This window comes from Rhinoraja longicauda, chromosome 17 (genome assembly GCF_053455715.1).
Source record: "Rhinoraja longicauda isolate Sanriku21f chromosome 17, sRhiLon1.1, whole genome shotgun sequence".
NCBI classification, from domain to species: domain Eukaryota; kingdom Metazoa; phylum Chordata; class Chondrichthyes; order Rajiformes; family Arhynchobatidae; genus Rhinoraja; species Rhinoraja longicauda.
Genome location: NC_135969.1, coordinates 9378636 through 9500531, shown reverse-complemented (window position 1 = coordinate 9500531; position 121896 = coordinate 9378636). Strand labels below are relative to the sequence as shown.

The 121896-nt window shown below is 40.7% G+C and overlaps 5 protein-coding genes and 2 non-coding genes across 15 annotated transcripts; 3 read left to right on the top strand and 4 right to left on the bottom strand.

Moving 5' to 3' along the window:
• The first annotated feature begins 458 nt into the window (after positions 1-458).
• Positions 459-27381, top strand: nek4 (NIMA-related kinase 4). 2 transcript variants are annotated; one of them, XM_078414054.1, is made up of 15 exons: positions 459-728; positions 5444-5710; positions 6645-6842; positions 7352-7459; positions 8405-8559; positions 14596-14701; positions 17266-17682; positions 19053-19109; positions 20436-20570; positions 20960-21026; positions 21198-21313; positions 22958-23052; positions 25441-25640; positions 25843-25976; positions 26076-27381. In XM_078414054.1, the coding sequence occupies exons 1-15, from the start codon at positions 639-641 to the stop codon at positions 26169-26171; spliced, it is 2241 nt and encodes a 746-aa protein (XP_078270180.1). In that variant the 5' UTR covers positions 459-638; the 3' UTR covers positions 26172-27381. The 2 variants fall into 2 exon arrangements, with proteins under 2 accessions (XP_078270180.1, XP_078270181.1); XM_078414055.1 differs by lacking the exon at positions 6645-6842.
• A 3142-nt stretch (positions 27382-30523) lies between these two features.
• spcs1 (signal peptidase complex subunit 1) lies at positions 30524-37121 on the bottom strand. Its single transcript, XM_078413808.1, has 4 exons — positions 36983-37121; positions 31840-31899; positions 31681-31767; positions 30524-30702 (listed from the first exon to the last, which is right to left on the bottom strand). The coding sequence occupies exons 1-4, from the start codon at positions 37016-37018 to the stop codon at positions 30586-30588; spliced, it is 300 nt and encodes a 99-aa protein (XP_078269934.1). The 5' UTR covers positions 37019-37121; the 3' UTR covers positions 30524-30585.
• A 205-nt stretch (positions 37122-37326) lies between these two features.
• On the top strand, positions 37327-54433 carry glt8d1 (glycosyltransferase 8 domain containing 1). Of its 2 annotated transcripts, none has more exons than XM_078414046.1 (10): positions 37327-37392; positions 42587-42642; positions 43747-43845; positions 44829-45030; positions 46551-46665; positions 47724-47808; positions 48511-48623; positions 50327-50493; positions 50824-50936; positions 51363-54433. In XM_078414046.1, exons 2-10 carry the CDS (start codon positions 42627-42629, stop codon positions 51569-51571), a joined length of 1119 nt encoding a protein of 372 aa, XP_078270172.1. In that variant the 5' UTR covers positions 37327-37392; positions 42587-42626; the 3' UTR covers positions 51572-54433. The 2 variants fall into 2 exon arrangements, with proteins under 2 accessions (XP_078270172.1, XP_078270173.1); XM_078414047.1 differs by having other exon boundaries at positions 37351-37396.
• gnl3 (G protein nucleolar 3) lies at positions 52623-63157 on the bottom strand. Its single transcript, XM_078414045.1, has 15 exons — positions 63117-63157; positions 62832-62890; positions 60260-60403; positions 58795-58905; positions 58612-58689; positions 58033-58168; positions 57802-57905; positions 56546-56681; positions 55951-56038; positions 55108-55285; positions 54391-54533; positions 54114-54232; positions 53608-53732; positions 53103-53226; positions 52623-52849 (listed from the first exon to the last, which is right to left on the bottom strand). Exons 1-15 carry the CDS (start codon positions 63127-63129, stop codon positions 52752-52754), a joined length of 1656 nt encoding a protein of 551 aa, XP_078270171.1. The 5' UTR covers positions 63130-63157; the 3' UTR covers positions 52623-52751.
• On the bottom strand, positions 54947-55018 carry LOC144602023 (small nucleolar RNA SNORD19). The gene has a single exon (XR_013548408.1). It is a non-coding gene; the product is annotated as a small nucleolar RNA SNORD19 (small nucleolar RNA).
• LOC144602022 (small nucleolar RNA SNORD19) lies at positions 55373-55445 on the bottom strand. Its single transcript, XR_013548407.1, has one exon. It is a non-coding gene; the product is annotated as a small nucleolar RNA SNORD19 (small nucleolar RNA).
• A 116-nt stretch (positions 63158-63273) lies between the features above and the next one.
• pbrm1 (polybromo 1) lies at positions 63274-120391 on the top strand. Of its 7 annotated transcripts, none has more exons than XM_078414041.1 (30): positions 63274-63359; positions 70496-70656; positions 71902-71999; positions 73659-73806; positions 75255-75407; positions 79220-79342; positions 83266-83334; positions 83635-83733; positions 83980-84068; positions 86575-86666; positions 86753-86969; positions 89429-89570; positions 89663-89760; positions 91484-91805; positions 92217-92319; positions 93814-94456; positions 96733-96953; positions 98288-98479; positions 99758-99915; positions 100814-101083; positions 103593-103738; positions 104069-104226; positions 104518-104701; positions 106158-106371; positions 107929-108127; positions 108882-109043; positions 113607-113744; positions 117856-117935; positions 118168-118363; positions 119315-120391. In XM_078414041.1, the coding sequence occupies exons 2-30, from the start codon at positions 70513-70515 to the stop codon at positions 119479-119481; spliced, it is 5025 nt and encodes a 1674-aa protein (XP_078270167.1). In that variant the 5' UTR covers positions 63274-63359; positions 70496-70512; the 3' UTR covers positions 119482-120391. The 7 variants fall into 7 exon arrangements, with proteins under 7 accessions (XP_078270167.1, XP_078270165.1, XP_078270166.1 ...); XM_078414039.1 differs by having other exon boundaries at positions 118138-118363; XM_078414040.1 differs by having other exon boundaries at positions 113607-113759.
• The last annotated feature ends 1505 nt before the right edge of the window (positions 120392-121896 follow it).

Here is a 121896-nt window from a genome sequence, read left to right as displayed (position 1 = left end):
TGACCAGTGATGGCGCCGCAGTTCCAACACTGGCCCATTGGCGCTGCGGTTCCAACATTGGCCAGTAATGGCCAACTCATCCACGAGGCGACGCCGCTACAGCGTACATGTGCGCTACAGTTCCACCCCTGGCCGATGATGGAGCTGCAGTTCCACCCCTGGCCGGTGATTGCGCTGCAGTTCCACCGCTGGCCGGTGATGGCGCTGCAGTTCCACCCCTGGCCGGTGATGGCACTGCAGTTCCACCCCTGGCCGGCTATTGGCGCTGCAGTTCCACCCCTGGCCGATGATGGAGCTGCTGTTCCACCCGTGGCCGGTGATGGCGCTGCAGTTCCACCCCTGGCCGGTGATGGCGCTGCAGTTCCACCCCTGGCCGGTGATGGCGCTGCAGTTCCACCCCTGGCCGGCTGATGGCGCTGCCGAGTTGCTGTTCCAGGTCCCGCCATTGGCGGCGCCGGGCCGCGGGAGGAAGGGAGGCCGTTGCCGTTGCCTGGTGATGGCGAAGCTGTGCCTGGTCTGGTGTCGGCCCGTCCTCACCGACCGGCTGTAACCCGAGCCGCAGGAGACATGAGTGAGGGCGCCGGCACTGCGCGGCCTCCTGCCTAGCGCTGGCGGCCTCCTGCCTAGCGCTGGCGGCCATGGAGCGCTACGCGGTGGTGCGGACGGTGGGCAGAGGCAGCTACGGGGAGGTGCAGCTGCTGAGGCGCGGCGGCGGCGACAGCAAGCAGGTAAAGAGCGGGCGGGCGGGCGGGCGGCCCCCAGCACCGCGACTCCCCCCCCCTCCTCGGCCCCACAGGAGCACCGGGATCCCGGCCCAGCCGGCATCTCCCCTTCGTCCTTACCCACCCTCCCCTCTCACCTCCTCACTCACCCTCCCACATCCTCACCCCCCTCACCCTCGCCCTCACCCTCACCCTCCCCTCACCCTGCCCTCACCCTCCCCTCACCCTCCCCTCACCCTGCCCTCACCCTGCCCTCACCCTGCCCTCACCCTCCCCTCACCCTCCCCTCACCCTCCCCTCACCCTCCCCTCACCCTCCCCTCACCCTCCCCTCACCCTCCTCTCACCCTCCTCTCACCCTCCTCTCACCCTTCTCTCACCCTTCTCTCACCCCCTCCCCTCACTCTCAAGTGTTTTATTGTCGTATATCCCAGATAGAACAATTAAATTCTTACTTACAGCCTCACAACAGAATATCTCACACTCTCTCCCCCCCCTCCCTAGGTCCTCACCTGGCACTCCTCCCTGCCTTCACTGTCATCCTCATCCCCCCTTCATCCTCGCCCATCTCCTCACCCACAGCCCCCTACTCTCATCCTTGTTCACCCATCCTCTCAACCCCACCTCCCTTACCCTTTTCACTCCTATCCTCACCCGCCCTCGCCCCATCATCCTCGCCCTCCCTCCCTTACCCTCAAGCCTTTGCCCTCCTCTTTGCCCTTGCTATTGCTCCCTCTGTACACCTACACTCTTCCCCCCCCCCCCCTCAATTCCATGCCAGCAGCTCAGTAAGCAAAGTATGTGTCCATGCTGTATTTCTCTATGGATTTCATAGCTTTCCAGAAGTTCGAAAGCCCATTTTACAGGCCATGAACAAAATCATACAGATAGCAAGCACTGAATTATAGCTTTTTTTAAATGTATGACTCTACAGATTTAAAAAGTAGTAATTTGTTACGCATTATTACAGAGCTGCAACATTGGCCATTGTTTTAAGATGTGCTCCAAATTCCAATTGTGATCTAATAAACCATATACGACAGATCACAATACAATCTGTGGGAGGTAGTTTGGAACTCCTTCAAGTTTAATCTTTCTGAAGAGGTTTGAACATTGTCTTTAGATCAACTCCCTCTTCAACATTACAAACCTTGAGAGAGCACATTGCATAATCACATTGGTGGATTCGGAACAGAACTAAATCACCTGTCCAAAATATAAGATAAGCAGTGTAAAATGACGAGGTTAGCATTGTATTTCAGGGTGACTCCTTGCACTTCTGTTCTAACGTTTCCAGAATTTGACCCTACTTTTATGATCATTTATAGTAACCTTAAAGAAAGGGGAAAAACTTTAAAAAGCAAAAGACATTCTATATAAACTTCCTCTTGGTATTTGCTAAAATAAATCTAAATTTAAAATTTGGTATCTAATTTGCTCATAATTTGCATTTTCAGAAAGCCATTGGGAATAGTTAATGTGAATAATACGGACTGAAATCAATCCCAGATAAATTAAAAGGAGTATTACTCTGCTTTTGTCTTTGTTGAGTTTGTTTGTTCCTGATACATAGTGCAGAAAATGGGAAGGTTTTCATTCCACAGCATTGACATCCTGGTCAGCACAAGTTTTCCATTTCAGTGTTATCTTTGTGTCACTTATGTTTTTAATTCTAATAACTTTTGAAACTGCAAAGTTTGTGTTCAAGTAAAGTCTTTCACAATCAAAGCATGTCTCAAAGTGTTTTATAACCAGTGAAGTCCTTTTGAAGACTAATGGAGTTTTGGAATAGTGGGGGAGATTTTAGGCATAGCATAGTCATACAGCACGAAAACAAACGTTTCACCCCAACTTTTTCATGCCAACCAAGATGCCCCATCTATGTTATTCCCACCTGCCTGTGTTTGGCCAATACCAATCTAGACCATTATTACCCATGCACCTGTCTAAATGTCTTTTAAATGTCATCATTAGAAGGGTCTTGATCCAAAACGTCACCCATTCCTTCTCGTCAGAGATGCTGCCTGTCCCGCTGAGTTACTCCAGCATTTTGTGTCGACATCAGTCTGAAGAAGGGTCTCAACCCGAAACATCACCCATTCCTTCTCTCCAGAGATGCTGCCTGTCCTGCTGAGTTACTCCAGCATTTTGTGTCTACCTGTCTTTTAAAATGTAATAGTACAGACATCAACAACCTCTTTTTGCAGCTCATTTGTTATATCCATCATTCTCTGTTGCTGATCAGGTTCCCATTAAACCTTTCCCCTCTCACCTTAAATCTATCTCTTCATTCACCTGCTCTGGGCAAAAGCTCTGCACTCACCAGACCTATACCCACATAATTGTATACACCTATAAGATTGCCCATCAAGCTCCGCCCCTCCAAGGAGTAAAGTGCTAGCCTGCTCTACCTCTCCCTACAGCTCAGGCCCTCGAGGCCTGGGTATGACCTCATAAATCCTCTCTGCACTCTTTCCAGCTTAACGACATCCTTCTTATAGCAGGGTGATCAAAACAGAACACAATCCTCCAAACGCGGCCTCATCCGCGTGTTGTAACATAACATCCCAACTTCTATACTCAGAACCCTGATGGATGAAGGCCAATGTACTGAGAGACTTCTTTTCAACCCTATCTACCTGTGACTTCCAGGCCACCATGTACCTGTAATTCCTAGATCATTCTGCTCTACAAAACTCCCCAGGGCTATGCCATTCACTGTGAATGTCCTGTGCTGGTTTGACTTCCCAAAATACAAACTCTCTCAGTTATCTGTATTAAACTCCATTAGCCAATAGTCAGCCCACTTGCCCAACTGATCAAGATGCTACTGTAATTAACTTCACTATCTATGATACCGCCCACTTTAGAAACTTTAGGGTTATCTGCAAACTTAATAATCAGGACTTGTACATTATTATCTAAATCGTTGATAGAAAGCACAAACAGCAACATGCCCACAACCGAGCCCTGAGGCACACCACTAATAGTCACAGGCCTTCAGCACGAAAAGCCTACTATTTATTTCCCTGTTAAAAAATGGAAAATAAATAGTAGGTTTTAAGTGTTAGTCGACAGATAACTATTGAACAGTATACTAGATAAAGTCCTATGTGGGTCAAAATATATCTACAATAGAACTGTGGAATTTGTTTCACTTTTGTGAGAGGATAGTTGAATCATTGTATGGTTTCATCTGAAGGTGGCACATTTGACATTGTGATGTTCTCTCATATTTACAGCGAACTGTCAGGTATTATTGTGTAGAAATCAGATATGGCCAAGTAGCCTGGCAGTTTACAAAGCTGCCTTTCAGCTCCAGAGACTCGGGTTCAGTCTGGATCTTGGGTATTGTTGAGTCGAGTTTGCACATTCGCCCTGTGACTACAAGGGTTTCCACCAGTGTCCAGTTTCCTCCCACAACCTAAAAACATGTAGGTTAGTAGGTTAATTGCCAACTGCAAATTGCCCTTGTTGTGGGTGGGTGGCAGGAGACTTGAGGTGGGAGGGGGGGGTGGAGATGGGAGGTGCGGGGAGGGGGAGAGTGGAGAGTTGGTGGGGATCTGAGGAAAAATGGGAGAGTACATAGGTGCATAATGGTCAACACAGTCATGGGGGCTGAAAATTGATTTAACCCAAAGTAAGTTGTATTTGTGATTGTTTCTGAGTCCTATCACACCTAATGGAAAATGCAACTGAATTTGTTATTCATTGCTCGGTGCTCATTTTGGAGCATTGCAGGGATATTTATGACCAATTGCATTTGCCTCATCAGTGGCCACAGGCTCAGTAAGATCTCATCCCACGAAGACGAGCATTGGCTTCTGGTTAAAACATGCAAGTTTACTTTAGCAACTCCAGTTCTTTGATGCTGCTTCCTGGTTTGTATTTGGGTGATTTGGCTGTAGCATTTGAAGAGATGCCAATATGTAAGTTGTATGTGAAAGACAGCAGCAGCACTAGTTGTGTAAGAGTGAAGCATATAAATAGATAGCGGATTACCGTTTGATTGAGATTATTAGTAAGCGGTTGATGTATGTATGTTACCATATGTAATTTGAAGACTAACGCATTTACCTTGATAATTTTTAATATCTGAATCTCTTTGTGCCTTTTGCATATTTATCTGCTCCTCAAAGTATCAGAGCAAGAATTGATTTTCAAACGCTTCCCATTATTTCTCTGTGCAGTGCCCCTCAGTCCTAAGAGACACAGACTACCGTTAAGTAATGCTAACAACTGCTGGTTTGTGCAACCTGTGAACGACAGAGGTTGGTCTGTTTCCTCAGGGTTATCACGTAAAGCTATAGACAGTGTGAATTTACTGTGTTGTACACAGTATAGTTAACAAACAAGGATTAACTCTTTACCACAAATTTGGTAATTTAACTGTCTTGAATTCACCTTTTAATATTTCCATCTTTTGTGGGGGCTCACATAATGAGTACAATAGTCAGTGTCGAATACTTTAAACTACTTTTATGAAATTGGATAAAATTGAGAATAGAAGTGTACTTTTCTGTTGCCTTTCTGCAGCTCCTGAGTCACCTTCTGTTTTCAACTTGGACTTTCACTTCCAATCCTTTAATCTTCATCTACATTTCTCCAAGAGAAAAAGTGTTGCAAATAAATATATTCTGAGCTTTAGTAAATGCTTTTGCTTCCTAATAAGCCATTGAAGTAAACGGTTATGTTCATGGTGAAATGTTTTTGAATTTCCAGTACGTTGTAAAGAAGTTGAATCTGAGAAGTGTTTCCAGCCGGGAGCGGAAGGCAGCAGAACAAGAAGCCCAGCTTCTGTCCCAGCTTCGACATCCCAACATTGTCACGTACAGAGAGTCGTGGGAAGGGGACGATGGACTTCTGTACATCGTGATGGGTTACTGTGAAGGTGGAGACTTGTATCACAAGCTGAAGGAACAGAAGGGCATATTGCTTTCAGAAAGTCAGGTCGTGGAATGGTTTGTGCAGATTGCCATGGCATTGCAGGTATAATTCTATGCATCAGAAACTAGAGAATGCATCTACATTAGAAACTGAGCTCTTGTCAGGTGTAAATGACAATGTGTTGGCTGCTGGTTGATTGCCTGGAGTTGTTAGCACAGAATCAGATCTTTTAAATAATGTACATTAATAGGAAATAATATGCTTTTATGGAGCTCTTATTGTCCACGTTTAATCCACTATGTTCCCTTAAATGCCAAACACACATTCACATTTGCGTGCTCCTCACTCTCCTCTCCCTGTGGCGTTCCCTCCAGCCCCCATGTTCCTCATTCTTCCCTCTGTTCAACTCCCCTTATTCCTCACTTATTTGGCAGACGTTACAAAGCTTCCAGACAAAGAAAAAGCTTTATCCCTAAACCTATAGCTGCTCTGAATCGGTCCTGCTGAGAGCCCGCCATGATCTGTCTCTGCCCCCAGGGTCATCTGGCACAACTGACCTCTGCATGAACCTTTTTTTGCACTTTACCTTGTTCCCCCCTTTTTTTTCCTTTCCCCCCCCCCCCCCCCCGTTTTCATTTTCACCGTGATTTATTTATATATTTGATTTGATAGCATCGATATGGAAGCGGCATTCAAAAATCTCGTCATACTTGTGCAATGACAATAAAGGATATTGTATTGTATTATTTCCCTGTGCTCCTTGCAGCTATCCTCATGTAAAAACTAGCATTTGAACTCCGGTCACTGTATTCCCGCCTTCTCACGTACACCCAAAGACAGTTTTTGCATCTGTACTTTGTCTCAAATTCACAACCATACATTTGGGATTTTGTATGGAATGTTGCACTTGGGCAATCATAAAAGATAACAGTTCAGGTATTTTGTGGATTCAATGTTAGTGTTACTTGATGTGAACGGTTACATTTTAAACAGAAGACGCTGAAATTAATGCGATTCATGCTTTTTTTTTATACAGTATTTACATGAAAAACAGATCCTACACAGAGATCTTAAAACTCAAAACATTTTCTTGACAAAAACAAACATTATAAAAGTTGGAGACCTGGGCATAGCCAGAGTATTGGAGCACCAGCATGATATGGCTAGCACTTTGATTGGAACACCCTATTATATGAGCCCCGAACTCTTCTGTAATAAACCTTACAACCATAAGGTAAAGTTCTACAGTATAGATTTACTGCGCATTTGGTTAAGGGGTGGGGGGTGTCAGCATTTCTGCTACTTTTGGAATTCCGGATTATCATTCTCGCTTTAGCTGTTGGGTTTCCTAATGTAGCAAACGCTACCAGCCGGCACTAAGGTTTCAGATAAATTAAATGTACATCTTGCCAGCATGCCAATATACTGAATTGAACAACCAAGGGGAAGGATGACAATTGTTCTTGCTTATTCTGTTCAGAGAGGGATTCACTGAACCAGATCAGCTTAGATTTGAGTTTCAAATATTTTGTTATATTTACTGTTAACTCATTTTGATCGTAAAATTATCTTCACCATATGTGTTAGACTGAAAGCTCTATACTGAATACATTTACCACAATGGGAAACACTAAGACTTGCATATAACTTTAGAACAAATCTTTGCGATGAAGCAGAGAAACAAATGAAAGTTGCAAACTAAGTAATTGCTGTCTTTTAAGCTTTTCTTTATTTTCTGTACAGTCCGATGTTTGGGCTCTTGGTTGCTGTGCATTTGAAATGGCAACATTGAAACATGCTTTTAATGCCAAGGATATGAATTCATTGGTTTTCAAGATTATTGAAGGAAAGGTAATGTACATTTTGTGACATTTTCTCTTTTCTGTTAGCCTAACATAGTGCTTTAATCAGTTTACCTGTGCAATGGCTCGGGTTGAAAGGCCACAGTCGCCTTTCAAGAAGTAACAAGGGTTTGGTAATAAACTGAAATTCACGAAACTGCAGTAATTGAAAATCTGAAATAAAAACAGAAAATGCAGGAAACTATCTGCAGGTCAGGCAGCATCTGTGGAAAGAAATACATTTTTATCGTTTCAGGTAGAGGATTCCTCATCAGAACTGGGGAAGTGAGAAAACATATTAGCTTTAAATGGCAGAGAGGCCATGGAAGGGATGGATCGGGTAAAGGGAATTTATCTGTTAAGATGAAGCAAATCTTGCCCAGGATATCCTGATATTTACAAAGCCATTTGGCAAATAGGTTAATGAAGGAAGTTAGAGGGAAAAAAAGAAACAAATGTCTCACAGCTCCAGAGACCCGGGTACGATCCTAACCTCGAGTACCGTCTGTGGGGTGGCTGCACTTTCCCCCTGTGACCTCGTGGGTTTCCTCTGGGTGCTCCGTTTCCTCCCAAGTACAAAAGATTCTCTGTTTGTAGGTTAATTGGTCTCTGTAAATTTCTCCTAGGGTGTATGGAGTGGATGTGAAAGTGGGATAATGTAAAGCTAATGTGAATGGGTGATCAATGGTTGGCGTGGACTGTGGGCCGAAGAGCCTGTGTCCATGCTGTATCTTTCAATCAATTAAAACTGTGACATGCAAGTCAGAACTGCTGCTGACATGTTTAGAAAAAAATAATAAAAGTAATCTCTGAAGAAAATTAATGTACGTCGAAAGTGCGAATATGACCGATGAAGCTCGAAAGATACACAAGACCGTACATTTAGTATATAAGTAATATACTAATGTAAGATATTGATTTATTTAACAATATTCATATGTGTGTCACTGTGTAGCTTCCTCCAATACCAAAGGAATACAGTCAACAACTGGAACAACTGATAAGCAGCATGTTGAGCAGGAGACCTGAGGAGCGACCGGATGTTAAATCCATTCTCAGGAAGTCATACATAAAGGGTCACATTGCCTCGTTTCTGGAAGCCACAAAAGCGTATGTGCATCTGATAACTTACGTAAAATAAATATGATTTCTTTTAATCCATGATCAAATAAATCATGCAAATACATTTTCTGTATTGAATTAACGGGTGTCTGAAGTTATGGGAAGAAGGCAGGAGAATGGGGTTAGGAGGGAGAGATAGATCAGCCGTGATTAAATGGTGGACTTGATGAGCCGAATGGCCTAATTCTGCTCATATCACTTATGATCTTAACAAGCCTGGGGCAAAGTTAATCAAGGCAGTCTTGATTTTTAAACGGAAGCAAGCTGCTGACATGCGTTATTATAAATTTAGTTTTGTTTATTATTGTCATGTGGACCGAGGTACATTGAAAAGCTTTAGTTTGCATGGTATCCAGTAAAACTACATGATTGCAATCAATCATACTTGATTACAATCAAGCTGTCCACAAAGCACAGATAAAGGGTCGACATTTTTGCAAGTATGCATAGTGCAAGATGAAGTCTGATAATGTCCAATCTTTGACTTCCTGACCAAGAGACCACAATCAGTGAGAAAAGGTGACAAATCATCCACTACTGATGAGTTGCGTACTTGCTGAGACAAAACTATCCCTGAATATGGAGGCATGCGTTTTCAAATTGTGCCTCCTGCCTGATGGGAGAGGGGAGAAGAGGGAGTGACTAGAGTGAGATTGGTCCATGATTATGCTGGTGGCCTTGCCAAGGCAGCATGGTGTAGATTGAGTCAATGGAAGGGAGGTTGGTTCACGTGATTGTCTGGGCTACGTCCACAGCTGTCTGCAATTTCTTGTAGTATTGGATGGAGCTGTTCTCAAACCAGGCTGTGATGCATCCGATAGAATGCTGTCTACAATTCATTTGTAGACGTTGGTAAGGGTTGTTGGGAACATGCGGAACCTCCTAAGCTCTGAGGAAGTAGAGGCATTGGTGTGCTTTCCTGGCCATAGATTTGATGTGGCTGGTCCAGGACATATTGCTAGCTAGTGATATTTATTGAAGGAACTTGAAGGTTTCGACCATCTCTACATCGGCACCATCAATGTACACCAGGGTGTGTGTAGAGCTTTGCTTCCTGAAGTCAATCACAATCTCCTTTGTCTAGCCGACGTTGAGGGAGAAGTTGTTGTCTTGGCACCAAGTTACAAGGTTTTCAATCTCCTTTCTGTACGCTGTCTCGTCATTATGTGATATACGTGTCCACTACGGTGGTGTCGTCCGCCAACTTGTAGATTGCGTTGGATTGATATTTGGCTACACAATCATGAGAACACATCCTTGCGGGGCACCAGTGTTGAGAATTATTGCAGTGGATGTTTTGTCACCTTTTCTCACTGATTGTGGTCTCTTGGTCAAGAAGTCAAAAATCCAGTTGCAGAGGTGAGTGTTGATGGCCATGAGTGATGATGGCGGCGCGCACGGACGCAGCGGCTCACAGCTCTCCCTTTCGGTGCGTTTTATGTGTGTTATCTGTGTTATGTCTGTTAGTCAAATTTAGTCATTCAAACCAGGAAAATCAGGCAAATCCTACCTACAACCGAAAGGACCTTCTGATCATCGGATTCCAGTGCAATCGGGACCTTGTGCGCGAATTTCCACACCCGCGAAATATACCGGAAGAGATAGCCAGGACACCGGGCGCTCCGTGGATAGTTGTCGGCGCGAACAGGCGTCGCAGACGGAGGAGAAACAGGAAGCAAAAGCGAGGATGCCGGTCCGGTATACTTGCCAAGCTAAAGAGACAGCCACACAAACCACCGCTACCTAGCATGTTCCTCACCAACGCCAGATCCATCATCAACAAAATGGACGAACTTAAACTACAGATATCAGCAAACAAACTCGTGGAGGACTGTTGCATTCTCTTAGTAACAGAGACATGGCTTCATCCACTTATCCCAGACGGAGCCATTGAGCTAGCCGGGCGCACAGCGTTTCGTTGGGACAGAAACATCGACTCCGGTAAGAGCAAGGGGGGGGGGTTATGCATTTATGTGCACAACAGCTGGTGCACTAATATCCAAACCATAGATAGCCACTGTTCTCCTGATCTGGAGTCCCTAACAGTTAAATGCAGGCCTTTTTACCTTCCTCGCGAATTTACAGGGGTTATAGTAACAGCAGTCTACATCCCACCGAATGCTAACGCTAGCACAGCTTTAGGCTACCTGCTAGGTGCAATAAACTCACAACAGAGCACATATCCAGAAGCAGCCCACATCATAGCCGGGGACTTCAACCATGCAGACCTAAAGTCAGTTCTCCCGAAACTTGAACAACACATAAGATGTGCTACCAGGGGGAAAAACACACTAGACAAGGTTTACTCAAATATTAAGAAGGGGTTCAGGTCAGCACCACTACCACACCTGGGGCAGTCAGATCACCTGTCCATATTCCTAACCCCAGCATACACCCCACTCAGGAGGAAAGCTCCAGTCACCATAAAGACTGTGAAGACATGGCCTGAAGGAGCTTCCTCGCAGCTGCAGGATTGCTTCGAAAGGACCAACTGGGATATTTTTGAGGATCAGGACTTGGAGGAGTACACATCAACTGTACTTTGCTACATCAAAAACTGCGTTGACAATGTCACCGTCGACAAACGCATCCGGTTGTACCCCAATCAAAAACCCTGGATGACAAAGGATGTCAGGTCTCTCCTCAAGGACCGTAACACCGCCTTCAGGTCTAGTGACAGTGCTCTATACAGTGCTGCTAGAACCAACCTGAAGAGAGGCATCAAGGATGCCAAAGCGTCCTACAAGAGGAAGATTGAGGACCACTTTTCCAACAATGACCCACGGCGGGTATGGCAAGGCATCCAGCACATCACCAATTACAAGACCAGCAACCGCACGACTGCCGACGGCGACGCCTCGTTGGCTGAGGAACTTAACTGTTTCTTTGCTCGTTTCGAGGTGAAAGCTACAGTGGCAGACATTACACCCTCTCCAGCACCTGAGAGCAACACCTTCACTGTGCAGGAGTATGACGTTAAGCGAGTGCTCAGAGCAGTGAATCCCAGGAAAGCTGCAGGCCCCGATGGTGTGACGGGCAGAGTGCTGAGGGAATGTGCAGACCAATTATCTGAGGTCTTCACAAAAATCTTCAACCTGTCCCTTTTAAAATCCACCATCCCTCCCTGCCTGAAGTCCGCCATAATCATCCCACTGCCGAAAAAGCCTGTCATCAGCGGTCTTAACGACTACCGTCCGGTAGCACTCACACCGGTCATCACAAAGTGCTTCGAGAGACTGGTCCTGCAGCACATCAAAGCCAGCCTCCCACCCACCTTCGACCCATACCAGTTTGCCTACAGAGCAAATAGGTCTACAGGGGATGCCATCGACACTGCTCTTCACACTGCACTGACCCACCTTGAACACCAGGGGAGCTATGTGAGGATGCTCTTTCTCGACTTCAGCTCTGCCTTTAACACGGTCATCCCGAGCAGACTGGTCACCAAACTTTCCGACCTTGGATTTTCCCTAACCATCTGCAAATGGATCAAGGACTTCCTGACCAACCGCCCCCAGACAGTCAAAATAGGCCCTCACCTCTCCTCCACCATTACACTGAGCACCGGCTCACCACAGGGCTGTGTGTTGAGCCCCATCCTTTACTCCCTCTACACTCACGACTGCGCCCCCACCCATCCCACCAACACCATCATCAAGTTCGCGGATGACACGACTGTGGTTGGACTTATCTCAGAAGGAGATGAGACAGCCTATAGGGATGAAATCCAAAGGCTGGCAGCATGGTGTTCAGTGAACAATCTGGTCCTGAACTCCTCCAAAACAAAGGAACTTATAATTGACTTTAGAAAAACCAGTGGAGATTACGACCCACTCTACATCAATGGGGTCTGCGTGGAAAGGGTACCAGCTTTCAGGTTCCTGGGTACGCACATCGCAGAGGATCTCACCTGGTCTACCAACACCATCACCACAGTAAAGAAGGCACAGCAGAGACTCCACTTCCTGAGGATCCTCAGGAAAACCAACCTGCAGGAGAAGCTCATGTTGTCCTTCTATCGCTGCTCCATCGAGAGTGTGCTGGCATACTGTATAACCACATGGTATGCCAGCTGCTCAGAAAAGGACAGGAAGGCCCTTCAGAGGGTCATCACGACGGCCCAGAAAATCATCGGCTGCTCACTGCCCTCCCTGGAGCACCTGTTCAGCCTGCGCTGCCTCAGTAGAGCAGGCAAAATAATAAAAGATCCATCCCACCCCGGCCACCGTCTGTTTGTTCATCTGCCCTCTGGTCGACGTTTCAGGTCAATCAAATCCCGAACAAACAGACTTAAGAACAGTTTTTACCCCAGGGCCATACGAGAACTGAACACTACCTGTGCACTAGGCAACACCGTTAAAAAATCTTGTACTTAATTTAATTGTATTTATGTATTTATTTGTTTTTGCATTTATTGCATATATGTTTGTACGCACCGTCAGGATTGGCTGTTTTTTAATTTCGTTGTACTCGTTGCAATGACAATAAATGAATATTATTATTATATTATTATTATTAAGTTCTCTGAGTGTGAGCTTGGTTGGGATGATGGTATTGAAACCAGAGCAATAATTGATGAAAAAGAATCTGATGTAGATGTCCTAAGATAAACACAAAATGCTGGGGTAACAATGGGACAGGCAGCATCTCTGGATAGAAGGAATGGGTGACGATTTGGGTCGAAACCCTTCTTCAGACTGAGTTCAGTATGACCTGAAACGTCACCCATTCGTTCTATCCATAGATGCTACCTTTCCCACCGAGATATTCCAGCATTTTGTGTCCATCCTCAGTGTAAACCAGCATCTGCAGTTCCTTCCTACACATAGGTGTCCTTCTTATCCAGGTGTTCCAGGGATGAGTGTAGGGCCAGGGAGATGGCACTTATTGTGGTATTAGGTGAACTGCAGTGGATCAAAGCGGCTTGGTAGGCTCAAGTTAATGTGTGCCATAACCAGCCTCTCAGAGCACTTCATGATGGTGGATGTCAGGGCCACTGGACGGTAGTCTTTAAGGCATGAGATCTTGCTTTTCTTTGCCACCGGGTTGATAGTGGTGGTCTTGAATTAGGTGGGTACCTCAAAACAGACTAGGAAGAGATTAAAGATGTCCATGAATACTCTCGCTAGTTGATCTGCATAGTTCCTAAGGATGCAGCCAGGGATTCCATCCGGACCAATTTTCCATGGGTTCACCCTCAGGAAGGCCGATCTTACGTGTACCACAGTGCCCATGGGAAAAGACACGCTCAAAGTTCGGGACGGATGTCGTCGTTCTGTTGACCTTCTGCTCAAAGTGCGCCTGGTGCATCAGGGAGGGCCACACTATCATCAGGGAGGGCCACAGTGCATCAGGGAAGGCCATACTATTATCAATGATGCTGCCTGACTTCACTTTGTAGCCCGTTACAGTATTCAGCCTTGTCACGGTCAACGGATGTCCGAATGATGCAAATCCATGATAATCAACTAGTGTGGAGCACCAATAAACAAAACAGAATTGTTGAATTAAGTCTCAAAACTGTAAGATATGAGTCTGTGGAAATTCTCACTATCCAGTACCATGCTCTGCTTAGATTGCATTCTGAATGAATTATCTATTTCTGATATCAAAATATATTAATGAACCTGAAGAAGACTGATCTCCAGTGTCAACCCAAATTATGAAGAAAGACTAGAACTAGCTAGTCAGCTGAGCTGAGGAAGGGAAATGAAAACTGTTAGACTGGAATATTTAAATACATTGCGTGTATTTGGGGAAAAAGTAACCCCGATGTAAAGAAATTGCCATAGTGATCCTTAAACGAGATCATCAATATACTTTCAGATGGAGTAGTAGGAATTAAAAAACTGGAAGTATTTAACAACCAATCAGATTCAAAATGAGGATATTTCAGTCGTTCCTGTGTGGCTGAACTTCCACAGGACAATTATCAATTCTTGTCAATAACTACCTTGCAATGTGAAAGACGTTTGTTGTCAGTTATTGATATTCTTTGGAACTTTTTTTCTATATATCTTGTAGGAAAGCCATTAAAACACGGAAGAAGCCAGCTGCCTCCATTTTACCATCAAAGTGTGAATCTAGGATCGCTTTGCAGGACCTGGATCCCACCCAAAAGTCTGTAAAGGTCAGCATTCTAAGTCAGCACTGTGTGGTATTTTGGTAAAGATTTATAGTATTTTTAAGTTAAATATTTTTGTCATTAATTCCATTATACTGTGTAACAATATGTTTCCTCCAAAAAAAGCAATGTATTTTTCATTTATAAGATGATATGCATTTTGTTCTTATCCTTATTTCTATTCCAAAGGTGTATTGCAATGTCACATGTTCCTATCTGATATTAATTTAACAATCCCTCCCAGTTTCTAAGTGCAAATAGTAGAATAGCCAGATAGTAGGAAACAAATAAGAACTCAGTATAACGGAGGCAAAACATATATGTTTTTTTAATGGAAGTTGAGTCAGGGTCCCTGAAATATCTCTTGTTGATGGATGTACAGGTTTGTATCATTGGTATCATGTGCTAGTCATGTTATGAACAAATAACAGGTCAAGTGTGCTTCCTTCAGCACCCAGAAAGACAAAGTAACAGGAGAAGGTGTTGCTTACCAAATGATAAGCCAAAAAAGAGTAATATTCTGTCATAATGTCATTGTACCTGAATTAAAATTCTCGAACTCCATAATTAAAAACACTGTTCACTATGTGGACTCCATCAGTTAAAAAAAAATGATTGCCACCACCTCTCGAACGCAATTAATTAAAAAAAACTTGTACCACAATATTGAGATTCTGGGGTTGAAAAAGTAAAAGTGCAGTTCAGAGAGAATGTTGGCAGATGGAGTTTGATCCCGACAATGCAAGGAGATTGAGAAGTCAACTAACGGTAGGACATATTTGATGTACAGAAGGACCTTTGGATCAAGTCAATTTTTCCTGGAGGAGATAACACAGAAAGGGTGGCAAAGAAGGCATATTGAATGCTTGTCTTAAAAGCCAGAGCATAAAAGATCAAAGTTGGGATGTTGTTGCAACTTTACAATACACTGGTATTATCACACTGTAGATTGTGCTGGATAAAGTACAGAAGAAGAAGTTTTAAAGGGGATTAGAAGGGATTTTTTTTTTTACAAAGTGTCAGTGATATTTGGAAATCACTGCCAGAGGAGTTGGTGAAATCAAATACAATCACATGTTTAGGAACCATTTAGCAAGGCAAAATTATTATTAAAACACAAAGTACTTGTGCTATAACACCAGGATAGGTGCTCAACCAAGAACACCAAGCCCCAGGTCCAATGCCAAAATAGTTTCTAAACTACCTATACACACATGCTATAGGACAATAACTAACATCATATTCAGTAATAAGCTATCTACATGTTGGCAAACACACAAGCTAACTGTTCAACCAAGAAACCCAGTCCTAATACCACATGAGAACCTAAAATGCCTTTACACAGTTAAACTCTGGGACAACAAAAACTAGGTGTGCAGTTGCCAGTGTGCCATTGGGGTTGTCAAGTGAGCACCTCCCTTCACTGGTTTTCGTTGAGTTAGGCATAGAAGATACAGAACTAATGCAGGCAAATTGGTTTAGTAAATGGGCTCTTTTTTGTGCTGTACAACTGTATGACTAACAGTAAGAAATTTAACGTGTGATTTATCCAAGTTTAACAGTATATAGAAACATAGAAAATAGGTGCAGGAGGAGGACATTTAGCCCTTCGAGCCAGTGCCGCCATTCATTGTGATCACCCATGCCTGCCTTCTCCCCATATCCCTTGCTTCTGCTACCCCCTAGAGCTCTATCTAACTCTCTTTTAAATCCATTCAGTGAATTGGCCTCTAATGTGGCAGAGCATTCCACAAATTCACAACTGGCTGGATGAAAGTTTTTTCTCATCTCAGTTTTAAATGGCCTCCCCTTTATTCTTAGACTGTGGTCCCTGGTTCTGGACTCCCCCAACGTTGGGAACATTTTTCCTGCATCTAGCTTGTCCAGTTATAATTTTATACGTTTCCATAAGATTCCCTCTCATCCTTCTAAATTTCAGTGAATACTACAAGTCCAGTTTTTCCGATCTTTCCTCATATCCTGCCATCCTGGGGATTAACCTCGAGAACCTACGCTGCATTGCCTCAATAGCAAGGATGTCCTTCCTCAAATTAGGAGACCAAAACTACACACATTACTCCAGATGTGGGCTCACCAGGGCCCTGTACAACTGCAGAAGGACCCCTTTACTCCTATACTCAAATCCTCTCGTTATGAAGGCCAACATGCCATTAGCTTTCTTCACTGCCTGCTATACCTGCATGTTTACTTTCAGTGACTGATGTACAAGGACACCCAGGTCTCGTTGCACTTCCCTTTTTCCTAATCTGACACCGTTGAGATAATAATCTGCCTCCTTGTTCTTGCCACCAATGTGGATGACCTCTCATTTATTTACATGATACTGCCTCTGCCATGCATCTGCCCACTCATGCAACCTGTCCAAGTCACCCTGCAACCTCCTAGCATCCTCTTCACACTGCCACCCAGCTTTGTGTCATCTGCAAATTTGCTAGTGTTACTTTTAATTCCATCATCTAAATCATTCATATTTTTTGTATATTTAACAGTTACCTGTTAAACAGCTTAATTTTGTACAATCTTATATATATTTGTTGCTCATGTTCTAGAAGGAAGAAAAAGAATCCAAGAAGAGCAAACCAAATTATGTCAGCTATAACAATCAACCAAAAGATAACTCTTCAAGTATTTCCCACCAAGCTTTGAACAGTTCCAGTGACTCTCTCGCTTCTATAAGCAAGGTACACATTGATGATGTAAATGGACCTGAAAGAAGAAACTCAAATTCGTGCAAAATGATGATGGTTGAACCTGCACCACACTTACAAAACGGCCTTAATGCAGAATCCAACGAACTTGATGACGCTGCTCAGGGTGATAATATTGGACTACACAATGGTGTAATGATGGAAGGAAAAGTTGAAAAGTCTCACAATCAGATCTTAGATGAACTTTTGGATGGAAAGGACGATACTTTTAAACTGCTTCAGCCTATTTTTAAGGACGAGCACTCACTTGAGGTGCAGGTAGGAAAAGTAATATGTCAGAAAACTTGATGTTGTTTGTTTCATTGATGAAGCTGCATATACAAATGTATTTGCAATTTTAGTAATGAAAAGTGAGATTTCAATATTTTCTATTTAATTGCATTTCAATAAATAGCAATGCTTATTAAATGCAATATAACAAATGTTATCAATTATGTATTTAAGGCTCAGATAAAGCAGCAAATATTTTCTGATAACCACTGCTCCAAACAATTCTTGCAAGTAATAAGGATCGCACCAATTGTGACTGTTGAAAAGAACAATAGGCACAATTGAAGAGCTTGTTTCACATTATTTTAAGGAGAATGCAAATTCTTTATGAATAAATAAAGTATATTGCTAATTTCTGTGGGAAACAACCTAACATCCACATTATGGTGCTTGGCTAAGTTCATTCTGAAGTATCTCTGACAACTAATTCATCACAAATAAAGGTAGTTATGGCAATCTTAATATGACTGTGGAGAGAGAAAATACTGCAGATGCTGGAATCTTCAAATTGAAGGAACTCTGGTTCAGCACTTGTGAAAGAGTTTAAGTATTTACAAAAGAATCAGGTCACAAAATGGTTGCCTGCGTCTTCTTGCACATTGTAAATTGCTTATCAAAGCAGAAAGAGGTAAGCTGTGTCTAACCTTGAGAAGTACAACATGTACTACAAAAAAACCCAACTGACCTTTAGTTGGCTTTGCTGAAAAAAGAATAAGCTGAGATTACATTATTAAGAAAAACTGACCTTTAGTTGGCTTTGCTAACAAAAATAATAAGAATAAGCTGAGATTGCTTTATTTCGAAAACAAAACCTGACCTACTGATGACTTTTTAATGCCTTATATGGACATGGTCTTATTTCTTTTCTACCTTGTATGGGCATGATGTGAGTGGTGTCACCTCATTCACTGATAAGAAAAAGATATAACTATACCGTTTTGTCCTATGTTCTGGAGAGTGGGACACGAGGTGAGCTTGGGTGTCTGAGGACACCTGGTGCTGTCCTCCCCACTCCCGCCTGGCGTAATAAAGACTTTACTGTTTAACCACTAACTTTGTTGCATTGTTGTCTGTCTAAAGAAAACGAACTTTAACACTTGTGGAAGAACAGCCTGTTTCAGATCGTGACTTTTCTGCAAACTCTTCTTCGGGTCCAAATCTGAAATATTGTGTGTCCCATTTCCTTCCACGGGTGCTGCCTGACCTTTTGAGTTCCTCCAGCAGTTTATTCTTTGTTCAGAAATAAGACTGTCTTGCAGAATCTTGAATAAAGGGAATATGGCACTGGCATTCAATGAATCCAAAATTATAGCGACTGTCTATATATAACAATGTATACGTTCATTTTATTGTTACAGGTAAATTTTGAATCTACAGAAAAACTCCTGCAACCATTTGAAGCAGTTAAAATAACAGTGAGTATTCAGAAGCGCTTGTCAATTAAACATAAATTATGTTTCAAGCATGCAACTTTATAATTTCTGAGAAGATGTTTCATATAAGTACATAAAATATACAGCAACAAAATAGGTTCTGCCAATTGTGCCAAGCTGCCAATGAGATTCCTCTCAGTCTCTTTGCGATCCTTTTACAATCATGTGTTACAGGTTTAGTTTGTAGTCTGTTACTACTGGGTTAACAACATACATTTTAATCCATGTAAATAATGGATATCAATTAAGAATTATAGTTAGTTAATATTTGCTTCATTCATTAATCCAGACTTAATAATATAGCTAGACAAAAGCTTACAAAAATCCAACCACAGTTTTTCAGTCAGAAATAGATCTACAACAGTACGGCACGGTAGCGCAGCGGTAGAGTTGCTGCTTTACAGCGAATGCAGCGCCGGAGACTCAGGTTCGATCCTGACTACAGGTGCTGCACTGTAAGGAGTTTGTACGTTCTCCCCGTGACCTGCGTGGGTTTTCTCCGAGATCTTCGGTTTCCTCCCACACTCCAAAGACGTACAGGTATGTAGGTTAATTGGCTGGATAAATGTAAAAATTGTCCCTAGTGGGTGTAGGATAGTGTTAATATACGGGGATCGCTGGGCGGCATGGACTTGGTGGGCCGAAAAGGCCTGTTTCCGGCTGTATATATATGATATGATATGATAACAGTAAAATATCAGATATTTTTGGCATTGACTCCTAAATATCTGCACACTCTCCCATGAGAACATAAAAGAGAGAAGCCAGAGTAGGTCATTCCGCCACTGAATTCAACATGGGCTGATCTATCTCAAAGTCATTTTATTATCCCTTTCATTATCCCTTAATCCCTTTGATGTGCAGAGATTAGTCAGTCTCCACTGTATGGTATCAATGATAGCATACATGGTAGAGACTTCATTAATGACTGAGTATCTGAATAAAGAGTAAATATTATACTCTGCTCTTTCAATGTTAATAAATGCACATGGATTACATTTTAGGTGACTTTGTTGAATTTTGCAACCAATCTTGGTGACCTAAGATAAATATTTTTATATTCTCAAAAATTAATTGGTAAAGGTAACATAGTTAAGTATCCAACCCTTAAAGCATTAATTTGAAATAAGCAACTAAAATATTAGAATTCATAAAATCTGTAAGTTTTTAATTTATATCTTAACACGTACATGTTGTCATGATGGAATCAGCATTCCACGTGAATGAAGTAGCCTTTGTGCAGTTTTTTTAAGGTTCAAGGTACACTGAACTGTTCTTCACAAGTATTGACATCATTTTGCAATTCAGGAAGACTTTTTGGAAAAAGTCAAAAAGCAAACTGAAGATCCTATGCCTTTCCCACCACATTGTTCCTCATCTGAGCCCTCAGTTTCACGGCAATACAGGGAAGAGGAAAATGACTTCAAGAGGAAAACAGAAAAGGTTAGCAGATAAATATGAGTAAATTTGGCAATATTTAATTTGCCTACCTTAAAACAGCTATCTACGTTGTGCTGTAACTATTTTATTGCAGTTATTGTTTCTTCGCACACAAATTGATGGTACACAAGTAGATCTATCTCAATGCATGTTTCCATACTTACACTTAAATTTACTTCTATTGCTTCATATTCATCACTCTAAAACAGGAAAGGGGAAATACCATTTTATTCTGAAGACCAGTGGAAGAAAAAAATTGATGTGTTGATGAAATGATTGTTAATGTTTAAATGTTTAGTGATTTTTTTAAAATTTAAATGGGGCAAATAAACATGAGAAGCAATGGATTGTTACAAAGTATTTCAAAATGTTATTTTCTTTATGCACGTTAGGACCGTCCATTATCAGCCAGAGAACGAAGGAGATTAAAACAATCTCGAGAAGAGTTTCCTTATTCAGGTATTCAATAGAGAGTCTCTTTACTTTAGATTTTTTTTTTTTTTTTCACCTTTGAAGATATTAATTTCTCGCACAATACAACACTTGCTGGTGTATACATGCAGTATAAAGCTCTATTAACTCAGATTTATAAAATTCTACTGATACTAATAGTGCGGGTTTCGTCACCAGTGTCCACATCAAGAAGAAACTCGCATTGTGTAGCTTTGGAATCATACTCTTACGAAGAGAACCAAAATGTGAAGGTGAACCGATCCTCATCAGATGCTGCAATCCATCGAGGAAAGGTAATGATTTGTTCATTACAAAATATTGTAGCGGGGCAGAAGAGTAAATTGCCAAGATCTGTGACCTTATAGCTGAGCATATTCCTCACTCTACCATTACTATCAAACCATAGCTTTAAAAAACACAATGCTGGAGTAACTCCATGTATTGGTGTATTCAAGAGAGAGTTAGATATAGCTCTTAGGGCTAAGGGAATCAAGGGATATGGGGAGAAAGCAGGAATGGGGTACTGATTTTGGATGATCAGCCATGATCATATTGAATGGTGGTGCTGGCTCAAAGGGTCAAATGGCCTACTCCTGCACCTATTTTCTATGCTTCTATGTTTAACTCAGCAGATCAGGCAGCATCTCTGCAGGACATGGACGGACAACGTTTCTGGTTGGGTCTCTTTTGCAGACTGATTACAGTAGAGGGGAAATAGCTGGAAGAGGTGGGAGCAGGACAAAGCCTGAAGAAAGGTCTTGACCCGGTGTCACCCATTCCTTCTCTCCTGAGATGCTGCCTGATCGGCTGAGTTACTCCAGCAAATTGTGTCTACCAAGGGATATACAGCTTATGTCTACAGAAATTATTTCAGAGTTTGTTTTGTAAACATCACCCAATATCTGTGACTAACTAATGGACATTTTAACTGTTACTAGACCAAGTGGACCCTTTGGGCCCAAACCTCTCCTGCATTGGTGCAGCACCCTCTCCTCCCCCACTCCCCCTCCCTCCATCCTTCCCTCCCTAGGGATAGATTTAAACTTTAAAATGTGAATAACTTAAAAAAATATAACACCAATTTCAGTGAAACGTCTTCCATTAGCACCAAAGGGACAACGGTGAGTAAGGTGGGCCTAAAATTGTCTCTATCGTGCACCGTTTTGGCTGTAGTTCAGGAACAAACAAACGCGAGTTTTAGTACATAGATCACAAACTAAAATCAAACGTCATCATTTCTGATAACCAAAACATTTGAATTACTTGTCATCATTGAATTACAGCATCAATCCACTACCAATCATGCAGCTTTGCTTTCCCCCCCCCCCTCCCCCCTAACTGCTACCTTCCTTACTCGAACCCTACCCATCTGCTTTCAATTCTCTTCATGCCTCGCAGTTCACTGCACACTATTCTCTGGCTCTGAATAAGTCAGTGTTAAACATCACAGCTATCAGATCCAAGCTGATTCATACCAAATGCTCCTGAATCAGCCACAGTGAGAGAACATATTCAAACCAAACACTGTAATGCTTCACTGTAAAATTTCAGCTTGTGATAATTGTACTTGGTGACATTAAATGGTCGGGTACGTGAGTGCACAAGATGATGTTAGAGCCAATTTGATTCCTGCTTTTCACCACATTTAAATAGCTGTGTACAATGTACACCAATATTTTCTAAATCAATAACAGGGATGTATAATTGGAAACCAAATATAAGTTTGTACTTATCTCACTTAATATAAATATTTGTTACTGTAATTTTGAAAAGGAAATAGAAATCATAATAAAAAATTACACGTGTTCTGAGTTGTCAGTACTTGCTGTACAAAGTTCAACTTGTTTTAAAATGTACATCTTCTAAATTGACTTTAGGAAGAATGCTTATAAGTACAGATTTTGAATGAATGTGTTCTTTATACTGTGCTTTACCAGAAAATGAGCGAGTTATCTGACCAACTTTCAGATGATGATGACTGTAGCTCTTCAACCAGCTCAACTGATAAATCAGAGGGGGATGGCAAAGAAGTGTGAGTGCATAAATCTTCTGATGGCAGTAGTATTGTAACAACAACTTCCATTTACACATAGACTTTAATTTACAAAGCAACTAAAATATTTTTTGAAGTAAAATCTTCAAAAAAATCACGCCAAGTTATGTAAAAAGTAATTGGAGCACGCTCAAATATTTCATCATGTGCACTTTAAAGGAGAAAAAAGGGAGAGAAATGGCACCAATTAAGACAGTAAATTCCAGACCTTCAGGATTGCCTGGTTGACAAAAGTGAAGCGATTAAGTTTCCAAATTAGCAAGAGGGCAGAATTTGAGGTAAACAGTTATCTTAAAATGTTGCAGCATTACAAACATACGAAGAGAGGTCCATATTAACTAGGAATTAATAGAGGTCCACCTCTGATATTCTGGAAACAGATGGTCCTGCACCTCCTTTAATCCAAGATAACATTATGAGAGTGCACTTGCAATCCCCCTTGGAAATCCCCCCAAAGATTTGACACCTGGGCCGGATGAAGCGGCCGATCTCGATCTCATCGGAACTTCCAATTCACGTTGGAAATTGCCCTCTGGCCTGGGCTCTGATCCATACCCATGGCTGACTTTGAGGGCCAGTATCTCGGCCCCTTCCCCCCCCCCCAAGCAGCCTAGGCAGACAGTTCTGGTACTGTTCGGCTCCTCTTGGAAGCTCGCGTCTGGCGACGGGGCAGCGGGCATGCCGACCCTACAGCATTTTCAACAGATTCAGCCGATCGGCACGGTCGTCTTGGTAAAGCGGTGCCTCGGCCCCACAGACAACCGCCGAACCAACCCTCATTGGGACTTCCAAGGGCCACTCGTTAACTGGCATCCGAGCTGTGCGTACAAGAAATGCAAGTTTTGCTGGAAATGTAATTTACAGTCAATATTTGTTTTATTTGTCCCTAGAAGTCCATGGTGCTTTAGAGACATAGGAGGGGTATAATTAGTGGGTCAGAGGTGCATTGTATCATTGTTACCCAACCTCTGTTGGTCCGGCCAAGGATAATATGGCAAGCTCTGGAACCAAGGGTGCCGGAAAATCGGTGGAGGACCTGTATAAGATGGAATTTGAGATGCAAATGCAGTTTTGGGTTATCATATCATATCATATCATATATATACAGCCGGAAACAGGCCTTTTCGGCCCACCAAGTCCGTGCCGCCCCAGTGATCCCCGCACATTAACACTATCCTACACCCACTAGGGACAATTTTTACATTTACCCAGCCAATTAACCTACATACCTGTACATCTTTGGAGTGTGGGAGGAAACCGAAGACCACGGAGAAAACCCACGCAGGTCACAGGGAGAACGTACAAACTCCTTACAGTGCAGCACCCGTAGTCAGGATCGAACCTGAGTCGCCGGCACTGCATTCGCTGTAAAGCAGCAACTCTACCGCTGCGCTACCGTGCCTCAAGCTTTTATATTTGTCAGGTTTAGAGATGCATGGTCCAATTAAAAGGATCTTATTTCTCCCAGAGATGGAAATAGCTGATTATTGTGCTTGGGTCTCCTTTCCTGAGGAAAGAGATGGTTGAGGGGCTATAACAATGAAATACAACACTACATAAGTATGAATGGTGGAAGATAATTTTCACCTATAATCCTTTGCTGTTTGTGTAGGAAGGAACTGCAGATACTTAAACCGAAGATAGGCACAACATGCTGGAGTAACTCAGTGGGCCAGGCAGAATCTCTGGAGAAAAGGGTCGAGGTGATGTTTCAGGTCGAGATCCTTCTGCCTCGCCCGTTGAGTTACTCCAGCATTTCGTGTCTTCGGTTAAAAAAAAATTGTAAATTGTCCCTAGTGTGTAGGATAGTGCTAATGCATGGGGTTATCGCTGGTCGGTGTGGACCCAGTGGGCCGAAGGGCATGTTTCCATGTTACATCTCTAAAGTCTAAAGTATAACTAGATATTGCAATTCAGACTCCATGGCTTATGATTAAAAAGCTAAGCTTTCAGCTGAGCAAATGTTTTTTCTTAAACTTCATTTATGTTATTAAAAAAGCATTTCAAGCTAAACCAATAGGATTTCTTAGTTTTGCTTCTGTTATTCATCTAGAAAGTTAGCGGTTTTGTCATTGGAAATGCTCTTTCATAAACCAAGCAAATGGTTAAACATGAAATTACTGCTCTAGAAGTGCATGAACATTATATTTTACTTAGCTGTTTCCCTTGTGAAATGAATAGCAAAGTGAGTTTGGCTTAGCCAATGTTTGAGCGAGTAGCAATATTCATGTGCCAATTCCCTATTCTTTTCCTCCTGTCCACACTTGATTTTGAAGCTATATTTTAATAAGATTGATGAATTTTATCATCTTAAAATAACTTTTGATTATCCTGCTGTTAACTAAGCATTTCTTAATTATCTACTAGAAAGCCTGATTCTAGTGAAATGCATGATCTCGTAAAATTGATGACTCAAACGTTAAGGATGGATCCAAAAGATGCCAACAAAGAAAATCCATTGCCTGCTCCAGAATTCAAACTACGGCGGAAATATAGAGACACCCTGATCCTTCATGGGAAAACTAAGGAAGACCCGGAGGATTTCTGTTTCAATGATTTTCCTACAGGTTTGTGATAATCAGGAACACAAAACCATATTTTTGAAATAATTTTCATTTTCAAATGAGTGGGTTTTTAAAAATTTGAAGCAATCTTCATTTGAGCTTTGAGATGCCAGTAAAATTAAAGTTGTATCCTCACTTCAAATTGCTTAAGCATATTTCACATTGCTGTATTATTAAACTATTTGCTGTTTATTGCTTTGTTTAGAGGTTGGTTCTGCACCAGCAAAGATAAAGAGAACAATTGAAGCTCTAAGAATAGATGTCCTCAAAGGATTAGGAGTAAAGCTTTTGGAAAAAGTGTACAACATTATGGAAGATGAAAATGAAGCCAGGAGAGAGGTGGGTACCTCATCTTTTACTTCCATTGAATAATTCATTCATTTGTGGGAATCAGTATCTTTTTACTTATCATTGGTCTTGTTTATGTAACCATTTTAGGAAAGTCTGCAGGAACATATGGGTGAAGAATTGTACCAGAATTACAGTATGAAGGTCCAACAACTCAAGTTCTTTGAAGACAATTCCAATTTTTGACAGAATAATATCCAAATAATTGAATGGTTTCATTTATATATGCTTATTTACCGACACTGACGATTTAAAGTTTGGCCATCACAGGTCGAAAACCCCGATGTCTTTATTTGTATAACAAATCCCGGATTTCTTTTTGGCTATCACAAGTCGAAAACCCAGATGTCTTAATGTGTAATGGCAAATCCTGGATTCTTTTAATGCAGCTCCATGCAATTGAGGACAAGGCAATCTCACAGCAGATTATGAAATAATGGACAAGTGTGCCCAGCCAAAATGACTTTAAGTTTTTAATTATAATGACTGTTGTATCATATGTTCTTTATCAACTCGTTGTTCTTTGTGAAATATTAGATGAACTGTTAAATAAGCATTTACTGCTGCTGTTGATATGCAGTTTTTGACATTTAGAATATTTTATGCAAGCAATACCTATCAATGGAATTTACTACACTTTTAGTCTGTATCTTAAATTAATGTGATTTATGGGTCCAAATATGTTGGATACTGAAGTGTTTATCTTTTAATTGATCAGTTGAAACAATTACCCATTGCAGATAAATAATTAGGTATAAACAGACCACTCAGCATTTTAGTGTGTGATTTTAGAGTTATTTTTCACCAGCTCCTAAAGGACTTTGGTTTTCCTGCTGTTCTCTTTGTTTTATTTATTCCTAATTATTATTTTACAAAATAACCCTTAATTTGTGCTTCCATCTCTCCGATGGTTCACAATAGTGCCTATGACCTCAGTAGTGAATAACATCCAAAATGCACATACTGGTTTTCTGTTAAAAGGCACCAATAGAAATCATAACCAGATGTTTTCCATTCCTTATGTAGAGGAATGATGTTATTTTTAGTGCTTTTGATACTGAAATTAGTTAACTTAGCACAGCCTATATTCAACATCAGTACCTGACCAAGCAGGGCAGGAGCATTGAGCCTTTGGAGAACCAATTTTCACAAGAAGTTCTATAATAACATAGGTCTGCCTTATAATGAGTTTTACTTGCTCAAAGTAAATCAAAATTCATTGTATCATATGAATATTATGTATTTAAGTGGACAGAAAAAGTAGAGGAGAAACAAGAAACTATTTTCAACAGTAGTTTCAATTCCAATCAAACCAACACATCTAAAAATGTGATGTGTGCATTTGTATTGTATTATTTAGTAATAAACAGCAATTGATCTTTTACAAAATAATTTTGTAAATCCATGTTTTGTGAAATGTTTTTTGCACTAAACTTCATTTGGACTATCACAATGCTAGATGGTTTTGTAAACACACTTATTCACAGTGCAAACTGTCGTATTTTGAAAGGCTGGAGCAATTAGGCTTGTATACACTGGAATTTAGAAGGATGAGGGGGGATCTTATTGAAACATATAAGATAATTAGGGGATTGGACACATTAGAGGCAGGAAACATGTTCCCAATGTTGGGGGAGTCCAGAACAAGGGGCCACAGTTTAAGAATAAGGGGTAGGCCATTTAGAACGGAGATGAGGAAGAACTTTTTCAGTCAGAGAGTGGTGAAGGTGTGGAATTCTCTGCCTCAGAAGGCAGTGGAGGCCAGTTCGTTGGATGCTTTCAAGGGAGAGCTGGATAGAGCTCTTAAGGATAGCGGAGTGAGGGGGTATGGGGAGAAGGCAGGAACGGGGTACTGATTGAGAGTGATCAGCCATGATCGCATTGAATGGCGGTGCTGGCTCGAAGGGCTGAATGGCCTACTCCTGCACCTATTGTCTAAATGTTTTATTACAATGTGTACGGAAACTAAAAAAATAGTGCACAATCCTAAGTAAATGAAAGTTTCATTGGAGGATTTTCAGCAAATTTATATTCCACACTTTGCTAGTTTCATAGAAACATAGAAAATAGGTGCAGGAGAAGGCCATTCGGCCCTTCGAGCCTGCACTGCCATTCAATATGATCATGGCTGATCATCCAGCTCAGTAGCCTGTACCTGCCTTCTCTCCATACCCCCTGATCCCTTTAGCAAAAAGGGCCACATCTAACTCCCTCTTAAATATAGCCAATGAACTGGCCTCAACTACCTTCTGTGGCAGAGAATTCCACAGACTCACCACTCTCTGTGTGAAGAAATGTTTTCTCATCTCGGTCCTAAAAGACTTCCCCCTTATCCTTAAGCTGTGACCCCTGGTTCTGGACTCCCCCAACATCGGGAACAATCTTCCCGCATCTAGCCTCTCCAACCCCTTAAGAATTTTATATGTTTCTATAAGATCCCCCCTCAGTCTTCTAAATTCCAGCGAGTACAAGCCCAGTCTATCCAGTCTTTCCTCATATGAAAGTCCCGCCATCCCAGAGATCAATCTGGTGAACCTTCTCTGTACTCCCTCTAAGGCAAGAACGTCTTTCCTCAGGTTAGGAGACCAAAACTGCACACAATACTCCAGGTGCGGTCTCACCAAGGCCCTGTACAACTGCAGCAGAACCTCCCTGCTCCTAAACTCAAATCCTCTTGCTATGAATGCCAACATACCATTTGCTTTCTTCACTGCCTGCTGCACCTGCATGCTTGCTTTCAATGACTGGTGCACCATGACACCCAGGTCACGTTGCATCTCCCCTTCTCCCAATCGGTCACCATTCAGGTAATACTCTGCTTTCCTGTTCTTGCCGCCAAAGTGGATAACCTCACATTTATCCACATTATATTGCATCTGCCATGCATTTGCCCACTCGCCTAATCAATCCAAGTTCCTATTATGATCTCCTTAGTCACAATTCAGTGAAGAACAATAGTCTAGATACATAGACAATAAGTGCAGGAGAGGCCATTTAGCCCTTTGAGCCAGCACTGCCATTCAAAGGTTTTTTTATTGTCAAGTGTACCAATTAAGGTACAGTGATATTCGTATTACGAAACAGCCCTGAAACCCAAAACATCACTGATCCAATCCCTCAATGGATGCTGCCTGACCTGCTGAATTACTCCAGCATGCAAGATTCCAGTATCTGCAGTTCCTTCTGTTTCATGCACAGCCATCCACTCTCCCATCACTAATATCTATTGCAAGCCCCCACATTCTTACAGCTTTTAGCTCTCCAGAATAAAAACTTGAGTCTTTAACCTGCAACATTAATTCAGGTTTTTCTCTGCACCTACTGCGTGTATCAGCTTTCTGTTTTTATTTGAGATTTCCACTCCAGTTGTTGGTGAGTTGCAGCATTAAGAAAAATGTTGAGACAATAGCTCAGCTTTTTTTGACAAGACTGCTCCGAGATTGGTCTGTTGTAGATGCTGCAGTTAATATCAGAGCTTGTATGCTGTTTCGCAGCAACAGAAAATGGAATTTCTCTGTGCAGGCAAATTTGAGAAGTCTGTTGTATCTTGTTCCAGAGTTAGGATTTACAAGATCAAAGGCCATGTATAATGGTGGATGCCATTTCCAGCATCTCTGTTCCATTGACGAGATAGACTGAAACATTGAATTTGGGAACATCTCTACCAGTGGGAAGATGGTAAATATTAAGTTTCCTAAATATTACACACATACCTCAGCAGCAATATTTATGGGTTTTGGGGATTGAGAGTGAAAGTGTATTAAATTCTGAATAATAATAGGTTAACCGCTAAAATGTGAGGAATTGTATTTTTTCCACTCCACCCAGGATGTCTGGGATTGCTGCCCATCATGCTGACTAGTTAGCAGGGCATCATACACAAGATTGATTGTGTTCTCATACAGCTTCAACAAAGAGTAAGCCAACTGCACTTATGCTGTCACTGAGCAAAATCAGCTCCTTCCCCATGTCCTTATTTCAAATGCCTTTTGATCTCTGTCTTGAATATATTGCTGAATATCTTTTTATCATGTGACAATGGACTTCAAATTTCTCCTCAAACTTGTGTTCCAGGAATAAAATATTTAATGTAAAAATTACTTCTTACCAATGAGACACACACACACACAAAAAACAAATTTTCTCTTGTCATAGTATCATCATATCATATCATATATATACAGCCGGAAACAGGCCTTTTCGGCCCTCCAAGTCCGTGCCGCCCAGCGATCCCCGTACATTAACACTATCCTACACCCACTAGGGACAATTGTTACATTTACCCAGCCAATCAACCTACATACCTGTACGTCTTTGGAGTGTGGGAGGAAACCGAAGATCTCGGAGAAAACCCACGCAGGTCACGGGGAGAACGTACCAACTCCTTACAGTGCAGCACCCGTAGTCAGGATCGAACCTGAGTCTCCGGCGCTGCATTCGCTGTAAAGCAGCAACTCTACCGCTGCGCTACCGTGCCGCCCTTGGTAACATTTACTCTAGAATCATCAGCAATGAACCAACTTATCAAACAAAGTACATTCTGATTCAGCAAACTTTATTAAGCCATAAAGTAAAAACAATGATGTGCTCAGAATAAAGATTATTTATGCTTTTTAGGTTTCTTGGCACACTCTGTTTGCTTTTTCTCCTCTGGCTCTATTGCTGGCTGCCAATTCAATGGATGGTTACGATACATAGGCCATGGAGGGAGAGTGAGCTGAAAAGTAAAAAATTAGAGTTAACTAACAAAAATGCCAATTGTTGCTCTGAATTGTTAGCAAAATCAACAAGTGATATTTCATCTATATATATACACTACTAAAACTATCTGTTTGTATTTATGTGTGCACCATGCCCTCTACACAGCCAAAACGGTACACGATAGTGCCACAATTTTAGGCTCGCCCCACTCACCATTCCCCTGTGGTGTGAATAAACCCACTTTTGTTACTTTTTAAAAACAATTTACCTTATAAATTTTAAATGCGCACCCCCCCCCCCCCCCGAGAGGACCAGCGCCCATCCGGGCGTGCCCTGCGACTGACCTTCCTCCCATGCTGCAGCGTGACGCAGCGGCTGTGACAGAGGCTCCAACAGGATGGCCGTCCCCACCAATCGCAGCAGGAGAAATGGGGCCGAGGTTAGTACTCTCTCCCTGTCCATTCTCGCCCACCCACGGCCCCGGGAGACGCTCCCCGCCCGGCAATGGGTCCATGCCATCACCACCGTTCCCCGCCGCAGATTGCAGCCGAGTTGCAGGAGACGCTTTGGCTCCGCATGAGAAACGGGGCCGACGTCACTGCTTTTTTCCTCTCCCTCCCCCTGCTGGCACACGGCTCCACAGTTGGGCCGAGGGGGTGCGGGAGGGGAGGGGGGTAGAGGGGATGGGGAGCGGGGGGAGAGGTGAAGGGGAGGAGGGGGTGCTGCACCAATGCAGGAGAGGTTTGGACCCAACAGGTCCACTTGGTCTAGTTAAAATATAAAGGTGAACTTCTAAATAATTGTAAGTACTTCTTACCAATGAGATACACACAAAAAAACTATTTTTTACTAAATGCTAAGAGACCATAAAAAGTTTATTTTTGCTGCTTTTGGCCAACCAAATCACTATGTTAATAAACAAAAATGATAATTTTTAAAGTCAAATTGAAACATGCATACTAATTACAATGAGAAAATTACGTATTAAACTTACCAAGCATGAAATGGCAAAACCAGCCAGAACTATGTAAACAGTCCATCCAAACTGCTCAATTATGTAGCCATAAATGAAGCCAATAATCTATTAAAGAAAATAAATATTGTAATTCCAGCTCAAATTCAAGATAATCTTTAAAAATATTAATATACTTACAGCAGATGCAATAATTACTCGTTGAAAAGTTTGTTCTGCTAACTGTTGTCCCTTATAGTCCTGCAAGTAAAACAGTTATATTAAGTTCAACAATGAATAAGCCATGATAATCAATGGTTGCATTTATAATAATTCTCCTGTTCTTGCTCCCTTGGCAGTGCAGTTTAACAAGAGACAAAATCTATGAATAGTGACATTCTAAAGTAAAATTAACTTTTTGAACTTTAATATTTCAACAGTAACTACACACTGCTCAGTATTTATTCCCATACAATGTTGAGAAACACACAGCAATGAAAGAGACCCTTCAGCCGACAGGTTCCATGCTGGCTATCAAATGTCTATCTATATTACTTTCATTTTACAGTAAACAGCCTATATTCTTCTATGTAATGGAGTTATGTGCTAATTTAAATATTATTTGAATGTTTAGGGCGTGCATGCTTCCTCCACCACCTTGAGCAGTCCATTACAGATTTCAATCAGCCATTGTGTGACCCAAAACAAAAAATCTACAAATCCAATTTAAAATTTCCTAATCTGGATTTTAAATCCAGGTCAATAGACAATAGGTGCAGGAGTAGGCCATTTGGTCCTTCGAGCCAGCACTGCAATGGTTGTTGACACCTCTGTTAAGGGGGAAGCTTCTCACTATCTATCTCATCCAAGGTTTTCATAATTCTGTATACCTCAATCAGCGTTCCCCTCAGCTTTCTCTGCTTAACTAACGATTTGGATCACGCAAAGAAAAGAAGATGGATACAAAAAACCCGAGTAACTCAGCGGGTCAGGCAGCATCTCTGGAGAAAAGGAATAGGTGACATTTTGGGTCCAGAAATTTAAACTAATCCTATCTACCTCCATGTGATCTGTAATCCCTGCATGTACCTGTTGAGGTGCTACGATGTTGCTATTGTATCAGCTTCCATCACCCCCATTGGTAGCAGTTCCAGGCACATACTGCACTCAAAAGAAAAAAATCCCCCAATCATCTTAAAGCTCTGCCCTCTCGTTCCACCTTTGTTCTTATCCCTGGCCTTTCTTCCAACCATCTGCCTCTCTAAAAACCCCCTTGTCTATCAACATCACCTGCCATGCTTTGACCTGCCTCTCCCCTTTTCCAGCTTTCTTCTCCCCCTCCCCCTGCAATCAGTCTGAAGAAGGGTCTCCACCTAAAATGTCACCTATACATGTTCTCTCCAGAGATGCTGCCTGACTCAGTTACTCCAGTACTGTGTGTCCTTTTATGCCCTCAGACACTTGATATTTTCAGGCTGGGAAAAAAATCCGAGTACATCATCTGACTCTCAACATTTTATACACTTCTCTCAAATCACATCTCCAATGCTCCATTGAAAATAATCCAAGTTTGTCAATTCTCTCCTTATAGCTAATATTCTATACCCCTCTCCAAAGCCTTCACGTACCTGTAATGCAGTGAGTACCGTACACGATATTGCACATCTGGCCTAAACAAAGTTTTATACAGCTGCATTTCCCACAGTCTGCAAAGATTATATATTTTTTCTCCATAAAACTTCCAACACAATGTTTATGCATTTCCTCCATTCTCTTGTAATCACCTGCCGTGACAGAGCTCAGAGTTAAATGATTGGTTGGAGCTCAGGTATGAATGATATAGCCACTCAGGGAAACCAGCAATGTATGTTGAGCATGGTGATACTGGGGATGTTGGCCTGGGAAAACAGGGACCCTTCTTCAGATGACTTCTACATGAATGCTCTGTCTTCTTCTGGGAAAAAGTTTGCTTTCTTTGCTCCAGATTTAGGCATCTCATGATGCCACTTTTCATTCAGTGATATGAATGGGAACAATATCGTGAAAATGTGTTACTGTTTGGATGTCAATTCAAAAGTGCTAAAACAAAGCTTTTCTACATACTTCAGTATATTGCAACAATAAGAAGTCTGTTTCAAGCAATCACAACTCATCCATGCCAACCAAGAAACTAGTCCTGTTTATCTGCATTTGGTCCCCATCCCTCTAAATGTTTCCTCTCCATGCACCTATCCAAATGCCTTTTAAATAGTGTAATTGTACCCGCCTCTACGACTTCCTCTGGCAGATAATTCTGCATGCACCAAGTGAAAATTTGCACACTAGGTTCCCTTTATTTTACATTTCACCTTAAATCTATATTCTCTGGTTTTATATTTCCGAAACCTGAGAAAAAGACTGACATTCATCTCTGAATTTACCCAAGGTCCCTCCTCAGTCTACTGTACCCCAGGGAAAAATACACCAGCTTATTCAGTCTCTCCTTATAACTCAAGTCTCGGAGTCCCAGTCGCATCTTCATGAACCTTTTCTGCACCCTTTCCAGCTTAACATTATCCTTCCTCTAGCCGAGCAGCCAGAACTACACACAATACTCTCACAATGTGGTCTCGCCAATATTTTATATAGTAGTAAAATAACATCCCAACTATTATATTCAATAAAGGCAAACATGTCAAATGTCACTTTCACCACTGTCTGTGTCACCACTTTCAAGTAACTATGTACCCCAGCTATTTACGATATACATTAATGACTTAGACGAAGGGATTAAAAGTACCATTAGCAAATTTGCAGATGATACTAAGTTGGGGGGTAGTGTGAATTGTGAGGAAGATGCAATAAGGCTGCAGGGTGACTTGGACAGGTTGTGTGAGTGGGCGGATACATGGCAGATGCAGTTTAATGTAGATAAGTGTGAGGTTATTCACTTTGGAAGTAAGAATAGAAAGGCAGATTATTATCTGAATGGTGTCAAGTTAGGAGGAGGGGGAGTTCAACGAGATCTGGGTGCCCTAGTGCATCAGTCAATGAAAGGAAGCATGCAGGTACAGCAGGCAGTGAAGAAAGCCAATGGAATGTTGGCCTTCGTAACAAGAGGAGTTGAGTATAGGAGCAAAGAGGTCCTTCTACAGTTGTACCGGGCCCTGGTGAGACCGCACCTGGAGTACTGTGTGCAGTTTTGGTCTCCAAATTTGAGGAAGGATATTCTTGCTATGGAGGGCGTGCAGCGTAGGTTCACTAGGTTAATTCCCGGAATGGCGGGACTGTCGTATGTTGAAAGGCTGGAGCGATTAGGCTTGTATACACTGGAATTTAGAAGGATGAGGGGGGATCTTATTGAAACATATAAGATAATTAGGGGATTGGACACATTAGAGGCAGATAACATGTTCCCAATGTTAGGGGAGTCCAGAACAAGGGGCCACAGTTTGAGAATAAGGGGTAGGCCATTTAGAACGGAGATGAGGAAGAACTTTTTCAGTCAGAGGGTGGTGAAGGTGTGGAATTCTCTGCCTCAGAAGGCAGTGGAGGCCAGTTCGTTGGATGCTTTCAAGAGAGAGCTGGATAGAGCTCTTGAGGATAGCGGAGTGAGGGGGTATGGGGAGAAGGCAGGAACGGGGTACTGATTGAGTGATCAGCCATGATCGCATTGAATGGCGGTGCTGGCTCGAAGGGCTGAATGGCCTACTCCTGCACCTATTGTCTATTGCCCTGTCATTTACTGTGCAATTCCTGGCCTAACTAAATACTTAGCAAAATGAACACTCTCCAAGTTCAATTCCATCTGCTATTTCTTGGTCCACTTTCCCAGTTGAAGATGATTCATCTAATTTTCCAATTCAAAATCTACACTTGTCAGCTTATTATAATCAGCTCCATGGAAATAAAATGTCCCAACATTTTGATTTTTGAAATATGCTGTTACAATCTTTCAACAAAATTTCAACACAAAAAAACTTCAACACAATTTTAACTATACTTCACTTTAAGGGGCGCTGTCAGTAAGTGAAGGACAAAACTTCACAATTTGATGATAAGGATAGGGAGGAAGTACAAGATTAGGCAGGCTAATTCCATGTGTAATTACCGATCAATATCAACTGTTCATATTTTTCAAAATGTATATTAATTTTTGATGTATATTTAAATTATAACATTCTCCAGGGTAATTGGAAATATATACAAATGTAACCAGTTCCTATCTGCAATCTTCTGGGGTGACTGGGTTGATTTAAAGAGAAAATACCGTCAATTAACGCAAGTATGGTTCACTCACACCATATTGTGGGGATGAGGGCCGGATTTTTACGGTGCAAACTAATGCAACAAACCCAAACCTGGTGGTCTTTCCCCATCGTTTACCCCTTGCACGAGATATATCGTGGTCCGTTTTATAATCCTCAGATACAGAAAGTCAGAGCTTCATTCTGCTTAGTTCACATTAGCTGCGCCGCCACCATCGCTCTCCACCAACCCAAACACACTCTCCCCCTGACAACACGGTTCGATTCCTTTTACGTTACGATACAACAAATACCTTTCATCGTCATTAACGGTTGTAGAAGATGTCGATCCCGATTTTTGATCTGTATGTTCCGAGCTGACACTTGAAAACTACAAAAAGGCAGCCACCGTGTATTTAAACACAGATGTGCAGCACAAAATCGGCATGTCCACGGCACGGTTTATACTCCGCATGGTCATAGAGCACCTTCTGAGCCAATATTTGCTTCCCCCTTCCCTGTCTAACTTTCCTTCCAAATACATCTTCGAAGAGAAGGGGCTTCTCCAAGGTGCAAATCTCCCGTGATCGGCTGGAATGGGTCTTTGGGCGGCCTTGCCTTGGGGTTTTGGAGTGAGCTACACGGTCACTGGGTTGGTTTGAGAGAGAAAATACCATCAATGAACGCGCGAGTATGGTTCCCTCGCACCATATTGTGGGGATGAGGGCAGGATATTTACGGTGCAGACTAATGCAACAAACCCAAACCTAAGGTAGACGACACAAAATGCCGGAGCAACTCAACGGGATAGGCAGCATCTCTGGAGAAAGGGAACGGGTGGAGACTTCAAACCTAAACCCAAACAGAATAGAGTGCGGAAACAGGCCCTTCGGCCCAACGCGCCCGCACCAGCCAACAATGTCCCGGCTACCCTAGTCCCGATAGCCTTTCCCCCCCATCGTTTTACCCTTGCATTTGAGAGATAATCCCAGTGTCCGTTTTCGAATCGTTACACACAGAAAGTCAGACAACGGGACAGAAGTTTCCCTCGCTCAGTCAAGGCCGTCCCGTCCTATCCACAGGCCACAGCCTCCAGTCCTCCCCCTCCTCCTCCTTACCATGTGAGTAGGGAGCGACTTAAAGTAGGAAATCATCTTTCAGGCCTCTCCGTCTGCTGCCGTCCCTCCACTCGCAGCCCGTCGTCGTACAACCTCCACCTCCTCCTCCCGCCGCCGCCGCCTTGAGGAGACGCAATCATTCCCCTCCCCCCTCCGCCCAAGGCCCCCTCGCCTTAGCAACCACCCCGCCTGCCCAACTAACGCCCGCACACCCAACAAATGAGAAAACACAACAACCACCAACCCTCGGCCTGGGATAAATCTAAAGTGGCATCCGATCGCTTCTTTAGATTTATTGCGCGGTCACGGATGATTCAGGCAGTGAGTTAGACAGCCCGCGCAGCTGGGGGCTGCCTGTCCTGTCCATGTTGAGTTGGCAGTTGGCTGCTGTTAATTCAAAACTTCCCGAAGTAGGTAAAGCCTTTCTTTGTTTTTGTTGTTTTAAAATGTTTTTAGTGCCGGGCAAGTTATCTTCTGCACGATCACAGACGACGTTGATTTTCATCCACAGGATGGTTCCCTGCATCAACTTTCTTTGGAGTTCTCAGCCAATGTGTGCATTCAGCTCCAAAATAAGGATGATTTTAACACTTTTTTTATTCTTCTAAAATAATTTAAATCGTATCTTTCTTTAGAAAGTATGACGGATGCATAGCAAAGTCGGTTTTCGTGGCAGTTTTCTGCTCTCACCAAGATTGTGGAAGTAAATTGCAGTTGTTTAACTTGGAAAGTGTAGTAACTAATTACAAACATGGCATTCTTTGGAGTGGTGCAATGCATAGGATGAGAATGGTCATGTTGTACATTGTTATGCTGAAGATATGACCGTTTTAGCTCAATAGGAATGTTTGAATGTTTTCTCCTTGTGAACACATGGATTACTGTTACTGTATGATGAACACATGGATTACATGAATGTTACTGGGGATAAATTGACAAGACGTGCAGCCACCCCCAAAACAAAATAAAATAAAAGCAGGAGTAGGTCACTGTGTCCCTCAAGTCTGCCCTGCCGTTCGGTATGATCACAGCTGAACTATGTTGATCTGAACTTTTCTGTGTCAGTTCCCCATGACTCTCAATTCCTTGTCCTTTCACATATTTGCCCATCTCCATATGTCTAATGGTCTGACCTTCACCACCCTCAGGGGCAGAGAATTCCAGAGATTCACTGCTATCTGGGAGAATAAATTTCTCCACGCCTCAGTCACCTCATGACTGGCTCCTTATTTTGTAGCCATGTCCCTATATTCATGACTCTCCCATCAGTTAAAACATTTCAACATCTGTCTTGTGAAGCCCTCTTAGGATTTTATATGTTTGAATAAGGTCACCTCTCATTCGTCAAAACTCCAAAGAACCTAGATCTAAACTGTCTAGCCTCTCTTAATTGGACAATTCTCTCATCCCATAAATTAGCTTTAGTGGTTCCCCTTTGGAGTATCAAGCATGTTTAATTGTCGGGGAACAATGAAATTCTTGCTTGCTGCAGGTTTACAATAAGCTTAATGAAACAAATAAATATACAATAATCAATAGCACTACAGTAGAATTGCTGCCTTACAATGCCAGAGATCCGGGTTTGATCCTCACTACTACTGGTACTGTCTGTACGTAGTTTGTACGTTCTCCTTGTGACCTGCATGGGTTTCTCGCAAGATAGACAATAGACAAAAGATCTTCGGTTTCCTCCCACACTCCAAGGACGTACAGGTTTGTAGCCTAATGGGGTTGGTGTAATTATTTTAAAAATTGTCCCTAGAGTGTAAGACAGTGTTAATGTGCAAGGATCACTGGTTGGCGTGGACTCGGTGGGCCTGTTTACACGCTCTATCTCTAAACTAAACTAAGCAATAAATATAGTTATACTAGGTAACCACACCATAATAATACAAAACAAAGTATATAGTGCAACCTAAACAAAGTCCATAATATATCATTGCTGAGGTGGGGATGTGGTTAGTGGTGTGCAGTGTGGTTCAAGAGCCTGGTGGTTGATGGGAAGAAGCTGTTCTTGAACCTGGAGGTCACAGTTCTCAAGCTCCTGTACTTTCTTTCCATGGTCGCAGCTAGATGAGAATGTGGTGAAGGTGCGGTGGGTCTTTGATGATATTAGCTGCCTTTTTGAAATCCTGTAGATCCCTGTGAAGGTGGGGATGTCTGTCCCTATAATAGACCGGGCAATGTCTACCATTCTCTGCAGCTTTTTTCCTTCTTGGGCATTTGAGTTATTGAAACAGGCGGTGATGCAATCAGTCAGTATGCTAACTACCGTCCACCTGTAGAGGTTTGGTGAAATGCCGAATCTCCTCAGACTTCTAAGGCAGTAGAAGTGTTGATGAGCATTCTTGGTGATTGCATCACTGTGCCGAGCACAGGATATCATGAGAGATGTGCATGCCCAGGAACTTGAAGCTGCCGCCTCCTTCATTCTTAGGCGTTTGGGTTACTGAACCAGGCCAATAAGTTCTCATGTGTACATGTGTAGACTCTCCACCGCTGTACTCTCAGTAAAGGCAGATACATGGTTCCTCGACTTTCTTTTCCTGAAGTCAACAATTAGCCCCTTGGACTTGCTAATGCTGAGAGCAAGATTATTCCTCTGGCACTTTTCAGTTACATTATCAATCTTCCTCCTGTACTCTGACTCATCATCACCCATTATTCATCCAACCACAGTGGTATTGTCGGTGAATTTAAAGAGGCTGTTGGAACTGTGTCTGGCTGCACAGTCTTGGGTACAGAGAGAATAGAGCAGGGACTGAGAACACAGCGTTCTTGAATAGTAAGGGTGTCATGGGGTTATGGGGAGAAGGCAGGAGAATGGGGTTAGGAAGGACAGATAGATCAGCTATGATTGAATGGCGGAGTAGACTTAATGGGCCAAATGGACGATCACGTATGACCTTGTGATAGCCATGAGGTGCCCTTGAGCTGATGGTCATTAAGGAGGAATTGTTGCCAATTCATACTGATTGCGATCTGCCGGTGAGGAAGTCATAGTCATAAGTGATAGGAGCAGAATTAGCCCATTCGGCCCATCTAGTCTAATCTGCCATTCAATCATGGCTGATCTATCTCTCCCTTCTAACCCTATTCTCCTGTCTTCTCCCCATGACCCCTGACAACCATACTAATCAAGAATCTATCTCTGCCATAAAAATATCCATTGATATAATAATAATAATAATAATGATGCATTACATTTATATAGCGCTTTTCAAACACTCAAAGACGCTTTACAGGGATTTCTAGAACATAGAGAAGTGAATAAATAGATAAATAAGTAAACGAACAGAAAAAGGAGACAGAAGGTGAGGTGACCTTCAGTGGTTGAAGGCAGTGCTGAACAGGTGAGACTCCAGTGATGTTTTGAATGGCCTCCACAGCCTTCTGTGGCCAAGAATTCCACAGTTTCATCACCCGCTGACTAAAGAAATTATTCCTCATCTCCTTCCGAAAGGAACGTCCTTTAATTCTGAGGCTATGACTTCCCAGACTCTCCCACTAGTGGAAACATTCTCTCCACATCCACTCTATCCAAGCCTTTCACTATTCGGTACGTTTCAATGATGTCCCCCCCCACCCCCCCCCACCCCCCCCCCCCCCCCCCCATCCTAAACTCCAGTGAGTACAGGCCCAGTGGAGTCAAATGCTCATCATATGTTAACCCACTGATTCCTGGGATCATTCTGGTAAATCTCCTCTGGACCCTCTCTGGAGCCAGCACATCCTTCCTCAGATTTGAGGCCCAGAATTGCTCACAATACTCCAAATACGGCCTGACGAGCCTCTTATAGAGCCTCAGCATTACATCCCTGTGTTTGTACCCTAGTCCTCTTGAAATAAGCATTGCATTTGCCTTCCTTACTGCCAATTCGACTTGAAAAGCAACTTTTTGGGAATCCTGCACCAGTACTCCCAAGTCCCTTTGCACATCCAATTTCTAGATTCTCTCCCCATTTAGAAAATAGTCTACACCTTTATTCCTACTACCAAAATGCATGACTCCACACTTTGCTAAACTGTATTCCATCTGCCACTTCTCTGCCCACTCTCTCAACCTATCCAAGTCCTTCTGCAGAGTCCCTGCTTTCTCTACACTACCTGCCCCTCCACCTATTTTCGTATCATCTGCAAACTTGACCACAAAGCCTTCGATCCCCTCATCCAAATCATTACTATACAATGTGAGTAGTAGCCCCAGCACCGACCCCTGCAGAACTCCACCACTCACTGGCAGCCAACTAGAAAAAGCCCTCTTTATTGCCACTCTTTCCCTTCTGCCATCCAGCCAACTTGCTATCCATGCTAGTATCTCCCCTTTGATACCATAGACTATCATCTTCCTTAGCAGCCTCACGTGTGGCACCTTCTTATCAAAGGCTTCCTGCAAACCAGGTAAACATCCGCTGGCTCTCCTTTGTGTGTCCTGCTATTGGCTTCTTCAAAGAATTCCAGCAGATTCATCAGGCACGATCTCCCCCTCACAAAACCACACTGACTCCATCCTATTTTATCATGAACTTCTAAGTACTCCTTAACCTCATCCTTCACATTGTTACATTGACATTAAATCCCCTCGTACCTTTCTAGAGAGTTTTGAACAATTTCAATCAATGGGTTCTACAGCCACTTATTTTAAAAACCTTGGGCCAGGCTAATCTGGTCCGCTAGTTAGTCTGCCTTTAGCCCATTGAGTATCTGAAATACATTATCACTTGGGATTGGGTTTTTTACAAGTTCCTCCCCATTACTTGAAATTAGAAAATGTGTTAATTTACAGATATTTGAAGTGTCCTCTACAATGAATACTTTTATTTATTTAACATATCTGCCATTTCTTTATTGCTGGTTATTAATTCACCAGCCCCATTGTCATGAGATTCCACATCTACCTTAGCCTCCTTCTACCTATTTATATGTTTAGAGAAACTCTTACTGTTTGCTGACAGCGTGTCGTTAGAGGGACTACAACAAAGTTTCACCAGGGTTGGGAGATTTTTTTTCCCATGATTAAACAGAGTGGATCTATATTTTCTGTATTTTAGGCGAATGAGAGGTGATTTTATTGCAACATTCAAAATTCTTAATAAGCTCCATGATGAATTACAGTTTTGATATTTTCCCTGGGGCACAGTCTCAAAATAAGAGGTTGGCCTGACGTGAGAAGAAATGTCTTCACGTAGACCATTTAAATCTTCGGAATTCTCTATCGAAAAGAGCAGTGGAGGCACAGTCACTGTTTATTTAACAGCTTTGGATATTAAAAGAATCAAGACATGTTGTGTAAAAGATTAACAGTGTTATTGAATGGCTGATTTGATGAGAAGATCTGAATGATCTGGTTCTGCTTTTGTTTCTTATGTTATTATACGGTGTTTCATCACTCATTTACAGTAAATTGGAAAGATTATGTACCACCAGAAGTCCTTAAAAAAATCCTACACTTCAGAAGAGTGGCTTTTCTGTTTTTGCAGCAACTTCATTAATAACGTTTCCTGCTTCAGTGGCTGTATTGTGCAGTATTAATTTCAAATGAAGTAAGAACTGAATGTTCATACTTGCTAAAGAAAATAAGAATTTATTTGCTTCATTCTCCAGATGTGAAGGTTCAGGACTTCAATCACAACAGAATATCAAAATGTCATTCAGAAAAGGTATGTAAGACTTGATATAAATAAATAAAGAAACATAAATCGTGAATTAGCCATCCCTTGTGCCCATTATTGTTGGTGTTCGCCTCCATGACATATAAGCTATGGTGTTATGATGTGTACAGACATGGCTGGGCTTGGTAGTTCCTACCACACAAGTGGCTTGTTATGGCGTCAGTGGTCCGGCTGAATGGATAAAATGGTCTATTAGAGCTGTGTATATAGGGAGATGGTGTATTTGCACCAGAATACACAGCATTGGACCGTGCTGAACTCGGCACTGCTGGCCCTCCCCATCCACACTTGTGTGAGCTGGATGTGGTGGCTTGACCCTCTGCTCAGGATATCAGCTGGGGATGGATCTTGGTCTTCTGTCAAAACATGAAGCTTTTTTTGCATTTTAATTTATCATTGATAGAGCCTTTAAGAACTACTGCAAGTAACATAATTAAAAATATTTAACATACCAGAAAGGAGAGTTACATCCAAAAATATTCAAACAAATTAATTAGATTAATTAAAAGAAAACACTGGGTTTGCATGTTGTCTAGATCAAGAATCCCTATTGAAATAAATGGGGTCCGATCCATTGCCAGGTCTTTGAAACGAAAAATGCTTCAGGTCAAGTAAATTGTCCCTAGTGTGTAGGATAGTGCTAGTGTACGGGGTCATAGCTGGTCGGCACAGACTCAGTGGGCTGAAGGGCCTGTTTCCTTGCTGCATCTTGAAAGTCAATGTCCTTTAATCGGAAACATATGGAAATAAAGCTTTGTGCCCTTATGTTAAACGTGAATTGTATAATGAATTGATCATTAATTGGACGCATTGTTGCTTGGCATTGATGGAATATTATTTGATAAATTAGCTTGTGTTATTCATTCTCTTGTCACCTTTGCTGGAATGTTCACATGGAAATGCCGGGAAGAGTCTAATCAAGTGTGGCTATGATTGAATCACAGTTTAAAAGCCTGTTGGTAAGGGTGCATGAGTAAGGGATGGAGAGATGTTGGTATCTGACAAACCGTGTTTCTGCACGCGGATCAAAGAGGAGGAAGATAAATTGAGTGGAATGTAGCGAAATTCATTTATTTATTTTTTCTTTTACAGTTCATATCCTGGTGATCTTGCTTGTTGCAATAGTGTTTTTGATAGTTGTACGGCATAATCTAATTAATTTGCATGATCTTTTAAACAAGGGAAACTCGGGTAAGTAACAACATTTACTGATACCCTGCATCCCTGCTCAGTGTGGCATGTTGCATGTGTCCGCATTTCGGTTATAACACTAACTCCAGATTATTGGAGTTCCAATTTTTAGAGGTTTATCTGTTAAATTATAATCTTCCTTCTAACAGAAGTACCATTTATTAATAAAAAATATTATACAACTTAAGTGTAATGTTTTTTTTGGTCCAGGTCCACCACGATTTTCTGGCACCCTTGGTTCCAGAGCCTTTCTGGATTATCCATTTTGCCGGACCAACAGAGGCCATGGCCTTGGGTAGCCGGGATACCGGCTCACAAAGTCGGCTATGGGTATGGATCTGCTGGCTCCAGCCAGGCCGGAATTCCAGAGCACTGGCCGCAGAGGGGCAAATTCAACCCGCTGATTGGTGCGGATGTCCCAATGAGGTTGAGATCGGTGGGCTCACCCAACCTAGGCGCCAGTTTCGGGGGGACCTGCAGGGGAGAGATTTTGGCCAGATTAAAGAGGGGGGTGGCCGACCACCAGTTGCCGGAAAATCAGTGGTTGACCTGCATTACATTCTCTTAAAGCAATATTTGCACTGGTTGCCTGGCTGACACAGCAAAGAGAAAATATGGTTGAATCTATTTTATTACAGGAATATTGTCGGTAATTGAACATTTGAATGAGCAAATTTAAAATTCATAAATCTTTATGTTTGAAAAATTATTTAACTTCAATAAGTGGAAAATTAAAACTCTGACTGAGTCATTTTACAACCATTTGTGCATGAGCTATACTTGTGTTGGATTCCCATTGCTTTATAAATGAATCCTCATATTAATTTTTCTTTGAAAAATTCAGTTAGAGAAGGAATTGCAATCCGTTCACTGAGAACAAGAACCTATTGTTGCTCTCTATTAACCAACATTAAAGATTTTTAAAATGTTACCTTTGCATGTAGTAAATTATCTCCTCCTAATTTTCCCATTTAATATTGTAGAACTAAAATATGGTAGCGTACAACCGGATGACTTTTTGAGAATTACAGAAGAGAGGACTGGTGAAGAGATTCCAATTCTGATCCCTGCTGTTGAAGAGCGACTGGGAGGTGTAATAGCAGCTATCAACAGTATATATAGTAACACCAGATCAAATGTGGTCTTTTATATAATTACTACAAATGACACAATGAGTCACTTAAGGTGAACATGATTATCAAATAATTGCAAATATCAATCAAAACTTCTTCATATTTTCCATACCTTCGGGGAATTATAGACCAGTTAGCCTAACATCGGTAGTGGGGAAAATGCTAGAGTCAGTTATTAAAGATGTGATAGCATCACATTTGGAAAGTGGTGAGATCATCTGACAAAGTCAGCATGGATTTACAAAAGGCAAATCATGTCTGACGAATCTTATAGAATTTTTCGAGGATGTAACTAGTAGAGTGGATAAGGGAGAACCAGTCGATGTGTTATATCTGGACTTTCAGAAGGCCTTCCACAAGGTCCCACATAGGAGATTGGTGTACAAACTTAAAGCACACGGTATTGAGGGTTCAGTGTTGAGGTGGATAGAAAATTGGTTGGCGGACAGGAAGCAAAGAGTAGGAATAAACGGGTCCTTTTCGGAATGGCAGGCAGTGACTAGTGGGGTACCGCAAGGCTCAGTGCTGGGACCCCAGTTATTTACGGTGTATATTAATGATTTGGACGAGGGAATTGAATGCAATATCTCTAAGTTTGCGGATGACACGAAGCTGGGTGGCAGTGTTAGCTGCGAGGAGGATGCTAGGAGGCTGCAGAATGACTTGGATAGATTAGGCGAGTGGGCAAATGCATGGCAGATGCAATATAATGTGGATAAATGTGAGGTTATCCACTTTGGCGGCAAGAACAGGAAAGCAGAGTATTACCAGAGTGAACGATTAGGAGAAGGGGAGATGCAACGTGACCTGGGTGTCATGGTGCACCAGTCATTGAAAGCAAGCGTGCAGGTGCAGCAGGCAGTGAAGAAAGCGAATGGTATGTTGGCATTCATAGCAAGAGGATTTGAGTTTAGGAGCAGGGAGGTTCTACTGCAGTTGTACAGGGCCTTGGTGAGACCGCACCTGGAGTATTGTGTGCAGTTTTGGTCTCCTAATCTGAGGAAAGACGTTCTTGCCTTAGAGGGAGTACAGAGAAGGTTCACTAGATTGATCCCTGGGATGGCGGGACTTTCATATGAAGAAAGACTGGATAGACTAGGCTTGTACTCGCTGGAATTTAGAAGACTGAGGGGGGATCTTATAGAAACATATAAAATTCTTAAGGGGTTGGAGAGGCTAGATGCGGGAAGATTGTTCCCGATGTTGGGGGAGTCCAGAACCAGGGGTCACAGCTTAAGGATAAGGGGGAAGTCTTTTAGGACCGAGATGAGAAAACATTTCTTCACACAGAGAGTGGTGAGTCTGTGGAATTCTCTGCCACAGAAGGTAGTTGAGGCCAGTTCATTGGCTATATTTAAGAGGGAGTTAGATGTGTCCCTTTTTGCTAGAGGGATCAGGGGATATGGAGAGAAGGCAGGTACAGGTTACTGAGCTGGATGATCAGCCATGATCATATTGAATGGCGGTGCAGGCTCGAAGGGCCGAATGGCCTACTCCTGCACCTATTTTCTATGTTTCTCCAATCTGACTCCATAATTGAACGGTCTTAATTATTCTTTTCATTTGATTTAGATCTTGGCTTCAGAGTCGAGAACTGATGAATATTAAATATAAAATTCTAGAATTTGACCTGCGTATTTTGAAAGGCAAAGTCCAAAGCGACGGTGATTCACCTGAAGTAAAATCAGTGAGTACCCCGTTTTGAGTGTATGTGTGTGTTAAAGTGCATCATTTGTCCCTTTGAGCGAGGCCTGAATCTTTGAAAGATTTATTGAAAATCCAGAAACTGTAAATTATGTGTTTTGGTTCTGACGAATGGTCTTTAATCTGAAACATTAACTCTGCTTCTCATCAACTGGATTACTTACTGAGTGATTCCAGCATTATCTGCTTTTATTTATCTTCAATAAGCATTTCAAATAGTTTGTCCTCCTTGCTGAACACAATGAGATTTTATTTTTCAAATTCACCATTTGTATTATTAATTTCCATTTTCAGCTGCTAACGTATTTGTCAACATCAGACAGTAATCTGAATCATAACAACTTACTATATTTAAAAAGAAAATTCCTTTTATTCACATCGTTCACTCTTTTACCAAGTACTCTAAATCTGGAGCTATTCTGTTGGCCCTCTTGAATAGTTTTTCCATATTCACTCTTTGCAAATTTTGTTTCATTTTGAACATATTATTAACCATCCTGTGTTCCATGAACAAATTTCGCTTTTCTCGTCCTTCCACAAAATCAGTCTCTCAACTCTGGTACCATTTTTGTAAATCTTTCCTGTACCTGCCCCAAGCTCTTGAAATCCTTCCAGCATTGCAGTGGGAAAAAACTGGAGGAAATCCTGCACCGGAGAGCAGGCCATTGTTTTACAATAGTAATCATATTATAATCATATCTTTCCAGATTTTATAGTAAATTCCTTTATTTTATCCTAAAGTTTGTATCTTTTTTTCATAAATTTTTCAATCGCATCATTACCTTCAAAGATTTGTTCAGGGCTTCCACATCAGTATTTTGATAACTGAAAATAACAAATAAAACAAACATACAATATATGAATAATAAGACATGGCTATCTCACTAATTTCTGATAAGATTAATAGTGAAAGATATTTTTATGATGTCTGAAATTAAATCATTATGGCAGTTTGTTTTGATAATCTTAGATCTTTTCATTAAATGGATTTGAAAGACAAATTAAAACTTTTATCTTGCTTGGTAATTTTCATTGTTTTAGTTGACATTTGCAAGATTCTACCTTCCTATGTTGATTTCTGGCACAGCGAAAGCCATTTACCTGGATGATGACGTGATAGTACAAGGTAATCTTTTGTTGCTTCAGTTTTAAACATCCTAACTATGTACTTATGACATGCAGAGTTGTGTAGAGGAATTATGTTTTCCATAATTTAGTGAAGTGCTCAATAATGTGCACTAACTTTCTAGTTTGAGCTTTCTGTTATATTTATTTATTAAAATAGCTGTTTATAGTTATTTTATTTCCAACAATCAACAATTCATGGCACTAATTGGGAGAAGTTCATTCTAGTTTTATTCTATTTTTATTGAAATCTCCATGCTCAGTCCTCTCTGTAAACTAACAAGTCTATAAATGAATGAATCATAGACAAGACAACTTTCATAGATGACACAGCTTTTCAAATTTCAATGCATTAAGCGCTTGTGAGACATTAGAGCCTAACACAGCACTGTGTATATTTATGAACGTCGACTTCTCCAACTTCAGATAGCTCCTCTGTCCCTCCCTTCCCCTCCTCCTTCCCAGAGCTCCCTCTATCTTCCTGTCTCCACCTATATCCTTCCTTTGTCCCACCCCCGACATCAGTCTGAAGAAGGGTCTCGACCCGAAACGTCACCCATTCCTTCACTCCCGAGATGCTGCCTGACCTGCTGAGTTACTCCAGCATTTTGTGAATAAATCGATTTGTACCAGCATCTGCAGTTATTTTCTTATACTACTGTGTATATTTGTATTTATTTCTCTTTTATGTCGGTTGCATTAGGAGACATCCGCGAACTTTATGACACTGAACTAAAGCCAGGTCATGCTGCTGCATTTTCTGAAGATTGTGATTCAATATCTTCCAAGGTGCTGGTCAGAGGTGCTGGAAGTCAGGTATTTTTTAATCATGATAGAATTTGCTATTGACAGAAACTGGCCAAATATTCATATGGTACTTGATGTAAGTAAGGAGAGTGGAGTATATTCAGGATCTTGTCGTTTCATGAGCTTTGAGTGCACCCTCTTGAAAAAATAAAGCATTCAATATAAAAAGCTAAAATAAATTAATATGGATATCCGTTATCCAAGAGATTAGTTTATCCCCACCTTAATATTTTCTGACCCCCAGCTCTTCCAAAAGTATTTACGTAACTTGTAAATTAGAGTAGGCTCATAACAAGTATTAACTTTACACCTAATGAGGGGAAAAATAATGCCCTGTGTGCTATCAGGAATTCTGTGTGTACACTGGTTGAAGAAAAGAAAGCAGAAAGTACTGGAAACACAGCAGGTCAGGCAGCAGCAATGGTCTAGTTTAATGTATTATTGTCACATGTACCGAGCTACAGTGAAAAGCTTTTGGTTGAGTGCTATCCAGTCAAAGAAAAGACTACACATGAATAGAATGAGGTTATCTACAGTGCACAGATAAAGGGTACAACATTTAGTGCAAGATATAACATTGAAATCCGATAAAGTTCGATTAAAGATGGGAGGTCAGGACTACACTCTAGCTGATGAGAGGACTGTTTAGTTGGCTAGTAACAACTGGGAAGAAACTGTTTCTGAATCTGGAGGTATGCATCTTCAACCTTCTGGAACTCTTGCCTGATGAGAGAGGGGAGAAGAGGAAGTGAAGAGGGTGAGACTGGTCTGTGATTATTCTGTTTGGCCTTGCCAAGGCAGCATGAAGTGTAGATGGAGTCAATACAAGGGAGGCTGGTTTGTGTGATGGTTTGGGCTACATCCATAACTCTGCAATTCCTTGTATTGTATTGGAGCTATTCCCATACCAGGATTTGATAAATCCTATTAATTCACAAAATGCTGGAGTAACTCAGCAGGTCAGGCAGCATCTCGGGAGAGAAGGAATGGGTGACGTTTCGGGTCGAGACCCTTCTTCAGATGTCACCCATTCCTTCTCTCCCGAGATGCTGCCTGACCTGCTGAGTTACTCCAGCATTTTGTGAATAAATCGATTTGATAAATCCTAAATGCTTTGTACCACACATCTGTAGAGGTTGGTGAGGATTATTGGGGATATGCTGAACTTCCAAAGCCTTCTAAGGTAGTAGTGGTATTGGTGTGCTTTCTTGCCCATAGCATCGATGTGGCTGGTCCAGGACAAATTGCTGGTGATATTTATTCCAGGGAACTTGAAGCTATCAACCATCTCTACTTCGACGCCATCACTGTATACTGATGTGTTTACTGCTTCTCTTCCTGAAGTCGATCACAATCTCCTTTATCTTGCTGACATTGAGGGAGAGGTTGTTATCTTGGCACCAAGTTACAAGATTCTCAATCTGGGAGAGCAATAGAGCCAATATTTCAGATGAATAACTCTGTTCTAATGGTACTGAAGAAGAGTGATTGATCTGGAATGCTGGCGACATTTTGTTCTCCACATGTTGCTACATGACCTGTGGAATATTTCCAGCAATCTGTTTACATTTTGGATTCCCAGCATTTGCTATCTTTTGCCTTTCAATTTTATAGAGGGAAGGTTCGTTTCAATTCAGCTTCTGAGCCACTGAACTGAAATCACATTTCAAATAAAGTAACCCACGAGAAATTTTAACTCTTATGTTTTCTAGAACACATATTTGGGCTTCCTTGATTATAAAAAGGAAACCATTAGAAAACTTGGTATGAAGGCAGGCATGTGCTCCTTCAATCCCGGTGTCTTTGTAGCTAATCTCACAGAATGGAAACAACAAAACATCACAGAACAGCTTGAAAAATGGATGGAAATCAATGTGGTGTAAGTTTCTAATAATTACACTGTAAGCATATCAATCTTCATGGAAATATTAATTTTATTTGCTGTTAAACTAACTTTTCCTTATTTTCAGGTTAAATAGCAGAACACCGAGCAATCATACCCCCTCCCACCCCCCCACCCCATAACTTAAATTTTCATTGCTGCAGTTAGATGACTATATAATTAAAGATCGTTATAAGTTGTGAGTTATTTTACCACTCAAGTCAAAAAATATTTATTTAAAATTGCAGACTTTAATGGAATTCATTGATCGATGAAAATGTCAGCATATCTTTGGAATCAGGAGTTAATAGCCATTTATTTTCACAGGGAGAACTTGTATGGTGGTGCGTTGGCTGGTAGTGTTACGACACCACCTATGCTCTTGGTGTTCTATAAACAATACTCATCCATTGATCCACTGTGGCATGTCAGGCATCTTGGTAAGTTGTTTTATTGGAAATATTTTTCAAAACAATATATGTATTAATATATTTAGCAAATCTAATATGTAGTGATTTCATTCATAGTCCAATAATGGAAACACAGTATTGCAGCTGAGAATAGACTGCGCGATTTAGGTTTATTATTATGCGTGCCGAGGTGGTGTGAGCAGCTTTGTTTTGTATGCTATCCAGTCAAATCCGATAACACTACACATAAATACAATCAAGTCAAACTCATGTCGAGCAAGGGGGAAGATAGAGTGCAGAATATAGTTCTCAACATAGTTCCGTAGACAAAGTTCAATATCCGCAATGGAATAGAGGTAATGAGGACAGTGAGGACAGTACCCGAGCTCATATAACTACCAGTGTATTTCAGATAAAGATGAACATTCTATTAATATATATATTTTTTTCTTGTAGGGTCTAGTGCTGCTACCAGATATTCATCACATTTTATTAAAGCTGCCAAGTTGCTGCATTGGAATGGGCGGTTCAAACCCTGGGGTCGAACTTCGCCTTACAGTGAAATCTGGGATAGGTGGTATATTCCAGACCCCACTGGAAAATTCCACCCAGTGCGACGACACCCAGAGGAAGAGGATGCTCATTCGAAAAAAAGAGACTTCTAAACTAATAACCATGAATTTGTGAAAAAAATACCTCCACTCAAGAATTTATTTCTTAAATTCACATTCAATAGTGCTTTTAGATTCTGTTTTAAGGTCAATGACGTTACCTAGCGTAAAGTGTTTTAAAATTCATAATTATTGGCATAAGCTGTTCAAAGTCTGAGTAGTTCAAAGGAAGTACCATAGCGTACATATTTTAACCCAGAGTGTGTATATATTGAGTTCTTGAAGAATTTTGTTGTGGTGTCCAAATTGCACTTCAATTGTTTAAGGAAAAGGTAGCAACATGCTTATCACTACGATAAGTCTTTATCCTCCTTTTATTAGATGGGTAGGACAGAAGCTATTTACAAATGGACCTTATTACTAGGATCTGGTAATTTTCATAGTGTAAGAATTCAAAATTTTATTGAGCATATAAACTACATTAACAGAATTAGGAACAGATTGTTTCAACAACCTGCAGGAAGATCCTAAAACTAATTTGCTTTTTCCTTGACAAAAGCTTTGATCATTATGAAATAAATGTATTCCTTTTGGTCAGCATTTCATGATGGTGCTGATAAGAGTATAGTAAAAGACATTTGAAAGGTAGTTCATATTGAAGCACCTTTTGGATTGCTAAATTAAGATCTAATTTAGAATCTAAGATTTATTTAGATAAATAAATCCAAGATTTGTTTAGATAGAATGTTACAATCAGATTTTCAGCACCCACAGTATTTAGTTTATACTAAAATGTTAAAGGTGCCAACTAAAAGTTCAATTTTTCTCCATATTGCATGGCTGGATTAAAAATTCTCAATTTAAATGTGTCATATGAACAAGGGCTGTTAAATCTTCCCAATTTTTCCTATACCGTATCAGAATTTGTCATCTCAATGACAAAATAACTAATTTTTATATAACTCCTAACAAGTTGGAGTTATATAAAAATATTCCAAATTCTTATGTTCATAAGCATTTTACATTCTTGCAGGTTATTTTCTATTTCCATTTAGTAAATCGATTAAATAAATAAGCAACATCATGTAGCATTAAATTATTTAATGTTTCATTTTTAATATTAAAATACTTTACAGACAAACATTGAAAATAATGATAAAGATTTCATTAGTTCACTAATAAATGCAATATATTGTGTAGTCCAAATGTTCTAGCCGTGCACCTTGATGGATCCTCAAACATAATCAGTGTTGAAATCATACGCATCATCCATCGGTCTTTCACAGGAGAGATCGATATTCATATGTTTTTGACTTGGGAGATCACTTTTCTCTGAAAGGCAAAAATAAAATGAAAGTTCATAATTTTGAGAATGAGAAACCCTTGGTGAAGTTTCCTCCATACAAATACAACCAGGTTAAATCTTTTTTCAGAAAATACATTTTTTTATGATTTCCATTTTTGGATCAGTATTAATTTTAATTTGCATTTATATACTTCCTCCATTGTCCCTGCTTATTGCAATTGCAGAGGTGAAACAAGCTCTTTCCACATTCACAGCTTAAGATTTTTTTTAAAAACTGACCTGATTCATGTTGCTTTTTCTTGGAGGGCATTTCCTTATCTTTTCCTTGCAACTGGTTGTCTGCTGAACATCTGTTTGCTTTTAACCGTTCAATTGTATTCTCATCTACTTCAACATATTCTGCCTGAGAAGTGTTTAAAAAGAAAACAGATGACCCCATATCTAAATTTCTCTTAACCCTTTATATACCCCCAACTCCACCAATACTTGTTACAATCATTCTTAGAAACAAAAACACTACAAAGTTGGACCATGGATGAGAGGGATAGATCCATTTAATATATCTTGTTTTGGCATTCCTAATTTTAGGAAGCTCAGAATGTCATCCACTCTAATATTAAAAGTCATATCTAATTAAATGTTTCAACCAAGTTTTTTTAATGAGGAACAAATGGCAATTTGAGATATAAAAATTGTAAACACCTGCATTTAATGTAGTGCCCGATACCATTCTTAGAATAAGCATACGATTTAAGGATTGTTGTAGGAGCCCCAAAGTTGTTACCTCCAAATTTTCATCACTCTCTTCTTTTTCCTGCAATTTCTCAGTGTTTCCTTCTGTAAGCAGCCCATGTGTTGGTCCCGTAGATTGGAATACTATACTGCCGGCCACATTAGGACATTTAACAACTAGCGAGGAGGCAAAAAGAGCAAATTTGGCACTTTTAATTGAAGGCTGGAATGTACTAACAGAAGTGATTTGTAGGGAGCGACATGCAGTTAAGAGCTAACAGTCCATTGCCGTTTATCCCAAGTGGTTTAAATCCCAGGAACACATTTTCCCAGCCGGTTCTTCCTATGAAAACATAACTAAAGCGAAATTCCACTGTGTCCCATTTTCATCTCCACTACTGAAGCCGCTTACTAGGAAATAATTTACATTTACACCTGTGCGACAAGAGTCTGTATATCTCCTCACAATGGGATTGCTAATTTGTCTTTGCAACCAAGAAATTAGAAAATTCATAACAAATACTGTTCTATATTTCAGTTGCAACACAAATTAATTACCTTTCAGTGTATTCACATTTCCTTTTATTAGTTCTGCTATATTAAAGCTTTTTGCTCCATCCACAAGTTTTTCAGTGATATCTCTCTCTGGCGGATGTGTGTGATAACTAATCTTCGCCCTTAAATAAGGAAATATTCCAATATTATACGGTGAACATTTTAATCCAAAGTATGTATGAATCTATTTTGGATTTTTTCATTAAAGCTTTGCCATTTATTTATATAGTCAATTATTTTAATCATGCATTTACAGTTCAGATAGCAATATTTTAATTACCCAGTCCAATCGGAAAGGATCAATTTTGCGGCTCTCTCAAGATTAGGCATCCCTCCTTTTTTCAACAAATTCCTTTTCCGAGCCAGCAACATGAAAAACTCCAGTGGTGTTCGAAAATCTGGGATATTATACTGCAACATGAGCTGTTGTGAGAAGTTAGAAACTTTAACAATCATCATGCAACGTTATGACAGAATTGGATTTGAAGATGACATAAACAAGTTGTCATTACAGTTAACATCAATACCACCCTTACGGGATACTGAAAGAACAGATTAATTGAAATCAGCGTTACAGGTGCTCCGCAGCTTACGATGGGGTTCCGTTCCGAGAAACCCATCGGAAACCAAAAACATTGTAAGACGAAATGCATTTAATACACACGATCACGTGGCCGGAAGCGAGCTGCGGATCGCCACGGGTCGCTGCCGTTTGCACCATCGCAAGTCGAAGCATCGTAAGCTGGGGAGCACCTGTACATAAGAAATCGAACAGCCATTACAAATAAATTGATACATTATTCTAATGTATCAATTTAATGTTGAATTCAGCCAAAAATCAGAGTGAGATCAGAGTTGGATCTTTAGCAGTCACACAGTTTCAGAACATGTAAGTTTCCTCATTTCTCACTCAATATATAATTACTTTCCTATTAAAGCAAGACAGTATAATTTTAAATGTTCACAGCACCACAAGGGAATAAACTATAATCAGTACCTGCTGCTTATTGCAGTTCTTCACGATGAGTTCGACTATGGCCGTAGGATTTTCAAGTGCCTGAATATCCACAATGTTTCTCAAGGCCAAGGAAATGGGAGAGTTTAACGGCGAAGGAATAATACTTGGACAGTCCAATAATTTGATCTGCTTGGTGATGTGTACCTCCTGCATAGTTCTGTATTCATAACACTACAATTACCACAGTGAAGTCAATAGTTCAATACCATAAACTTTTTTATTTAGAGATAAAGCAGGCATAGTGACACTGAATGAAATCAGAGTTGGATCTTTAGCAGTCATAGAAAATCAGACTAACAAATTTGTCCTCATTTTTCACTCAGTTACCTGGCTAAAATTAATTTATTAGCAAAAAAATACCAATACCTAAAGTTAGGGAAATATTACCAAACAAGTCAGTTTCACATCTGCTATTATTGCATTGAAGGATATTAAAAAAATGTTAAACAATCAAAAAAAATTAGTTGAAGGACAGGTTTCAAGAGGCCTTACAAACGCCTGTCCGACCAGGCACTAATTTATAGAATGTCCTATCACACCATGTCCTAATTTACCCACAAGAACCTCATTGAAATCAAATGTATCCCTCAAGTAGAGCACTACACCATGCACATTCCAATAAAAGTATGATAAGCTATAAAACTACCCTCAAGCGCATTCTAAAATCTAATTAATGTTATCATACAACTAATTTGATTATTTTTTCTAATTGCAACTTTGGAACATCTGCAGAAACATGGTTCTGGGTTATCCTGAAATTTTGGGCCAAAATTACTTTGTTTCATTTAAATATACAAATCTCCAAACATAATCACAGCCTACTTTGTAAGTCCTTTTGATTGTCCCACGTTGCAAGCTCTCATTTTCTTCACGCTGTTAATTATACTGCTTTTCCCCACATTTGGAAAGCCTGAAACAAAAAGGATTGGCAAGGACAAAATATTGAATATATTGCATGCTTTGAATTATATCAAGTGAGACAACTATTAGGGAAATGTTGTTTTAGATTCAATTCAAATTCTAAATCCGTAGAGTTTAAATCCGTAGAAGAACCAGGGAGAGTGTGACAGAGGGTCACAATCTGAAACATCGACTGCTTTTGCCACGATAGATGCCACTTAAATACTAAGTTCCTCCAGCAGTTTATTATTTGCTCCAGATTCCAGCATCTGCTGTCTTGTGTCGACCACTCAAAGGCAATTTGAGTTTACTAGCATGCTTATTAGCAAGTAACCAAATCATATGAGATTCTTAATTTTATTGGACGAATGAGGGATGTAAAATATTGTAACATGGGTTGCTCAAAATTTTAAATCAAAGATATTTGAGAAATGCCCACAAAGCCATTTTGATAGAGAAATTTTGGAAATTTCAAATTCACCATTGTCATTGACGTACATTTTGTAAGTACACTCACCGAGAACACCAACATTAATGCTTTTCAATTTTTGATTTTTGCAGTAGCTCCCAAGCAATTTTAAAAGAGTTTCATCCCCTGCGCTGGTATTGCTACGGGATACCTCCACAGCATTCCTCAATTTTTTATTCAGTGCCTATTCAAATGAAAGCCATTTGTAAAAATCAGGATTGAAACTTCTTTGGCTATGCTGTAATTAAATCATTAACCGCGTTCACACATTTTAAACAAGAGTGTTGGAATACATTAGTAACCTTTGTGTGTCCTGTGCTTTTTGCTGTCTACTGCCGGACCCTGACGTGAGAGGACGCTGGCGTTGTTTATTCGCCGCTTCTCCGTTAGGATAGTTTGTCTGTTTGTTTTTATGTTATGATTGTTTTTGTAAAGCGCTTTGAGCTTCTGATAAGGCGCTATATAAAATAAATGCTTATTATTATTATTACATTTTGTGAGGAAATGGAAGACTGAACTGATTCTTCATAATTTCCACATGCTAATACCCCAACCTCAAATCTTTGCTGTTCCTGGGTACCAGAACAGTTTAGTTATCTTGGTGAAATTCACAAGTCAGAACTGGAGAACATCGATGAGGCATCACATTACATCTCTATAAAGAGAGGAATCAGCAGTGGGTATCTGAATAACTGGTTTGAATTAACATACATGCAACTCTTAAAATAGCACAAGGCATGTAAAAGTGGGGTTACAAATAAAGCAATAATAAATCTCAAGACATAAATTCCATACAGCCAATTTGATTATATTGGTCATTGCAACCTTAAGTGTGCAATGTTAGCACGCTTGCAGAACATTGGCTCTGCATCATTCTGGTTCATCTTAAAACATGGCCAATATTTTAGATACTTTCAATTAAAGAAAATATGAAAGGCAGGTTTTTTTTCAACATACAGAGTGGTTATTGCCTGAAATGCACTGCCAGGGGTGGTGGTGGAGGCAGACAGGACAGTGGCATTTAGAAACCCACATGGATATGGAGGGAAACATATCATGTTTGGCATTGACAGTGTGGGCCAAAGGACTTGTGCTGTACTGTTTTGTTTAGAAAGAAACAAAATTTTATAATTACATAGAAGATAAAATCTGGGAAAATATTTTTTTAATTAACTGCATAAAATCAGAGTTGGAACTTTCTCTTCATACAGATCAAGAGTTTTACAACTTTCATCAGTTTTTATGGCAGTCAATTCAAACAAAGCACTTCAATGGGTGAGATTGGAACCTCTTAGGAAACATACCATTGTCCTGTCTTTCAGCTGTGTGGACGATTTGAAAGCTACAGTAGGAAACTCATTTCCCAAATATTTCAGCCATTTCTCTGTGTTCTCCTTTGGCACCAAATCTAAACAGTAAAAAAAGTCATACCTACTTTGAAAATGGCAAAATTCTAAACATGCACACCCTCTCCATTCCCAATCCTGTTGTTTAATAATTGTCCAAAAAACTATGCAGTTAAGATATTATCTTACCAATTTTGTTTATTACAAGAACTAGTTGCTTCTTTCCCACAGATTGCAAGATTGCCTGCTCCACCTGAAGACATCTGGAACCAAGAGGATCTCTGGCATCAACCACTTCTAGAACCACGTCTGAAGCATCAATCACCTATTAATTACATGAAACAATTATAATATCCAAATCCCAATGATGCAACTAATAAACATTGGTCGCTGGTGCTACAAGACCAGATTTGGCAATCTCATTTAATAGTTACCTCCTACCAGTGATTGTATTTAAACAGATTAGTTATTGTGCAGTAACTGGCGACTCGAGGTAAAATAATTTCTTAAAATCAAGCTTTGCCCCACCTGATTTCTAAAAAAACTTCCATGGAATGCACTATTTATTCTGTTAAGTCTGCATCTTCTGATGCATTTTCTAGTCAACTTGTTGATATATTTAAGCCTCAATTTACAATAGCAATTACACTTCAGCAAACCAAATGATTATTTTCCCCACATAATTTAGAATACTGTTCTAAATTAAGTGAAATTCAAATTAGCAGTTATGATAGTAAATACATTTTCACTTCTCAACCACACACTAACCTTGTACAACTCCGTGCATAAAGATTTATTTTTCTCTTCAAATTTGACTGGCTTTTTCTTTTCACTTACAGATGCAGGCTGAAAAGAGGTAGCAATTATAAAAATTGTATGAGTACAGTGTGAAAATACCTTGATAACACCTTTGCCACTACAGAAATTGAAAAGACTCAGATAAATCTGTACCTTTAGAGGTTTTTCAATTGTTTCAGAATTTCCCTTCTTGGCATCCAGTTTTCTTTTCTTTGCAACTTCTTTCTGTCTGGCAAGCTTTTGTTTCTCCTTCAACTCCTCCCGCTAAAAGAAATAAAATTCTATTGTTTGTCTGACAAACATTTCCAGCACTTTGTTATATTTCTAATTGTATAGGTGTCCATGCCCTCAACCATCTACTCTTTATCTCTGCAGATCTTTATCTCTTTAGATACTGCCTGACATGCATACAAATTGAAAATAAAAACATCTGCAATAAAAACAGACAATGGATGTACCAATCACATTGCCACCCCTCTTATTTACTTTTTTTAAACAAAAACTAATAAGCAACAAGAAACAAAAATGATTCCTGTGTCAATATCCTGTTTAAACTAAAAGAATCGGTGGAGCTGCCACCGCCACACAGTACCAAAGACCCAGGTTCGATTCTGACCTTGGGTGATATCTATATGGAGTTTACACCTTCTCCATGGGTTTGTAGTTAACTGGCCTCCACATTGCCCCCAGTATGTAGGGAATGGATGAGAAAGTTAGGATAACATAGACTAATGTGAACAGGTGATTAATGATTGGCAAAAAGCCTGTTTTAGTTTAAATATACAAGTCCAGTCCTGATAAATTTAAGAAGCCAACTACTATTGGTCAAACTTTTCATTCGAAGAATTTCCAACGGACAACTTGAAATATGCATCTCAGATTATAGTAGAATGATGAAATCATCAATTAAGTTACCTTTAAGGAATACTTCCCAAAAAGGCCGTGCAACATATTCAGTATATCAATTCCTGGACAACAGTTACATGAAGAAAATAAGCCATTTGGACCCTCATGCCTGCTTCGCATTGAAAGTTCACAATTGAACTTTTATACCAGTGCTATATTCCTGCACTAACCCAAAAAATGAAAATTCGTATATTTGTCTTCAATATATTCGGGGACAAAGCCTCCTTGTGCGTCTGGGCATAGATTTCCCAATACTTGGTACAATGCAGTTAAAAAACTCTCCTGATCCACCTTGAATAGCCACCCCTTATTTCGAGACCGTGGCCCCTGAACATCTGAAAAAAAGATAGTCTGTGTGGAAATTATCTTTTTGAATCATGAAATTGAAGGATAATTCATGCAGTCTACTCTCACATGGAAAAATCTAGAATCAGGAGATACAAACTGAGGATAATGGTTCAGTCACAGATGTGAGGCTATTTCTTCCGAGTTGTGAAATCCCTACCCTAGAGGGCTGCAAATTGATTATATATTTGCAAGGCCAAGAATTCTGATTTAAAGGGAAGGTTGTGCGTGTTGAGGCCAAAGACCACATCGGTCATGATCTTAAAGGAGTTGCGAGGTAAATGAAAACAACAAATTTGCTTAGTGAAAACTTGCCAAATACCCTAACGTATCACAGCATAACTCATAGTTCAAGCCAGCCCCTTACATCTTGTTTCCTTTTTTCAGCTTCACGAAGAATGTCCTCTTTAAATGGAGCAGCATTAGGAACACCAGGGTCTTTTCGCAATTTTTTGCCTTTATTTCCATGCTTCTTTGCTTCCTTTCGTACTTTCCGTTTGTGTTCACGAACCTGGCACAAAATTGAAATGTTAACCATTGCAATAATCAAAAAGTGTCTAACTCTCTGGTCTTTCTGTTGCACGTTAGCAGAGTTATCACAGTACAGGAATAGTAACAGGACCACACCATTCAACCCCTTAAGCCCATTCCACCAATAAACCCTGGTAAATTTGTTTTCTCAGCACCTTTAACAATTTTGGTTCCATATCACCAAATACTCTTAAAAACCTAATCAAATCCAGATTTACAAATAGATCAGTGACAACCATTGCCTTTTTATTTCACTTCTACCGCATGTTAAAGGAAGTGTTACTCTCCTCCTCCTCCTCCCCCTCCCCCCGGCCTGAATCAGACTATAGATTTCGTGACTAAACAGTATTTGCAGAAATGTTACCAACCCCATCAAAATCATGACTTTCCACATTCCAGTGCCTCTCCTTAAATCCCTACTGCTCAAGTGATAGACACAGTAACTCAGCAGGACAGGCAGCATCTCCGGAGAGATGGAATGTGTGATATTTCAGGTCGAGACCTTTAATTGCTTTGGTGGGATTTGATTCATAGTCCTCCCAAGAATATTTCAAAAATGCGTGGGTACCCAAACGATATTCTGTACTTCAGATATATTACCACCAAGACATTTAAAGAATCATAGAAATTTCCCCGCTTTTGGTCTATTGTCTTGTAGATTATGGCTTTCCAAATTCTCAAGTACATTTTTTCAACTTATGGCAAGACTGTCAGCCTCCGCCACATTTACAGGTAGCGGGATCCATTCCCCTATATTTTCCAAATATAGGTTTTGTTTTTTTAAAGTGCGAATATACAAAAATAAGGCTGCAAATCTGAATGTGCGCTTTTAGTGAAAAGCAGATAGACTACAAGAATATGGACACCATGATACGTCTTGACCAGATTCTGCTTAGATCAAATTTAAAATTCCATTTAAAGAAGAGTATCATACCCCATTAACTATATATATATAAGATCATGTATTTTTCTTTAAAATAGTTTAAACTTTAGAGACAGCAATAGGTGCAGGAGGCCATTTGGCCATTCGAGCCAGCACCACCATTCATTGTGATCATGGCTGATCATCTATAATCAGTAACCCGTGCCTGCCTTCTCCCCATATCCCTTGAATCCGCTAGCCCCTAATTGTTATTCCACTTTTGCAGCCACTTCCCTACCCACCAGGAACAATTTACAGAGGGCCAATTAATCTAGAAACCCACACGTCTTTGGGATGTCGGAGGAAGCAAGAGTACCCGGAGGAAACCAACATGGTCACGGGGAGAACGTGCAAACTCCACAGGGGCCGAGGTCAGGATTGAACCCAGGTGTCTGGCGCCGCGAGGCCATGGCTTCAGCAACGGCGCCGCTCAGTTAAATTGGTTCTGAAGCACACCACATTAGACAACAGGTACAGGAGTAGGCCATTCGGCCCTTTGAGCCAGCACCGCCATTCAATGTGATCATCCACAATCAGCACCCCGTTCCTGCCTTCTCCCCATACCCTCTGACTCTATGGAGGGCGTGCAGCGTAGGTTCACTAGGTTAATTCCCAGAATGGCGGGACTGTCGTATGTTGAAAGGCTGGAGCGATTGGGCTTGTATACACTGGAATTTAGAAGGATGAGGGGGGATCTTATTGAAACATATAAGATAATTAGGGGATTGGACACATTAGAGGCAGATAACATGTTCCCAATGTTGGGGGAGTCCAGAACAAGGGGCCACAGTTTGAGAATAAGGGGTAGGCCATTTAGAACGGAGATGAGGAAGAACTTTTTCAGTCAGAGGGTGGTGAAGGTGTGGAATTCTCCGCCTCAGAAGGCAGTGGAGGCCAGTTCGTTGGATGCTTTCAAGAGAGAGCTGGATAGAGCTCTTAAGGATAGCGGAGCGAGGGGGTATGGGGAGAAGGCAGGAACGGGGTACTGATTTGAGAGTGATCAGCCATGATCGCATTGAATGGCGGTGCTGGCTCGAAGGGCTGAATGGCCTACTCCTGCACCTATTGTCTATTGTCTATCGACTCCGCGATCATTAAGAGCTCTATCTAACTCTCTCTTGAAAGCATCCAGAGATTTGGCCTCCACTGCCTTCTGAGACAGAGAATTTCACAAATTCACAACTCTCTGAGTGAAAAGGTTTTTCCTCATCTCCGTTCTAAATGGCCTACTCCTTATTCTTAAACTGTGGCCCCTGGTTCTGGACTCCCCCAACATTGGGAACATGTTTCAGTAAAAACTCTATTTTGAACATGTTTTTTTTCCATTGTATTGCATCAATCCTTTTATATCACGGGAATACGTAGCAAAAGCCGTTTCTCGAACTTTAAAGGCAAAACTTTCCAGAGATTTAACCCGCGAGGCTGACTCGTGGCTTCCTTCGCCACATGGCGATGGCGGCGGCGGCGGCGGCGGCAACTCACTCACCTTTTTCTGGATCTTGAAGCGCTTGTGACAGGAGATGCGCTTGCTGGCCTTTTTTAATTCTGTAAGAAATAGAAGAGGCCAGAGAGATTAAGTGTGGAACATGACCCGGGCGGGAGGAGGAGCGCGTGTGGCGGGAGCGGATTGAGGGGGTGCGCGTGTGGGGGGAGCGGGTTGAAGGGGGTGACGGATTGAGTGGTTGAAGGGATTGAGGGGGTGACGGGTTGAAGGGATTGAGGGGGTGACGGGTTGAAGGGGGTGAGGAGCTGCTGGAGGCGCCGCACTCACTCGGCCGTCTCATGGCGCCAGGCTGCAGCACCGCGTGACGCCCGCCGGAAACACGCGCGCCTCACGTCAGTGTCGCCAAGAGCGAGGCCGCTTTACGGCGGCGACGCTGCCGCCGGGGACCGGAGCGGAGCGGAGCGGAGCGTCAGGCGGGGGGGAGGGAGGGAGATAGACGGGAGGTTGCCGCCACTGTCGTCGCCATTACCCGCACAATTCTACCCATTCCTTCCAGATCGTCCAAGCGCGGTAAGGGCAGCCGCGGTGGCGGGGCTGTAGTGAAGGGAATGCCGCGTTGGGGCGGTGTTTCTGGGCGAGTTTTTGCGCGGGCGGCGGCGAAGGGGCCTGTGACGCGCAGGGCCGCCTTTCCTTTTGTTGTGTCAATCAGGCCCCACTCCCTTCACCCCTCACTGCCCACCCCCTCAAACACTCCTCACCCACCCCCTTAAACACTCTCCTCATCCACCCCCCTCAAACACTCTCCCACTCCCCCACCCCTCAATCACTCTCCCCACCCCCCTCAATCACTCTCCCCACCCCCCCCCTCAATCACTCCCCTCACCCCCCCTCAATCACTCTCCTCGCCCCCCTCAATCACTCTCCCCACCCCCCCCTCAATCACTCTCCTCACCCCCCTCAATCACTCCCCTCACCCCCCCCTCAATCACTCTCCCCCCTCACTCACTCTCCTCACCCTCACTCACTCTCCTCACCCTCACTCACTCTCCTCACCCCCCTTCACTCACTCTCCCCCTCACTCACTCTCCCCCTCATTCACTCTCCCCCTCACACTCCTCACCCCCTCACACTCCTCACCCCCCTCTCACACTCCTCACTCTCCTCACCCCCCTCACTCACTTTCTTCACCCCTCCTCCTCCCTCACTCTCCCTGGCCCCCCTCACTCTCCCCGCCACCCCTCACTCTCCCCGCCCCCTCACTCTCCCCTCCCCCTCACTCTCCCCTCACTCTCCCCTCACCCTCACTCTCCCCTCACTCTCCCCTCACCCCCTCACTCTCCCCTCACCCCCCTCACTCTCCCCTCTCCCCCCTCACTCTCCCCTCCCCCCTCACTCTCCCCTCCCCCCCTCACTCTCCCCTCCCCCTCCCCCTCCCCTCCCCCTCCCCCTCCCCCTCCCCTCCCCCCTCACTCTCCCCTCACTCTCCCCGCCCCCCTCTCACTCTCCCCGCCCCCCTCACTCTCCCCACCCCCCCACTCTCCCCAACCCCCCTTCACTCTCCCCGCTCCCCCTTCACTCTCCCAGCTCCCCCTCACTCACCCCGCTCCCCCTCACTCACCCCACCCCCCACTCTCCCTGCCCCCCTCACTCTCCCGCCCCATCACCCCTTCCTCACCGCACTGCTGGTTCGTTTCCTACCTCAAAAATAGGAGTTTCTCCATCTATATGGGCAATTTTTCCTCTTCCCCCGCTAGCCTCCTGCAGGTTTCCACAAGGCTCCATCCTAGGCCCCATTCTCTTCCTTCAGCCAAATCATTCAAAGGCACGGCATTTCTTTCCACTGCTATGCAGATGACACACAGCTTTATCTCCCCCTGAAACCGAACAACTGGTAACATTTAATCAGCCTCATGCACTGCCTTGAGGACATAAAATGTTGGATGGCACAGAACTTCCTTCAGTTAAACGAGAGCAAGTCTGAGGTTATTCTGTTTATGTCTGTGTTGTTAGGTTTGTGTGCTATCACATGTTCTTTTTTAGTACCTGCATTGATGTACAGCACTTTGGTCAACGTGGGTTGTGTTTGTGCTATACAAATAAACTTGACTTGACTCCTCATCCCCCTCTTTTACCCCCCCTCATTCACCCCCCCCTCACTCCCCCCCCTCACTCCCTCCCCCTCACTCCCTCCCCCCCTCACTCTCCCCCCCTCACTCTCCCCCCCTCACTCACCCTCCCCCGCTCACTCCCCGCCCCCCTCATTCTCCCGCCCCCTTCCCCCTCACCCCCTTCCCCCTCACCCCCCCGCCCCCTTCCCCCTCACCCCCCCCCGCCCCCTTCCCCCTCACCCCCCCGCCCCCATCCCCCTCACCCCCCCCGCCCCCTTACTTTCCCGCCCCTTCCCCATCAACCCCCCTCCTCACCCCCACCACTCACCCCCCCTCATTCACCCTCCCCACTCACCGCCCCCCCCACTCAAACCCCCCTCATTCACCCCCCCCCCCATTCACCCCCCCCCATTCACCCCCTCATTCACTCACCCACCCCTCACACCCCACCCCCTTCCCTCACTCTCCCTTCACGCCCCCTCCTCCCCCTTACCCCCTGACTCGCCCCTTAACCTCCTCACCCCCCTCCTCACTCACTCACCCCCTCAATCTCACTCTCCCTCCCCCCTCACTCTCCCTCCCCTTTACTCTCCCTCGCCCTCTCCCTCTCACTCTCCCTCTCCCCCTCACTCTTCCTCCCCCTCACTCTTCCTCCCCCTCACTCTTCCTCCCCCTCACTCTCCCTCCCCCTCACTCTCCCTCCCCCTCACTCTCCCTCCCCCTCACTCTCCTCCCCCTCACTCTCCCTCCCCCTCACTCTCCCTCCCCCCCTCACTCTCCCTCCCCCTCACTCTCCCTCCCCCTCACTCTCCCTCCCTCCCTCCCCCTGTCACTCTCCCTCCCATCCTCAGTCTCTCTCCCACCCCCCTCACCCTCCCACCACCCTCACCATCCCACCCCCCTCACCCACCACCCCTCTCTCCCCCCCCCGCTCCGCCCCTCACTCTCCCCCCCCTCACCCTCCCCAATCACCCCCTCACCCTCCACTCTCCCCCCTCACTCTCCCCCTCACTCTCCCCCCTCACTCCCCCCCACTCACTCTCCCCACCCCCTCACTCCCCCCACCCCCCTCACTCCCCCCACCCCCCTCACTCCCCCACCCCCCTCACTCCCCCACCCCCCTCACTCCCCCCACCCCCCTCACTCACCCCCCTCATTCACTCACCCCCCTCATTCACTCACCCCATCCCTTCACCCACTCACCCCCCCTCTCACCCCACCCTCCCCCCCTCTCACCCCACCCTCCCCCCCTCTCACCCCACCCTCCCCCCCTCTCACCCCACCCTCCCCCCCTCTCACCCCACCCTCCCCTCACTCACCCCACCCTCCCCTCACTCACCCACCCCACCCCCCTCACCCACCCACCTCACCCACCTCGGTCACCCCAGCCTCCTCACTCACCACACCCCCCCTCACTCATCCCACCCCCTCACTCACCCCATCACCCCACCCCCACTCACCCCACCCCCACTCACCCCACCCCCACTCACCCCACCCCTCCACTCACCCCACCCCCACTCACCCCACCCCTCCACTCACCCCACCCCTCCACTCACCCCTCCACTCCACTCACCATCCCTAACTCTCCACTCCTAACTCTCCATTCACCACCCTTAACTCTCCCCACACGCCCCTTACTCTCCCCACCCACCTCTCATTCTCCCCACCCACCCCTCACTCTCCCCACCCACCCCTCACTCTCCCCACCCGCCCCCCCTCACTCTCACCACCCCTCCTCACTCTCCCCACCCCTCCTCACTCTCCCCACCCCCCTCATTCTCTCACCACCTCGGAGAAACAGATAAGGAAGAGTAAGGTGTGAAAATGTGACATCAAAGGAGATGTGGATCAAGGAACATTGTTAGCTGGGAGAAGGTGACAACAAGACATACAGAGAACATTTAATCAGGGGGATAGTCAGACTGGTCGGAGAACTAGGAAGGGGGAGGGATGGAAAGAGAGGGAAAGCAAAGGTTACTTGAAGTCAGAGAAGAACATTTTCATATTGCTGGGGTGTAAGCTGCCCAAGCAAAATATGAGATGCTGGTCCTCCCATTTACATTGGGCTTCAATCTGACAGTGGAGGAACACCAGGACAGAAATGTCAGTTACGAGCATATTTCATTTAAAAATGTTCAATGTAAGAAGTTCAGGTGGATTCATCGTGACTGCTGATCTGGAAAGCTTTGTTAGAAATAATTAAACTTCAACTAGTATGAGTGAAGAATTTTCTCTTTTGGTTATTGTTTACTAAGATTCAAAGAGTTTAAAAGTTTGAGCCCGAATTCATTGTTAAAATTGTGACAAGTTCAATTGTTTGTGAGGAAGCCATATCTTTGAGTTGTAAATTGCCCCAAACTATTGGTTACTTATAGGTCTTTCAGAAAAGTAGCGTACAGTCAATTATTCTTCGAGTTTCAGAAGATTTTTGTCTTCATGTTAATTTAAATGTTGCAGGAAAATAGATTTGTATTAGGTCCCTTTTGATGCCATCCGATTTCTGTGGCTAGGAAATGAAACAATAAAAAATTGTGGAGTCTCTAGCTGTGGATAGTTGATCGTTCTTAATTTTTTTAAATTCTTGTCCCTCTCTCGTGATCCTTTGTGGTTTCCTTTACTTTATTCACTTTTAATTTGCCCCTTATTGCTCTCCAACATTAAATCTCTTAAAATAGACACGATGTGGCCATTCACTAAGCTACCCTTTGGGTCTTGCCTCATCAATACCAGTTGCACACCCTGCAATGTTTTGATGTGAAGGGTGAGGGAATAAACAAGCAATGACAGAGCTTCCCATGGGATGCATTCTGCCACCAAATTCTTAACCAATGCTTAGCAACAAAACAAATTCCATTAAATTGGTCTTAAATCTGTTGAAATTTTACAGACAAGCTTGTTAGGAAAAGAACATTAGCAGTTAACATATACTGCAATAGGAATGATGATGTAAGCTAGGATATTCACCAGAGCAAACTTTTGTCAGGTAACATGAGAACTTTTTCTTTGGTAAGGTCAATGCTCATGCATGATGATAGGAAGATTCTGTTTGATTTCTTTCCCATCTTTCCCCCTACCCTCATAAACCAAATCTTTGGTAAGTTCAAAACAGTACTGCCAGCCTAAACCATTTAAATGGAAGCATTATTGTACATGTACTGTCGGATTTGAAAGGCCAAATTAGTTTGTTTACGCTGCTGCTCATCACATGGTGCCTGGCTGAGAATGCCCATTAGTTACCTCTCAGAATCTAAGCCAGGTTTGACCTAGTAACACAAGGTACACAGACATACTGATTTCACTGGGGAGAGTTGGATTGCAGATATGAAGCAAGAGAAAGCAAGGGTGTCTGTTCGATATCTGAAATAAAAACTGGAAATTCTGGAAACACTACAGGCCACTCTTCATCTGTAAAGAGAGAAACAGTTACTCTATTTTTAAAATATTTTTTAAATAGCTCTGGCTATTAGGAATATTTTTTATAACTATTGATTAATACAGTATTTTGAACCGATGAATGAGAGTGTGGGGATTTTCTGGCTGTCAATGCTTTCAAATGTGTTTTGAGGGCAAATCACTGGATGAATTTAAGAGAGAGTTAGATAGAGCTCTGGGGGCTAGTGGAATCAAGGTACATGGGGAGAGGTTGGGCACAGATTACTGATTATGGATGATCAGACATGATCACAATGAATGGCGGTGCTGGCTTGAATGGCCTCCTCCTTCACCTATTTTCTGTTTCTATGAGGGCAAGGCTTTCTGAGTGTGCTGCTGGGGAAGCCCTGATGCGGGTCAGACCTTGCCAGTGGTGGCCTGAATGGAAAGGTGTAATGATCTGATACTGAGTGGGAAGGATGCAGGTCTGGACCAGCAGTACCTGGTCCCTTGTCTTCGATGTGAGGTGTTGTTCTTGCTTCCAAACACTAGATTACACGTGATTTTGAGAGTGATGCCAAATATATGACCATTCGTCGCTGTCTTGTTTTCTCATATCATTTTTCATCTCCCCAAAAGTGATAACTGAAGTACATATTTGACTCTGCATTAAAATTTGATAAGCAAGTCAATGCTGTGGTAAAAGCCAGCTTCTTCCAACTTCGAACCATAGCTAAAATCAAACCTTTCCTCCAATTCGACGACACAGAAAAAATCATTCACGCTTTCATTTCCTCCCGCCTAGACTACTGCAACTCCCTATACACTGGGATCAGCCAATCTTCCCTGTCCGCCTGCAACTGGTCCAAAACGCCGCAGCGAGACTCCTGACGGGTACCCGTAAAAGGGACCACATCACCCCGATTCTGGCCTCTCTCCACTGGCTCCCTGTACGGTACAGAATCAACTTCAAGCTCCTCCTATTCACGTATAAAGCCCTAAATGGACACTCCCCCCCTACATCAAAAATCTTCTAACCCCCCTCTCTAACTCCAGATCCCTCAGGTCGGCCGACTTGGGGCTACTCGCTATCCCGCGGTCTAGGCTTAAGCTCAGGGGTGACCGCGCTTTTGCGGTTGCAGCTCCTAGACTGTGGAACAGCATCCCTCTCCCCATCAGAACTGCCCCCTCCATCGACTCCTTTAAGTCCAGGCTCAAAACCTATTTCTACTCCCTAGCGTTTGAGGCTCATTGAGGAGGCGCTGTGAACTGTTTGCGTGCTACTGTATGTTTCATTTTTTTTTCCATTGGAACCTAATCAGATGTACAGCACTTTGGTCAACGTGGGTTGTTTTTAAATGTGCTATACAAATAAAATTGACTTGACTTGACTTGACATAAAAAAACAGTAAAAATGTGTGCGATTGATCTTTTAAATGTTGCTTGAAATTTGTAACTGTAAGTATTGTTTCAAGTGCAGAGGTTTGAGGTATCATTACTGTGTATCCCTTTTCCCCCACATGCTTTCAACTTTGTCCAGGCCTCAGAGGTTGGGAGTTTGCTCAGTTACAAAACTGAAGTTGGACTAGACGAATGTTGCATATGAATCGGATGACCATTTATCCTAATGTGGTGTTTCCAAGGAAGCACTTACCCTTGTGTTAGATAATGTTTTACAAAGACACAAATGTCACGGAATAATACAATCCCATATTGGTATTGTTCAATTGGTTGGAGACTTTTATTGAAGGGTTCTCATCAGGTAACGAAGAGAAAATAAAAATATCCTATTTGCTCTGAGTGACTGGCCGTAGATTTATAAACTAATTCACTTTGATAATCATTATTTGACCAATAAAAGCACAACTGTATTGACTTGTATGGAATATATTCTACGTATGAAATCTGTCCAGCAGTTATCCTGTCCTCCAAAGTTATTCGTTTCCCTACTTAAGAAGGATAGTATTAATTAAACACATGCTAGTTTGTTTTGCCTTCCCTATTGCTGAAGGGAACCCTTGTTCTTGATTTTTTTTAAATCGTGCTTGAAATGACATATGTTTATGGTGTACTGTTTAATGTTTAAATTAGTATTGTAAATGCAGGTACATTTTTACAACTGGAAGTTTAATAAAAGTAGATATTGAAAAGCTTCTAGTTGTATTACAAAACCTATGAGTATATATGTTTTGTTTGTACTGACTGTTGAACATCTTATTTTTAAAGATATTACCAAAGTTCCAATGGGTTCAAAAAGAAAAAGAGCAACTTCTCCTTCAAGTAGCATTAGTGGTGGAGACTGTGATGATGGACATCATGTTTCTGGAAGCAATGCAGGATCAAGCAGAAAAAGAAGGAAAGTTGCCAATGTCCCAACCGTAGATCCAGTAAGTATGCCCACGAGTGATAGCATTCTATATCCTTTAATTCTTGCGGAGAAATTCAGTCTGGTTTAATAAGACCATAAGAGCAGCATTAGACCATTTGGCCCATCGAGTCTGCTGCATCATTTGAACATAACTGATCTATCTTTCCCTCAACCCCATTCTCATGCCTTCTCCCTGTAACCCTTGACTCTTATTAATAATGAACCTATCAATCTACACTTTAAAAATACCCAATGACTTGGCCTCCGTAGCCATCAGTGGCAATGAATTCCACAGATTCACCACCCTATGGCTAAAGAAATTTCTCCTCATCTCCATTCTAGAGGCATGTACGTTTATTCTAAGGCTGTGTCCTCTGATCCTAGACTCTCCCATTACTGGAAACACCCTTTCCACATCCACTCTGTCTAGACCTTTCATTTTTCAACTAGACTCCTACAGTCTCTTTAATATGCAGGGATCAGGTTCCAACAGTTCCCTTAAACTCTCAGTTCCCCTGCTTGAATTCAGTTATCGCGGATCCTGATTCCGCACTCACTTTGAGTAACTGGAGTCCAGGAAGCTATGCTCCCTCTTTGCCACTGAGGCCCTGGTTACTGTGCTCTCTTTCAAGTCACTGGATCCTGGTTCCTGTGCTCCCTTTAAAGTCACTGGGGACCTGGTTCCCACATTCTCTCATACTCACCAGGGTACTGGTTCCTGCACACTTTCACACACTAGAGACCAGGTTTCCATGTTCCTTTTCACTCCGGTCTGGTTCCCATTTTCTCTTTAAATTTAACTAGTCCACTAAAAAAATTGTTGTATCTCTCCTGGTCAATCTCTGTCAAAGGCTTTCAGATTTCACTGCCATCAGTATGGAAAATATAGTTACAAACTTCAATTCTGAATGGCTCAGCTCAAATGTTAAATCTGTGCCCTCTTGGTTTATATTTCCAGTGCCAAGGAAATGGTTTCCCTCCATCCACCCCTTAATATTGCAAACACTTTGTTTAGATAGCTTTTATAAATTAAAGGGAAAACACGGCAGTTTATGTCGTCTGTCCTCATAATAAGTGACTGACTTTGTGATGAATTAATATTGTTGTGCATAAAGTTCAACATATCTTTTGAGGTACAATGAAACACTGAAAGATGGTTTGAAAACTCACCACCCTTTGGGAGCAAAAAGTTTCTCTCGTATTTGTCTTAAATGGGTGACACCTTGTATATAGAAGTATTGCTTGAAATGTTTTCTTTCAACAGATTGCTGTTTGCCATGAACTGTACAATACCATTAGAGATTACAAGGATGATCATGGAAGACTTCTATGTGAGCTCTTCATCAGAGCACCAAAGCGAAGGTAGCATTTTTAGAATCCTTGCCTTAAAAGGTTCATATAATTCAATAAAATTCAAGCACATTTTGGTGGGAAAAAATCTTATTTTTGTATTTTTTGAGTAAGAACATGTATAAATGCAGCTTTGCAAATTCCTATTACACACTTTTATTTCTAATAATTGTCTGCCAATGGCTGGTTATAAATTATGTAGAATTAACCGGGCAATTTTAAAATGTTAATGATACAATGCAAATTAAGAAAACACGTTTTTAATAAGAATGCAAGTGTATTAATATTTAATGAAACTCATGACAGTCGTGTTTTTCTCCTTTTCCAGTGCTGAGTACCATTTTGCTACAATGCAAGTTTGTAGTTAGCATTTGCTTGGGCATTTGCTATTACCTCCATTTGTCTGCTATATAGTTGCTTTGTATAAATGCAGAGACGGGAAGGATGAAAGAGCTTACTTTTGTGCTACATTCCCAAATCAGAAATTATTCTGATTTTTTTAAACATTGTCTTTTAATAACATAATATTAGCAATAATAATAAGGACCAGCAAAGTCTCAGGAAATGGGCATCATAAACAAAATGACATGGATTTCATTCAGTGTTGTAGGCATGTTACTGCTTAAATGGACTCACTGCATTGATCTTATGTTCATAAGTTGTAGGAGCAGAAGTAGGCCATTCGGCCCATCAGGTTTACTTCACCATTCAATTATGGCTGATCTATCTTTCCCTCGCAACCCCATTCTCCTGTTTTCAAGATCAGTGGGCTGAAGATCCTTACCCAATGACTTGGCCTCCACAGCGGTCTGATCTGAAAACTGTGATCTTCAGCCCACTGATTTTGAAACTTCATTTGTTGTCATTTAAACACAATGACTTTCAAATATTCTTCATAGTATAGCTTTACATTTATTGCAACATTTCAAACGCAATACAAAAAATACTTATTAAAGTTTGAACTTGAGTGTAAAGTTTGATAATTGCTACTGTGGTGCAGTGTAAAAATGAAGGAAACATAACATTTAGATCGAATGATTTTGGGAAATCCCCAAATCAGCATTGATATAGGTTGAATTTTTGTTGCAATTGTTTCACTGGTAGACTACAGTGTCATGCTAAATTTATCCTAAGTTTCATATGTTTTAATCTTCTGAAATTTATATGTAATAAACATTCAGCTGTGTTTTATCACAATGCAGGTAATGTTTGGTTAAATTTAATAATGTTATAAAGTTCAGCAAGGGAAAGGCTTTGGCCAATAATTTAAATCTTTTGAAGAAGTTACAGTTGCTGTTTCAACTTTGTGTCAGTACTGCTTGTAAAATATAGGTAAAAAATATGTAAAAATTATGAATGAATTTTTTGCATTGCCATTAGGAAGTTCCAGTATTGATGAAGAATCGGGTAGTTGGCTTTGTGTGCTGCTTAACTTGCATTATGCCTTGATTTAACTTATGCAAGTTAATGAAGCTCAAAGCTCACGTCTTGAGCAGTTACAATGAGGAGCATGGTTAGGATTTGTGCAAATTAATGAGAATAGAATTCATGGGTGTGAAAAGAGAATTGAAAATTACTATAGGCTATAGTAGCTTTGAACATAAATTTGCAGTATTGTCATTTGAAGGTTGCACAATTTTTATGCATATCTTTCACTGTGCTGCAAATTAGGAACCAACCGGATTATTACGAGGTGGTCTCTCACCCCATCGATCTTTTGAAGATACAGCAGAAATTAAAGATGGAGGAATATGACGATGTTGATCAGTTAACTTCTGATTTTCAGCTTATGGTTAATAATGCAAGAGCTTACTATAAGGTAATTAACGGAATTACCAAACTTATAGCATTATGTCGGTTCTCACCCTTAGTTCTTTGATTTGTATTTATATTTTGTATATTTGTCTGATGAGGATTCTTAGGATATTGTAAGAAAATAACTGCAGATGCTGGTACAAATCGAAGGTATTTATTTCACAAAATGCTGGAGTAACTCAGCAGGTCAGGCAGCATCTCAGGAGAGAAGGAATGGGTGACGTTTCGGGTCGAGACCCTTCTTCAGACTGATGTCAGGAGGGGCGGGACAAAGGAAGGGTAAGAAAATAACTGCAGATGCTGGTACAAATCGAAGGTATTTATTTCACAAAATGCTGGAGTAACTCAGCAGGTCAGGCAGCATCTCAGGAGAGAAGGAATGGGTGATGTTTCGGGTCGAGACCCTTCTTCAGACTGATGTCAGGGGGGGGGGACAAAGGAAGGATATTCGTAGTATAACCAGTAAGCCTTTAAAATAGAAAATGAAAAATGTTGTTTTAAAAAAATGGTATACTTTATAATAAAAATGAAACATATTGCAGATGTGCAGAGATTTGTCAACATCTGAAGTAAGAACGTTCATATTTACGTGTCGGCAGAGTTTTCCACCAACATTTATTTCTTTAGAGTTTCAAATAGTATAACTTTATTCCCTATTCAGTATAACCAGTAAGCATTTATATAATCTTGACATTTCCTAGTATATTTCCATCTCTTTTAGAGAACTTTTAAAATCAGTTTTGTGATATTGGACTGTTCAAAATAACTGATAATTAACACAATTACATGAATGCAAAATCTCATATTAAAATAAGAACTATATGAAAGATTGCATTTTGTAATGTCAGGTAGATTATTATTCATTCGAACCTTCAAAATATACCTTCCCTTGGAAATGACCGTTCAAGAAATATTTTTGGGAAAGTTAAAACCATTTTTGTTCCATGTTTGAGAATTAATCTATTTTCATTTTAAACTGTTTCTGTTCTATGAAACCAATGACAAAGCACTTGAGGTTTTAAGTTATGGCTAACTGTTGTTGAAAGTGATTTGAACATATTTTAAGTGAATCTGTATCCACATTAAGATATAAAAAATTCAAGCTTGAAGGGTCTTTCTCTTTCCAAAATCTTATATCACCAGTTTGCCTCGGTTACCAGAAACACGAGTTCTAAAATATTTCTGGTCAACTCATTTTTTGTTCCATGCTTTCAAAGTATGATGTAAGTTCAAAGTTTAGACACAATCATAATACTGTCCCGCTGAGTTACTCCAGCATTTGTGTCTATCATACTTTAAATGTATATATTTTTTAATATTTAAAGAATACCTAACTTTAACTGCAACTAGTTTCTAGAGTTAATAGATGTTTGTTAATTTGGCCACACCAATTATACTTGTTCATGGAATTATAGTTGAAAACCAGGTAACATAGTGTTTAATCAAATGTAGGCAGATTCGGCCGAGTGCAAAGCAGCAAGTAAATTGTGGGATTTGTATACAAGAACCAGAAATGAATTTGTTCAAAGAGGAGATTATGAACAAGATGATGAAGACGATGATTATGATGGACAGGATCATCCTGGCACAGCTGGTGATGAGGATGTGAGTATTTTTGTTAAGTACTCATTTTCCCAGATGTGAACATTCCTACAAGGCGTTTATTTATTGCCCATTCCTAATTGGCCTTGAGCTTGTGGTAATTAGGTGTCGCCTCGCAGTGCTGCTATTTTTCTGGTGAAAGTACTTCCACTGCTTTTGGGTAGGGGATATGAGCGTTTAAATTCAGCAAGGATGAAGGTCTGTTGATGTATTTCCAAATCGCGATGGTGTACAATCTGGAAGAAAACCTTCAGCTGAATCTGTTCCCATGTGCCCGCTACTTTTTCTGTTGGTGATAGAATCATGGATATGGCAAGTGCTTTCATGGTAGCCTGGGTAAACTGCAGTGCAGTCTGAATATGGTACACGTTGCAGTGACTGTCAGCGGTGGAGGGAGTGAATGAGTAGTTCCTGACTTGTGTGCTATTGAAATGGCAAAGACTTTGGAGTGTCAAAGTTGAGTCATTCTCTGCAGTATTCCTCATCTCTTGTCTGTCCTTGTAGCCACAACATTTATGTTGCTTGTCCAGTTGAATTTCTGATCAATGGTGACCCCCCCCCCCCCACTCCCAGGTATTGATAGTGGCTGATTTGGCAACGATAATGCCATTTTCTGTGTGAATAAGTGATTAGATTTTCTCCTCTTGGAGATGGTCGTTGCCATGTACTACTTTGGCATGAATATTACTTGTCGCTTACCAGTCCATGCCTGAATGTTGTCCAGGTCTTGCTGCACGCAGATGTGAAACTGCTTCATTTGTTGAACAGTTGTAATAACTATTGTGCAATAATCAGCTAACATATCTATTTCTGACATTGTGATGGAAATAAGGTCATTTGTGAAGTAGCTGTAGATGGTTGGGGCTGGGTCACTACATTGAACATCTGTAATGATATCTTTGGGTTGGGATGATTGTTCACCAACAAGTAGAATCACTTCCATAGTGTGAGGTATGACTCCAGCTTTGGTTGTCTACAACTTTACCAGAGTTCCCTGTTGCCATTCAGTCAGATGCTACCGAGGTGTCAATGATAGTTAGACTCATATCATTTTCGAAATTCAGGTTTTTTTTGTCCATATTTACACCACAGCTGTGCTATGATGAGGTCTTGAATTGAGTCATCCTCGCAAAACTCGAGATGACATTGCCAATTGTTATTGTGCTGGAACAACAGTTTGAGAACCAGATAGTTCTGGAGCAGAGGTCTCTAGTCCACAGACAGCTTCATTATCTGCTCTCACAGCCTTTGCTGTATCCAGTGCTGTCAGACATTTCATGACATTTTTTAGAGTGAATTAAATTGACTGAAGACTGAAGGTGGGGCTCGCTGGATAAAGTCGATGAATTATATATTTTGCTCTATTGGCTAAATGTGGCTTCGGCCTTGTTCTCAGCACTCGTATACTGGGTCCTGCCATCATTTAGGATGGGGAATATTCTTGGTGCCACCTCCTTGCATTGGCTATTTAATTGACCATTACCATTCACAACCAGATGGTACAGGACAGTAGAGGTTGAATTTGATGCATTAGCTGTATGCCTCCCGGCGGGCCACGGAATTGACTAGGCCAGAGTGCCGGCTGGCGAGGACCCCATGGCTGGCGGAGTCGACGAGGTCGGAGCCGGCGGTGTCAGCCGGGGCCGAGGTCAGAGCCATGCGGTTGACTGAGCCATGCGGCTGGGGCCTGCGTCAGCGCCACGGAGGTGTCCGGAGAGGACCCGGCAGCGTTAGTGAAGAGGTCAGTGTGGCGGTCAATGGGGGCATTGACTAACGGACGAGGACGGACCACGTGGAGTCAGGACGCCTCTGCCAAGGGAAGGAACAATGGAGGACCTGTTGTGGGTGGGGGAGGGGGAGAACAATAGACAATAGAGAACCCGGCGTGGAGGGGGGGAGAACAATGGAGGACCCGGCGTGGAGGGGGGGGGAAGAACAATGATCAATGGAGGACCCAGTGTGGGGGCGGGGGGGGTGTCGTTAGGGGGTGGTGAGAACAAAGGGGGACCTGGCGTGGATAATGTGTATACTTTGTAAATTTATCAGCACCCTTATGTGGTGACTTTTGCATACCCAAGGTATGCAAGCAAAGAATTTCACTGTGACTTGTCACATGGGACAATAAAGTATTCATTCATTCATTATCTTGCATATTGTTGTTGCTGATATTAGCATGCATATTATCCTGTTAGCATGCGTATTATCCTGTGTTGTAGTTTTACTAAGCTGGCACCACATTATTTGGTATTGTATGTCTGCTAGTGCTGCCATGCCCTTCTGCACTCATCACTGAACCCAGGATCGATCTTATGTCTTAATAGAAAAGGTAGAGTGAGAGGTATGTCAGGCCATAAGGTTACACATCATGATAATGCACATTTCTGCTACTGGTGGTTCACAATGCTTCATGGACAATCAATTTTGAACTGCCCAATTTATTGTGTGTCTCTCGCATTTAGTGAGGTTGTAGTGCCACACAACACAATGGAGTGTATCTTCATTGTGACGAGGAGGCTTTGCCTGCACAAAGACCTGGCTATGGTTCTTTCTACCAATGGATAGGGACATCTGTGGCAGGTATATAGGTGAGGATGAGGTTGAATAGATTTATTCTTTAAATTGGTTGACTTACCAATTGCTGCAGATCCAGTCTGATAGCTTTGTCCTTCAGCTCGCAGCCAAATCAGTCCCTGGTGATGTGACACGGTGGTAAAATAAAGTATTCTCCACTCTTGCTGTGCCCTTGCTACTTCCACTACGGCTTCCTGGGTGTGGTTCAGTGTGGAGAAGTACTGACTCGTTAGCTAAAGGAGGATGGGAGGTTGCAATCAGTAGAAGTTACTTGCTTGATCTGATGACGAGAGAATTTGTGGTGTCTGGAATCAATGCTGAGCATTCCAAAAGCCTACTTTCTCTTGCCTGTACAGCACGGTGTCATTTCAACTGGCAAGCCTGTCATGCTGGAGAAACAGGAAATATCCCAGAATTTTAAAGGAAAAATCTTGCATGGTGTAATGCTTGCAGAATCGCACTTTACAGAAATTGTCAAACATTTGTTTAATACCAGTCCCCAGATGTTTATGAGGGGATTTTGCACGTGCTTGGAGTAACTTTACAGTTTCCAAATTTGGTGTCTGTGGCGGTTCATTCATTTAAATTCTTTTCTGTATGAATGTAATTATAATGGTAGAACCAAGTGGCATTTCAGAATCAACCCTGTAGCCAGACATGCTAAGAATAGCTAATTTTCTCCCATGAAAGGCATGTGTGTTTTTTTTTTGTAGGTTTTATGTTCATCATTTGTAAAAAAAAAAAAAAATCAAAACTTTTTAACTGAATTCAATTTTGTAGCTGCCTTGGTAGAATTTGTACTCTGGTCCAGATATCTGAATTATGACTCTGGTGTTTAGCTGCTGCACCACTACCATACAAGTGTAACTTTATTTCTTCCTGGACAGTTCACCGCAGCCTTTTTTATGCTTTCACCTAGTAGTGTGGTTTTTAAACTATTTCTGTCAAGTGGTCTATTTACAATTATTTTGAATTGTAACATGTCCCGATAAGCAGAAATCTTGTTTTTTTTACAAATTCAATCCAAGGGTTCTCTTCTGAACAATGGTCCAGTGGATTTGCGGATGATACAAACTATTTGTATATTTCTTCTTCATAGTTGTTTAATAAAATGTCAAATCTGCATTTAAAGACGTTAATTTTGCATTTCAAAGAAAATGACTACCTTTGTATTATAAAATATCTGCAATTGATAGGGTATAAAAAGTTGTGGTTACTGGGATTTTTTTTTTGCCATCCTGTAGGGTGCAGCGCATTATAATATTCAAAAGGAACAGCTGGAAAATCTATTTGAAGCTGTAGCCACCTATGTTGATCCATCAGGTCATCTTGTCAGTGAGCTTTTTCAAAAGTTGCCATCCAGAGTGGTGAGTAAATCTACTAATAAACAGAAGACTGATAAAGTATGATAAGTGAGCTGTGGAAATACTTTATTATACATTTGAGAACCATAAAAATGCAGGTACAGGTGGAAGTAATGAAAAATTCTATCTTTTCTACTGAATTCTATCTAGTTCTTGGTAAAGTTAATCAATCATCAGTGTCATTTTACATAGCAATTGAAAGTCAGAAGTGGTAAATGAATAGAATAAAATAGTGCCATCAAAGGACAATCTTTGGTGCTAGTGTGACAAATTGGGAATATGAAGATGGAGTTAAAGGGGAAGCGAATACAGGAGAAATTGCAAAGGACTCGAGAATAAATGGGAAGGAAAGCTCCAGATGGGATAAGAGACTAAGGTGTAGGCCAATGGTAACCGGTGTGAGAGGGGAGGTGAATACCGAAGTTAAAGTGTTGTATTTAAATGCGCGAAGTATAAAAAATAAAGTAGATGAGCTTGAGGCTCAGTTAGACATTGGCAAGTATGACGTTGTGGGAATTACAGAAACATGGCTACAAGAGGACCAGGGCTGGGAACTGAATATTCAGGGGTATACGACCTATCGAAAAGACAGACAGGTGGGCAGAAGGGGTGGAGTTGCTCTGTTGGTAAGGAATGATATTCACTCCCTTGCAAGGGGTGACATAGAATCAGGAGATGTAGAATCAGTATGGATAGAAATGAGAAATTGTAAGGGTAAAAAGACTCTAATGGGAGTTATCTACAGGCCCCCAAACAGTAACCTCGACATGGGGTGCAAGTTGAATCAAGAGCTAAAATTGGCATGTCGCAAATGTAATGCTACGGTGGTTATGCGAGATTTCAACATGCAGGTAGACTGGGAAAATCAGGTTGGTACTGGACCCCAGGCAAAGGAGTTTGTGGAGTGCCTCCGAGATGGATTCTTAGAACAGCTTGTACAGGAGCCTACCAGGGAGAAGGCAATTCTGGATTTAGTGTTGTGTAATGAATCTGATTTGATAAGGGAACTCAAGATAAAAGAGCCATTAGGAGGCAGTGATCACAATATGATAAGTTTTACTCTACAAATTGCGAGGGAGAAGGGAAAATCAGAAGTGTCAGTATTACAGTATAGCAAAGGGGATTACATAGGCAGGAGGCAGGAGCTGGCCAGATTTGACTGGAAGGAGACCCTAGCAGGGAAGACGGTGGAACAGCAATGGCAGGAATTCCTGGGAATAATGCAGAAGTTGCAGGATCAATTCATCCCAAAGAGGATGAAAGATTCTAAGGGGAGTAAGAGGCAACCGTGGCTGACAAGGGAAGTCAAGGACAGCATAAAAATAAAAGAGAATAAGTATAACATAGCAAAGAAGGGTGGGAAGCCAGAGGATTGGGACTCTTTTAAAGAGCAACAGAAGATAACTAAAAAGGCAATACGGAGAGAAAAGATGAGGTATGAAGGTAAGCTGGCCAATAATATAAAGGAGGATAGTAAAAGCTTCGTTAGGTATGTGAAGAGGAAAAAAATAGTTAAGGCAAATGTGGGTCCCTTGAAGACAGAAGCAGGGAATTTATTACGAGGAACAAGGAAATGGCAGACGAGTTGAACCGGTACTTTGGATCTGTCTTCACTAAGGAAGATACAAACAATCTCCCAGATGTTCTAGTGGCCAGAGATCCTAGGGTCTCTGGAGGAACTGAAGGAGATTCACATTAGGCAGGAAATGATGTTGGGTAGACTGATGGGACTGAAGGCTGATAAATCCCCAGGGCCTGATGGTCTGCATCCCAGGGTACTTAAGGAGGTGGCTCTAGAAATCATGGACGCATTGGTGATCATTTTCCAATGTTCTATAGATTCAGGATCAGTTCCTGTGGATTGGAGGGAAGCTAATGTTATCCCACTTTTTAAGAAAGGAGGGAGAGAGAAAACAGAAAATTATAGACCAGTTAGTCTGACTTCAGTGGTGGGGAAGATGCTGGAGTCAATTATAAAAGACGAAATTGCGGAACATTTGGATAGCAGTAACAGGATTGTTCCGAGTCAGCATGGATTTACGAAGGGGAAATCATGCTTGACTAATCATCTGGAATTTTTTGAGGATGTAACTGGGAAAATGGACAGGGGAGAGCCTTCGACAAGGTCCCACATAGGAGATTAGTGGGCAAAATTAGAGCACATGGTATTGGGGGCAGGGTACTGACATGGATAGAAAATTGGTCGGCAGACAGAAAGCAAAGAGTGGGGATAAATGGGTCCCTTTCAGAATGGCAGGTAGTGACTAGTGGGGTACCGCAAGGCTCGGTGCTGGGACCGCAGCTATTTACAATATACATTAATGACTTGGATGAAGGGATTAAAAGTAACATTAGCAAATTTGCAGATGACACAAAGCTGGGTGGCAGTGTGAACTGTGAGGAAGATGCTGTGAGGTTGCAGGGTGACTTGGACAGTCTGTGTGAGTGGGCGGATGCATGGCAGATGCAGTTTAATGTGGATAAATGTGAGGTTATCCTCTTTGGTGGTAAGAATAGGAAGGCAGATTATTCTCTGAATGATGTCAAGTTAGGAAAAGGGGACAACTAGATCTGGGTGTCCTAGTGCATCAGTCACTGAAAGGAAGCATGCAGGCAGTGAAGAAAGCCAATGGAATGTTGGCCTTCTTAACAAGAGTTGAGTATAGGAGCAAAGAGGTTCTTCTACAGTTGTACTGGGCCCTAGTGAGACCGCACCTGGAGTACTGTGTGCAGTTTTGGTCTCCAAATTTGAGGAAGGATATTCTTGTTATTGAGAGTTTACTAGGTTAATTCCCGGAATGGCAGGACTGTCATATGTTGAAAGACTGGAGCGACTAGACTTGTATACACTGGAATTTAGAAGGATGAGAGGGGATCTTAATGAAACATATAAGATTATTAAGGGGTTGGACATGTTAGAGGCAGGAAACATGTTTCCAATGTTGGGGGAGTCCAGAACCAGGGATCACAGTTTAAGAATAAGGGGTAGGCCATTTAGAACAGAGATGAGGAAAAACATTTTCAGTCAGAGAGTTGTAAATCTGTGGAATTCTCTGCCTCAGAAGGCAGTGGAGGCCAGTTCTCTGAATGCTTTCAAGAGAGAGCTAGATAGAGCTCTTAAGGATAGCGGAGTCAGGGGGTATGGGGAGAAGGCAGGAACGGGGTACTGATTGAGAATGATCAGCCATGATCACATTGAATGGTGGTGCTGGTTCGAAGGGTCGAATGCAGTCTCTTGTGTCTCCAGTAAACTAGAGCATTCAAATCAACAATGGGGGAGGAAAGGGGGGGAAATTACCTCACAGAAGAATACTTGTCCTGCGAATGTTGATGAGTTGTGTGGAAGTTTGAGGATTCCACCTTTGTTCGGGAGTTCTTAATTTTTATGCACTTTATAAAGTAGAAGCTTAACTGCCAATAATCCAGCAGATGATCTGACACGGTGTAAATATAGGTAGATGTAACAGGTTTTGTAAACAGTACATCATGAACATGGTAAGGTTGGGCAAAATGAAAAAGCATGTGAGTACCAATCTGGTTATTAAGAATAGAATAGAGGTTGGGTGTATAACGTCCACAAAATTGATCAAGCAGAAACAAAAGTATCAGAGGATCCAGACAAGTTACCAGCTCAATTCAGGCCAAAGGGAAAGGTATTTATTTTTGTTTTCCATTAATTTTTGTTAAATTTAAGTACATTTATTATTTTACTAGTTTATAAATAGTTCTGAATGTCAGGGACTACTTCTAAACAAAATTTAAATTAATTTCTGGTTTCACGGCTGGCAAAATTCCATCCCTGGCTTTCCTCATGTGAAAGCCTGTTAATTCAACAGACATTAGAAAATATTACATATCTCTAGTCAAAATATGTTTTGTCTGCAAAGTCAGACCTTTTAATAATTGGACTATGTTTGAATTTGCAGCAATATCCTGACTACTATGAAATTATTAAGGAGCCAGTAGACTTGAAGACGGTTGCACAGAGGATTCAGGTTTGATTATTTTTTCAATGATTATTCTTTCTTCTCACAAGAATACAAGAAGCTAGCTGCTGGCGTAGGCCACCAGGCCTCTCAAGTTTGCACTGCCATCCATTATGAACAAACTGATCCATGCTGGCCTCGACTCTTTTGTGCCAGTTCCCTTTAGCCCTCAATTGTGCAGCTGGAACCACAAATTCACGATGAAGTGTTTTGTTAAATATGCATTTTTAGCTTATTTTTTAAGCAGATACATTTGGATCACTGTGAATTTTTTGTCTTGAACTTGAAAGTATAAATTTCTTCTCGCAGAATGGTGCTTACAAGAATGTTAATGTGATGGCGAGAGATATTGAACTTTTAGTAAGAAATGCTAAAACCTACAATGAGCCAGGGTCCCCGATCTTCAAGGTAAATTATATTTCCAATCATAACTGTACAGCACTTTTCCACCTAACTATGGACTATTTTGGAAAAATGATGTGATTTACCTAATTGCACTGCTGGAATAATAAATATATCTTTACATGCCAGTTTCTGATACAGTTCTATTGATAATTCAAAGGTACGACATAACCAGGTCCACAGTTTGAGGTCTGGTACAATGGTAATCTGCTAAGTGTGTTGTTGGTAAAAATATATTTTCCATCCTTGTAGGACGCAAATACCATTAAGAAAGTGTTTAATCAGAAGAGAGCGGAACTTGAGCATAATTTGGAGCCTACTAAATCCAGTCTTCGGATCAGGTGTGCATACATTTTTTGACCAATACTTCTCAGGCTAATATTAATGCCTATTGAAGATGAATAATATGGAAGAGCTAAGTTTGTAATACTGCTGATACTGGAAATCTGAAATATAACAGAAAATGCTCGAAAGATTCAGCAGATTAGGCAGCATTTGTAGGGAGAGAAACAGAGTACTTCTCTGTTGGACTTGGAAAGGTTGTAATTGAAACAGGTTCAACTTGCATTGATGAAAAGGTAACTTGCATTGATGAAGAGGTGGTGTGAACAAAAGGTAAAATTGGCAATGGAGCAGAGAAATAGAGAGAGTGAATGATGCAAGGGCACCATAATGTTTGGGACACATGGCTTCACAGGTGTTTGTAATTGCTCAGGGGTGTTTAAATGTCTCCTTAATGCAGGAATAAGAGAGCTCTCAGCACCAAGTCTTTCCTCCAATCTTTCCATCACCTTTGGAAACTTTTATTGCTGTTTATCAACATGAGGACCAAAGGTTATGTCAATGAAAGTCAAAGAAGCCATTATGAGACTGAGAAACAAGAATAAAACTGTTAGAGACATCAGCCAAACCTTAGGCTTACCAAAATCAACTGTTTGGAACATCATTAAGAAGAAAGAGGGCACTGGTGAGCTTACTAATCACAAAGGGACTGGCAGGCCAAGGAAGACCTCCACAGCTGATGACAGAAGAATTCTCTCTATAATAAAGAAAAATCCCCAAACACCTGTCCGACAGATCAGAAACACTCTTCAGGAGTCAGGTGTTAATTTGTCAATGACCACTGTCCGCAGAAGACTTCATGAACAGTAATACAGAGGCTACACTGCAAGATGCAAACCACTGGTTAGCCACAAAAATAGGATGGCCAGGTTACAGTTTACCAAGAAGTACTTAAAAGAGCAACCACAGTTCTGGAGAAAGGTCCTGTGGGCAGATGAGATGAAGATTAACTTATATCAGAGTGATGGCAAGAGCAAAGTATGGAGGAGAGAAGGAACTGCCCAAGGTACAAAGCATACCACCTCATCTGTGAAACATGGTGGTGGGGGTGTTATGGCCTGGGCATGTATGGCTGCTGAAGGTACTGGCTCACATATCTTCATTGATGATACAACTGCTGATGGTAGTAGCATAATGAATTCTGAAGTGTATAGACACATCCTATCGGCTCAAGTTCAAACAAATGCCTCAAAACTCATTGGCCGGCGGTTCATTCTACAGCAAGACAATGATCCCAAACATACTGCTAAAGCAACAAAGGAGTTTTTCAAAGCTAACAAATGGTCAATTCTTGAGTGGCCAAGTCAATCACCCGATCTGAACCCAATTGAGCATGCCTTTTATATGCTGAAGAGAAAACTGAAGGGGACTAGCCTCCAAAACAAGCATAAGCTAAATATGGCTGCAATACAGGCCTGGCAGAGCATCATCAGAGAAGACACCCAGCAACTGGTGATGTCCATGAATCGCAGACTTCAAGCAGTCATTGCGTGCAAAGGATATGCAACAAAATACTAAACATGACTACTTTCATTCACAGTACATGACATTGCTGTGTCCCAAACATTATGGTGCCCTGAAATGGGGGGACTATGTTTAAACACTGCTGTAATTTCTACATGGTGAAACCAAAATGTATAAAAATAGCCTTTATTAAAATCTGACAATGTGCACTTTAACCACATGTGATTTTTTTTCTATTACAAATCTCAAATTGTGGTACAGAGGCAAATAAATATATGAATGGTTTTTGTCCCAAACATTATAGAGGGCACTGTAACTGCTTTCAAGGCATTTTCAACTCCATAATTGTTAGCAACGCTTCTAAAATATTGTTGTCATTAGGTACAAAGTAATTTCAAGAATACAAGAAAGGTTGTCTTCTAAAGAATAACAAATGTACCACAATTTGAAGATTGGGAGAATGATAAATAACAGACATAATTAATGATTAAGTTTGATTGAAAGGCTGACCATTCTAACCCTGCAGAGAATTGTCATAAAGTGATGGATACTTCACCACTGGAAAAGCTTGCTGAAGCAGTGAATAGTTTCAAAAAAGAATACCATATTAATTTTTAGGTAGCCTTCACAATGAAACTAAATGTAATTAACTATAATTTCTTAAATTATTATTAACTGTAATAGTATTAACATGGTATATTGTATAGACCTAATAATGTTAACGAGTTTTAGTCTTAACATGTCCTCAGCCTTCTACCAGCTTTTGATCCAGACTGTTCTCTGCCTAACAAGAAAATAGCCATACAGTCCTCACTCCCTGCTTTGTCCAATTGATCTGTTTGCAGGCTTGTACTTCAGTTCCAACACAACTACTTTGCTCCTGACCCAGTGGTACAATGCCATCTGAGTTAGCCACTCCCTTGCCCATGTACCATACCGATCGAGACAAATGTCCCTGAAGACTTAATGCCATGCATTAACGCATCAACAAAAAGTTCTGAATTTCTGAAGGCCTTATTTTTGTAAATTCCGTCCCAATAGGAACCGAAGGTCAGCACAAGGAGATCGTTTGTCAGCAATTACCATGGCTTTGCAATATGAATCTGAGAGTGAAGAGGAGGCTGGTTTGGGTGGTAAGGCACAATGACATGACATTTCATTAAAGCTTTTTGAAAGTGGCTTTTTGTTTTAGCTTTCTACACATCTCTTGGTTCCATAGCGGTCACTCATTTCGAAGATGGGGACTCTGACGGAGAAAGCATTGGTTCATCTGTCGATGTAACTAGTCCAATTTATCAGTTGTTCGAAGCAGTTAGGAATCATCGGAACAGTCAGGGACAACTTCTGGCTAAGCCTTTCTTTCGTCTGCCTTCCAAGAAAGATTACCCTGATTATTATCAACAAATCAAACATCCCATGTCACTACAAATAATAAGGTAAGAAATGGTATTTATGCCATTTAAAAGAAAAAAAAGTTAATTATCATGCTGATTCCTAAAATTTTAATCAGTGCAGAAACGTGTACATGTCTGTTTGGTTATATTATGTTTATTCCCAATTAATGCTGCGTTGTATTCGTGAATCAAGCAAGGCTGCTTGTTTATTCCTTGAATGACTCATGTATAACTCTTAAGTCTGGTTTATCTTTAGAGATCAGTTTCAAATATTTTGATAGTGCTGTTTAAAAAACTTGAGGCACAAGAAATTTACTTCCAGTAATTGGAAGTGCAATAACTATAAAAGCGACCAATTTGAGATTGTCAAAAGAACTAACTAGAGGTGGCCTGATTCTGTGTTCTATATTTCTACAGTAAGGCTAATGGGCCAATTTAGAGTGGTTAAGGGAAAGCTAATTAAAATCACAACTTACACTTTACGAAAATCACGGGCAAAGCTACTGCATAAGGACTATTTTCTAAAGTAAGGAGTCAGTAGTGAGAGTGAGTGATTTATTCCAGGGGCAATTGGCTTTGAAAATGTGAAACCAGGAATAGCGATGAATGTGATCTTTTCAGATCAAAGATAGACTTAATATAGTTTACCTATTTTTAATGCACGAGGGTCTAATCTGAAATCACCTCAGGCTATCAGGTGTTCCATACAGCACAAATGTAAAGAATAGTGCCACACGATGACACTCATGAAACCTGCATCCATTACTACATCTGAAACTTGTACAATTTATTTTGTGTGTAATTGATTTGGATAAAGATGTAGTTATGTTTAAACGTTCCAGGCATGTTATTGAAGTTTTATTGAAGTTATCTTTAATACAAAGGATGTTCTTTTGTCTAGGGAATTTACATTCTGGGTTTAACTTTCCTGAAAATTATATTTTGAGACTTTAACTAAGTCTGTTCCCCACAATTGGAAAAGGTTCATAGGAAGGAACTGCAGATGCTGATTTAAACCGAAGATAAACACAAAATGCTGGAGTAACTCAGTGGGTCAGGCAGTATCTTCTGGATAGAAGGAATGGGTAATGTTTCAGGTCAAAACCCTTCTCAGACTGAATCAGGGGAGAGGGTGATACAGAAATAAGGAAATGGAAGGTGTGAAAAAGAGACAAAGGGGATGAAGTACAAGGAAAATGTTGCAGATGTGTTCAGTGAAAGCAGAGACCATTCCCTCCGCAACTCGCTGGTTAACTCGTCCCTCACACCCAAACCCCCTCCCCAGGTACTTTCCCCTGCAACCGCAGGAGATGTAACACTTGTCCCTATACCTGCCCCCTCGACTCTGTCCAAGGACCCCAACAGTCTTTTCAGGTGAGGCAAACGTTCACTTGTATCTCCTCCAACCTCATCTACTGTATCCACTGTTCCAGGTGTGGACTCCTATATATTGGCGAGAGCAAGCGCAGGATCGGCGATTGTTTCGCTGAACATCTCCGCTCAGTCCAGCTAAACCTATCTGATCTCCCGGTTGCTAAACACTTAACTCCCCCTCCCATTCCCACATTGACCTTTCTGTCCTGGGCCTCCTCCAATGTCAGAGTGAGGCCCAGCACAAATTGAAGGAATAACACCTCATGTTTCGCTTGGGCAGTTTACACCCCAGTGGTATGAATATTGACTTCTCCAAGTAACCCTTGCCTTCCCTTTCTCTCCATCCCTCCCCTTCCCTGTTCTCCGACTATTCTGACTGTCCTTGTTTACATTTTATCTTTGTTTGTGTTGTTGTTACCTTCTCCTAGCTAACAATGATCTATTCTACATTTTTCTTGATCTCCATCCCCTTTGTCTTATTTTGACACCTTACATTTCCCTAATTGGAAAAGTATTTTTCTGTTCACTATCGTTTATACGATAACACACCAAGTGCTTACTATTCTTAAAGATATCATAGTTTCATTACTGACATAAATGTTATGGACTACATGAAATGTCAACTTCACCTTTTAATTCTTCGGAATCCTTTTGCAAGTTTTAAAATCTGTTATTGGGTTTCTTTAACCATTGCCTCAATTTCCAAAGAGAATGGTCAGAAACATCGCCCCAATTTTGTATCACTTTTACTCTTTGTTTGCATACCATGATGTCTACATCAATGACTAAAAATAACTTGCCATCTCTTTATTTCTTCTCCCCTGGTTGCTTAACCTATATTATCTTTTTTATTGCTCTTGTAAAGCTATCATCTAATCAATGCCAGCGCATCCACCCATGATATAATATAAATGTCAATATATTATTTATTAATTTAACTTGGAGAGAGGTTTTGTTCACTTGGTGAAAATTATGTTTCCATTTTTTATTTAACTGTAAATTAACCATGTAATTATGATCTTGGAAAAGAAAATTTATCAGATAATTGAAAAGAAATGCTGAGTATGTTACATTGTGCAGTTTTACCTGAACAGTCGATGTTTCATCAGATTCCTTTCTAATTGTAGACAAAAATTGAAGAACAATGAATTTGAAAACCTTGACCAACTGGAGGCTGACATGAATCTAATGTTTGAAAATGCCAAGCACTATAATATTCCCAATTCTGCAATCTTCAAATGTGTGTTGAAGCTGCAGCAAGTCGTGCAGGTATAAAAATAGCAGCGTGGTTTTCTTTTAGTATTTATGTATTCTGAATCATTTCATCTGAGCTGCATTACTCCTGAGATTTATTCTCTCAGGCCAAGAGGAAGGAGCTCGCAAGACGAGAGTACACCGAGGATGGTGACAGTATGGTATCTTCCATAACATCTGATACAGGCAGTGGCAGGAGAAAAGGGTAAGGATAAGAATTTTGCAGTGTCAAGATGCATAAAACAGGATATATTTATATAGCTCATATAGACGTATCATGAGAAAGGTTGTATATTATCTTCATAACCACTTTTATCTAAAACTAGATTGTGTGACCATTGGAAGATTTCCATTGGACCGGACCTTCAGTTATTAAACTTCAAAATATTTACATGTATTTTAAAAATTAGAAGAATAGTTCAACTATTTTGAGATTTTTTTGTTAATTCTCTTCAGTATTTCAGCTGAACAAAGTTAACTAAATATAAATAGCTCAATATTGATGTATTTGATATTTAATGGCTGAAAACAACTGACCTTTTTATGTAGCCCAAAGCTTGGTACTTATCTATTTATTCACCCTTATTATTAATTTGCCTTGACAATCCAGCAATTTTATAGTCACCAAATCTTGATGTATTAAATGTCGAGCATTACGACGCGATGTTTTCTCTTATTTCTGCAAATTATTTACTACGGTTGAGAGCATTACAGATTTACATGAAATATGTGTAACGAATTTCTCAATAAAAGGACAGTACTGCAATTGCTAGGCCATTTTTATAATGTTTTCATATTTAGTGAGCAAAAAGGCAATTTTCCTAACACTTTAACAATTACTGTGTAAAAGTAGCTGAAGGCGAATTAATGATTAGTAACAGTTTGAAGCAGGAGAACATTATTAGTCATGTATTCAGGACGTTCCCCCCGAGAGCTTCTAATATCCAGTTCCATTTATTCTTAGAATTTTCTACAAAATTGAACTATTTTGTACCTGCATACATGCAATTAGTTCCACATATTTCTCACTCTTGGTTTATTTCAAAGATTTTTCTTTATTTTGTTCTTGTGCTTAATTTGTAAATCTGCACTCTTGTTCTTCCATTAGGTGCGCTGATTCCCATGCGGTTGATTATCTGCTCAACAGCAGGAAGGCGACCCCTTCCCCACCCCCACAATCACCTAAATCACTGCAGCAGCACTTTTTAACGGCTTATTTGGAGATTAATTGTTGATAGATTTTTTTGTGCTGCTTAGACATAATACAGGACAGGAACAGGCATTTCAGCCCCCAGTATTCCTACCGAACATGATGCCAAGTTCAACTGTCCCCTCTACCTGCATGTGATCCATATCCTTCCGTTCCCTGCATATCCATGTGCCCATCCAAAAATAAATTTAAAATTAAAGAAATTAATTACATGAACTTTTCTCACTCAGTCTAATCTTACAGGGTAGATTACTTATTTTTATCACATAATAGGAATGTTACCTTCCCCACCATACATTTGTGTTAAAGCAAGTGCTGATATCCCAATGCTAATTTACATAGTTTCATCCTCTCAAGGAGAACAGATAATGTACCAAATTTAGTTAAATTAATTTCTTCGTTTGAAGAGTAGGTGATACAGCTGTTACAATGGCGAATTATGTTATTCTATGCTTATATAAAGATTTTAGATTATTGATCTTGAACTTATGAGAGATCATCATGTTTATCACCATCAAAATTCTCTACTTTCATTGTAATTTTGGAAACAAATATTGGGCAGCAAACTATTTCAAGTTATATGTTGTATACTTCATGATTTAACATTAATTTGGTTCAAAATAATTTAACTTAAATGCAGTGTATTTATTGGTTTTGCATTTATTCCTTTTATTTTACTGTTTTTCTTTTGAAGACTAATAATTAAGTACACACACAGGTTTTTAAATTCCAGCCATAAGAAGCTAGAAAAGATTGGAAAGAAAACTGAGACTCATTTAAAGCACAGACTGAAAGTACTATACAATACAATTATCGAGTCACGTGATCTAACAACAGGACGAAGATATTGCGAGCTATTTGTGGTTAGACCGTCAAAAAAGGATTATCCAGATTATTATAAAGTCATCTTGGAGCCTATTGACCTGAAGATATTGGAACATAACATACGCAATGAAAAATATACAAGCGAGGAAGCATTTATAGATGATTTGAAGCTAATGTTTCGAAATGCAAGACACTATAATGAAGAGGGTTCACAGGTATGTAAATTAATTATGGTAAGATACAGTTCATTTGAATCATAAAAACATAACTCCTTGTACATTCAAGAAGAGACGGCATTCATGGGCACCTGACTAGATTTCTCAACAGTAAAATACCGGAGGACAATTCATTAACAAAATAGAAAGCAAACTATTCTACTGAACTCTTCATTGTGCTGCTATGTTAGAAAATCACATTGGTCTTTTAGAGGAAGTCAGACCTCAACCTGAAAATGTGAAAGATACCATTCCCCTAAAATTGAAGTTTTCTTGCTGATGCTCCAATCTGATATATAATTTAATGTATGGAAAATACCTATTTGCCAATGGCCCACTGCATTATCTAACAGTATCTTGTTCGGGTTGCCACAGAACTGATTAAATGAAAATTGTTGAATTATCAAACAGGTATACAACGATGCCAATATGCTGGAGAAAATTCTAAAAGATAAAATCAAAGAATTAGGTCCTTTACCTGATGATGACACAGCTTCACCTAAACTGAAACTAAGTAAGTTAATTAATATTACTTTTATTTGGTATTTTGGTTAGCTTTCATTTCAAAATATATTTATAGATAAGATTGTATATATTATCTTGTGATACAGAATGAGGCTATTTGACCCATTAATTCTCAGAGCATCCCATTCACCCACAATCTACTCTCCACTCCTCCTCCATACCCTGATTGTACTACCTGTAATTAATTTACCTTGATCTATTAACCTAACAATCAGCATATTTTGGGGATATGGGAGGAAAATAGAGTATCTGGAAGAAACCCAAGCAGCCATGAAGAAAGCTTACAAACTCAATACAGAGAGCACCGTGGGCCAACAATGTGCTTGTGTTGGAGAGAGTGCAGAGGAGACTCACCAAGATGTTGCCTGGATTGGAGGACTTAAGTTAAGGGGAGAGATTGGATAGACTGGGCTTTCCTTTTCACTTGAGTGAAAGAGGCTGAGTGGTGACCTGATATTTGATTATGACAGGCTGGATAGGATAAAGAGTGAAAACCTTTTTCCCATGTTAGGGATGTTAAAAACTAGAGGGTGCAGTTTTAAAGTGAGAGGTAGAAATTTTAAAGGTAAGCCCAAGAGATAAGTTTTCTTAACAAACTGTGTGATTGATATCTGGAATGCGCTATCAGAGGAGGTAGAGGAGTTGGGTACAGTCACAACATTTAGGATGCATTTGGGCAAATAAATAAGCCAAGCATAGAAGAATACAGTCTTATTGTTGGAAAATGGGATTAGCAGAAAGATTGACATGGATATGGTGGGCAGAGGGGGCTGTTTCCATGCAGTATGGCTATGGCCATGACTGATTTAATTCAAGTCATTCGAGCTGTGAGACAGTCGGACTACCTGCAATACCGCTTTACTGCAGGCACAACAGCTATGATTCTGACTAAAGATTCCAACATTCTGAGTATGGTCCTCACTATATTTATCTTGGTTCATACTTGCATTTCTGCCACAGCTTCTGATGCTTTCCTGAATGTTTTACCTGTGCTTGCAATCTGGTCCATCTCTTGATTAGTTTAAGCGGTAGTCCACATTTTCTATTTTCTATTTTTTCACATAGAGGGTGGTGTGTGTATGCAATGAGCTGCCACGGGAGGTAGTTGAGGCAGATACAATAACAACATTTAAAAGACATTTGGACAGGTACACGCATTGGAAATGTTTAGAGTAATATGGGTCAAAAGTGGATAAATTCTAAAAGATAAAATAAAAGAATTAGTGGCCCAGGAATGGTGGGGCATCTTGGTCATCATGGGCGAGTTGGACTGAAGCACCTGTTTCTGCACTGTATGACGCCACTTTTCATCTAAAAACCTGCTCTTTGAAAAAGAAGAAGGTTATTCATAGCTAGTTGATAGTTCGTAATTATTGCAAATGGTTGTCAGTTTTGAACTGGAAATTGTTCAAAGGGTTCTTTGGATTTGGAAGGTTACTGCAGGCGAATTGAATTCTGAACATTTTTAAACTTTTATTTTCAGGCAGGAAGAGTGGTATTTCACCCAAAAAATCCAAATACTTGACTCCTCTGCAGCAAAAACTAAATGAGTTATACGAAGCAGTAAAGAATTACACAGATGTCAGGGGCCGAAGACTAAGTGCCATCTTTCTCAGACTACCTACTCGATCAGAACTCCCAGATTACTATTTAACAATTAAAAAACCAATTGACATGGATAAAGTGAAGAGTCACATGATGTCTAATAAGTACCAGGATGTCGACTCCTTTGTTGATGAATTTGTCTTGATGTTTAATAACGCTTGCACTTACAACGAACCAGAATCTCTTATTTATAAAGATGCACTAGTCCTTCACAAAGTCCTTCTGGAAACCAAAAGGGATTTGGATGGAGAAGATGATGCACACATTCCCAATGTAAAGTTACTTATACAGGAGTTGATACACAACCTATTTGTCTCTGTCCTAAGCCACCAGGATGATGAAGGGAGATGTTATAGTGACTCTTTAGCAGAGATTCCAGCGACGGATCCAAGCACTCCTAACAAGCCACCTTTGACTTTTGAAATTATTAGAAAAAATATTGAAACTAATCGATATAGAAGACTTGATGTTTTCCAGGAGCACATGTTTGAAGTGCTGGAAAGAGCAAGGCGGTTAAACAGGTGAGTTTATGGGAAGCACTAACCTTTTTTAATTAGATCAACTCTTTCCTAAGGCTATTTAGTTCCCTGATCAATATTATTAGTAGATATCTACATCATTTGATATCATTCCTGATGCATGTGTAGAAATGAATTTCAAGGAACAATATAGAGACTATTGGTGAATCGTGAAGTAGCGACAAGATCTCCACCCGCCTGCTGGTTTTAGTACTGGCTTACCAATTTGGAGATTAAGTATTAATATTCCACCTTGACAAATTTTGAAATTAAGTTCAATATTTATTCATTGATGAGACAAAGAGCTAATGAAATTCTACTTGTTTACTACTGGTCCATGCTGTTGTCATCTAAGAAGTGCCAAAGCACTTTCAAGGCACAAGATGGCCACATGATGTGCAGCATGGGAGGGCTTTATATACAGCCAAGACAGCATCTGCGCATCCTTGTCCAGGCAACAATTACTTTTCAACTTATCTATTTCTAAATAGTTTTGTATTGTAAACTGAATGCATCCATGAAAATGGAATTAGAATATCTATACTTTTTCCAACTTTAAAGCCAATAACAAAAGAAAACTTTAATTTTACAACGCTGATGTAGATTTAAATGGAAACGTTCTTCGATTCATAACAACAAAGAAGTGGGCCTTTTAGTCCCTTGGGTTTTTGAGATGTCCCATCCTCCCATTTATTTCCCTATAATATTTTCCTGTGGTAAATATCCCACTAACACCCCTCCTCCCCAATCCATTTACACCAGGGCTAATGTACAGTAGCTAATTAACGTAATAATCTGTATGCCTTTGAAATATGCCAGCAACCAAGAGCACCATGAGAACCCCACACAGTCACAGAGAGAATATACAAGTTCCCTGCAAGCTACATCAAAGGTTAGGACTGAACCCAGGCTACTGAGTTTTGCGGCAACTACAGCAGCACTAAACTTCATAAGTAAATCTAACAGGTAATCTGCTCCAATGCCGTAAATGAGAAATGGAGAAATGCATGGTGATCAAAGCAGCTTCTGTATTTTATATATATATATATATTATGTAAAATTATCAGACTTCAGCCAAGCAAGCAGCATAATTGGCACTAATGAACCCTGTCCATGGGGAAATTATCATATCCAAATTCTGATTCTCATTGGAAGATACATGTTTTCTGTTACTGTGCAAATTTCTCTTGGCTATCTCCTGTCAAAGTCCAAAGACGGACTGGTTGCAGTAGCTCATCCGCATATTGTAAACAGCGAATTAAAATAAGCTCATGTTTGGCTCTTATTACCTTCCACCCACTACCTACCATATACAGATACCGTCTGAGCTCAATTGTGTAGTTAGATTCAAGATTCAAGATTCAAGATATCTTTATTTGTCATCCAAAAAACAAGTTTTTTGGACGAAATTTCGTCACCCACAGTCCAACAATAAGAGCAATAAAATAAGCAAATTACACAACCCCAACCAACACAAAACCCCCCAAAAAGAAACATCCATCACAGTGAGTCTCCTCCAGTCCCCTCCTCACTGTGATGGAAGGCCAGAATGTCTTTTCTCTTCCCCTGCGGTCTTCTCCTGCGGTCAGGCTGTTGTCGTTGCCATGTTCCAGGCTGCGCCGGACGGTGAAATGTCCGCAACGGGCCGACCCAAGCCCCGCTGCAAGGCGGGGCGGTCGGGGCTCCCGACATTGAAGCCCCCGCCGAGCAGAGAAAATTCCGTGGCCTATTTCAGGCCGCGCCGGACGGTGTAATGTCCGCGGCGGGCCGACCCAAGCCCCGCGATCCGGGGCGGGCGAACACGCTGCCGCTGCCGGAGCTCCCGATGTCGGCATCCACGCGGCCCGAGCCTAAGGCGAGTCGCAGCCGCTCCCGCAGCCTCCGAGAACGGCCGGCTCCGCTGATGGTGAGTCTGGTCCGCGGGCTCTGCGAACCAGAGCCCTGGAGGCCGCCAGCTCCAGGAGTTTGGCCGATGGTAGGCCGCAGCAGGAACGGAGACCCGACCTAGAAAACAAAGGTCGGGTCTCCGTTCAGAAGGGACAAATATACAATTTTACAGTTCCTCCCTCCCCCCCACACACACACATAGTACACAAACACAAAAACACGACATCACATTTACAATTAAGACAAAATCCCCCAACAAAAACACAAAGACAAACGGACTGCAGGTATATGAGGTGTAAAGGCCTTGGAAGGATACTGTGATATAATCATCACCCTTAGAAAAAAGGTTAATGCACAAATAACACTAACATTTATCTTTGTGGCCTATTTAGAACTGATTCTGAAATCTATGAAGATGCAGTGGAACTGCAGCATTTTTTCATTAAGATACGTGATGAACTGTGCAAAAATGGAGAGATTCTGCTTTCACCAGCTCTCAGCTTTACTCTCAAACATTTGCAGCATGATTTGGAAAAAGAAAAGAAGGAAAAGCTGCCAAAAGAAATAGAGGAAGATAAGCAGAAGAGAGAGGAGGAAAAGAAAGAATTATCAGGTATTTAACTGACATTTTTTGTAAAATGTTTTGACAGCTTTTACTTTTTGTGGTAATTGTAGGGGGCAAAGTGTCTTGGGTAAGTTAAATTGCATTTCTGAGCTCCAAATCTCCTCCATCCAGCCTTTGAAATGTGATTCTCATTTACATTATTTAATTTTTTTTAAATATTGAAAGAGAAAGTAAGGCTTAATCCACCTAAATATATATTGGCATGGCTCATCGGACGAATGGATATAGAAAATGTTAGGTCACTAAAAATGAGATGACTTGAAGACTTGAATGGGAAAGAATATTTTGTCTAAATGCCTTTAACCCCAGTTCATGGCCTTTCTTATGAATAGAGTGGTTAACTTCAGATGTCCTCTTGTTCCTTTCCATCATGAAAATGACTAGCCGCAAATGGGACTTCAGCATGGTGTGTTGACTCCCTGGTACCAGGGTCCAGGATGCCTCGAAGTGGCTGCAGAGCATTCTCAAGGTGGAGGGTGAGCAGCAATGAAGTTGTTGTGAACGTGACATGAGTAGGAAAATGGATGAGGTCCTATAAAGAGTTGGGCCAAAGGTTTGAAAAGCAGGGTCTTAAGTGTAGTAATCTCTGGATGATTCCAGTGACACATGCTAATGAGGGCCTCAGTAAATTGCCCGAGTGTAGGGAGTGGATAGTATAAGTAGTAGGATAGCATAAAACGAATGTGAGCAGGTGATCTGTGGTCAGTGTGAACTCGGCAGGCTGAAGGGCCTGTTTTATGCTGTCTCTAAACTAAACTAAACATTATGGTCAACATGGACAAGTTGGGCTGAAGGTCCTGTTTCCGTGCTGCATGATTCGAACTGCTTGCCGGGTTGTATATCATTAAGTGCTAATTACATTTCCTTGTATTAACTGTTCATCATATATGTACATCAACAGGTCATCTCCAAACCTGCTATGTCAGAGGGTTGGTGATGACCTGCTTAAGCCTGTGGTTCATTTATTCATTAAACCATCGGGGCAGCTCAAAACAAATAATTCTCCAAGTTTAAAACCTAAACCACATGGTTCCAGGTGGAAGTCCTTACGATTTCTGTACATTTTCAAAACATGTTTATGCACATGCTCCCTGCCTTACGATGCTTCGACTTACGATATTTTGACTTTGCGATGGTGCAAACGGTAGCGAGCAGCAGCTCGCTTCCGGGTCACGTTATCACGTGTATTCAATGCATTTTCAACTTATGATATATTCGGTTTACGATGGGTTTCTCGGAACGTAACCCCATCGTAAGTTGAGGAGCACCTGTAATCTTATAAATTTTAAGCACACAATAAAATTTGCAATTCTTCTGAACAGAATCCGAAAAAAACATGAGTGATGATCACTCAGGAAGCCATGGAACATATGGAATCCAGCGAACATATAGCCAGGATTGCAGCTTTAAAGACAACATGTATCATGTGGGAGATTATGTTTATGTTGAGCCAGCTGAACCAAACCTGCTCCCTCACATCGTCTGCATTGAGAGACTCTGGGAAGACGACACTGGTAATTGATTCAAATTGATTTTTGTTTAATTTTGGTTTAGAGATTTATGGTAGTGTGGTGAAAAAAAAAATAGCAACCAGTTGAGTTAAATGGGAGAGTCCATAATTTTTTTTAAACTTTTTTGTCAATTCTATTTAAAGTAATTGCAAAGGGTTATTGTATTCTTGTAAGCACTTGCAAATTTTACAGCCGTCATCAAAGCAGTAGCACTCAGAACTGACCTGAGGAAAGCCACCCACAATGAAGTAGTGATTGTGCAAATTTCTTTCTAGGATCAGTTTTATGAGATCTCTTGTATCCTGCAACAGCAACACCATGCAGCCAGTTACATTGAAAAATTCTCAGAAACAGAAAACCAGAAAGTTTAAAAAAAACAACATTGCAAGACCTGCAGATGAAACATGACTGGCAAAGTGCAGTGGTGTGAACTGCAGGGGCTGGGGCTTCACTGGCATTAGGAGTCTGGGATAAAGTATGGCTAGGTTCATCAGTCAGGATAAGAGTGTGACTGTGACCAGGAACTGGAGACTAGCGGGCAACTGGCAATCGGCAGGCATGCGCAGAGAAGAAATGGTTGTAATGGATGAGGCCAGGAAGAGGTCAGAGTACTGGAAATGGAAGGGAAGGTGAGAAACCTCTGAATGGGGTGTAGGAGCAGGGAGCACTTGTGGGTTTGCAGGGCCACGGGTAATGTGAAGGGTTTGGAATTGAGATGGGAGGCCAAGAGCAAGGGCGCCTGTGTCCGAGTCCATGAGTGTATGTGTGCATGTGATTCTTTGCTTAATAAAGAGAAGCTGCCTATGTGCATGCAGCACAATGGGCAAGGATGAATATTAGCATTGTGTGTTAATTTAGTGGTTAAAGTAGCTCATTAATTTCAAAATTTTATCAGCGATCCAGTGTGTAAAAAAAAAAAGCATTTGGCCTACTTCTACTTTTATCTGCTTTGATTTATTCCCCATGACTAGATACTGTATCACATCTTCATTTGTTGACCTTTTTAACATGTTGCGATTGAATGGAGCCTGCCTGAGTAGGAAAAACTCTATCCTCGTATCTTTTCTGTCCAGTAAATAGTAAGGTGGTTGAGATGCTCCATGATTGATTTTTATTTATTTCCTGAACAGATTTATACTTGCCTCCTTTCACTTCTTTCATTATTAGATAGTCTAGAATTATACCTGTTTGCCTAAAATCAGTTTTGTTGCTTTTAATCATTTTGGCAATCATATCCCTTAAACATGTAACTAACTCTTGGTTTCAATATATATTTTGTAGGTGAGAAATGGTTGTATGGTTGCTGGTTTTATCGGCCAAATGAAACTTTCCACTTGGCTACACGAAAATTTCTTGAAAAAGAAGTTTTCAAAAGTGATTACTATAACAAGATTCTAGTCAGCAAAATTCTAGGCAAATGTGTAGTGATGTTTGTAAAGGTGAGTATATGGTTTCTGATTTCCCCATAATAACACCAATCGGGAATTGTAGAACATAAAGGACACTATATACTGTACTTGATTGCATTGCACGAAATTGGAGAACACTACATCTTTTTCTGCAAATAGTTTCTTGCATCTCTAATACTGCAGTAAGAAAGTAGTCCCAGCTCGTGTCCACTCACAGCTGAAGATTGGAGTCAAGCCAGCATTGGGGAGATTTGGGTACAACTAGAAAGTAAACTTTTCCAAGCATTCAAAAGGAGAAGGAACACACTTTGATTCCTGCACCATTTGTTTACATTTTATCCTCGTGTAATCCTCTTCTGAAAATGTTGATTTGTGTTGAAATTCTGCAATCAGCCAATTGAGATACTACCCAAAGAGCTTTTGTTCATATGTCCGTTTTGATATTAAACCTTGGAAGGTTACCTGTTCATGAGATACATGACAGCCAAATGTTATTGTCTTTGATTGATCCTCTGCTTTAACACTTTATGGTAAAGATCACTTGAAATTCTAGTTATTCTGAATTGCAACATTTTTCTCCTCAACTCGGTATCTCCTGGACCTTTAATAACAAATTTACTGCTGCAAATCAGAAATGAGATGATTTAGCACACTCATGATTATATCTGGAACTTCTAGTTGCAGATGACAGCGATGTTCCATTAACACAAGCGCAATATGGACACCTCATTGAATATTACATTATCATTTTGTATTCTGTCTTTTACAAATAGATTGAGACTTATATTTCTGATTTTACCCGTCTTCATAATTGTACTGATTTTTTTTTGTTTTCCTTGAAGATTTTATATTATCTCTGCAATTTAATTCTTGTAAATGGCTAAAATGTGTTTTTACTTTTCATTTCTTTGACTGCCCGTGAATGCAGGAATACTTTAAAATTCGACCTGAAGGTTTCCGAGATGAAGATGTATTTGTCTGTGAATCTCGATATTCAGCAAAGACCAAATCTTTCAAAAAAATTAAATTGTGGACTATGCCCCTAAGTGCAGTGAAATTCGTTCCAAGACACACACCATTACCGGTAGTTCGCGTCGCTTCTGTATTCGCTAATTCAGACAAAATAGAAAACAAAGAACCTATTGAACCTATGAATGAAGAAACCAAAGGTGACGAGAGTAACAGCATAATTGATAAGGTATCTACATTTATGTTGAATCCTGTTGCATAAGAATCAGAATGAAAATTAACTTTTCAGGGAAATGAACTTCAACAGCACATCGCCAGAGGAATGTGTGGTCAGGCATGCAGTCAGTATTGAAGCAATTAACTTTTTCTATGACTTCAGTGTAATACTGGAAGAATACTGGATTTTTAATTTACATCAAGCAGATAAGATCTTAAAAAAGACTTCTTTCTCCAATATGCTGGCTAATATTCTCCTGAAATGACATGACTTCAGGGAGGTAAAAATCACATTTGTCAGTTTTGGGAGGGAAATTTAGGAAAATTTACTGCCATTTGCAAAAGAGTCAGGCAAATTCCAGAGAACTATATTTATTTAATACCTTCCTTAAGTACATGAGTCTTAAAGAATTGTTAAAGGCACCTCCATCCTTTACAGTAGTTTTCAAGATCACAGTTCTCCCAGCCCACTTTGCATTATCAACCTGCCAACAGCCCTGCCTCTTGCACAAGGGCACTTGCCTCTGAAAACTGATAATTTCCTCCATTTTACTTTTGCCTTTATCAGTGCCTCCAGGCTGCACATTAGTCCTTTCACATGTAACCTTATATCTATTTTGCTGTACAAAAGTAGGCAGAAATGCACATGTAAAGGCGTACATTGGGAATGACTATTTGGCAATTATCTTGCTCCAGTACAACAAGCTTGGATGTTTCATTTGCTGATGGAAACTGCATGATAATTATATTGAAATGAACTATAGCTTATTACCCACTACTGTTACTTTGAAATAGCAAGTATATTTAAGCTAATGAAACTGGATTTTCTACAGCGTTGTGATAATGCAGAACACACTCCATGCATGCCATAAAAATTAAATGAAATCTCATTTACTCAGAAGAAAATAAAAGTCGCATTTTTTTAAAACCAAAAGATGATGAAAACTCTTATTATATCTTTGATCGTGATATTTGAAAAGGTGACAAAAATGATTGTTGAGGATAGGGCAGTAGATGCTTTTTACATGAACATCCGTAAAGCATTTGACAAAGTCTCTAATGGGAAACTCATTCCGAAGTCACATGGGATCCAAAACGAGTTAGTAAGTAAAATGGGCTTCATCAGAGAGTGGTGGTGGACAGTTGTTATTCTAACTGCAGGTCTGTAACATGATATTGTGCAAGGTTCAGCGTTAAGATCTCCATTGTTTGTCATATATATAAAAAATCTGGATGAAAATGTGCGTGGGTTGATTCGTCAATTTGCAAACAAGGCAACATTTGTGGAGTTGTGAATAATAAGGAAGGTTATCAAAGGATCATAATTATACTTTATTAGCCAAGTATGTTTTGCAACATACGAGGAATTTCATTTGCCATTCAGTCATACCAATAAAATGCACCAGAACACACAAAATCCACCACAGTGACTCCTCCACATTCCTCACTGTGATGGAAGGCGAAAAAGAGTTCAATCTCTAGATACAACAAGATGTAAACCATTTAGAAATATGGGTTAAGAAATGGCAAGATGAAGTATAATCCAGACAAGTGTGAGATGTTGCATTTTGGCAGGTCAAATGTAAGAGGAAAGTTTGCAATTAATGGCAGAACCATTGGGAGCATTGATGTACAGAGGGATCTCAGGGTAGAAGTCCATTACGCCCTTAAAGTGGCAACACCAATGAGTAGGGTGATTTAAAAAAAAAAGATTTTTGGAAAGACAGCTCATCATTTGGGGCAATGAGAATAAAAGCTTGGATGTCATGTTGCAGATGTATAACACTTTGGTTAGGCTTCATTTGAAGAATTCTGTGCACTTCTGGTTGCTACCCCAAAGGAAGGATGTGAGGCTTTGGAGAGGATGCAGACAAGATTCACCCGGATATTGCCTGGTAATAGAGCGAATTAGCTATAAGGTCGGACCATCTTGGGACTGTTTTCTCTTGAGCAGCAGAGACAGACGATAGAAGTTTATAAAATTGTAACAGGCATAGGTGGAGTAGATAATCAGAATCTTTTTGTCAGGGCGGAAATGTCAAACACTACAGGGCATAGGTTTAAGCTGACAGGGGAATGTTTAAAGGAGATAGACACAAAATGCTGCAGTAACTCAGCGGGACAGGCAGCATCTCTGGATAGAAGGAATGGGTGACGTTTTGAGTCGAGACCCTTCTTCAGACTGGGTCTCTATCCAGAGATGCTGCCTGTCCCGCTGAATTACTCCAGCATTTTGTGTGTACTATGTAAACCAGCATCTGCAGTTCCTACCTACACAACTTTAAAGGAGAAGTGTGAGGAGTGATTTGGTGTCTGGAACTAGTTGCCAGGGGAGATTATAAAAGCAGATAGATACACATGAATTTTCAAAACAAAGTGACCAACTATTTACTCTTATTACTCAAGTTATTACTCTATTTTTCCAAATTTTGACTACCAAGATTTTAGTTCTGAGTGGCTGCATATTATCTGCTTCAATACTAGGCAGCACAGATGTATAATTACTCAATCTCTTTGCCCAGGATCGAGAAGATGTACCAGTGGAAATTTCAAATGGAGAACCAGGCTGCAAGTATTATGAACAGCTGCATTATGATGATTTGTGGCTCAAGATTGGAGATTGTGTTTTCATAAAATCTCATGGTTTAGTCCAACCACGTGTGGGCAGGTAAATTAGATAAACATTTCTATAATCTGAGGTTTGCTTTTCAATAATCACCACGTTTTTAAAAAATGCTATTATTTACTCTTTGGTTATTAAAATATATAAAGAGTTACTTTACTCTCGTAGAAATGGTTCAAATGTTTGAAAATGGAGTTGGCCTTATAAAAATTTAAGATAGACACAAAATGCTGGAGTAACTCGGGTAGCATCTCTGGAGAGAAGGAATGGTTGACGTTTCGGGTCGAACCCCTTCTTCAGACTGCTCCTTTGTGTAAAAGTAAATATTGTGAAAATGATATGGTAACTTGTGCTTTTTGTGCACCTTGTGGATAGGATTGAGAAGATGTGGGTACGAGGTGGTGCTGCATATTTCTTCGGCCCCATATTCATTCATCCTGAGGAGACGGAGCATGAGCCTACCAAAATGTTTTACAAGAAGGAAGTGTTTCTTAGCAATGTGGAAGAAACCTGCACCATGACCTGTGTGATTGGTAAGGAATTAATATCCTAGGACTGATAACAAAGTGCAATAATGCAGTACATTTCAGCATAAATTCTATAAACTACTGGAGAATATTTGAAATTTTACGAGTATCATTTTGATTGTTTTGTAAGAGGACATTTTTTGATCAGCAGGACTAAATATTTAATTTTGGTCTTCAAATAGGTGGTTAGTATAAAAATGCACTGATATATTACAAAACCAGATTTCACTTTGCAATAGTGTAATTGCTAAATTGTATATTTAATGTTAAATATTCTTGTGGTGCTGTTCCGTTTAGGCAAGTGCAGTGTATTATCATTTAAAGACTACCTCTCTTGTCGACCAATGGAAGTGAATGAAAATGAAGTATACATTTGTGAAAGTCGTTACAACGAAACTGACAAACAAATGAAAAGATTTAAAGGCCTCAAGCGATTTTCCTTATCTGCTAAAGTACTGGATGATGAAGTGTACTATTTCAGGTGAGGCTTGGTGTCGTTAAATAGTAAAACATTCCTCTGATGGTGAAACTTTACTAATTGATTTGAATACAGTTATTCTGCACTTGAGAAGGCTACTTTATCTGTAATACGCAAATTATAATTCATGGCCTCGACTAGTGGGATGCTTAAAGATGGGTGTGGTTATAATATAGGACATGCTACAGGCACTTTCTGTATGGTGATCTCCAACTAACAGCAGCTGGTTTAATAATGTTGATTGAAGGATACGTATTTGCCTGGGTACTAGGGCTGACTCCCCCTTTTTGAAATCATATCTAAGGGTATTTTTCATCCATCTGGGAGGTCAAACAAAGGTGTGCTCTAATATTTCATCCAAAGTCTACACCTCCACCAGTGTAGCAGTCCTTTGTCAATGCACTATGTTCCATTTCTAAAGAGAATAAAATACTGAGAGTCTGGGACTTGCTGACAAATTTGGAGGGCTCAAGCTGGTGTGTTGAAGTTAAGTGCTAGTGGGATTTTGCAACACATTACTGGAGAATTGCCTCTCAAATCCTGCATTAGTTTGACGTGACACAGGACCTGAAGCTCCATGCATTTTGGAGGGAAGTCTATATCCTGCAGATTAGGAGGAAGAGATAATACATTTTAAATTGCTTTATATACATTTAACTGTTAATTTGTTTTTTAATCTTATATAATTTTTACGCATTGTAGACGTTTAAATCTATGAAATTCAATGTTAGTTTTGTCAAAGCTCCATCATTAGCTTAACATCCTTTCAGAGACAGGACCTCTGCATTATATTAGCTGAGGTCTTGTGACCATCCAAACCCCTCTGCCGAACAGAGAGTGCAAAAGATCAGCTAAATTGGCTCTCGAGACTTAAGCACTCAGGCAGTTAAGTGCAGGAAGGCATTGCAAATGATGGGTCTGGTTCAGAATTATCCCAGTGTATAACAATAACTAATTTAATTATTGGTTTAATTAATGGTGCTGTATAAGCCTTCAAGAGAAACTCGTTTAACATGGAAATCTGCTTTACTGTAGATTAATAGGTATGTACAGTATGGAAACAAGCCCTTTAGCCTGACTCTTCCATACTGACTAAAATGCCAACCCACACTAATTCCATATGTCTATGTTTGGGCAAAATCCCTTTAAAACTATCGTATCCATGAATCTATCCAAATGTCTCTTCAACAATGTAACTACCTGCTTCTACTGCCTCCTCTATTCCATATACCCATATACCCCATGTGTAGGAAAACTTGTTCCTCGGGTTCCCTTTAAATTATCCCCCTCTCACTTTAAACCTGTCTCCTTACCCTGCAACAAAAACTGGGTGTCTTCCCTGTCTATGTCCCTTATAATTTTACAAGCCCAGAAAGGTCACCCATCACCTCCTCCAGGAAAACCACTCCCAGCCAATCCAATTGCTCTTTAACACTTATTTGTGATTATATTGTTCCAGGAAACCTATTGTTCCCCACAAGGAACCATCTCCTCTTTTAGATAAGAAAATACAGGAGCTAGAGATGAAATTTGCAGAATTTGAGGAGCCTGATCAAGATCATGAAGAAGGCATTGAAGAAGAAGGAGCTGAAACTACTGAACAGCCATCTGTGCCTCAGTTACAAACTCCTGTTCCCAGTGAAATGGAAACAGCTCCTTATACACCCCCACAGGTACAGTAATGGGATCTCGCAGGTACAGAAACATTTAAACATATGAAGCTTTTTAAGAGGAGGTGTGGTTTACAGATTTTGTGGAACAAAATCAAACATAAGTCTAACTTTAAAGAACGTGAGAATTGAGATTCTGTTCTCAACTCTCATCTTAAATCATGATTGTACTATTTCATCTGGATTGGAACAACTGGATAATTAACATCAAAATTTACAAAATTCAAGTAGCACTGAAAATCAATATTTATGAAAAGTGGTTACTTTTGTTGGAATGGTTCCAAGGTGCTAAAGGTGATAACAGAATCTCACTACAAATGCGGCTCTGCTGTCCAACTTAACCATATGATATCTGCATCATCCAGTTCCATAGCATTTAAGGTCATTGTTAATGGCTCAGCAACCAACCTAGCTCAACATAGAATGTCTGAATATTAAACCTAGATAGGTCAATTCTAGTGAACATGTTAGTCATAGATAGACACAAAAAGCTGGAGTAACTCAGTGGGACAGGCAGCATCTCTGGAGAGGAATGGGTGACTTTTCGGGTTAAGACCCTTCTTCAGTCTGCCTGTTCGCTGAGTTACTCCAGCTTTTTATGTCTATCTTCAGTTTAAAGGAGCATCTGCAATTCCTTCTTAAACATGTTTGTCATCTTGCATGGTGGTGAATTTCTGCAGTTAATTTGAATTATGCCAGAGGATGTTAAAGAGATGGAAAAACTGGGTTGGTGATACCAAGAAAGTCTATGGGGAGAAGATTCAAATTTTCACTCAAAAATAATTACTAAATAAGTAACAGTTTTGAAAATGCATTTACAGTTTCATGCAGTAAAAAGATGAATCATCTATTTATACAATTGTTTGCTGTTGTATAACATTTTATTGTTCTGTTGGTCCAAAGTTTTCTGGGAGCCAGTCATTCTTGAGGGTTCACAAATTGATCAATGAAACAATTGAAATCACTTTGATTTATATAAATGAGAAAATTGAGATCACGGATAATCCTGTGCCCAAACCTTAGTCCAACTGGGAGATGCTAAGTGAAGCTGTAACATCACTAAATAAATGGCTGAGAACAGTCACACTTGAGCATTCCCTTGCCAGTTCCAAAGTGCACTGACAGTTGCTTGAGAGAAGGCTGAGAAGCTCTGATATTGGACCAGAAAAACTATAGAAATTTAAAATCGACTCAAAAATATGCTTCAATTAGAATAAGCAAGTATGGCATTTGGTTGGGCCTATAACAGTTCATTTTATCTTACTCACTTTTTTTAAAAAGTTGCTTTTGTTCATTTCTGTCTCAATTAATTAACAGGCTTTCACTATAGATCAGTAATCTGTGTATAAATTTTATATGTTGAAATAGTTTTTCAACTGCTTATGGTATGGTTATTTAAGGTATGCAGCATAAACAGAAAATGTGCCAAGAACCTAAGGATATGGTTTTGCCCCACTGATTGGATACAACTCATATCTCAAAGTTCTTCCTCATTTTTACACTATGCTATTCTGGCTTAGAAATGCTAACGTCTAACTGTCCTATGTTCCTTCTATATAGTCAACCCCTAAATCCATTAAGGGCAGTAAACAGAAGGAGGGAAAGAGGAAGACCAACCCAAGTGGTTACATCTTGTTTAGCAGTGAAATGAGAGCTGTTATCAAAGCCAAGCATCCTGACTTCTCTTTTGGAGAGCTGAGTAGGCTTGTGGGTACAGAATGGAGAAACCTTGAGGCTGTCAAAAAAGCAGAGTATGAAGGTAGCTTATTATTTGTTTTTTATAGCAAAGACATTTAAAGTATTTTATTAAAATGTAACCTGACATCACAGTAGCTAATTTGTGCCTGAATTCGATTATGTTAAACCATCAACTCGATACAGACATTGTATCTTTACAATTCCTTTTACTTCAAAGTAATGCAATTTTGAATTTATTGCCAGCTGCCTGAACACTTATTAAGTTAAATGTATCATCCGTACACCGTAATGTTTATTAAGATCCGTCTTAATGATAAAATTAATTTGAATGAAAATAAAAGACTTTGCTGATGTTTCAGACTTGATTTGCCGGCCGTGGTATTTGCCAATCATGGTAAACAAAGGATTGAATTAGAAGTAGATTTTGCCAGGCTCTTACAAAATATAGTTCTTTGACACAGTTGAAGAGATTACCAGAAATGCTGAGAAGTGCTGTTCTTTGTGGTAAAATTTTACTATTGGATACCAAGTTTATAAGGAAAGTTTTGTGTATGGTTGGGAGGAGTTGTCTCATCTCTCATTGAAAGCATTTTGAAAAAGGCTTTGGTTAAGTTATCCTGGCAATTGTGTGGATTTGTTTTTAACTTGACAAAATGGCTACAATCCCTTTGGATTTGGAATGTAGGTTAGTCTTTGTGAATATATTAATTGAAGCGAATAACTTCTTTATCTCATCGGTGCAAATTTCTAATTCTGTGCTGTAATAAATAAATTGAGTGGTGTGCCCATGTGAATATACGTTCGTGTTTTTTCAGAGCGGGCAGCAAAGCAGGCTGAGCTGCAGGAGAGAGAGCGTGCAGCTCAGCAGCAGCAGTGTGCCTCCCCACGGGCTGGTACACCTGTAGGTGCCATCATGGGGGTAGTACCACCTCCTACACCGATGGGAATTCTCCATCAGCAGATGACCCCTGTCACAGGTAGCATATGAGAACTAGCTAAATGGCAAAGGCCTACGATTCTATTGAAAACTGCTTTCAACCAAATTTGGGAAGGGAGGACGGTCATTTTGCTGTTTTTTGTATTGCAGGGTTTTCATCAGCACCATAGTGGTTTACCAAAAGTACATGTAGAAACTCTCTCTCAAGGGTCACATACCAGAAATGTTTAATGCATTTTCCTAGATATTGTGATCCAAAATGATAATGTTAAGTTCTGATGTCTTAATGATTGTAAGAACTCTGCATTGTTGCATCAAATTATTTTGGTTTGCAGACATCTTATTTATGATGTAACTTAAATTACAAAGTCTGTGCATTTTCTCTCTACTTATTATAAACAATCAAAAAGTGCAAATTTATGCTTATACTTAATGAATTGCACAGAAATCTAAATCTCTAAATTGTATTCCAAACCTTGGAAGCCACACAAAAATACAAACTTTCTAGGGTGAACAAAAAAAAAGTTGGTGCAATCAATAGATATAAAAACTAAGGACATTATTATATTTTCAAAAAAATAATGATTCATTAGAAGTTTTGATGTTTCGTACTCGTATTCCAAAAACAAGTTGTTGTACGCAGTCAAGGAAAATATGATGTTACAAAATGTTCTAACCGTTGCTAAAGGTTAACCACATGTACGTAATTTTTAAAATCTTTTCGTGAAAATCCTTCTCTCCAAAAATGCTGCCTGTCCCGCTGAGTTACTCCAGCATTTTGTGTCTACCTTCATGAAAAATGTACATTGGTTGTATTCTGGCAATATTTTTCCCTGTTATCTTCCACATACTAAAGGATAGTCACGTCATCCAATAAGAAAATTGCAGGAATAGTGTTCTTTAAAGTTGTTTTAACATTAAGTCAAATTAAGTCACATGATTTCATTTCCTCAAGTTCTTTACAATTATTTGCCTATTATCATCATCTACAGTTGTGTGGTTATCAATTATTGCAAAAGCTGTGCTGTAGTATTATTATATTCCTTTGATTGTTTCCTTGGTTGTTGACTATACTCCACTTTTTAAATATATAGTTTATATAGGCCTGTTTAATTTCAGCAATTTTTATCCATACTTCTGTATTTCAATCAATCCTATCACTAAGAGTTATAATCAGTATTTTCTGTTTTTAGCCTGTTTGATAAATGTATTAATGCCTTCATTAATCAACCACTACATGCAACTTAATAATAACAATAGCAGCTTGGTATCTATCATGAATTAAAACATTGCAAGGTGACTCACAGGAATTTATATTCCAAACAAAACTTGACACATTCACACATAAGGAGACATGAGGGCAGTCAAGCAAAGGCATGATTACAATTGTAGATTTTAAAGAATGCCGTACAGTATAGAGGGTCAGGGATGAAAACCTGTGAAAAAATATTTTTCCATTTTCCTTTGGGTATCTCTACTTGGTAATTAGTCATATACTGGCAACTTTTTTTAATATATGGAATACTGCCTTCAGTAACCATTATCTGTAACTTCACTGATGGTATCATCAGAGTGGCAATGTATGGTCATCCATTTTATTCTCAATACTTGGTGATAATAACTACTATGTTATCACCAAGCTGTCAAGTGAGTGTCGGATCCCACGGAACCTCCTAATCAGAGCTTCTACAAAGCAGAGAATACTGCGTCCCATTAATTTGTTTTTTAAAATTGGGTTTTCATTAAATCACAAAAAACACCTAATGGAGGGGGGCAGTGGAGGGGGAGGAGGAAGTGGGGTGGAGGAAGGGAGGGGGAGAGTGGGGGAGGAGGGGTGTGGGGGAGGAGGGGTAGGGGAGTGGATTTGGGGGGAAAGGGGTGGAGGGGGAGTAGGGGGGGAGGGGTGGGAGGGAGTAGGGGAGGGGTGGGAGAGAGTAGGGGAGGGTAGTGGGGGAGGGGGGTGGATAGAGGGGGGTGGGGGGGGAGCAGGGTTGGGGGGGACATGGACTGTTGTGATTTGCTGGTGAAGACCACTGGAGCAAGTATGCCTTCAATTAAATTAGGTATGTGCAGTTTTTTAAATGAAACTCTTCATAACTTAGTCATGCATTTTATGACCATTGTTCTTTTATTCAATACCAAGAGAATTGGGATGTGTAAGGAAAAAGCAAAATAGAAAAGACAAAACAAAACAAATTTTTCTTTGTTGTAAAAAGTATTTCTGTTCAATAACCTTTCTATAATAGTAGAATATACTCATGATAGGCTTGACATTGTACATGTAGTCCAAGAACTACAGACTGTTGGAAATAATAGTCGTTTTTCACACATGAATGTAGCGCAACAGATTGGCGTGCATAGCTTTTTTTTGCTGAAAAGTTGCATTATGCGCCATATTATGAATTTTGATGTAAAATTCTGAATTTTGGACTTTAAAATTCTGAATTTTGGACTTTAAAATTCTGAATTTTGGACTTTAAAATTCTGAATTTTGGACTTTAAAATTCTGAATTTTGGACTTTAAAATTCTGAATTTTGGACTTTAAAATTCTGAATTTGTAAAATCAAATGTTGGGAGGTCTGTGCACCATGCTTTTAAAAAGGAAGCTTCAAGATCTTGACCCAGGAATGATGCTGTGTTTATAGGTAAATCATCAGCGAGGCTTTTGAGGGGAGGAGTTTTTAAAATCAGATGGTAATATTGGGTGTTCAATCCTTAATTGAAATTTGAACCTTCTAGTTTAGAAATTAGCTTTAATAAGATTCAAACTTTGAAATTAGACATCTTAATGCTATTTTGCTACCTCAAAAGAAGTGTGATTTTTAAAAAAAATTACATTTGTTCTGGCTTGTTGATCTAATTCTGATTTTTGATTTCCCACATTGTTTAATATGAATGCCAAAGCACCATCTGTCATGGGATTCAATTTGTTTAGGTTGCCAGCTTTATATTTTTAAGGTAAAATGGAAGGATCATCTTAACAGGGTTCTTAAAAATACTTTGAGCGTGAGAAAAATTTAGAAGACAACAAATTTTTACCCATTCTGTAGAAAAGGTGGAGACACAAGAAACTGCAGATGCTGGAATCGTGAGCAAAACACGAAAGGCTGCATGAACTCAGCGGGTCAGGCAGCATCTGTGGAGGAATGGACAGATGATGTTTCGGGTCCTGTCCTGAATCGTTATCTGTCCATTCAATCCACAGATCCTGCCTGATCCGCTGAGTTCCTCCAACATGTTATGTTTTGCAGGAGAAAAAGTAATTAAGTAATTTGGCAAGTTTGCCTGTATGCATACATTTGGGGGGGAAAAGGCTAAACAACTAAGCAAACTGCTTTGGACAGCACAAGCAAAATTACCATTTGAAAATGTAATTGCATTTTTATCACATGTTGATGTACAAATTCATAAGCTGAATAGTAAGATTTGTAGGATAATTAAGAAGATTATTTGGCCAGACACAAAGTGTTACACTCACCTCCTCTTACAGCACAACTGTATGAAGTATCCTATAGTGTGTGTAAAATAACAGAGGAATAAAACACTGGTCACCTACCTTTAATAGGCATTCTTCTCCTTTTGAAAGATGTTATCCTCCATATACCAGGCTCCCTGTTGACTGATCTGGACATGGATTTTAACAGACAAAATTAGAGAATCTTGTCACTCAATACTTACATGTCTTACTGCTTTGCTTCACTGAGTGAAAAATAACTTGATGTCCATGGTTTCCTTTGAGTGCTCTGGTTTCTTCCATGATCCCCCAAAAAAGATTCTTTAATTAATTGGCTGGTGTAAATGATCCTTTTGGAAAGGTTAATAATTAAAGAAGAATCAAAGTTGATGCACACATAAAAGAGAGAATAAATTGCATGGATATAAGAAAGTAAGGAGAGGAAGAATGGGATTGCACCCAGGGAGTCAGCATTAACTGATGGCCTCCATTGATCAAAGTATAAGAAGAAAATATAAGAATATATAGAATACAGAAAGAGGATGAATCATGTGCCTTAGGTTAATTTTACACTGGAAATGAGTTAGAGGGACATTGTCCCTTTGTTTTTCCCTCGTTGGATGACAAGACTTTGGTATGTGATGGATAATATTCAGAGATTGGAGAAGACCCTGCCAAAGGTAGGTAATCCTACTTTTCGATTAGAAAGTTCAATTTTATGAATTGAATGATAGAGATGTGACCCAATCCCATGGGACATTTTAATCCCATGCAAATATTTAGAAAGATGTGTGTATAGCTGCTTATTGCCCTGCGTTATTTCTTCACATACTAATCATATCCATCCCTAGTTCTACTTTTCGTTATCCATTAGTTTGTAGTGCATGTTTCATTGTGCAGACCAAGGTTCCCTCTAAGTGTTGAAATGGATCAGAAAACAAATGAACACATTCACGGCTTAATAATCCAAAATTGAATATGCACAGACACATGTTGGTGTCTGCCAACATGTTGTTACTGATGCAAAATTATTCATATAAGAGAGAAGTTTTCTCACAAAATGAGCTAATTTAGAGGGAACATTGAAATAGACTTGCATGTTATTGACATCCTTGATGCATGTTTGAAATTTGTTGTTGTCCTTTAAGGCATGATAGGTGGCTACCCACAAGGCATGCCTACATTACAAGGCCCTGTTGATGGCATGGCCAGCTTGGGCAGCATGCAGCCACTTCACCCTGGGGTGCCTCCTCCACCCCACCTTCCCCCAGGCGTTCAACCGCTGGGTAAGAACATCATTGGTAAATCATTATCTTGTTTATTATTTGCCATCCTACTCTAAACAGTCAATGATTCTAATTGTGTCAAATCAAATTGCTTTTATTGTCATTCAAAATGAATTTGAACGAAATTGTCGTTACCATGCAGTTACAAACAATAAAGAGCACAAGACACACAACCACACAAGTTTAACACAGACAACCATCACAGTGATTCCTCCAGGCATACCCTCACTGTGATGGAAGGCAAGAAAAGTCTTATCTCCTCCTCCGTTCCTCTCCCGCGGTCAGGCAGTCAAACTGCTGCCCCCAGGCCGAGCCGAGCAGGCCGATGAAGGTCCTGAGCCCTCACCGGGCGATGGAAAGTGCCGCAGCCAAGCCACGCAGGGCGATGAAGGTCCTGCGAACGGGTCGATCGAGCCTTACGATTCGGGGCGTTCGAAGCTGCTACGGCTGGAGCTCCCGAAAGCCGGTCGCCAGCCAGGGACCTGCAAGCTCCTGATTTTGCGGTCCACAGGGCCCGCATCCGAAGCCTCCGAGATGGTAAGTCCAGGCCCTGCGACCTGAGCCTTCAAGGTCGATCCCAGCTGGAGGCCGCCAACTCCACGGTGTTAGGCCGTAGCGCGAACGGAGATACCAGATGGAAAAAGGTCGCATCTCCGTTGAGGAGGAGAATTAAAACAAAAGGTTCCCGCCACCCCCCACATATACATGACTAAAAATAGGTCATTACATTACATACATTTAAACGCTAACAATACACAAAGAAAGAAAAATACAGACAGACTGCCGGAGAGCCGCAGCCACAAAGCACAGCCACTTCCGGATGTAAAAGCCCAACAAGAGATAACTAAGAAATATTTATTGGATAGATACCATTTACAGGCACTCTCAAACTTACGGAAGCGTTATATTCTGTGAAGTCGGGTTTTGCACAAGTCGGAATCACTATCACCTGCCCGAAATAACTCCCTGAGGGTATTCATTGCCTCAGTAGCATCTGGGGCACTTTCTGCAGCACAAGGCTTGAGTTCCAATGTAAACTTGAGTGTTGTGACAATTACAAATTGCCTTGTTCGCACTAGGGACTGAGTACAGAATTGTTTATGTAAGTGCGAGTTTACGTAAGTCGCCTATTGCATAAGTCGGGGAGTGTCTACTTATCATTTATTTGTTTCAGGAAGTTGGATATTAACAATATTGGAACTACTGAATTTGCACATCTTGAGTCAATTTCTCAGTACTATTACCATCTCGAAAATTTTGATGCATTTTTGACATGTTCTGTAATGTTTTTCTGAATTAAATATGATGTGCAATGGTAAACTTTCCCACGGTTCCCTTTTATAGCATAAGGTTATAATTTCCCGTCAAAGTGTTGTGTTGTAACAAACAAATGTGACATTTAACCTCTATGTAAAAAACTTTTTTCCAAAATTGTCCCACAAGATTGAAGAAACATTAATCTAATTGGGTTAATGTTTCCTTGCCAAATAAATTATTTGTCTAAGCCATTAAAATTTGTTAGGATATAGTTATGAGCTATTGAAACTGAAAAGTAGAACTCCATTTGGTCATTTCAATCTATTTAGTTTACATTTGAAAATCCCAATATGAATTAGTTATTTATAACTTTGCTGCTATTTGTTAAGACCAGGATTTTTTAAAAAGGTGCTCCTGTGACCTTCACACACAACCAACCTATAGCATCAATAAGTTGCTAGCAAACATGATTGTCCTACAGCTACCACTTTAGGAGATCAACACTGATACAGCATGACACTTAACATGAAATGTCTTAAAGCATTACAGATATATGCAAGGAAGATAGACTCAGGCGCAAGCAGAAAGCATTGGTCATGGAGAAATCCTGTTTGGTGTGATTGAAACGTGAAGGAATTGAGAACTATGCCATTTGCACACCATTGAGGTTTGCATTTATGACTATTGTATACAGATTCAAGATAGGACTATGGAGGCCAGTTCGTTGGATGCTTTCAAGAGAGAGCTGGATAGAGCTCTTAAGGATAGCGGAGTGAGGGGGTATGGGGAGAAGGCAGGAACGGGGTACTGATTGAGAGTGATCAGCCATGATCGCATTGAATGGCGGTGTTGGCTCAAAGGGCTGAATGGCCTACTCCTGCACCTATTGTCTATTGTCTATTGTCTATTATACCAGAGAATGTGAATATACCAGAGCCAGTATATAATTTGCCAGGTACAGGGCAACAAAGGCAGGTAGGGAAGTGACTTTAAATAGAATTCAAATTTGAAGGAGTGTAATGCCAACTAGAACACCAAAACTCCATTGACAATGGAACTAGCTGAATAGCCATGTTTTGCTAATAATTAGTTTGTGTAATGATCGGTAATATTTTCTCAGCATTGAGGTTACAAATCCAATTATCATCCAACTATGAATTGAGTATGTATTTTATTGATTGTGTCATCTATATTGCTGCCCTTTGCTGTGCAAGATTAATTGTGTCGTAGAGTATTGGAATCAGGCCCTCCAGCCCAACTTGTCCAAGCCATCCAAGATGCCCATTTAAGTTAGTCCCATTTGCCAGTGTCCGTGTCCCCCTACACCTTTTCCATCCATGTGTACCTGTCCAAGTGTCTTATAAATGGTGTTATAGTACCTCCCTCAAATATCTCTTCTGGCAGCTCATTCCATATACCCACCATACTCCGAATGGAAAAAGTTGTCTTTCAGATTCCCTTTAAATCTATGTCCTCTCACCTTTTAAACACCTCTACAAGATCACTCCTCTGCCTACAGCGCTCCAAGGAATAAAGTCCAATTTGCCGAGCCTCAGGCCCTCGAATCCTAGCAATATCCTCGCAAATCTTCTCTGTACTCTTTCCAGCTTAATGCCAACCCTTCTATAACAAGTTGATCAAAACCTAACATGATACTCCAAATGCAACTTCACCAACATTTTGTACAGCTGCAACATAACATCCCAACTTCTATGCTCAATATTGCAATGTACAAAAGCCTTCTTTACCACCCTATCTACTGGTGGGTAGATTCATTTCAGCATTCTAATATTTCCCATGTGGAATCAGCCCAGTTACTCTCAGTATCACTGATCTGGCTACTGTGTGTTTGGGGAGGGACAGAGCATCACAATTGATCATGTTGCCCTGTCATTTACGTGAAGGTCCAGATTTTGTGTCAAAGTTCATAAGATTTAGTATGGTCCATTATAGAAAAATGATAATGATAACTTGACATCCCTTTCAATATTGAAAGAAGTTTTCATTTCACTTGGATTATGCAATCTCTGAATGTTTCAATATAAACAAGAGGTTGGTTTCTATTTGCCATGGTTTGGCAGAGAATTGCAACAGATATTGCATTTATATTTTCTGCCATTGGAAAGCTCTCCAAATAATTCAAGTTAAAAAAAAAACATTAAACATGACATCAAAAATGCATCCTTAGCTTAATGGGTCAATATTTCGTGGAATGTCGAGCTTTGCATAATTTCACTTATTCTTTGGATTTTTTATTTTGGAAATCATTCATGATGCTACTTCATTTTTTATGTTGCTAAGATGCAAAGCAACCTCATTATGTGCTGAGGTTACATCTTAAATCTGGTTGAACTTTTCCTTTTCTATAGGGCTTTTGAAGTTTGTTACTTTCCTGGTTTCTACACTGGGCCACATGGACTTGGAGGTAGAGAAGGTAGTGCATTTTGCCGATGTTGCTGTAGACCACTAAGAAAGTGTGTGAGAAGCTTTTTCTCTCGCCTTCAGTTAGCACTGAAATAAGAAATACTTTCATGCAGAGGCAGAAGTTTGGCCTTGATCTTATTGTGTAGCAAAACACATTTGAGGTGCAATACAGCAAACCTGTTTCTCATGAAGAGCATGAATGAATATTAAATATCAGGATTCATTTTATAAAACTTCAGAAAACTACCTTTACTGTCTTTGTTCAGAAATCTGGCCCTGTTTAGAAACCAATATAAACACTTATCAGCACATTTGATGCATTATGAATTTGTGACGCGTATCTTAAGAAGGAAGTGTGAAAAGATAATTATTGGTGAATCGTTGGATCATTGGTTAAGGTCTCCTGAATTTTTTTCTATTCAAACTGCAGGTGTTATAGGTCAGAGTGTGACCACCCTGGTGGGAGGCTCTCCAACTGTGACCACAACAGGGGCGGCTTATGGTCAACAGGTAAAATAAATTGTTTGACTGGTTGCTTTCTTAACATAAAATTTCTATTAATTAAAATATTACTTTATAGTATTAAATCTGGTTAGGTGAATCCTACTTATAGAACTTGTATCGTATTTTAGACCACACGGTTACAGCAAGAGCTTGAAGGCAAATTAAAATATGTAGGTTAAACGTAATTTTGCAATGATGATTCTCTTAGATTGGTATTCATCCTAATCTTGGGCCTCAGGGTCAGCAGGCTCCGCCTCCATATCCTACACAAGTGGCAGCTCAACAAGTTATTCAGCAGCAGCCATCGACGCCAATGTTTGTGGCTCCTCCACCAAAGACTCAGCGATTACTGCACTCTGAAGCTTACCTGCGATATATTGAGGGGCTCCGTGCTGACTCTAACACTGTCAGCAAGTGGGACCACTCACTTTCGGGTGAGTGAATGAAAAATCTCATGTCAGTCATATTATCAATTAATGGAATTTTCCCAAAAATCTGTTCCCAGGCCTGTAGTCATAAAAATACATTGGTCTCTCTTCTTGCTGCTTAACTCTTTTTGGATGTTATGTAAATCATATTTTAATTCACAATGACCGCAGATTAACTTACGCGTGGTTGTGTGATGAATACAGAGGGTGGGGTTTTGCAAGTGTTTTTCAATTCTTCCTTCAAATGAAGTTCACACTTGCTCAAATAGTGGATTAATAAAGTAGTCCTAGCATCTCCCTGATTTCCAATTCTCTATAACACTTTTCTGGGATGCCATGGCATAATTGTGAGGAAATCTGCTTTTTTCCCAGCTGTTATCAGGCAACCGAACCATCCTACCGCAACTCGAGAGCAGTCCTGAGCTACTATCTACCTCATTGGTGACCCATGGACTATCTTTGATTGGACTTTACTGGCTTTATCTTGCACTAAATGTTATTCCCATATCAATTATCTGTACACTGTGTATGGCTCGATTATGATCATGTATTGTCTTTCCACTGACTAGTTAACACGCGACAAAAGCTTTTCACTACCTCGGTACACGTGACAATAGACTAAAACTGAACTGAACTGATAACACTTTCAGAATTTTTCCCGATTCATTATCGCCTTCATTTAGTCAAAATGTTGGAAAACTTAAACATACCTGATGGTGTTTAGACGGGTATCCATTGAGCAAAAAGAAATACCTACTCCACTGTGTTTTATTGCTTGAAATTTTAGTGATTAGCCATGCCGAGGAATTTTTAATGGGCTTCAGGGGTAGGTATTCTTTCAAGGAGACCTTGGAAGCACTGTGCCCGGGACTCTGTTTTCAGTCACATATTTACAAAAAGGTTATGAAAATAATCTACATGTCCATTTTGATAGCTTTGTCTTTTGTTGCTTTGCAGCAAGAAGGCAAGATGTCCACCTTACAAAAGAACAAGAGAGCAGATTGCCTTCTCACTGGTTAAAGAGTAAAGGTGCTCACACAACCATGGTTGATGCACTGTGGCGTTTACGTGACATCATGCTGCGAGATACTCTAAACATTCGGCATGCGTACAGTCTGGAATAATGTCTGAATTCCTATTACATTACCACCATTATTACAATGCAAGAGTTCTGTGGAAAGTGTGACTGTGAAAAAGTGTGTTTTAGTACCTCTGGGGAAAATGGTAGTACAATTTATTTTACTGCTTTTCTTGTATGGTCAAATTGTATTTGTTTTTATAAAAACTTTTTAAATAAGCTGTCACTGGATATTTCAATTTACTATTGTTAGACTCTGCAATGGTCTTAGGAAAAACCCTATTATATTTTTGCACTGATTCTATCCCTTGTATAGAATTCAGTTTCATTTTTTCACTGGTACTTTGGAGGCTGAGTATGCTTGCTCAGTACATTTGTGTTGTAATGAGACTAATTTGAACATTTTTCATTAATAAAAAAGAAAAGTACATCCACATAAGTGATGTGCGTGTCTGATTTTCGAGTTGTAAAGCATTATTTTTATAAAATCATAGAAATAAGTGATGTAGGAGATACTCTGTTAATGTAGGTTTAAAAGGAGTTATCCAACCTGATTTCCCCCACTTTCCAGACCATAGTCCCTTGAGTTGCATATTGCACCACTGCAGTTAAACGTCCGTGTACTGTTTAAACTATAAAATGTAATGAATTCCAGACAGTGAAAATATCTAAGTCCCTCCAAACATTTCTATCATCTCAGTTATTGACCTCGACTTAAATAAATGTTATTCATTTCTCTGAATCTCATACACTGACCACAATGTTTCCCAATATAGACATTCTCTATAAATCTCCCCTGCACTGTTCTAGTGTTGCTGTATCTTTCCTATAATCTGGTGACAGACTGCATACCATACTTGACCTGTGATCTGTGTACTACTGTTCTATCATAAGCTCCTGACTCTTATATTCCATGCCTAGACTTTTTTTTAACCATCCCATTTACCATCTGTACATTTACCCTAAGTAGTCTAACTGGATTTTATATGTTTCAATAAAATCACCTTTCATTTGTCTAAATTTTAGTTCAATTAAGAGATACAGTGCGGAAACAGGCCCTTCAGCCCTCCGAGTCCACACCAACCAGCGATCCCTGCACATTAACACTATCCTACACACACCAAGCCAATTAACCTACATATCTGTACGTCTTGGGAGTTTTGAGGAAACTGAAGATCTCGGAGAAAACCCATGCGGTCACGGGGAGAACGTACAAACTCCGTGCAGACAGCAACTGTAGTCGGGATCGAACCCGGGTCTCCGGCGCTGTGAGGCAGCAACTCCACTGCTGCGCCACCGTGGCCACCATATTAAAATCTTTAGGATCTTAAATTCTAAAGATGTACAACCCTGATTGTTTAATCTCTCCTAAATCAATCAAAACATTCCATGGATACTTTTGGTAAACATTCCTTGCACCGACTCTATTGCAAGAATATCTTTGAGTGGAGAATTAGAGGTACAGGGTTGCAATCAATAAATTATCTTAGGTTGATATGATTCTAATAATAATATAACAAATTAAGAAATCTGAATCGTCTCAACTTAAATCATTCTATTCACCATATATTGTGTGGTTATTTGACTGTATTTGCCATTTATGTGGTTTGGGTTGGCCTGGGAATTCCGGTCCCGTCCCTCAGCCTCTGTTAGGGATATGGGAAAATTGGTGTTCAGCATCTAAACCATAAATTCAACTATTTCCTTTTAGATATGTGTAAAATACAGGACTTTTGTCAACCCTAATGCCAGGCTGTGAAATTACACATTTTAATGAAACATGTACTGTATTATTATGTTAAGTTCAAGCATTTCCTTTTTCTGAACATTAGATATTAAAGATAAAGCATGTTAACAGGCACTTCAGCCCACCGAGTCTGCACCAACCAACGATCACCCATACAATAGTTCTATCCTGCACACTAGGGAGAGTTTTACAGAAGCCAATGAAACCTGCACATCTTTGGAATGTATAGCTCTTAGGGCTAACGGAATCAAGGGATATGAGGAGAAAGCAGAAACAGGATACTGATTCTGGATGAACAGCCATGATCATATTGAATGGCGGTGCTGGCTCGAAGGGCCAAATGGCCTACTCCTGCACCTATTTTCTATATGGAAGAAAACCGGAGCACCCGGAGAAAACCCACGTGGACACAAGAAGAATGTACGAACTCCATGCAGACAACACCCATAGTCGGCATCGAACACTGGCCTCCGCTGTAAGGCAGCTACTCAAGATTCAAGATATCTTTATTTGTCATCCAAAAAACAAGTTTTTTGGACGAAATTTAGTCACCCACAGTCCAACAATAAAAGCAATAAAATAAGCAAATTACACAACCCCAACCAACACACAAAAAAAAAAAGAAACATCCATCACAGTGAGTCTCCTCCAGTCCCCTCCTCACTGTGATGGAAGGCCATAATGTCTTTTCCCTTCCCCTGCTGTCCTCTCCCG

What these genes read in the sequence shown, in the direction of transcription:
- nek4 (XM_078414054.1), top strand. Translation starts at nt 639, where the DNA reads ATGGAGCGCTACGCGGTGGTGCGGACGGTGGGCAGAGGCAGCTACGGG. An exon ending in TTTCTGGAAGCCACAAAAGC is followed by an intron (nt 8,560 to 14,595) that starts GTATGTGCATCT and finishes TATATCTTGTAG; the next exon opens with GAAAGCCATTAAAACACGGA. An exon ending in AAAATGAAGCCAGGAGAGAG is followed by an intron (nt 25,977 to 26,075) that starts GTGGGTACCTCA and finishes TAACCATTTTAG; the next exon opens with GAAAGTCTGCAGGAACATAT.
- spcs1 (XM_078413808.1), bottom strand. Translation starts at nt 37,018, where the DNA reads ATGATTTCCTACTTTAAGTCGCTCCCTACTCACATG. An exon ending in GAGTAATTATTGCATCTGCT is followed by an intron (nt 31,768 to 31,839) that starts GTAAGTATATTA and finishes TTTCTTTAATAG; the next exon opens with ATTATTGGCTTCATTTATGG. An exon ending in GTTTTGCCATTTCATGCTTG is followed by an intron (nt 30,703 to 31,680) that starts GTAAGTTTAATA and finishes TTTACTTTTCAG; the next exon opens with CTCACTCTCCCTCCATGGCC.
- glt8d1 (XM_078414046.1), top strand. An exon ending in TCAGAGGTGCTGGAAGTCAG is followed by an intron (nt 48,624 to 50,326) that starts GTATTTTTTAAT and finishes TATGTTTTCTAG; the next exon opens with AACACATATTTGGGCTTCCT. An exon ending in GTGGCATGTCAGGCATCTTG is followed by an intron (nt 50,937 to 51,362) that starts GTAAGTTGTTTT and finishes TTTTTCTTGTAG; the next exon opens with GGTCTAGTGCTGCTACCAGA.
- gnl3 (XM_078414045.1), bottom strand. An exon ending in CAATTGAAAAACCTCTAAAG is followed by an intron (nt 58,690 to 58,794) that starts GTACAGATTTAT and finishes ACCTCTTTTCAG; the next exon opens with CCTGCATCTGTAAGTGAAAA. An exon ending in AGAACTGCAATAAGCAGCAG is followed by an intron (nt 54,534 to 55,107) that starts GTACTGATTATA and finishes TTCTCACAACAG; the next exon opens with CTCATGTTGCAGTATAATAT.
- pbrm1 (XM_078414037.1), top strand. Translation starts at nt 70,513, where the DNA reads ATGGGTTCAAAAAGAAAAAGAGCAACTTCTCCTTCAAGTAGCATTAGT. An exon ending in CAGGGTCCCCGATCTTCAAG is followed by an intron (nt 83,734 to 83,979) that starts GTAAATTATATT and finishes CCATCCTTGTAG; the next exon opens with GACGCAAATACCATTAAGAA. An exon ending in CTCCTTATACACCCCCACAG is followed by an intron (nt 106,372 to 107,928) that starts GTACAGTAATGG and finishes CCTTCTATATAG; the next exon opens with TCAACCCCTAAATCCATTAA.